Raw genomic sequence first — 120,099 nt, forward strand, 5'->3', positions numbered from 1 at the left:
TTGGCTTTCTGTTACCACGAAGATGGCTTCCTCAGCACAATACCGCAATCTCATTACGGATTCTTCCTTGCACATCTTGGAGATGTTGACTAAGGTTGCCTGAAGCCTGAGCAGGGTGAGGCTATATCAGCCTATGACAAAGAAAAAAACAGTTACGCCAAACTATTGAGATAGAAAAACTTTGTGGACCAAAAAATGCTGTGTATAGAATGATCTTACTTGGCATCAATGACAAACGTGACCTAGTTCTCTGTGTATATTTATATGTGTGTGTTGGGGGGTATAGAGTGCAAAGCCCTCCCGTTTGACAAAATCTGCATAATGAGTCAACCCAGCCTGCTTTTCTGTCCGAGCTGAATAAAACTACTGTTTATTTCCAACTGTTTCATCTACAAGAGGACAATACCCCTAGTCACTTCTTCCTATGCTTGTTCGCTGTGACATGCCATGGATTGCTTTTCTGTACTGATCTAAAACCAGTTTTGTTGGTATTAAAGATTAAAGTTTAATTACAAATTAAGAAAGATGGTTCTGCTTCAGTATGTAAAAGCAAAATGTTTTTAAAGACTTTTGAATGTTGTGACTAACACTATAGACCGGAGAAGCTTTGAATTCTTGAAACACTTGGATCATTCAGTGTAATTTTTCCATTTCCAATTTAATTCACTCGTGTTTGCCCCCTTCCAACACTGAAGACGCTACTCAACAACTTGAAAACAAATACTAAAGCAATAAGCCCCAAGAAGCAATGGGTTACAGTGCAAGGTTTCATAAAATGAAGTGATATTTAGGCAGCAGTTATAAATCAGGGTATTCTATAACGGCTAACACAATGTCTACAGTGGACGTGACGCGCCACATCCAGTATTGACGAAATTGTAAATTATAATGAGTTCTAATGCATTTCTAATGTCGCTTTGTGCCAGTGGTGTCCTGTGTAGACATAGTTTTAGAATTTGACTCAACCAATCAAAATCAAGGACCAGAACTGACGGTTTTATAAATCAATGCTATGAACCATGCTTGTACTCTATCAAACTCAATGCTCCCCCTGTGGTGAAACTCGGATATTGCACCCTTTTGCATCACTACAGATGACAGATGATGTCATTCTCACATTCACCTCTCTTTCCTTGTATGTTTACATTTGCTTACAGATTATTTTTATTTCGATGTATGTAAGGCAATCATTCGATCTATTTCTTTATAAACCATAAATTGTTTTGTTTATTGTTTTTTCCTAATGCACAAGTGCGTTTGCTTCCATAACGTGCACCTTAACGTTAAGTGTGCATTATCAATAATCACTTTTTAATTGAATCGCTTCAATTATATTCATATTTTCACAAAAATACATAGGCGGTATGATATATGAGCTGGATGTTTCACATTCCATGGCGGATGGAGTTAAGACCCCCTTGAGAGAGAACTGGCAACACAGCTGAGGACCAATGGGGCGGGACTACTTCTGGTTGTCTTAGCAACCAACCAAAGGCTGCCTTTTTATAGCCATTCATATTTCATATTCATCATAAATGTGCCATTCTGTGATTTTGTTGTTGTTGCACAAATGGGCTCCAAGAATTTAAGAGGTGGCCTTCCAATGAGAGGAAAGGCTCTATAGATGACATCACATCTCACATCATGTTTGTATATTTATATCATATATTGTAACTTATATAGTGTTGGCTTGAATATTGTATCACAATAGCCACACGGCTGTGAGGTGTGAAAGGCAGCAGACATGCAAAATCCATACACAGCTAATAGTTTGGAGAAGAATGATGCTTTTTGGGTCCTATTTTCGATCTAAGGTCATTTTTGGGTCCTATTTTTTAAATACACACGCTCTACATTTTTCATCAGGTCTTAACACAGCAATCCATTTTTATCTTCCTTCTCATTCCCAAGTTGGCTGTGTGTGTGTGAGAGAGAGCTTAATGGATAAGCCTGCAGTCTTTGCCTTGCTCTCTCCGTTTCTCTGGCTGAGACGAATAGACGTGGGCTGCATACTAACAGACTCCCGCCTGACAAATCAGAGTCAAGGTTGAGACCGCTTGATGTGCGCATACAGAAATATAAGGACCTCTTAGAGCCAGAGGGTGGTTTTGAAGATGGTGGCAGAATGTGGGCGGTTGTGCATGTATTCTGAAAGCCTGTCTGTGTAGTGCTTAGACCGGGGCTGTTACGTAACAAGGTTTTCATCAGCACAGCGGTAAACAGCTGAGGGGAAGAAGCAGAATGTGTGTGTTGCAGGAGTAGTGGGGGGTTGAGCTGAGATTGTAATGGATGGATAGATAGAGATGGTGCTTCTCTTGGTGAGGGTGGGGGGTGGTCAAACTGGGACACATAACCCATGTGATCGTTGCCATGGCGACGGGACAAGTTAAATGGGAGCGATGTTGCCCGCAGCATTTGGGTGCGTACAGTATATCATTTTTCTTGTATGTGTGCCAACACCTAAGTTGATAAAGTGACCAGTTAGACCCTCACTAATAAGTGTACTTGAATTGTTAGTGTGAGTTAAGTAGCTTCACAGGATTAAAGTCCTACTCAAACACGTAGGGATTAATTCAACACCAGGAATTTTTGCCTGCTTGTATTTTCATGTGGATAGGTTCTTTTTTGGACCTTAAACCTGTGTATATTTCACGGACATCTTAGTCAAACTCACAGAATAAAACAAACTAATGTGCACAGTGATGTGACATCTTACATGCCTCTCATCACTTTTGTGATGGGACAGATTGTGAATTAAATCTGTTAGGAGGGTCCAAATACAAAGTGTGACAAGCACATCCAGAGTTCTGTTGGATGTCGACACCCTCTGCTGGTGAGAATTGTGTTTAAAGCATCACCATCAGTAAAATAGAGAAGTTTTATCATATGTGTGCCATTTTCACTTTATTCTTCTGTACAAAACTGAAACTAACCCTTTATGCCACACATTGGGGTTCCAGCACATCAGTACACTCAAACCACACTATGTATCCAAAAAAAGTCTTGTACAAAAGTATAAACAAAGAGAAGATGGTATTTAGAGATTTTTCAATTTATGTATTGACAATAAAAAAATATGTTTCATGTTTTATAAATTTGCAAAAGAATACAGCACTCTTCAAAACAGCAGTGAGGTGGCAATAGTGTTCTTTTTTTCTGATATACGAACAGTAACAACAAAGCAAATGAAAATGGTTTATTCTGTGTATAAAGAGCATAATAAAAACTTTAAAAAATTGTGAATATAAAATGATTGATAATATTTTACAAAATCCTCTGCACTTAACGCAAGTTATAACAACTTATGTTTATAATGCTAAAAAAATCTAGCGATTCTTTACAAAGTCTTGTCGAACAAAACCATTAAATCTCCATTAACAAACATGTCCATTAGCAACAGTTGACGCCCATATTTCTGGTAAACGTTGTCTCATCATCAGCTCCATTTAGTTCCGCCAATGATTCATTACTAACAGCTCTGTTGTTGTAGTGTCAAGCCATCATCAGGAATCCCTCGGACTCCTTCTTCCCAAACCCCACACAGGCAGTCTGCTCGAGGGAGGTGTGGCGCAAACACTACCTCTAGTTTTCGAACAGCACTGCTTCGTTCCTCTGACTCAACGCAGCCCTCCAGTCTCCTGAGCATGAGTCTCACCATAACCTGGTTGGCCCATGCAATGCCCAATGCTGGTAGCACCTTACTCTCCACCAGCCTGTGTATGATAACAGACATTTAAAGACATATTTGTGTTCTTCATAACATAAAATATCAATGGCAATATCTGTTTGGTTGTGTGTTTATACAGTTCAGCTTATAGAATCATAGATGGCCTTGCATATACTGTAGCACAGGAAACTAAAATAGATTGTCTAATCTCCTTTATTTATTACATTTCAGCATTTTTATTTTGAATAAAAACAAATAAATTACTTTTATAAACAAAATCCAATAAAACAAATGTAATGTTAAATAGAAATAACTTCATATACTATATACTTACACTACTGTTCAAAAGATTAGGCTTGACACTGGGTTTTATTATCTTAAAACATTTTGATCGGAAGACATGTGTCTAATTAGAGTCGTGTTGGAAAAATCCATGGTGCCCACATATTAATTTTATTAGAATTTCTTTAGATTTTTTTATTTGTGTTTTTGAAATTGATGATATGGACCAAATAATGAGAAAGGGGCCAATAAAAGCCCAAAATTGATGGGAACTCCTTGCATATGGTTTAAACGCATTTGTCCGGTGTTGTTTTATGGTTGTATATATCTGTTAGTTGTGTCCAAAACTAAAAGAAGCACACTGACCCATAATCACACCTTCCAGGATTTGGGCCATCCACAACATCTGTGACCTGTCACAGAGAAACAGCGTTCAGAATACCTTAAGCTACACATTTCCTAGTTTGTTTTCTAAATACAAATGATAAAAATCTATTATGTTAGCTCAAGCCATATAATAAAGAGATACTGTCGGAGTTTAATATGTCGCATCCATCTGACCTGGTTGACACACAGTACAGGTGCGCCATAGCAATGACTCAAGCGGTGGAGGGCATTCGAAAAAGTCAGCAGGTGGCGAGACCGCTTTATAGCCTCATCTGCTTGAAACTCACTACGGAAGAGAGCAGCCACTGAGTCCACCACAACAAGCCTGACCAGACCTCTCTTCAGCAGCACAGGCACTCGCTGAGACACACATGCCTGCAGAGACTCCTGTAAATGTAGATATTAACCAACATTACATCCTTTATGGCGTTTTAAGTTTTAATAAGAGGAATGGTCACAGGTCTCACCAAGTCTGCTGTGTGCTCAATGTAGATGTTGTCACTAAAGCGTATGCTGTTGATCAGAGATGATGGCAGATCCGGTCTAAGCCGAGGCTGCTGGGTAATCAGTTGCCGTAGTCGTTTGATAGGAAAGGAATCCTCAGTGCAAATATAGACCGCTCCTGTCAACATGCCATATAAAATAGTTATATTACAGAATAATATGCTGACAACTGTAATTTAACTCATGAAGTTTTCCTAACAATATGAAACATTACAAATGTTCACATTACCTGAACTCAGCCCTCCGTTTTCTCGTGGATACTGGACAGACAAGCAAAGCTGCAAACCAAACTGAGTTTTCCCAGCAGCACTTTCGCCTGCCAGCTCTGTTATTCCTCGCAAGGGCAGACCACCACGCATCAGTCTGTCCAGAACGGGACAGGCTAAAGAAAGCCTGTATCCGGCCTCTAAAGCAGGACATTCCCCCTTGATCAACTGTAAAGCTGGGAAAGAAAATCATTATTATTATTGTGTTTAGTTTTTATATTTGTATTTTTTTAAGGAAGTTGTAAAAACGAAGCCCACCTGTAACAGGGGTGGAATTGCGGACAGCAGCTGCAACGGCACAGTGTAATCGCTGAACGTCAGACTTTGACAAATGCGTCAATCTCTGCAGATCTGGACCCGAAACACAGAGGATGTCCTTTGCGGATCTACAATTTGCTAAACAATAGGGCAAACTTAAACAAAAACATATCAAAGGGCGATTTTAACTCGAGCATGTATAAGGATTTCATGTCAACCTTTTTTAACACCAGCAATAATCCTTGGATTCAGGTCAAGATGTTCCCAATCCATCACCTCTCGCAGAGCTCCATTTAAAAAGCCCTAAACACTGTAACATTGTCTAATAAAGTTAAATATATTAACCCACAAAAACTATCTGCACACGTTTTGTACCATGCAGCATCTGCTTCCTGGTCAAATGTCATAAACGCTGTCAAAATCAAAGTCTTAATTCAGATCCATAGACAAATCTATTTGTGACTATTGATTAACGACAAAAAAATTATTAATTTACAGATAAAACGAATGATAAATATTTTTAACAAATGAATAGGAGAAAGAAAGCAATAGTGCAATAATCAACACATTCGCTTCCTTCATATCCTCGCGCTAAGACTGAGTTTCCGCGGCTGCCACAGTATATATCAATAGAGGGGGTGAATTTTTTAAACGTCTTACTAAATTGATTAAATATGATGATTATTATTATTATTATTATAAGAGACTGTTTATTATGACTATGTCTAATATAATCAAAAGCACAAATTGGCCTTACCTATTGTTAATAATGTCTAAAATTTGCAGTGTGGCATTTTGGACACCCCTATATTGAACGTTTTGAAACAACCCGTGATGTTGCGCCAATCGCGGCAAAGTCTTCTAGTTGTAGTCAAAACAATATAGTGTTGAATCGAATGATATATTTTACAATAACGTATCTTATACAATATGTTGCTCATCGAGGATTTTTGCTTGCAATTTTAAACATTAAAAAAACAATCAATTGGATTGGAGGATACTGCTGTAAAGTGTTTTATCTTAATTCAAGTCTTTAACGTTACTTCCTTTGACTGGTGAGTGGTTTGCCATTAAAGGTTATTCTAAATATCTTAAATTACATTTATAACGTTACGCGTCTGAGCATAAAATAATGAACAAGCTAAACAATACACACAGATGGGTTAAGAAGTGTAAGGTTTATTTGTAACTTATATCATGCAGGTTTATTCAAGCTAGCTTTTCATTTAGTAGCATCTGTGTAACGTTACATATCAAAACCATATGAACGCATTAGTCTAGCCAGGCTTTTTTGGATACTATAAGCATACATATAAATTCAACACGACTAGGAAATCGATTCAATTGTAATCTGGAGCTATAATAATATACAAAACGCCGATGAACAAGCTTGCAATATGGCTATAGCGAATTTAGCACTTCCGTGATACTGCGTAGCAGAGCGGTATTACATGCTGTGTGTGGGAAGCAAGCGACCCGTGTTCAAATCTCACATTAGACGTAGTTTGAGTTTACAACCAGGCAATTATTGTTAGAGTTTTGTGCAGTGTTTAAATAATAAATGCTCGTTTACAAATGTTGTCTGATTCTTGTCCAATAATGCAGTCTATGTTGTATGCTCATCAGGTCTGAATCCTCCTACCAGAATGAGTCGTCAGTGTAAAAACTGTGGTGGATCAGACATTGACACTGACCCAGCTCGAGGGAGTGCTGTCTGCACGGCCTGTGGCTCGGTTCTGGAGGATAACATCATTGTATCCGAAGTCCAGTTTGTGGAAAATAGCGGAGGGGTGTCTTCAGCTGTCGGACAGTTTGTGTCGGCAGATGGTAAGAGCTGTTCACTTAACTTGGTGGGACCTAGTTTTTTAGGTATACAGGTGATATTATAATCCTATACACAATTCAGAACAAACACATTGATAAGCTTTACAAATACATCTTTGAATAGACAGTATAGAAAAAGTGCAGATTACAAAACATTAAGCACACATATAACTGATTTTTCCCATAAAGATTACCATGGAACTCAGACAAGCTTTACATACTTTACTTTAGTTTTACTCATTTACACTCTCCTCTCAATATACAGATAATATGTAGTGCTATGTACTTGTAAACAATTGTGTTTACGAAGACCACATATCTGTACAGCGATTATATGCATTCATAGGGCTAAAATATATTGTGAGCATTCCAGAAAAATATATTTTATTAAGCCAGTCTAAAAAAGCAGTCAAAAAAAGAGAAGTAAAGTACACAATCTGTTAAACACAATTTTATTAACAGTAATATTTTTAAAGCTTCCATGGTCATCCTGTAGGGAAGGAACATATAGAACAGAATGAACTGTAAATACTTTCTTATTGTTCCGTTAGATAACTTGTTTAAATATGAAATAGGGGAATAAATACCTCTTAGGATTCCATCATGGACCATAACAGCTTGTGCCTCCACCTTCGAAGAAAGTCTGTCTCAGGTTTTAGATGATTTTAATACGACAGGTTATTTTTAAACCGAAGAAAGTCACGATCTTTGTTTTCTTCTTGCCTTTGTAAAATCTTAGATAATTTCTTTGCACTGTAGTCCGTGTCTTCATACATAAAGTTGTAGTTGTTATGCTTTCCTGCATGATGCACTTGAAGTCCATTTACAACTTCACTCTCTTTAAATGGCTCACTACTGATTTCATGGCTTTCAAATGGCTCATGATGGATGTTGAATGTGAACAAAATATCCAGGGAACGTTGAAAACTGCTGTTAGCAGTGTAACGGTCCATGTATTGTTTTAAGTCAAGTCGGTCACTCGCTTTATTGCTATTTAGATGGTAGTCTGCTTGATGACTGATAATTGAAGACTGTGGTATGGGCAACTAAGAAATCAGGAAAGACATCCGTGATGCTCTGTGCATTTATTGTAGTCTTGTATAAATCATTGCCCAGAATATCATCACTAAATTCTCCTGAGATCCACTCCATTTCTCAGGAGAAGATTATTGTTGGACATCAAAAAGAGATTAGTAGTTTTAAACAACCCTTCATAAAAGTATTTTTCGCAGTCTATGGACCAGATTTCTGGGGTTGTGAAACACGTGTGTGCCAATTTGAAATATGGTTCCCATGGTAACAGTGTTGCTCTCTTTCTGCCTTGATTTGCTGAGTAATAAGTAGCCTGGGGATCTCCTCTCTGCAAAAGTTGTGTGTTCTGCTTATCCGTTACATCACAGCTTCTGCTGGGCATGTCTGGCCACGGGTTAGGCTTAAACAGAGGCTTGATAAAGTTTTCTTGTGGTCCTTCCAATCAAAGAAAGATCCACTAATAAAAGAAATGAAAGATATCATTGGATATAGAAGACATCTGTATATCCTTAACTATACCTGTAGTGTGTGTAAATTTGGTGCCAAAGCCAGTTTCCTCAAAAAGCCTTGTTGTAAAAACGGATTTCAGTTTATAAAAGCATCTCACAGTGAGTCTGCAACATTTATAGAAAAAAGCAAAGATGTACATTTTTAACAGCTTTGTTTAATTTCAATGTCATGTATTTGAGAAACTGAAAGCCAGGCTAATTTGTCGCAATACCGAAAGGCATTGTTTACGGTTTACCAATGATAAAGACAAATAGCTGAATTTTGATTCTCGTGTAACGGCAGGTCCCTGGTCAGTTATGGCCACTCGTTCTGAAACAATCTCGTTTTCATATGTAATGTAGGCATCACCCACCTACACATCCATACGCAACTTAGCATTTTACATAGAAGAAACAATGAGACAGTTCACACAAAAAAAAATTCTGTCAGCATTTACTCACAATCTAGTGGTTTCAAAACTGTTTACAATCATTTGATCTGCTTCACACAAAGGAAGATATTTTAAAGAATGTGAAAAAAACGAAAGGTTCTGAGTCACCCTTGACTAGAAGTTGTTCTCACTATGGACGTCAATAGTGCCCCAGAACGTTTGTTGTTTCAAACATTATTCTAAATATACACAAGAGTCTAACAACTTATTGGAGAGTAAATTATGACAATTTTCATTTTTGTGTGAACTATTTCTTTAACAGAAGTCAGAGTGAACAACTGAAGCTTATTTTTTGTGTGATTTTTTTTTCTTACTAGTTAAAAAAAGGCTATCTTAAACTTGTCCAAGACATTGTTTTAATCAGAGACTATTTTTGAAGTAAGAAATCATGACATATATATTGCCTCATAAACGTATCCTGATGTGAAGAGCGGGGCCTCAAACCTCAAACAGTGGCTGTCGTTTTTCAGTATGTTGCCTCTCAGTCTGGGTAAGTCAGTCATGAGAGTTTGTTGTCCCACACAGACAGAAAAATTAAAACATTTAAAAAAAAAATAGAGAATATATAATACAGAACATTGGCTGCCAATTATACAGTTTCCATCTCATTCAATATTGTAGGCAGGATAAGCTTAAGAACATCTCATCACTCAGTCTACAGCTTGATCTTCAAAATGGACTTTGATGATGATGCCATGGGTCCTGTTAATGTAGGGTAGTTTTGTAATGCTGCTTAATGGCATCTTTCACTTCCAAATAGTTTTCATTGAGCTTGAATCCAATGAGCTTCACATCTGGAGCAAAATAACCCAGATAAACAGTGAACACTTCTTTGCGAGTCAATGTTTCTGTAAGCAAAAATGAACGTCAGAATAAATGATCAAAATGTTGGGATCTTAAATGTATCGAGTAACTGGATGTAAAAAAAAATTATACTTTCTATAGTGAAAGGCATCCGAGAAACGAGAAAAGTTGCGTCTCCAAAACCCGTTGCTGGCTATGACTGGTCTCTATTTCAGTACCATCCGCAAACATGTGGGAGAAAATATGTTGATTGAACAGGAAAACCATGTAACTTTCTTCATACGTGTTATTTTCCACAAAGCTCTGCAACAAGCGAAAAATTATCTAAATATGAGACATTAGTAGTTTAATACATACCCCTCTGTAGCCTCCTGGTGCCTCAAATGAACTGATGCATACAACACATTCCCATCTTCTACCAGTCTATAACCCATGGCACTCCAGGTGGCTTCATCCAAGAGCTGGGCCTCCACACCTAGCTCAATATTCTTGCTTATAAACCCAGAACGGTCCTGCACCAGCGGGTTTATGAGTTTAGGGGTTCTCCAGTGTAAGCTCTCTCCCCAGTAAGCAGTGCTAGGGCCTGGTAAATGGATGGTAAAGAAAAACAGCAGGTCAGCCAATGGAAATACTGTATGTCTGTGAAATGCACATGCGGGTATTTTTTAAGAAATTTCACTGTTAATAGATTTTCAAGATTACAAGAGTGAGATCACATTAAAGGAATTGTTTGCACAAAAATTTTATTCTTCCATCACTTACTCTGTATGACTTTCTTTCTACTTAAGAACACAGAAGATTTTATTTTGAAGAATGTTGATGATAACCAAACAACATTGAACCCCCATTGACTTCCATTGTATGGACACAAAACCACTGAGACCTAGTCAAAATATCTTTTGTGTTTGTGTCTTAAATTGTGTAAAAAAAAAAAATGTATGTATACAAATAATATAAAATCAGCCAAACCATACGCAAGCAATCCTGTAATATCAGCCATATTTAAATGTGTTACCTATTGTACAAGCAGCAGATGTGTCGAGCATCACTAGAGCCCATTTCTGCCGGAAAATCACTGCCATCCAAATGACCTTCACATCAATGCCTTCATTCAAACTAAATATCTAACTAAAATATAACTGGTTAATAGAATAGTTCAACCCAAAATGAACATTCGTCATCATTTACTCTCCCTCTTGATATTTTAAACCTGCATGGCGTTCTTGTTTCTGCAGAACACAAAAGAAGATAGAAAACATTTTACAAGAAAGAAAAGCCAGATCACAGATATTTCAGTTTATGAATTCATAAATGCAGTATTTATAGTATTTCTAAGCAACAACGAGAAATGTCTTACCTGGGTTTATTGAGGCAGGAGAAATAGGAAGCCCTCAGAGTAACACGACCATCAAAGTTGTTTAATACATAGATAATGATACGCACAGTGTTTTGAACTCAAGAAACATGAACTGATATGAGAATTTGAACAAATGTTATGGTTTATGGGACAGGATCACGTCAAGCCATACTGACATACCTATAGTCTCAAATCTTGGAACATGGCCAGCACAGCCGACATAAACAGACACCCAAAAATAACGGTCACGACACACTGTCTCAATGGTATCTAAACACATGACAGGCTTTTGTTTAACGGAGACAATTTACAAAATCAAGCTTTTTGCCTGAACGTTGGTGCGTTCAGTACTACCATCACACCTTTTTGATCAGTTGCAACATCATTTCCATCCCCCCCACACATTTGAAAGCAGATGAACATAAGCCTGTGGAATATAGTACGAGTTCTCAACTCTGCGATCACATGTTTTGTATTTTCCATGTATAACTTGATTTAAATTTACCTAGTTAACTTTTCTAAAATAAAAGCTATATGGTCAAAACTACCTGATAGAACGAAATATTATTGAGAAAAATTCTGCGGAGAAGCAAAGCCAAATACATTTGTGCTTTATTTGTATCTTTGTTAGTCCAGTTATTAGTGTCAGGTGTGTCAATCAGTGTCTTTTGGTTGCTACAGGAACAGATGTGTGGAGAATGCAATAGGCCTTTGTGTCCGGTAGGGGTCACTGTAGTAGCAATGCAATGTTTGAAGTTGCCATTTGCGCAGACTGCCACTGGGGGGCGCTTGATTCTGTTACTTGAAACTGCCATTGAAAACATTAAAGTATTTTATTTGTTTATTGCTTGTCAAGCTTAATTATAATGTGTTTGCAGAGCACTATGAGTAAAAGTGCCACAGAGGCTAATGAACTGTATACCAAATAGTAATTTTAACTATGTTTCTATTTACAACATGTTGTGTGTTTCAACATTCTATTTACAACAATTTGCCTCTTTTGTGTGATTTTTAGGTACTTCTAAAGCTCCTGTCCTGAGCACTGGGTTTCACACAAGTTTGGGGAAAGAATCACGGGCTCAAACACTCCAGAATGGTAGGGACATCTTGCATTATTCAGAATTGATGCTGTAGATCAATTTTGATACAGTTAATTACATAACATTTATTATTATAACATTTATGTATAACAAATTTGAAATGTGTTCATGACTTCTGAACCAGTTGTCCCAAGCTCCAATTACAATTAACTGTAATTATACTGTACTTCACAGAATAATTCACTAAATAAATAAATAGGCTTGTCAAACGATTAATCGTAATAAATCGCATCCAGCATAAAAGTTTGTTTACATAATTTATGTCTGTGTACTGTGCACAGTAATTTTGCATGTATAAATACATATTAAGAATAATGTAAAATGTAAAAATGTATTTATGTTTATTTATAATTTCAATTATGGTAAATATAAATAAACACATATCATTTTTTCCTATATATATATTATATATATATATGTATGTTTTTGGTTTTATAAATACAAAATTAATATGCACAGTACACACACATATATTATGTAAACACAAACTTTTATTCTGAATACGATTAAATAAAGGAAAATCTATCAACATTTGCTTTTTGTTAAGGAAATTACTCCTTATCCTGATGTCTTTGTTTGTGAAGTGAAGAACAGAATGAAATAATACAATGTACAAAGAGTCATGGCCATAGGCTGTATAAACAAGATTCAGCGCTGAAGAATGAAAATATCTTATATCTTATTATCAGAATCGTAAATCATTTACTCACCCTCTTGTTGTTTAAAAAATGTATGACTTTCTGTCTTCTGCTGAACACAAAATACAATATTTTGAAGAACATTGTTAACCAAACAACATTGGCCCCATCGACTAACATTGTATGGACACAAAACAACTGATGCATTTCTCAAAATATCTCCTTTTGTGTTTCTCTGAAAAAATATAAATTTTGAGCCATTAGGTTAAATACATGAAGAGTTTTCATTTTGAAGCAAATTATTCCTTTAAGAGTACAATTTTTTTTGCAATGGTCTACTGTAAATTTGCTTCACAAACAGTGTTGCTGCAGTGTTTGCAGCAGTTATGCAATGAATCTGTCATGCAGAAGGTCACTGAAGTCCATGCTGCTAATCCAACGCTATGTGTAGTGTGAAAATGCTTTGGGATTAAACAGGCCTGGAGAACGTAAAGGAGAGAGAGGCTAGGGTAAGCACACAGTGAGTCCAGAATAGAGGGATTACCCTCTTAAAAGCTTTCAGAGTTATTTTTGGTCTTGCCTGAACAACACAGCACTTGACATTGCTGCTTCATAAGCACCACATCTGAGGGGGCAGAAGGTCTGATATCCACTTTATTATCTGTGGTGCTGTGATTATCATGAAGGGATAGGGCACCCAAAAATTCAAAATCTGTCATTATTTACTCAACATTTTGTCTTTTGAAACTCAAATGTCCTATATTTGTATTATTCATTAAAATGACTTAGGTTTTAATCCCTCACACAAAACTTTCACATGACTCGATTATTAGTTTGCAAGTCAAACTTTCGTGATCTTGACGGTCCAGTCCAAATTGGCTTTCATTGTATAGAAGAGAGCTTTTTATACTCCATGAATGAAATAAATACAGTTTTGAATCAACAATAGTGCAAGAAAACAGAATTTTTTGATTACCTGTGGAATAAACTTTACACAGTAGATCACTTCTGGCAGATGATCTGTGCATCTGCTATTCTCTTTAACATAACTACACAAATCTGGAGAACAGATCGATGAAAGCACTTATTATATTTAAACACTTCTGCATGCGCAGTTTCATGCATGATTGATGATTGGAACATGTCAAACTCATTAACTCTATGACATACTGTATGTCTGTTGCCATTTGTTTATAATATGGGGAGACTCGTGCTGTCTGGGTGGACAAGGTCTATTGCTAAATGATGTGTTAAATAAACACTAAAATGTTCCAGATAGCCTACTGGACTGTGGTTTTAGATGTAGATTTTAATATGTTAAACACATCCAGGCCTGTCATGGGATTTCAGCGCAGACTGATTTATTCTGTGTCCAATGAATTACAACTTGGCCTGTTTTAAGAGCTAAAGGGACCAAGCCCACAAGCGACAGTTACAGAAAAGCAAAGGAAAGATTGCAGATGGCCTCGCACGGGGCATAAAACAGCTGTTTTTCCACCCAGTTTTATTTCCAGGCCCATGAAAACTCGCCTGGCTTTGCACAGTTCTCATGACATCACTGCTACTGGAAAACCAAACACCTGCTTGTGAAGTCATGACTCGCTGTGTGTGTGAGTGCATGTGTCGATCTGATACATGTGTGTGTCCCATCTCTAGGGAAACGACAGATACACAATCTTGGCTGCCAGCTGCAGCTAAACCAACACTGCTTGGACACGGCCTTTAATTTCTTCAAGATGGTGGTGAGCAAGCACCTGACACGAGGCCGCAAAATGACACACGTCATTGCCGCCTGTCTCTACCTGGTCTGCAGGACAGAGGGAACGCCACGTATCCTTTCCACTATGATCCCTGGGGTGTGAAACCTGGGCGAGACTCTTTGTAAAATGTAATCCACATACAAATTATAGAAAGGTGTGCATGTCCAGCCTACAGTAACAACAAGTTAACTACAGTTATGGGCGATACAGGTGCAGGAATTAGCGCAACAAAAGAGACAATGACTGAAAAATATTCATGTTATTATTTCCAAATATCAATTCAGAGGTTTGTAATATTTTCACTTCTCAGGAGTCAGGGCAAAAGACAGAAAGACATTTAAAATTTGCCCTATGAAGACCTAAAGAGTTTAGAAACAATAGTATCACTTATTTCCAACCTTGCAATCTAGACTTAATATTATACTTAACACATTTACATTGTTTTCTAACATAATTATTATTTTAATCAGTCGAATGTGATACGCATCTACATTTAAAATATTAAAATGTTGCTTATGATATGTTCTTCTCCTAAAAACATTATTTTTAATCTAAAGTAACTGCTCGATAGACCAATCTCCAGCAAATGTACCCTTTTGACTGTAAGATTATGCTGGTCAACCAGCTTCACCATCACCATTCTGACCTAGGTCAACATAGAAATTCACACTGGTTTTAGAGTATCTCATTATCCATGCTTGCACTCATTATCCATGTTTCCTTAGGAAAAGACAGATTGGATGTGAAGGATGTGAAAAACTGGTCAGGATGTGTAAACAAGTGTGTTACAATATTGTGTCACAGAGGAAGAGGAAAAGTTTTACTGCACCTTAAGGATTTTCCAAGGACGTTTCCCAAAGTCAATCATGTAAAGCACTTTAGGACAGTGGTACTCTAACTGGGGGCCCCAAGATGGAACCAGGGGGATCCGTGAATATAGAAATTTATCATAAATCCTATGCAATCAAACATCAGAAAAATAAGCCCACCAACCCAAACACTGATGTTTCAGCATTGTATTACAGAATATGTTATTGGTTTCAAATATGTTATTGGTTTCATCCAAATTTATGAGTTTAAGATAATAAGTCTTTATTTGGGGTGGGGGCGCAAAGTGATGCGCCCTACACAAAGGGGGCATACAACAAAAAAGTTTGAGAACCACTGCTTTAGGAAGTCACATTTTGAGTCATTGAATGAACTGGCAATCATTTAAATTCTTTGAATTAGAGGTATAGGTTGTTATTAATATGTCATAGGTCAAAGACAATTACAATAAAACATGGTTGACGCAGTCTGAAATGTACTGTAAACATACTATTCCCATTCATACTATATAAAACGTCCTGTTTTAACGGTTGGTTGGTTGATTGGTAGGTACTTATTCAAATTTAATACGTATTGTTAAAATATCAAATTCCAGACTCTACTATTTTATAATGTTAAATAGTGTGATTGCTGTGTTTATACTAAGAAATTCAAAGCAAGTTACTGTTCCCAGTGAATGCACATTTTCAACGCAACTATGGAGCTCTAAAAATAAAGTATAATTCTGATACAGTAGATAAATGGATAGTGCATCAGAAGATTATTTTTTTATTTAACTACCCTTGTGTCATTCTAAACCTGCATGACTTTCTTTCTTTGGCAGAACATAAAGGAAGATATTTTTAAGATTGTTGATACAACATTTGCCACAATTGATTGCCATAGTATGGGCACAAAAATACTTAACGTTTTTTTAAAGTTTGACTTGACAATAAAAGGGATTCTCAGAAACAATCTTAGAGAAATTTCTTAATATATCTTATATTATGTACTACATAAGGAGTTATGTACATAAGGAGATCAACATCAGGGTGATTTTTTGGCCAGGGGGTAAACTATCCCTTTAATAATAGAAATTATCGTTCAGAGTTGTTTTTTCCCAACCTGTCATAATTCTGTTCTCATATTATATGTGGATAGTTTGTTGACTCACCACACCTGTGTTACAACAAGGCAAGCCAAGATTGTGTTACATCACCGCTTTCTCTCTCTCCTCCTCCCAGACAGACAGACTCTTACTCACTCACGCACACCGGCAAACACCATCCTATCTGCCCTCAGCCACACCCAGATCTCTCCTCTGCTTTTGTGTAGTGTCAGGCTTGACTGAGTGCCTATTCTGCAATTTACAGGAGAGTTACCAAAGTACAATTGTTACCTGTCCATGGGCGGGGCTCATTCAGTTACTAAGATTACTTTATGCTGAAGAACAGCAGTACAAAGAAGTCAGCTTCACAAACAGCCAAACCCATTGCAGATACATCTCAAAGATCTTTTGTGATATGATTATACCGGAGGTCAAAAATGAAACTACTAATTTACCAAGCACCCTTTATCTAAAAGTTAAATGATACTCAAGACATGTACATATCCAAACAATTCTTTAAATTAAAGGAATAGTTCACCTTCAAAATGGAAGTTCTGACATTATTTACACACCCTCTTATCATTACAAACCTGTATGACTTTCTTTCTTCTGCAGAACACAACAGAAGATATTTTGAAAAATGTTAGTAATAGAAAACCATTGGTCCCCATTATGTATCCATACTGTAGAAGTCAACGGGGTCCAACAGTTATTGGTAACCAACATTTTTCAAAATATTTTATTTTGTGTTTTGCAGAAAAAAGAAAATCACACAGGTTTGAAAGGTCAACAGGGTGAATAAATGATGACAGAATTTTTATTTGGAAAGTGAACCAATCTTTAACTCACCAAAAAACACCAAAGATTTAAACACTCATTCCATCGCACTACTTTGAACAAATTTCTTTCTCTCTTGAACATGTAAGAATATTTCGAGCCAAAAAGCTCAAATTCTCATTCATCAGCCTCAATCTCAGCATTTTCTTATTGATTCCATCTGTTTTCTGTAATCTCCTGAATTTTTTTCTAGGTGATGAATGACTGTTGATCACTGAGCTGATGGGCCAGTTGTTGACCTGACAGATCATGATCTCATGAGACTCATTGTCCTGTGTATGGTGTCTGGTAAAAATTTAAATCAGATCAATGTGTGAAAACTGCTGCTGGACATCTGATGTGTCCTAAGAATAGGCATTTCTCAATTTTCTATTTATCAAGCTTTGTTTGGATTGTTTATTGTTTATTAAAAAAATGTCTTTATAAAACTTAAAACTAAATATCCTAAATCTAAATAACAAGGAATATTTAAATAACAAGTGAAGTTTTTATCAATGGTTTATAACTGTTTTGACACAGTTGTCAATATCACAATGTATTCATAGCAGTATAAGTTCTCGTGTTTTTTGAGTTAGTGTTGAGGCTGTATCTTGTAGTGATGCTAATCGACACACTAAAGGGTGCATTAGTCACCATGGAGACACATGCCTCAGGTGTGTGTCTGGGTGAGGCGTGCATGTCGCTCAGGTGAGGAGAAACAGATGGGCAGGTTGACTATCTCAGAGATAAGGAGATCATGCCCTAAGGCCCGTTGATGTGAAGAGATCAATATAAGTCTAAACTCAATTTCAGAACCATCTGATGCTTAATTTATCACTGTGACTAGCATTGACTTGAGTGTCGGTGCAGACTCATTACCATTAGGTGTGTATTTGAACACAGGTTGTTTTATCTCTTTTTTTCCCATCCTTAACCGAACTACAGACATGCTTCTGGACCTGAGTGATCTTTTACAGGTTGGCTTCCTTTGAATTTCTTTGAAAATGGTCTGAATAACATGATTACATAAGCTCCTAATGGTTGCATGATGTTCGACCGTAAAATAATAGATTTTCAACAAGATAAAACAATGCTACAAGTATGAACAGAGAAAGTGTTGTATGAGTCATCTCAGTTAAGCACACAATGGTGTTGTTCATAAATTGTTTATATACATTGTATGTATATTAAATAGCACATATATTTATAAATATAGACATTCTAACGATTTGCATCATAGTGTTTTTCCTCTAATTGAACAGTTAAAACACTATAACGCACAGCGTATCATGCCTTATTGCTTCACTTTTTATTAGCAGTTATTTTAGGGGTGGACACTGAAATGCTGGTGTGATGTTATTTTTACACCCCCAGCTGTCCAGGGAATATGAACAGATGCTGAAAGGTTAGGGCTGAACCAGGCTGAAATATGCCATGAATCTTTAGCAAGTGCCGCCACACCCAAATCCAGACCCCAGTTTACTCTGCCCGGGTGCCAGGCCAACTAGAAACCTGGTGCCAAGGTCATAAACCCATTCTCACTATTCTTCTCTGAGGTCCTTTTATAAATTAGCATTTGTTTTATTCGACAGTGCATGTTTTGGTGCAACCACCTTGTATTCTCACACAACAAGCTTTTTTAAGTCTATTACTCGTGTCAACACTGTCAGACACAAGTCAAACTTGAAATAAACTGTGAAGTCATATACAACTCAACAGAGCTTGTGTGGCATAGTGAAATTATATTAATTAGCGTCATACATAATAAATGAAATGCTACAGATGTGTTAAACTCATATTCAAAGTTCAAATGTTCTTTTTAATATATTAATTTAATATATTATATGAATATATATGAACTAATTTTAAGTGCAACCCATTATATAGAACAAAGGATTTTGCATAAGTCTTTGTATTTTTCTTTATTTTTTATATTATGTTGTACTTGCAGGTGAATGTGTACATTCTGGGAAAGACCTTCTTGCTGTTGGCTAGAGAGCTCTGTATCAACGCTCCAGCCGTTGGTAAGTCTCTGTGTAATGACCTCTCTTTGACTTTCCTAATGTAATTCAGCTGACCAGAACACTAGTTTCAGATGGACCTCATTAATAAAACAGGCAGTGTATCTCACAGCAATTCATTTTCTAAATTGGTTATCAATAAAACACTACAGTTGGATCAATGCAAGTATACCTGTTCATCCGTTTCGGCCTGTGGTTTATTTTCTTTTATTAACTGATGGAGCACCATGCACATATTTCTGTGCATTTAAATGTGTACATTTGATATGCAAAGATATTTAATACACAGTTGAAAATGTGTATTAATATATTCTCTGCGAGATGCAGTTTTGCTGGGTGTAACTAGGGGGCACTGCATCATGACTGAAAATTGATGGTTTGACGTTTTCTCTGCAACGTTTTTGGCTGTGCACACAAAGGGGGGAAAACAAGTATGTCATTTTTTAAACAGACTCATCTCATTAGAGAAGAAGAGACAAATGCCCAGCACACAGAGAGAGCCTCGCAATGTTAACGTACTGGGCTTTATCCCAGAATGCAGTCTGATTAGCAGCTCTCAATGTGTCATAAGTCCATATTCATCTGTTTTTTCAGTTAGAAATCTGCTGTTTTACCAGGCTGCATCTGCTGCGTGTTTACTAAACCCTCAATTAGAATGCAAACGGTGGAGGAGCAGATTCTATGGGCTCAATTCAAACAGACTCAACATTCAGTTCCTCTTGCAGCCTGCTGGGATAATAGGTTCTTTGTGGCCTTTCAAGATGAATATTTCATCCACACTTAACAATCACCGACTCATTTACACAAGCCCACTGCGGTTATCGTGTGGGAATTTGGGTTCATTTTCGAATTTTTGTTTGAAAATAATGTACATAATTCCCATGAAAAGGGGCACAGGATAACCTCACTAATAGTTGAATTAAGCTATCATAGTCAAAATGACTTAATGATCCCATATATAAGTGTAAAACCTTATTTATTTGATAAAATAAGCTCAACCTGTCTTGTTTTTGATGTTGATGAATGATGTCAGACAATAATCAAACGATAATGCTGTGCATCAGATGCATTGCACGAATGACTATCAAAGACAAGAGAAAAAACTGAACTTGAGTCACAAAAAACATTTATAATCTGCAGTTTGGGAAGCTGATCACTAATACAAGACATTTCATTCGTCTGTCAGCATCAAGCTGAAAACAAACTGAACTCAAGTTATGTACAAAACATGAAATACTAGTGGCTTCTGTCCACTCAGAGCGGTACAACTATCTCATTTATTTATATATATAGATCTGCTTGCAGCAGCACCAATAATTAAATCAAATATATATATTTTAAAATAAATAAAGCTGAAGAACATTCCTTTAAAATCCAAATCTGATTCTTCTGTGGTTTCAAAGAGCCATTACCATAGAGTTCTTCACTGCTACATTATGAAGGCATGAGACCCTGTATACTCCTTTTTTTCGATCTATCTTAATCCAGTAAGCGGAATGCACTGCAATATGGACATCCTGAGGACTTCAGGCATAAAAGACCAGTTCTGGAATCTGACCCCCCTGCACTCCAGTTCCATTGGTACTGTCCGAAGAACACTGAAACTGGAAGGTCACCTTTCCACATTGCACCTCTGTCATACCCTCCTGTCCAAAGTAACTAAGTTCATTTCCATCCAACACGGCACTGACTGTGTAAAAGGCGTCCTGCTCCACCTGGACCGGGTGTTCAAACCATACAGAGAAAGTGCTGCTGGATCCATCTGAAACAAATTTAGTTATGTTCTGGGCCAGGGTCGCTCCTTGGCGCTTGAGTTCAATCTTTACACTGTACTCCGCCTTTCCGCCACTGGAACCGTACAAACCGAGTCCGGCAATGAAGATCCTCTTGTCCACAGCGAACTGGATGCTATCGCAACGTCCCCGATACCGCCACTGGTTGCTGCGGTAAGCCGACGACTGAAACCGATGGCAGCGCTGTGGTGTCAGACCCTTTCTTTTCTGCAGTGGGAATTCGAGCTTGGGTTTATTGGCTGCAGTGTACCACAGAAAGATATCATGAGTCTCTTCCAGCGTTAAAACGTCTGACTGCGCAGCCCCGTTCGCAAACTCCTCCAGGGTCATAGAGGGGATGCGAACCAAGTACAGTGCCTTCCCCAGCACTGCCCTTTTATTACGAGCCGTCGGCCCTAGTCCCTGCCTTTTGCATTCGGCCAGGGCCCAGTCAAGAGTGGACTGGAAGACGATGGCCTCCCGGGTGTTGAGTGTCTCACGCTTCATTATGATCTCCAAGGTCTGAAGATCGATCTCGCAGAAGCCTTCAGAGCGAAGGGCCAGCTCCGCCTGAGCATCAATGACCTCCCAACACCTCTGGGTCAGTTCAGGCTCCTCGAACAGCCGACTCTGCGACAGCAACACGCAGGCATTTTTGGCCTCCAGGCTGGTCTCCAGAAATGTGACACAGGCCTTGGCCAGCGCAGGCACTATATACTTTTTGGCAGCGTACAGAGTGGCCAGCACCGTGTCCGCATCAAGTTCAATCTCATCACTGTACATGTACCTGGATGTGATAAAACGGAAAAACTACTTGAGGGAAGGTTCACTCAAAATTGTCAAACCTGAAAAACCCACTATTTTCTGCAGAACACAAAAGAAGATATTTTTTATCAGAATGTTGGTAACCATGTATGGATACAAAAACCACAGAGACATTTCTCGAAATATCTTCTTTTGTCTTCCTCAGAAGAGTCATATACATGTTTTAAATAACCAAAACAACACTTGACTTCACTTGTATTCATTGTATGGATACAAAACCACAGAGACATTTCTCAAAATATCTTATTTTGTCTTCCACAGTCATTTAAATGTTTTAAATAGGAGTGTGAGTACACGACTATTTTGATTTAGATACCTCCAATCTCTTTGCAATAGTTGTGTTTAAAACCATATTTTTTCATTATCATGATATAATTGGGATGTCTTACTTTAAAAGGATTAAAAAAGCAGCAGGCTCTACATCAGGAATCTCAATCTCTGATTCTCCTTCAGCTAGATCACCATAAAACATGGCTCCAAATACAGAACTCCCCACCGCCAACACATACTGCGAAAAGAAACGTAACACAAAGTTAATAAATAGACTGTTGATAAAAGTGCCAAATAAGATCCATTTTGGCAAAAGAGAATGCGCTCACTTTATGTGCTGGAACTTTTTGCGAGGCACCAGGAGGACCCACAAGAAAATGAACATCCGCCATGAGTTCGTTATTGAACATCAAAGCATTCCTGGAGAGAAAATGTATGAGAATATTAGAGGTTTGATAACGTTATAGTTTAAAAAGCAAACCCACCACCCAGGACGTGCATTTACCTCTCTCGCAGTGTCGGGTGAGTTGACTGCCAGCTGGCGGTCTCTACGTTGTTATTGTTGATGTTCTGCTGAGTGGCAGTCGTGGTCGGGGTGGTCACCGTCTGAGTGACTTCAACGATGGTCTTTTTGCTGGCAGCGGTTACCGCGGTGCTGTTACTGTTCGGGAGGTTGGTATTTATGCTGGCAGGGTATAGTTCTGCAGCCATCTTCTTCCTCAAGGACAAAGTCACGATTTCATAGCATACTGGCAGCTTGCCGAGTTGTTTTTCACCCTTTTTAGTCCTCTTTAAGGTTTCTGGAAGTAAAAGGATAAACGTCAAAAACTTCATGATCCTGCCATATAGGCAATCTGGCGTTGTTGGCATCAGCAAGTTTGTCCACCAGTCGGTCGTATGATTACAAGGCAGGTGTAGCGGGAAAAAAACACAGCGCCCTTTAATTTAATTTAATTATATCGGCTCGGTTACTCATTCCCCTGTTTTTTCCCCTTTGGATAACAGAGGAGATGTTGCTACCGACCCTGAGAACATTCACAAAAGATCAAAGTATCCGTCCAGCGGAAATATTCCAGCTCCAAGACTTTTTCCTCATTTTCCCCAAAAAAAACGATCTCTCCAAACAGCGTTTTTACGGGGATTGCAAAAAAAGTAAGCACCGAGTTTTTGTTGAATAAAAAAGCGAGTCAAGAGCCGGAGTCAAATACGACAAGTCCTACTTGCTGGTTGTCATCCTGCATATCTGCCGTGTTTTCGCTTCATCGTATCTCTGCATTTCTACTCTGTATTGTAAAGACCGTCTTGTGCGTAGTGAGATGACCCCGCCCAGCTTTCCGTTGTCAAATCAAAACCTGCGGAGAGTTGGACGTCAGTCGCCCTGAAACGCCGCCTATATGCAAACGCCCCGCCCCTCTCTCGCGCTCACAGTCGCGCAGCAGAAATTAACCCTTTGCTTATTGTTGACAGTGTACGTTCACGTCATCACTTCTACAAATACGGACGTTAAAAATCACAAATGTTCTTTATATACAAATGCGTAAACATCTTATTATTTTGTGCAGCGTTGTGAAGCTTTGACGGAAATCATAAAGTAACTTTTCATTGGCCAACATCAACATCGTTGTATTCTGCGAGCTTCAGGAGCAGTTTCAACTAAACTGAATGAGGCATTTTGCTGATGCAGTCTAAAATGTCTCAACAATCTGATGCTGGGTTACAATTTGGCTCAAGGGGGATAACGCAACGGAGCATCCAGCTCACCATGGACATCTTTCGTCTCGTCAGCGTATCTATCGTCACTATTCACCACTAATATGTACGATCAGTTACCATAACGCAGGAATTCACCATAAACCGGTTCGTTCAAAAGAGATAAAGTAGCTGCAGAACAGAGCTGCCGTCCAACGGAACGGACTCTTTAGTCGAAGTAATATCAATCATTGCCCGCGATTCAATAAACCAATAGGTACAGAGGAACTTAAACGGTACATCATTAGTCATTCTTTACCTTATTGAGCCGACCGAAGCGCTGCTGCTAGAGAAATACATTCAGGTTTGATGTTTGAAGGCTCGCTGGCAGCAGAAGCCATGTTAAATCCAGAGTGTGCTGTGAGAGAGGGGGTTGGGCTTACATCGTTTTCGCGGATCTCCAACAGAGGGCTCCGCCGCTGGAAACTCGATCCCTCGCCTACGATAAGCGCCTCACAAAAGTTAGGAAATGCCGTTTTAAGCTCAAGTCTGTGACAAATGTAAAGCAATCGAAACGTTTTGAATACTAATTAAAAAACGTCTAAAGCATCGAAGCACTTATGGGTGCTGCGTGCTGACATTGAAATTGTATGTTGAATTATGAAGCAATATTTTCTCAATTTATGGGACTACCCATATAAATGAAATACAGTTATTAGGGCTATTCTACAGAATTCGTGCAAACTATTGTGCCACATAAAATAGCACATTTAAAATGCTATTCTCTATAGAAACCCACAATAATATTTAAAATATCAGTAAGCTTTATTAATATAAAATCATAATTTATTGGATACTTTAAACTGGGAAATGGCTGTCCCAAACCCCTTAATTTCCACTTATGTAAATTCTATTAAAAATTCAATTGTTGTTTTAAAAAATATATTTTAAAAAAAGTTCAATTTTATTTTAGATTTAACTTCTTCTCTTGCGCCCCTATTTTTTTTAACTTTTCTGATAAAACAACATACCCAAATTTAAACGCCTGCCGCTCTTAAACCATATGGTCTATATTCATAATTCTGGTATATTTTTTAACTACATACTACATATTTTGTTGCACAAGAGTCATAATATCTTAAAGTTTCAAAGAAACAAGGTAAAACATGGTAAAACATGGTAAAACATACATGAAAAACGCAATTCCGTTTACTTTGAATGAAGTTTACTTAGAGGAAAATGGATGAAAACTTGATGGTAAGGGTTCGAAACACAGTAGAGATAAAATTGAATGTCTGATCATTGTTTGATTCAAATTTGAGGATGATAATCCCCAAAATGTAGCTTCTGTAACCTTTTTTCTAAAGAGATCTCTAGGCGTCCTTTCAAAAAGGCCACTTGGAGACTCCAAAGGGACACCAAGTAACCAAATGACATCAGGAGTCAACACTTCATACTACATTTTTTATATCAATTCACCACTACTTGGCCCATCAAGACACACAAGAAAAAACTATTTCAGAACAACATTTGTACATTTTAACAAAACTCTTTATTTTGAACAAATATTATATATATACATATATATATATATATATATATATATATATATATATATATATATATATATAATAACAAATATTTCAGAACATTTGTAATTGTAACAATAATTTTTTACTCAAATCTACAGTAAACTTCTAGTTATTATATAGAAAATATACAATAACTGAAAAACTAAAATATTTACAGTATTTACAAAGTGCAGGGAGACATGTTGATCAAGGCAGTCACTAAGGAGGTTTCTTCTCTAACAAACTGGAAACCCAAGCCACTAAAAGACAGAAAAAAGAGAAAGTGATTGTGGGTAAGTAGAACAAATTAAATTTGCAACACTGTGTGTGTGTGTGTGTGTGTGTGTGTGTGTGTGTGTGTTACGTACTTACAGAGTGTACTGCCTCACACCAGCATGTCACATTTGATTCAGTAAGGCCAAGGACTCATACTGCAAAAGAGGGAGACAGAGGGAAAAAGAGAGCGAGAGCAAACAACCAAAACCAACAACAAAGTCCTAACAGATTAAATCTATAAACATTTTATTTTGGAATAATGGAAACACAATAGCTCACAAACAGGATGAAAATTTACAAGTCATCTAAGTGTGCGTGTGAGTGCGTACTCGACCATTACCGTCTCAAGAAGCGATTGCTTCTATCCCTTCACATTCCTCCTCGGAACTGGAAATTATGCAAGGCTCTGACCTAAACTAGGAAACATTTCTGGAACAAGTATTAGTTTTGAATAAACTGAACAATGTAAAAATAAAAGAATCATTCAAACAATGATGGTTAGTATTTTCCAGTCTGCACATGCCAGTCATTGAAACAGTCCCGTTTAGGCAAAAAACACAGTGGCACCTCACATGTTGCACACATCACTGGTGTCTTCTGATGACACAGTCTGCACTTTCGTCGTCCAGAAGTGGTGTCGTCCGTGATGTGTTTTGGGTTGTGGCGACCAACATCAGATGTCTGAGGGGCAGCAGTGCGTGATTTCAAGCCTGCAAGTTCCAGAACGAGCGTTTCCCTAAATGCTTTCTGTGTCAAGGGTTTTTCGTTCCTTGCTCTGGCCAGATGCTGATGCAAAATGAAAGCGTTGACAACAGCAATATCGACAAAGTGATAGAAGAACGTACGGTACCACTTCCGTGTCTTGTGGAGCACTTTGTAGTATCCAATGAGGGCATCAGACAGGTCCACTCCCCCCATGAACCTGTTGTAATCCAGCACTGCACCGGGAATAGGCACATGCACTTGAGACCACTGCCCATCGTTAGCCTTCACCCTCCTTTTCACTGTGTCACCTTCATATGCTTTGTGGAAAGTGGAGCACATCAGCACTTCCCGGGTGTCTTTCCATTCCACAAACAGCAGCTCATCTTCTCTAAGCCATCTAATGGACCCTCGTGAAGCATTCCGTGGCAGTCGGTTTCTGATGGTCTTTGGGAAACCGATCCTGTTCGGACGTATGGTGCCACATGCCCAAATCTTCTTAGAGAGGAGGTCTCTGAAAAGAATGGGGCTGGTGTAAAAGTTGTCAACATACAACTTGTAACCAGCGCCCAACCTTTTTTCATCCACAAGTGCCATAACTGAATCATAGCTCAGCCCATTCCGAGACTGCATTGACTTGCCCTCATACACGAAGAACTCACAAGTATAGCCACACAGGGAGTCTGCCAAAACAAAAAGCTTGTAACCCCATTTGGTGGGTTTGTTCTTCATGTACTGCTTGAGTACAGACCTTGCCTTGGATGCCACCATCCTCTCATCTATGGAGATGTTTTGATGTGGATGAAAGAAAGTCTTGCAGGCATCCCTAATGTTGTTATAGAGAGGCTTGATCTTCCCCAAGCGGTCGTAGGCTGATGTACCCTTCCTCTCTTCATTTTCTTCATCATCCTGAGGATCGCTAAGATGAAGAGCAGATGTGATGGTCAGAAACTTCCTGCAGGACATGATCTGAGCAGGAAAGGGAAGACTGTATATCGTGGACCTCCTCCAATAATCAGTCAAGGTAAAGACCTTAACAAGACCCATGTATACAACAAGCGCCAAGTAAGACTTAAAATCTTCCCCGGAGATGTTATGCCATGGCTTGTCTCTTCCCTGATTCAGTTTAGCACCATAGGCATTCGTGTTGTGAATGAGGGTCTGCAGCACAGATGTAGAAAAGAACAGCTGAAACAACTGCAGTGCTGTGTATGATGCAGTAAATAGCAGCTGTGGCCCAGGAGTACGAGCAGGCCTAAACACAGGTTGGGGAGGCTCTTTATCATCCTCATCCACGTTGTGCCATTTCTCCTGTGAGGTGCTGGGGGACAAAGCATGCACTGACTGGCTCCATCTCCCTCTCCCCCCTCTCGCCCGCCCTCCTCTCGCCCGCCCTCCTCTCGCCCGCCCCCCTCTCGCCCGCCCCCCTCTCGCCCGCCCCCCTCTCGCCCGCCCCCCTCTCGCCCGCCCCCCTCTCGTCCTCCCTTTACCTGTACCATTTGCAGCTGCAGCAGATGGAGATGCAGATGATGTAGTTCCAGATGATGACGATGGCTGCCGTGATCTCTTCCGGAGCTCAGCACTAGACTCTGGACACCAGTCCTCATCTGTGTCATTTGAAGGCCTATTTTACAGCACAGTAACAACAACAAAAAAACTATTAGCAGCATTCAGTCAAAATAAAAAACAATATTAGCAACATAAATAGCATCAATATTACATTTACAAATGCCTGTTTGTCAAATACTTTACGCTTATAATGCTCAGCATTATAAATGATTTGTAAAACCAATACTTTTGCTACATATCTTCACATAATATAGATAAAGATAATAACACTTGATATAAGATAATAATACATGTCACAGATACAATAAACTCTTTGCATCTTACCCATTTATGAATAATAGAATATCTTTATGTATTATACATATACTGTTTAGAATAAATAAACGCTTACTAATCTCTGCGCTTCGTGGCTTGTTTATCATGCACATTTTCATTATCGAAACAGCTAACGTTATGACATGATGACACATACACTGCTAATCCACAATAAAAATGTATAAGCAATCGAGAAAAAATGTTGTAACTTACCGATCTAACACGGGATCAAGTCCATCACCAAACATGGCGTCTTCTAGGGAATCGACGCTCGACCCCGAACTATCTCTGTCGGAGACGCATGTCTCCGCTTCCTTCTGCTGCTCTTCGTCGCTGCTCCTCATGATCTCCTCCAAAGCACTTTCAACATCAAAATACATCGTCTGTGGTCGACGATCCATGGTTGAGAGGTTCAGGTGTAGACTTTGAAGAAATCCGTTCACTAAAATGTGCTCCGTGCAGCGAAGCGATGTTGTTCTCTGTACTAGCGGGCCTAAAATGGCGATAGCGCTGTGAGCGCACCGATGCACGGTGGTAGCGCACCGATGCACGGTATGTTTGCGCACGTGATATTCTCCAAATCTGTTTACGTAAACTTCACAAATGGCCAATCATTGTAATCCCCAAATAGTTGGATATTACACCCATTCGTCAAAACTTTTCTGGCCAGGCATTGGATGGGTTTACCCAGTCAAAAACCAAGGTGGCCTGACTGACACCTCTGTGGGCCGGTAAGGCACCCTGGGTGTTTTGAATGATCGCAAAGTCTGTGATTGAAGAAAAGAGACGTGAATGGGCGTTTTTGTTCAGAAGATAGTAGATTACGAGAAAAAAATGATTTTGAACGGATCAAAATCAATATTTATACGAAAATGGACGTTGACTCGAAACGCGTATGCAAACAAAGTGGAATCTTTTGAGTTTTTTTCAATTTGTTCATTGTTTTGGATGAAACAGTGGTATGCACATTCAAAGACGACCCTTATAAGGAGATGTATGGTGTTTTTTTTTGGATTCGTCCGAACTGATCCGAACCAAAGGAGTTGAAAGATAAGTAGTGCCGTTTATTTTGTTTATGTTTGAAAGGCCGGTCCTTCCACTTTTTATTTAACCCTTTCCTCTCTGGTGTTTTGATTACAAAAACAAGTTCAGAACACGAATCTTGAGTGTTTTAGCTTTAAAATGATGCATAGTTTATGATAGTTGATCGAAAATTAATGTAAAACAAAGTAAAATAAAAAACGTAGACACGCCCACAAACGCCATGACGGCCCGTCTGCGGGCCGATGCCAGAAAATAGGTTAATTTTACTAAAATCAAATTTTTTAATTTGTACAGCATTTTCGTGTCACTTTCGAAACATTGTATGTTTTAGTCCATTGGCTGAGAATTATTTTAGCCAGACCCCTACATTTCCCTCTCTCTAAAAGCCACATTGTGAGTTAACTTTAGGAAACGTCACTACCAATCATCTTTTTTCTGAAATTAAGCAAATTCCATTAATCTAATTAATCCTTAAGTATGATCAATTGTGTGCCTTTTGAAGAAAAGATTGCATTCAAAATACAACAAATCTCATAAATTTCATTTGAAATATTGTAAAAAGTGTAACTGTTAATGATTTACTTTTGAAAACCTTTTTTTCTTAAATATCAAAAAATATATTTGTGTTTAGTTTTAAACAAAATCTTAAAAGGTCAATATAAACATTCTTATCAAATTATATATTATTGTGTTTCGTTAGTGTCAAAATTTGGGGAGAGGAAGAACATTTTTTCAAGGTGTTTCCAACTTTGACTTTGCACCAATTCTGTAGAATGGCCCATTATGCATACACATTAAATTCAAGAAAGCTAACAGTATAGTTTACATATTTGCAATCGCAACTAAATTGGTACAGCTGTAGCATATTTACACATCAAGGGTGTTAACATCAAGCCATAGCATAGTTAATTACAGAATTCTAATAGGATATGTTAAAATTACTTAATTATGAATTCACAAACTCATTTTACCCTCTGGATGTTGTTTTCCTGTATTCTCTATGTATTATGAATTTAGTTTCATGTGGATTTTGTGCATATGTAACTGAGTGCTGATAATTTATTCATGATCAATGATCAAAAGAACAGTTACCACTTCTGCTATGTAGTAATTGTGAAAGTCTTGATTAGCACGATCAAATTGTAATCCCACTGTGTAAAAATCAAGCTTTCCTTCAACCAGCACATGATCATTTTAACAATCACAGATTTAGAAAGCTAAGACAAGGTCATTCACGTTTTTTGGAGGAGTCTGATCCTGTGTATTGATGGTTTCTCTTTGTTTTTGGTAGTTTCTTATTGCAAGATGTTAAATAAAGCAATGCAACTGATTAACGTTTAACCTATCAGAAAACAGCATGGAAGCAAAACGCTTTGTCTATAGTTCGGCATCTGTCACTTTTGTCATATTAAAATTTTGTTATCGTTTACCCACCCTCGTTGTTCCAAAACGTTCTACATTTTGTTGTTCTGCTGAACACAAAAAGAGATATTTAGAGGTATGTCTGTATCCAATCATTTCTGGAGCATCATTGAATTATATAGTATATGGTAGTCAATGGTGCCCCGGAACAGCTGATTTTTCCATAAAATATCTTCATTTGTGTTCAACAGAATAAAGAAATTTCCTTTTTGGGTGAACTATACGTTTAACATTGTGTATACAGTTGACAGAATTGTTTGTTTCTGGATTTTAGAAACCCTACCTGCAATTTTGTGCAAATTCTCCATTAATTGTTCAAATTGTTTGGCAATGACCAACTGTGGGCACTGCCTTTATTTACCTGAAAATGTGTTTTGATTTCTGTCCCCACCAAGTCTTCTCACATCTTTTCGATAAATTATCTCTGCATCCATTTTTCACTTCTCACTATTCAAACTCACAGTGTCACAAATCAGATAATTAAAAACTCAATTTATATTCTAGTGTAGTATAGATCGGTATAGAGATTTTTCACTAAAACAACATTTCAGTACTTGCTTTGTCAACCACTCTGCCTAAATGCATAAATATCATAAATTGATATACAAAAACAAATTTCTTTAAATAATATGTCTCTTAAGTGAAGGTGAAATCCCCGAAGTATAGCTATTTAGATAGGATCATGGCAGACCATCTTTCTGAGATGAGCTCATTTCCTTCTTATTGGGAGAGCAGTGATGTTTGGGCTATATTGGGGCAGCATAATGAGTTTACTGAAGGACTTACAAGTAGGTGGAAGTGAGGGATATTTGCTCCCACGGAGTGACTCCAAGCCAAGCCACTTTTAAAGGTTCCCACAGGGAGACTATGTTCTAGATTTAGCTTAGAAGCAGAACTTTTAAAAAGGATGCTTTTTTAATCTTCTGAAAGGTCATCATCTGAAAGAAGTACACAGGAGGAGATGCATTAACCTGGTTTTCTCATAAACTTCACTGTGACGTATCAGTTTGATGCAGATTTGTGAAGTTTGTGTATACCGTAGATGTTGATTGAAAAGCTGACTCTCAAACTGTTTATTCCTGTCTATAGATCCATGTCTGTATATTCCTCGATTCGCACACATGTTGGAGTTTGGTGACAAGACTCATGAGGTTTCAATGACGGCTCTCAGACTGCTGCAGAGGATGAAACGGGACTGGATGCACACCGGACGACGACCATCAGGATTGTGTGGAGCAGGTGAATTGTCTAAGGGGTTATAGTTGAAAATTGTCTCATCATTTGTTCGTCCTCATGTTGTACCAGACATGTACTGTATATAAAATCCGTATACTAATGTGCTAAACATTTAACTTGGGAGTAGCAAGCATGTTCCTTGACAAGGATAAAACATCACAACAAGTGCTTAACCACCACATGGATCATGGTGCCCTCTATTTAAAGGAGAACAGTTCCTGCGTTCTGTCTTCAGCAAGTCGCCCTGGTGCTCAGGAATAGAAAGCTGACTTCCTGTCTGCATCTCTAGCTCATCCTTTCCTCTTTCTCTAAATGTCTCAGTTTTCCCATCGAACATCCGTTGCTGCAATATCTGAATAATTAATCATTCATTATAAATCATTCACTGTGTTCGGGTGATGATGCTAAATGTAAATGTCAATTTCCAAATTATAGATGATTGTTTCAGAGTGGGTTAACAAAAGTACAATTTACCTTCTTACTCACATTTTAGAAGAAAGATTAAAAAAGACAAGCAGAAAAATGTGTACAATAGAAACTGTGTTCGTTCACTTCCTCATGTAGAATAATCCAATTTTATAAACATCAAAATGAGATTTATTTTATGTGTATTAAACATAACATATTTTAAATAATGTTTACTATACTAGATATAGTATAGTATATATAGAGATTCTTTTAGTATAGAAAATGCACTCTCAACAGTTTTGAAAAGCACATATAGTTTGAGCTTACACAGCAGTGAAATGTCATACAAATTGAGAACAACATTGTGTATGGGGAAACATTTATCCTTATTTTCTCACCCTTGTCCCCCTCAGCTCTGCTGGTGGCATCCCGTATGCATGAATTCCGGCGCACAGTGAAAGAGGTGATATCTGTCGTCAAGGTGTGCGAGGCCACGCTTAGAAAGAGGTGAATGTCAATCCAGATTTCTGGTCAAACTATCTGTTACTGCTTAAAAATACATCGCTCCAAATGCAAAAAATAGTCATTCTGCTTAATTTTTATGATTGTATCATGTTTTAGAATACATAAAATATGCAAGATACAAAGAATTTAAGGCAGTTTTCACGATATCACAATAAAGTAAATATGGTGTCAATAAAATTGCCTTAATTTAATTACTTAAGTGGTCGAATGCATTTTTTGATTCACTGTACGAGGATACCGAGTTCTGTCAAGAGATATTAGTTGTTTATAATATCCCTTTAAAAACGAAAGGCAGTTCCTTATGAAATCATCTTTCAGATATTGACTTAAAAAACACCCTTTTTGATATAGGTACCAATGGTGCAATTTAGCTATTTAAGACTCCTATTTTTTATTTGTCTACTGACAAATCTTGGAACTTTTAAGATAGCTTTGTCACCAGTCATGTTCTGCAGACATGATGTAATAAACAACGTTTCAAAGAAACTCCTATTTGTATAAGTGAGTGTAAATATGATGTGATGGTATCATTTAGCACATGATGCACATGCGCACATTGTATACTCTTTACAATTTTCAATTTAATTAACAATTTGCTTAAATTACAACACAAGTTAAAAAAAAGCTTTAAAGTTGTAAAGCTCAAATCAAGAATATCCCACACAATCCTACAAAACCTTATGCAGTCTAGACAGTTACATTACACCAAATTCTTCCTCTGCAATGATGCCCAGGCTGACAGAGTTTGAGGAGACCCCCACCAGTAACTTAACCATCGATGAGTTCATGCGAGTGGACCTTAAGGAGGAGTGTGATCCTCCATCTTTTGTGGCTGGACAGAAAAAAGTCAAGATACAGAAGGTATTTATTTATGAGACCTTTGTGTGTATAAGCAGATACGAAGGTATGAATAAATGAGACTCTGGATGAATTGTTCTCTAAAGTAAAATTTCATTTTCACTGGTGCAGCTGGAGCAGGAGTTGGCCAAGAAACTTGAGGAGTATCAAGGTTAGTCTACCCTCCTGGAATAAGATATTGATTTTCTCTTTTGACTCTCAACAAGACATTTGACCAAGACCACTCTGTTGTGCGTTATCGCAGCAATGTTAAGGGCTTCGAGATTTTTTCTGTGATTATGATTTGCAAATGACCTTGGGGTCTGCAGAAGTCAGCTTTTTGGCAATAGCTGATTTAATGAATAGACTTCATATGCAGTGTTGGCGAAGCTACTTTATACTAAAGCTTTAAACATATGTGTGACTAAAGAAAAATAATAAAATACAAATCTTTTGAAGTGGTAATAAATTACTTCATTGAACGCACATGCCTGGCCCGAAGTTAACATCCTGCCTGTGTTTGGTTATGATATAACAATTTCTTTTGTATTTATTTTATATCAATGATCATTTATTTATTAATCATTTTTTTTGAATGGTCTACCGAAGTTGAAGGTAGAATGGCTGATTTGGTTAAGTCCTAACTTTAGCCTGCTAGCACGGAAATCATGATCTCACTCTCCATGCGAATCGCCATCCAAAGCCACACCTCCTCTAAAACACATGAACGTGCACAAGCCAGAAGCTCTTGGATCAGTTCCAATAAAATCACGTTTCATTCACCAGTGAGAACTCATAAAAGTACAAAGTAAATAACGTTACTACAGCGAAAACAGCTAACGTAAACAACAGCTTTAAAACGCGATTAGATGCAACATAGTTCCCATTAGACACCGGGTAACGATGTCATTAAGCTAATACATAAAAATCCACGGACCACAGAAGCAATATAATCAAAATCCAATCATAACATGTACCTACCTGTCCAGAAGTTACCATGGCATCATCTCCTGTGAAACCTCTGGAACACAATCGCGAACAGACCGAGCAGGAAACCCCCGAAAAGGGAACGGGAAACAGACCGACAGGGACCAGAATGCTTTCGCGAATGGAATTCTGCATTCACCTCTTTGTTGATTAGACGTTTTTAGTCAGGGCAGTTTTTATTCTGCTCTTTCTTTCTTTTTGTTTGTCCTAAGGAAATGGCACTTGCAAACGAGCACACATTTAACGAGTACTGCTTTCCTGTAGCTCAGTGGTAAGAGCATTGCGTTAACAAGGCAATCACCTATTCTACCTTTAACAGCGCAAGGTCGTGGGTTCGATCCCAGGGGATTGCACATACTTAGAAACCAATGTATAGGATAATGCAATGTAAGTCGCTTTAGTTAACAGCGTCTGACAAATGCATATATGTAAATGTAACGAGGGTAAAGTTAGGTTCAAGCTGTTTACCTTCAATTCTCCCGCGTGTCTGCATAGCATATGTGACCGGGCTGATGACGTATGGTGTCGCGTGAACAGGGTGCGCAGTGGGAGACAAAATACGTTGGCTGAAAATGAACAAACGATCAATCTTTGTGTTTGGACCGAATGCAAGGTTTGGTCAAACTTTTTTTGGTCCTACGCCTCTCACAGAGGATATGTAATTATAAAACCATAATTTGACCACTTTACTTATTGATTGCTAGCATTATGAAAAGACATCATGGCCATCATGACAAAAAATAATTCAGGACAGGATCACCTATTCTGCCTTTAAATTTGGGCCACAAAACGTTTGTTTGTTTGTTGTTGCTGAAACTGTAAATACTCTGTCAAAACCATTGAAATAATGTTACGCTTCAAAAATATTTACCTAGCTTAGAAGCGTAGCTACCTGAAGTTAGACATCTTTAGATAGTTACTCCCCAACGCTGTCATATGTTAGGCCTGTATATCATAACTTCACATCCCATTCGCATTCTGTATAATCTGAATCTTGAACACACTCATCCATGATAAACATTTCATGATGCGTGCTGTTTTTCTTTAAAAAAAAAAAGAATTGTCAATCAGAGTCCTCTCGCTCATGTATGTGTGTGTACGTGTGTCTGCAGGAGAGATCAACTCATACCGGGATGAGATTGAGACACAGCTGGCAATGAACAGCAGAACCAAACCGAGAGGGATTTATGCCGCCTACGCAAGAGAAGGTAGATCAAATCAAGTGCTCCACATGTTTATTTAGTTCACCTAGGCATTCTGCTCTTCTAGGAGTATTACGCTCTTGTGATATTTGTTCTACTCTTAATGGGGATTGTTTTTGTGGCTATTATGCAGATACACGCTGGCACGTTTGCCCAGCGTTTACCGAAAAGCAACAGAAATGTCTTAAGTTGACAGGCTTTTTATTTCTGTGTTATCAACATTACAGATGATGATTGTTTATCTCTGGCCTCTGAATTGGCTGGAGATGAAGGCAGAGAAGATGAGGAAATAGAGGCTGCAGCCCAACATCTTAACCAGGAGTTCATCAGTCAGGTGTTGCCTGAGTTTGGACAGGTTGAACAGGGGGAGACGGAGGATCAGGAAAGGAGTAAGGAAACACCACAGATGTCCGGCCGGTCTCCTCACGTACCCCTAAAGGCCCTACTCGGCCCCTTGCCCAGCGCAGCAAGCCTGGGTCTAACAGACACTATTCGTGAATGCATCACAGAGAACACAACAACCGGTGAGTGAGATGAATGAACAGAACATTACTATGTGTAGCCACTTTTACATCAACACATTTACATCTGGTAATTTGATAAGTACTGTTTTATCACTTGCAAGGGATGTTCAGACAAATTTTTCTGTAGAGTAAATGTATTATTCATTATAATACAGAAATTTCGCAAGTATAGCAGATCATTATCCTAATGGTAGTCTGTGTTTGCCAAGCCACGCAGCAACATGGCACATTAATATGGAATGTGAAGTCACAGGTGTGCGTTTATAGTCCATTGCTTAACAAAGTCAAAATATATGTTTTATGAAGTACATTTTAATATAAAGACAATCCCCAGAGGCACACAGGGTTAGTTGGTAAGTGCAGAGTTGTGGTAGCTTATGAATTGGCCCTTATAGAATTCAAACCTACAACCTTTTGTTTATCACTACAGGACCATTTATTCGCAAGGCGATGCAACCTCATTTATTTTTCTGAAGTGACTTATAGCAAACAAATTGCATTGACAGTCCCTCTGGAGGACTCTTGGGTTAAGTGCTTGAGATACTCAGTAAGCTTGAACACAACACATCTGTTTAGTTCTAAATTCCAACTTTTTGTATACAAAGCAATTTCTTTACATATAAACGTCTCATTTAAGAGTTTGTCTTACAATATGTCTACACCATGGCGTGGCATGACATGACAAAGGATAATAGAACCCATTAGGACCCAATATCATTAAAAAATCTGTCCACACTGGATGCAGCGCCACACAACACGACAAAGCATTAAGAACAAGCCGGTTGCCGTGTCGCGTCACGCCGGTGTCATCCGGTGTAGACACAACGTTAGAATATAAACAGGGTAACTGTTATGGGTTGTCCTTATAAATAATTATTCTAGTAATTAATGATAATATTCAAAAATAATATTGCAAGGTTATTTTATAATATAAAGAATCTTATTACTACGACTTTTAAAATATTCAGTATAGTATTTATATGGTCACTATTTATATGAAGTATTTTTATCTTTTATGGTGAATATACAGTCTTTCCAAAATTATTATACAAATTGATATTCTGACTGTAATTTTGTTCCAAGGTAATTTTACTGCTTCCAAACCACGCCAACCCTAATATCTGCTGTTAATTCTGTATATATTTGAGCTATTTCTTATATTACAGTAGTATTTCATTTAACAAGTGCATTTAACAATTTTTGACAATTTGGTGTTAATTAAATAGCTTTTTTGACTAATTTACCTGTAAAAAGAAAACCTTCTTAAAAATTGCACACACCTAAATATGCTATATTTAGAGCATTTTTTTCACTTTCAGCCTTTGTTTACCATTATATATATATCCCTTTTAAATAAATATATTCAAAATAAATTGTAGTTCAAATTGAATGTGTTAAAATCTGCTCAGAAAAATATGATCAGATTATCATACTTGCATAATAATTATGCATGCACTGTACTTGCTAAAACAACGTTTTTGTGCTTTTTAGCGTGACAAAAAATCCTTGATCTAGCCATTTATGCCCATACAGTAAGATGGATGACCATATGAAGAGTGCAGAATGTTTAATCTTTTGGAAAGGTTTACCCATTTGTTATTTCCAAAGTCATGCTCTAGTGGAGGTCTGCAAGACATAAGCACTTAGCGGTCTGTGAAATCCTTTTAAGACGTTTAATAAGAGCTGTTCTTATCTGTCTGCTTCATGTTGAATTGTTGGAAAAAGCCACAAATGCAACAAGATGCTTTAATTTGTATTTATATCTTTATATCTTGAATCGCCTGATTGCCACAAAAAAGCATGAGACAGCTTTTCTTTTTCAAATCTAAAAGATGCTGTTTTGTGATTGTATGGATTGTTTTTTTTACTGATGTTTGGGTTAGGCTATTTGATGGAAGTGTAGACATAAGAATAAGGTTAAACATAGATAATACACACTGTGGACTTTTGTTATCGTATACTGATTCATAGTACACTAATACCCAACACACATGTGGTTAAGCCCTATTGATCCACATACTATTGATGACAATCAGCTGACACCCATTATAAGCAGCATCATCTGGTCAGCAACAGATCACTTTATTTACTAAAGGGTTTAAATCAAAGAGCTTTTGGAAGCTCAGAAAAGTAAATCAAATGTATTCATCAGAATATCGGACGATCAGGCCCAGCATCACTTTTCTGACCTCAGCACCTGCTCGCAAACTGAACCCATGCCATTCCCTTTTACCCTTTGACCCTGACCCACGATGACCCCGCGACCTAGGTGTTCCCCATAGCTCTGACCGACTTATCAGCGGTGGTTTATCTGGACACAGCATTTGTCCCCCCAGGTCAGTCTAGTCTATCAGGCTGGAGCCGTTTTATTTTAAAGCAGTCTGGGCCGTGATCTGCTGTCTTGGCGGCTTTCCATGGACTGCTCCTGCAGTGCCAGGTTGCTGATATGTTTCTCTCCCAGTCATTGTCCTGTGGTGATGATTCTGCAGGAGTCAAAGCCTCTTAAAGTCGCTGGTTTATGAGCTCCACTCGGCATGGATAAATCTCACTAAGCACAATACACAACAGACTATGAGGGCTGGAGAGACTCACTGTTTGCCACACTGTTGGGCTGTGTATGTATTTTTGTGTACGTGAAGAAGAGTGTTAATTGTATTTATTGTTTTTTTTTGTACATGTTTTCCACAATTATGAAAAAATGTTGAACAACAGACTGGTTGGGTTGTGCAAATGCTAATAACATAGAGATGTTGGGTCATTGGGACATTGGTTCAAGTCCTGCAAGAGTGATGTATACAACATTCTTAAAGGGACAGTTCCCCAAAATAAAAAAATATTTATTTTTTTCACCCTCATTTCGTTCAAAACCTGTACTTGACTCTGCAACACAAAAGAAGATATTTTGAGAAAAGTCTCAGTGGTTTGGTGTCCATACTATGGATGTCAATGGGGCCTAGTGTTTTTTGGTGACCAACATTCTTCAAAATATCTTCCTTTGTGTTCTGCTGACAAAAGATTTATCCATGCCGAGAAAAGCAGTTTATTGCAGCTTGAGAATCAACTGAAAGTCGTAAGTGTAATTGATTTATAGTGTGTGTCTTATTGAGTCTAACGCAGTTTCGCTCCATGTGTGCGTCCGCTGGCTGAGTCATGTGTTAATATTTGCGTTTGTTTCGCGTGTTATTGGGAGATATTGAAAGAATTTTCATTGGGTGTACCAGCCCATTTACAACACAAAGTTATGTATTTTGTACATTTCCATAAAACTAATTAGGAGGTTTCATATGTAATATCATAAAGGGGCATTTCCAGGGTAAGGACTAAAATAGAGCAGAAGTAGTTTTTTTAAACCGCTGCAGTGTATAGATCAGAATGAATTCCATGTACTCTGAATAGGGAGCACATGGGTGACAGACAGCGAGAGAGGTAGAAAAGGAGTGACCAAGAATGTGAAGCAGTAGTGTGTGTATGTGTGTGTGTGTGTGTGTAGTGTGAGGTCTGGCAGATGCCTCCCACTCTCTGACAGGCTGTCAGTACCGGAGTGTCTCACTCTTTTAGACTGTCTGTCTCTTCCGTTCTCTGGGGACACTTGTGATTCACTCTCTCACTTTCACTGCAGTGTAGAAAGCGGCTGGCCGACTCCACAGCCTCCTTTCCCTGAATAGCATCTGTTTCACACAGTTTTACATCCCACTGGCACTCCAGTTTTAGCCCAGAAATCTTCCTTGAAAAGCCTTCAAGGAGTCGCGCTTATTTAATCAATATATATTTTGCAGAGCACTGAGTGCAGTGAAATATGAATTTTATCTGATGATTGTAGAGGAGTCTGCGGGTCCATTACCAATTTCATTTTTGCGATTTAATATTACAAACCCAGACCCAAATCTTGAAATAATGCATTTCAGATTGACTGTGTGTGTGCGTGAGTGAGTGGATTTTCCCTTGAGCTTTCATGATTTATTAATTTTTTTGGCTGTGGTGTTATGAACCTTGGTTGAACTTTGCCATTTTTTAAATGGCAGGCATAAGTCATCATGGTCGTGGCTGAGAAGAAAGAAGAACTTTCATCCTTTTCCTGAAACCAGGACATTTTGATGCTCTTCTGAGCTTGCTTCTGAGCTTTCATGCTTCAAAATAATGTGCATGTTTTATACATTTTTGTCATATTTTAGAAAACTGTAAATTCAGTGATTGTTTTGAGTCTGGCAGATCTAGCACAAATATTCTGACAAATTGATATGTGATACTAAAAGGCAGCACGGCTGTGAATATGCCATGTGACAGTTCCCAATCCCCTTTGATATTTTTTCCTTGTGGCAAAAGACCTTTAATAAATACAAAAAATGGTGAGTTGTGGGATTGTAGGTTTTAATGCATTATGAAGCACTGAGATTGTAAGCTTCCACAGATCTGGAAGGGTTCAGTCACATGGGATGCAATCTTTCGACTGCTAGAATAAAATAAGAAGAATAAAAATATATTCAGAGTGCATTTTCGTGGTTTTCATTAATGCAGCATCTTCAAAACAGCGCATACAGAAGGCCACAATACACTAAAAAAACAGTGTAGAGTCACAAACAGATGCACATCTGACAAGTCCATTTGTTCATGGATTTGTTACTAAGCCAATGTTTGCGGGTCCAGCAGACCCACAGCATTTGTAGTTTTTTTTATGTCAATATAGTCATAAAAATGCATGTAAAACAATTGACTGATTTTTAATTGATCCCAATTACAAGCAACATAGCATATGTTGGTGAGATGCTTCATTGACCTCCATTAAAGCGAGGGAAAATTATGTCTTCATTTACTCAAGTTGTTCTAAATCTGCATTCATATTTTGTTCTGATGAACACAGAGAAAGATATTTGTTAGAATGCTTATAACCAAACAGTTCGTGGCCACCATTGACTACCATAGAAGGAGAGATTACAATGGTGGTCAAAAGTGCCCCAGAACTGTTTGCTTTCCTACATTTCTCAAAATATCTTCTTTTGTGATTTTTTTTGAAAACAATGAATTAAAATATAATTTGTGGGAAAACATGTTTATCTTGAATAAATATGAATTAATATAAATGAGTCTGAGATTTAAAAGAAAACTATTAATCGCACCAATTTTGTTAACATGAAAAACGGGTCCATGCCCAAATTGTTGTGTTGATGCAGTTTAAAACAGTAAAAAACATGACATTTTCCTGTCTGTTTACGTATAGTCACGTCGCATGTCCAGAGTTTCATGGACACTGTAGGACACATCCAGATTGATTATAATTCTGCCTATCCTCCCATGCTGGATTGCTGCGCTGCACTTACTCTTTATGCACTTGTGGCTTGTTTCGTACACCCAGCACGATCTGAACACTCTCTCCCTCCATGCGCTGCCAAAGGGATGTGTTGATGCAGTTTCTACTTGCATGTGTAAAGTATTGATCCAGTGGCCTCTGTGCATTCAGAGAGCTGTGCTTGATTCAGAGTGATAGACCAATAGCTCTGGGTAAGAGAGAGAGAGGAGAGAGAGGGATTGTAAATTGTGTGTAGCTGGAGACGACAGTTAAGCTCAGAGGACCTTGGCTGAATGACGCATGGCACGAGGAACGGAAAAGCACAGCATCTGCAGGCAAATGCAACATTTAACCTTTCAATGCGGAAATAGATGGAAGTGTTTGATGTGATCAAAACATGCTGAGGGATAGTGGGAGGCAAGAGGCTTCTTTGTAGTCTTGCCACAATTATAGTTAACAACATGTGTAGAATGTTAATGCCTCGAGACAGGTGTGCAGTCGTATGTGAAAGATACTACTCTACGTGACCCAAGACAAGAACACACAGCACACAAAGGTTTGTTTCTTTGTTTGAGTAAGGACATCTTTTCTTTATATGAGTGAGGAGATTCATTATTCACATACTAAATGGTATTTTCTGTTCTTGAAAGGGATAGGTCCCCAAAATAAAAGAATTGTCATTGTTTATTCATCCACACGTGGTTAAAGAATTGTATATGACTCTGGAACCCAAACAATATTTTGAGAAATGGTTTTGTGTCCATACAATTGAGGTCAATGGGTTCAATGTTGTTTGGCTACCAAGGTTCTTCAAAATATTTTCTTTTGTGTTCTGCAGAAGAAAAAAGAGTCATACAGGTTAGAATGACATTAAGGTGAGTAAATTATGAAAGTTTTTTTATTTTGGGGTAAGCTACACCTTTAAGCAATAAGTTAAACCTTATGGAAACCTATTGAAATTAATAGATTTGCAGTACAGCAAGATATGATTTGAGCCTAGGGATGACCTCCTTAAATCCCTATGTCCTCAATTTGTTAGGACATTTTCAAAAATATGGCTGTCACATATACAGTAAAATCTAATTTACACACACACACACACATTTTTTCTTCCTTGTCCTGTTTGCTCATAGCACAGACAGTAGGAGCAGGTGGTCAGGTTGGAAAAGGCCCTTAGAGGTTATCATGCCATTTTGCAGGATTTTTCTCAACCTTGTCCTCGTTTTTGTTAATATGAGCGTGAAATATTCTCAAACCACTATCAAACGTCTCTCTTGAATCTTCACACATCCAGCAATAGAAGCTAGTGTACGTCTGTTTTATGAAGGGTGAAGGAGGAACTCTCAGTAGATTCTCCAAACAGGTGCTTGTCTTGATGGCATTATGGGAAATCTGATGGTTTATTTAAGGAAAATAACAGGGGATTATTTTCAGCATTGAAATAAATTTGATTAAATACAAATAAGAACCACGGGTCATGTCTGCATTTGTTGCTTAGGTTAAGAAATTACATTTTGTACACATTTTACGCTATTTGACTTAATCTTAAAGTTATGGTTCAGCCAAAAATGAAAAATACTGTCATCATTTTCTCACCGTCTTGTCATTTCAATCCTTTATGATTTTCATTCTGGCGCAGAAAACAAAAAAAATATATTTTGAAGAAAGTTGGTAACCAAACCGTCCTGGCCCCCATTCACTTCTGTTGTATAGACACAAAACCAATAGTGAATGGGGGCCAGTTAACAACATTCTTCAAAATACCTTCATTCGTGTTCTGTAAACGGGTTTGAAATGACAATAGAGGACAGAATTTTATTTTTGGAGGAATTATTACCTCAGGAGATCCCAATAGTGATGCAAAAGATGCTCTAAATGTTCATTCATCTCTTTGGCATGTCACAGTTGAGCATCACACATGTTTATTTGCATAATGATTCATTATGTAATCTGGATTATGTTCAGTCAAGTGCGTAGTCAGTAAGAAGCTCATTTTTCATTCAAATATACTGGTACACATTTTACCTTTAAGCATTGTTTCAGCTTCTTTATAATATCATTGCACATCCAGTCATGTTTGGAATAGCTCCTCCTGACAGTGTGTTTGTGTGCTTGTCTTTCTCGTCACGAACAAGAATAGACCATTTAAAGTTAAATTAGATGTTTATGACTCAGCATTGATCACTTCTAATGGCTTGTTCGACAACAGCTGTCTTTTGCCACACCCTTACTCTAGTAAATGGGTTGACTAGAGGCTATATACCCTGCTCCCCCACCCATACACCTGTACCACAGCTTAGCCGGTGTGACCTCTAGGTCACGTTATTCCTGTTTTCAACCTCCAACGAAACTGGAGCTCCTTCTGAGAGACCACCAGCATCTACCCGACCCCAATCACTGGCACGCCAAGCTTCCAAAGAACAAAAACCTGATCACGCCATGTTGTTTCTCCTTTTCCCTTTTTTCCAAGCTGACCGTGCGACCGCTCTAGGGAAATGCTGTGATTTGCTCCACTGGGTTTGATATGTGACAGCCGTTGCAAGCTACCTGCAGACAAGCCGATTCCCTCATATACCAGCGTGCCCATGTCGGTCCATGCCTGAGCAAGTATCCTATCTCCGTGTTAAAAAAGAGAAACGTGGATTCAATTACAACCCTGCTGGAGATTTAGGATTCAATCCCCCCTCTTCTTGAGAAATCCCAGGTGTTTGAGAAGCAAGTAATAGAAGTGGTGGTAGATGTAACAGACGGTGTGGAATAGGCTGTCAGCCACAAAACATTTCATGTGAGACACCGGTCTATGACGGGCAGCATCTAAAAACAGACACACATTTGTGAGTTTGGCTCGAAACATATTCTCAGCAAGTACGTATGAACTTACACTCTTAAAAACAAAGGTGCTTAAAGGGTTCTCCACAGCAATGCCATTTGGATAACATTTTTGGTTCCACAAAACCAAGAACAAGAACTATCTCTTTCTCACCTTTTCATAATCTGAAGAAGGTTCTTCGATGCTGTAATAACGGAAGGAAGGAGGCGGGAACCGGCAGACATTTAAATAAAGTTTTAATCTAATGAAATCAAAAGTAAAAAGACAGCCGGCAGCCTCTCGTGGCCGACTGCTGGCGAACATAACATACAAACAAACGTAAAAGACATGAACATGTTCTGGCCCGGTCCTCTCTCATCAACAGTCCCGTCGCTCGTCCTCTTATGCTCTCAATCTCCTCCGTGAGATGCGGGACCGGTGTGCACACAGCTGATTCAAACTATCAATCGCGCCACCGACCCGCCTCACGGCTCTCGTCTTCCTTACCACAGATGCCCTAGAAGGTTCTTTGAGGAACCAAAAATTGTTCTTCTGTGACATCGCTGTGAAGGACCTTTCAAGCACCTTCAATGCAAATGAAGAACCTTTTGGTTCCATAAAGAACCTTTGACATCTGAAGAACCTTTCTGTTTCTGTTTAGATTATATTTGGATTTAGAAAGAGATGGTTCTTTTAAGAAAAAAATATCTTTGTTTGTGTTCTAAATAAAGAGAGTCATATAAAACCTATGAACGACATGAGGCTAAACAAATATTTGTTATGAATTCTAAATATCACAATTAATGATGTAACATTTATTGCTGAATGTACACCCTGCACCTTCTTTCATACAAGGTTTCACTCGATACATCTTTTGCTGTGCTTTTTGCGAAAAGGCACTTGAGGTATCTCAAATCTCGTTCAGAACTGGAGTATTTGAAGTCGCACTGTGTGTGTTACACCTCACACGTGCATGAATGAGAATCTGAGATGGGGGACAGATTGCGACCCATTTTATCTCGTCTCAGCTCAGATATTTAAATCTGTTCTCCCTTGCCAATCTCACTCAGAACTCAGAGTGTGTGAATGTGAGCTGGATAGCCACAGAAGAGACACCGTTCAGATCTGTCGCCGTTCAATTAATGAACATCTGGTCTGCATCCTCCGAGGCTTAGCCAGTCCAATCGCTGGTCGTCTCTCCCGCTTTTATTTTGGGAAATATTTTGCCATATGAAAACCAGATTTAGACTGGTTTGTAGAGGCATGTGGAACTAACTAAATACAGTTTTAGATGTGTATTTGGTTATTTTTTATTTAAATCGAAAGGTCTTCTTAAGATTTTTTATTATAGCAAAAAATAGAGATCAAAATCAAAGTGCTTCTTTTGTGTTAAGAAAATTGTCTAGATTTTGCACAGTATTCATGTATTTTACATTTTCACATCTGGGGTTGATTTGCATATAACATAGTCCAAAAATACTTTAACTCACATACAGAAACAAAATATTTTTTGGTCATTTTTTTATCACATCTGCTCCCTAATTTTTACTTCGCTTTTATAAATATTTACATATTTCAGCCAGCACATGCTAATTGTAATCAGGCGATGTAAATAACGTTTACTTTATTTATGTCAATCAAAGGTTACTGCAGGTCAATTGCATTATCATACAATAACAGCTGTTTTTCTTTTTCCTAAATGCGCGTTTTTAATTTAGGGCTTTATAATGTGTGACACTGTGCATTCAAAGACAATTAGGGAAAATATTCGAGGAACACAATCTTTTCACATCATCACTGAGCTTATTAATGTCAATTACACAACAAAGAGTGCACTTGGTCATTAAAACAGAATTTTGCAGACTCCTATCTCTGTTTTTAAAACTGTGACTTAATACAAACTGTTTTCGACGTACAATTAAGTGTTACTGTTACTACAGTTTATTGATTTGTGACTTTGTCTCTTCATAACAGATGAAAAATCAGACAGTGGGGAACTAGATCTGGATGGGATTGATGAAGATGAGATTGAAAAGGTATGTGGTCTATTATTAATAGGTTAATGGATGAAGTGAAATCAAAATTGGATCCATTATCTACATTGCTCAGAATCTTTTCTTAATTAGAAATTTTCCATTTCAGTTTTTCTGAAAAAACATAAACGTCAGCAACAAGATAAATGTACATCAGAAGCTGTGTAAGATAATAACATAAAGCCGCAGGTTAAATGAAGAGACCATTTCAAAGAATTTACTATTTATAGATACTTGTTTTAGGTAAATTTATTATTTTTGCGGCGCTCGTGTGCGAGCGTAACGGTCATGCACGTCCGTCAAACGCGTGTTCACAATGGGAAAGTAGCACATTGGAATGAAAAAATGCGCACTGTCTGAATGGCCTCTAACACGTTGTTATGTTATTTTCTTAACAATGCAGCTTCTAGCTCTAAACAGCTTTTAAATGATCGGGTCATGTCAAGTTCGAAGAACTACTGCCCAATGTCCACCATCCCAGAACACATTTTGACAAATGATCACCTCCCTGCTCTGTTTTTCTGTGCAGTACATTTTGAACGAGCTGGAGGTGAAGGCAAAGACAGAGCTGTGGATGAAGCAGAATGAGGAGTATTTGAGGGAACAAAAAGGTAAGCGAACCGAAGAAGAAGAGTTTAAATTATACACCCGATGTGATCTAATATGAGGAGCATGTGGGACTGATTCCATACTCAAAATTGATCCAATGCTCAAAAAATTGTTCAGTGAAAGAAAATATTTTTTTATAAAAACTGGCACTGTAGACTACGTCCTGTAGTTTCATTTTACTGAATCTTGTGGGATTAATCTTGACTAAAATATTCAAAAACCTGTGATAACTGAAAGATTGACCCACTAACGTTAATCTGCTGGAAGTTTTAAAACTTTGCTTTGTTGGAGTTTCATCTATCTGTCTGGTTTTTAATGGACTTGGGTTTTTAAAGCCTTTTATTTTTTAATGCTTTTAAGACTACTTTAAAACCCTCACTTTGATGAAGCCGCTGAACTTAATTTGCTCCCTTTTTAAAGAAAAAGAAGAGAAAATAGCTAAAGAAAAGGAGCAAGGGACCTATAAGGAGAAGGTGAGTGTGTGTTTATGTTTATTGGCTTCGCCCCTGAGGGTCGTGTGACCTGTCTGCTCTCACATCTGCACCGCAACTCCCAGTCGGGCTCGGATTAGCCGGCCCTGCTCCGTACAAAATGAGATGCTTTGAGCCTAATGACAATTTCAGGTAAAGTCGAGCGCTTGGTGACTGTGAAGAGACTTGTTACGTGCACAGCGAACACAGCCGGTGGTGACCGCTCATGATCAGATGGGCTTAATAGCATTTACAGGCTAATGTTATGGGATTCTGTCACCTTGTTGTTGACAGCTGTTAGTCTGACATCATTAAAGCGAGACACAACAGGGAACGTGTGCCCTTCAAACGACACACCAGATGACCCAAAACGACTAAAGAATATTAATCGTAATTTTATCTTCGTTCGCACGTTTAAAGTCGAACAGTAGATTTTTTTATTTAAAGTAAAATGTTTAATTTACACGTATACTGTACTGTATGCATTATGTGATGCGAAGCTAAAAAACATTGCAAGTAATACATTTTATCACCTCATATGTTCCCTCTGATTTAAAGGCAGAATTTCCTTGAGATTTCCCCTTTATAACAACGTACATCCCAGTTTATCTAATCTTCTGCGTTTTGTGATGTCTCAGCCGAAGAAGCCTTCCAAAAAGCGAGAACCTATCCTGGCCAGCACTGCAGGAGAGGCCATAGAGAAGATGTTGGAGCAGAAGAAGATCTCCAGTAAGATTAATTACGATGTTCTGCGAGACCTCAACAGCAAGGGTGGCGAAAACACTTCCGCTCAGCAAGCCGAAGATCTGCCTGCCAGCAGCTCCGGGCGCAAGAAGCTGACCCGCCGCAAGAAGCAGCTAAACAAGAGCAATCTCGACCTGGCTAAACCCGCCAGCCTTATGGGGAAAAGGTAAAAACATTTTTTTTTAAGATTGTGCTGTTTTTGTTGTGTTCAACTGCTGTTAAAGGGAGGGGCGTTTGTTCGTCATGAACATTCAAAGTTCAGTTATTCCCAGAATCCACTAAGTCCCCGGCTCCACTCGAAGTGGTAAAAGCCTCCTTTGTTCCTCAGACAAAGGACATGATCAAAAAGGTTGTTCCCTTGCCCTTGGAGGACTACATTTTTCTTCTTGTCTGCCTCCAACGTTTTCTTTCCTTTGCCCCTTTGGCTGACCTTCACAGTCATTTCCACCAGGAGAAATTTTGTCATCAATTCAGTGCCAGTGCTGTCTGTCTGCCATCACCTGGCACCCTGCAGTGCATGCTGGGAGCCTGCCCCTTCTCCAATTAATAGTCCTCCAGGACTCCGAACGACCCAGTGAGAGAAGTAATGAATTTACGACAGACGGCGCACGAGATCATGACTTCTACACTTTGGCGTTGAAAGATAATTTATCATTGTGGGATGTCTTTCCTCCAGTCCATTTCGTTAATGATAATTACTAATTTCATACCGAATGGTGAGATGGTGATGAATCAGACATATGAAAGCTGTCGGAGACCTCATATCCTGAAGCTTCGAAAAGGCAATTTTCTGACACTTTCTTTTAAATAATGTACTTTTGAATGCATTTGAAACAAACCATGTAATATTAGTTTACAATGTAATTAAGACTCAGGGGCGCTGTAACCGTGGAGGGAGGTTTTTGGATTATTCTACAGCCCACACACTTTTGAGGGTCCAACCAAGGTCTATGCGCTGTGGTCGTACCCGGAATACGAGTGCACGGACGGCCAGTGGGCGCCCCCCGAGCCCTTGAAACAGTCAGAAATCGTGATCTTAAAGAAGTAGTTAATTTCCAAAATACATTTTCATGATAACTTACTCACCCCCATGTCATCCAAGATGATTGTTTATTTGTTTCTTCAGTTGGAAAGAATTATTTTTTTTTGTTGAAAACATTCCAGGAATTTCCTCCATAAAGTGGACTTCAATGGACTCCAAACAGTAGAAAGTCAAAATGACAGTTTAAGTGCAGCTTCATAGGGTTTTAACCGATACCATACGATGAATAAGGGTCTCATCTGGCGAAACGATCGGTCATTAAGAAATAAACTGTATGCTTTATAAACACAAATCCTCGCCTTGCTCTGTTCTGTGATGGGCGTTTATTTATTGTTGTGTTCTCTTTATTATAAACTACTACAATAAACGTAACAAATAAGAAAATTAACTTTATCATTTTTTACAAAACAATCCATTAGGCCACACAGGTGTAATATAAGAGTTATGACGAATATCTGTGACTGGCTACATGTGTCAAACAACGTTTACTCGTTTTCATTTACTTATTCCCCATATAACTGACTATTTAGCATTCGGTATATAAGAAAAAGTGAATGAGTCAGCGAATTCAGACGGAGCTTGTATCTTCGCTCCACATTGCTGCTACATAATAAGGCAGAAAGTAAATAAACACTTGACAGGAATGACACCAGCTGAAGTGTCTTATGTTTTACTCATGCACAGGATAGGCAGCACTTGGAAAGCGCTTGAAAACAGGAGTGTAGACATGCAGACTCTGTCACACAACACACATTTTGATGTCATATACTGTACATAAACAGTATGTGTTATGGATGACCAGATTGAACAGATCCCTTCTGAAGTGTGTTTAGTGACCCCCTGCGTTCGCTCTGGTATACTCAGTGACTTTCCTCCACCTTTACCACCCTTACACAACAGAAACCAGATTAAACCTCTGCAAAACCACTAAACTAACAGCACTCCTTGAAAAGAGCAGACATCCTCTCTTATCACCTATGTCTCCCATTTTTACACTTGTCTAAAGGCGTACTTTTTTTAAAACTGGCGAGATTTGCTTTCTGAAGTGCAAATCTGATCTCAGCGCAGAGAGAAGATGACCTGCCTGTGGTTCTCTTCTCTGTAATCCTCCGAAAAAGTGACAGCCTGACAGAACGTTTTGCCTCCCAGCTCTAGCGTGCTGTCTGATCTCATTTCGGATCTTTGGTTTACAGTAACAGCTACTGCTTTGAAATCAGACTCACGATTTGGGACGTGACATCAACCCTGGGTACTTGCTAGTCAGAAGTATGCATATTTCAACTCTTGACGTATCTAGTGTGGTTTTCTTGTTCCACTCCAGCATGAGTGAAAATTGATTTGTAAATGTTAGCTGAAGGTCATCGGTCACAAGTTAGTTCTTCCTGGGTTGTGCTTCTTACCAGGCCAACGCTGAGAAAAGTTCACAGAGCACCTCTTATTTATTTTGCCAGACCCTTTCAGAATCAGCCAGTTAGCGGGGGCGTCCTAATGCGTTTCGCAGACCCCCGCTGCAGCCTTCCTCTCTGTTTGACCATGCCCTGTTTCCCACACTAAATGTCATTGTTTCCACCCCAACGTGAGCATGGCTTTTCACTTTATACTACTGTGGACACTTAAAGTTCATACTGTTAGAACCCATTGACATGTGTGTTAGATGCCCGGAAACCAAGGCAACCCACTGTGGAGTTTGTCACTCTGTTCGATTCAATGGAGCTCCTTGTCGCCAAAACCCCTTTATACCTCCTAGCAACGAGAACTGCGGTATGAGTCATTTGGTTTGTTGCTAGCTCCGTCATACTGACCCAGGACCAGCATGGCTGGCTGTGGTCAAGTCGGTTTCTGAAGAGTTGTCACAGAAGATCACTTGTGATCTAACTAAAGCCGAGTACAACTCACCAGGAAGGATCTGTTTGGCCTCAATGGCGAATCCTGTGCCTGATTCCCGACCTCAAAGCTCATTTAGATGTTTTTAGGTCGGGTCTCTCAGCATGGAAGGCTCCTTTGTTTAAGGAAGTCATTTATCAGTGGGTTGAGATCTTCGAGTCTAGAGGATGTCTGGTGGCAGGAATAAGGGAGCCACATCCTGCTGATGGGAATCACGTTCTGTGGAGAAGCATGTATAGGACTAGAGAGAAAAGAAAAGGTTTTAGGGTATGTTTAAACGACTACATTTTCAACTAAAAACTTTTGATGCGTATTTGCTGTCAGTGTGCACAGCAATGGTGTTTTTGGGGTCTAAAAAGTGTGTTTCGAAATGCAAAAAAGACAAAAAATATTTGAAAACAATACAGGAATCATTTACATTTAAAGTAAAAAACGCAAATTCGTGAAAATGGTGACGTTCTCTGCATGTGATAATGTGTTCAGTGTATAAGCATGCTTCAGTGTAACCAAAACAACAATGGCGGCCTACAGATCTGCGTGTTTGTGCTAAATAACATACTTATGAACAGTATGTAAAAATGTAGATTTCCTGCATAACCTCGACTGGCAGCAACACATTATTAAAGGGAAAGTTCACCCCTAAATTACTTTATTATTTACTCACCCTCTTGTTATTTCAAACCTTTATGACATTCTTCTTGTGCAGGACACAAAAGAAGATATTTTGAGAACGTTGGTAATCAAAAAATGGAGGACCCATTCATTTCTATTGTATGGACACAAAACAAAGGTTCTGTCATTGTTACCAACATTCTTCAACATAAATTCTTCTGCGGAACACAAAAGAAGATAAGTCATAAAAATTTGAAACGACAAGCGGTGAGTAAACAATGACAGAATATTCATTTTGGGTGAACCTTTCCTTTAACATAATTATGCCAAATGCTAAACATGCAAATATGGCAACAAATGGTATTTAAAAAGTAATTTTGGCATTTTTATGTTTTTTGCGTATCTGTGTAAACATTTTGATCGTTTTTTCGTAGTGTACATGAACAAAGTAAGAAAATCCCCTCCATTTATAGTCACCAACCACGGTGCAGTTGAAGCCATTTTCTTAAGCATTGCCTACGACCAAAACAAAACAGTGTGTGGGAGTGAGAACGCCCTGTACCGATCACACACCAAGAATTTGACATGCTGCTGAGCCTCCATCGAGCAAGTAGCAATTTTCTTCTCGTCTAAGGGAATGCTGCTTTGTAACAGCTTTCGCCAAAACGGTGGCGCTTCATGTACGACAGAGATCAAAACCTCAAGGTGCCGAAAAGATGCACCGGAGAATAAATCACCAGAAATCCTGCCAACATCTGGACATGCTTACCTGCTCCATGCTACTAGAAGAGATACATTTCTATTAACAGTTCTTGAGGCAGTCAGGCATGATGAGTGGGAGAAGATTCCTGCTGAGAAAGCTTGAGAGGAGCGATGTGACTGAGTCAACCTCCCTCTGTGACTCTGGAGCAGATGGTAAAGAGGGGGCTTTCGAGAAGGGCTTCTTGGTATCACCTGCGAAACTTTGCCCTTGTAGCATCTGCTGAGATGAGGGAAAGGTGTGGAGGTGGGGTTGCTTATTGCTTAAGGCTCTGGGCTGTAATGTCAGTCTAGCAAGTATTGAGGGGACATCTGTCAACTGTGGGTTCCTGAGAGAACGCTTATAATTGTGGCCTTGAGCAAAGCATAACCCGCAGGTCACTCCAAGGAGACCGTTCTTAAAATTACTACACACTACGTTTAAATTAAATGAAAGGAACCGACAAGCACCTGAGCAACAGTGAACCAAAGAAGACAATTTAACTTAAATTGCCCACTGTAGAGGTGGTAATGTGTGCTTCAAATTGTCCAACCTAATGCCGCGATCAGACTAGACTTTGAGCATTCGATACAATTTGTTCGGGCGGTGCTGTTAAAATGGACGGGATATCCTCCATCTTTTACATTTCTGTACCGAGAGGTCTAGCTGTGAAGTTTTGATCTTCTATTGGTCTCACGCACTCACGTGACGTCAATTCGCAGGTCAGAGTTCACAAACTTTAACTTTGCTACGCAGCGAAACATCTTCCGGGTCCGCCACATTCGTATGAATGGAAGTCAATAGAGTAAAGAGGCAAGTGTGACCGAGGCTTAACTCAAAATCAAACATTATTGTTACAAGTTAAAGTATTATCAACCCGCTATTGTTTTTGTAATTTTAATACAGCAACTACAAGGGTATGTTTACACTAAAAGTTTCAAATACACAGAACACTTTATGAATTTTGGGTGAAGTATCCCTCTAAAGGTCCAGTGCATGAAATATAATGGCATCTAGGGGGGAGGTTGCGAATTGCAGCCAACGGCTTACTCCACCCCTCTTTTCAAAGGACTAAAGTGGCTGAAGATGATGTCACTTTTTTGCTTCTTTGCCGAAGAAGATAACGTATTTACGAAATGCGCTCTATAGAGCAGATTGTCCCTTTAGGGCTACTGTAGAAAGTTTTCATTTGCTCTCCATTTAATATTTATCTTATAGGAAGACATAAAAACACAAGTGTTAGATTAGCAAATAATTATTATTGATTATACAATTTATTGGTAAAATAAGACTGATGGTGTTTCAATGGTTTTGTAAGCTAGTTTGAAGCTCTCTCACACTGGCCCCGTGCCTCCAGACCATTGTTGTTGAGTAAAGATGCGCTACGAGTATGCATGTTCTTTTTTTAAATCATACTGTCTTTTGTAAAAGATGTTTGTGCCGGGTTATGTCAGTCCCTGTGGTGGCACGTCTGGCACCCAGTCACCCTATATAAACGTAAAATCAAAGTGAAACCACCTGCATTGAGAAACGACCCCCAACACAGTCTCTGCTGTGAACTCGGTCATGGATTCATCTCCTCTGTTGTACTGTACTGCTGGAGGGACAGTTAAAAGGATAATCATGTCTTACTTGGACCTTTGTCTCTCCAAGCTGTGTCCCCCAGTCAGGTCCCCGGGGGCTTTTCACAGTAGCCTGCAGGATATGTGATAAGATGCCTTGTCACCAGAAGGTGTGGAAACCACTGGGCCTTAATGGTTCCCTCCTCTGGGGTCAGATTGAATGTCTTAACTCCGTATCTCCTTCATCATGCCAGTTCTGTTAGGAGCTGAATGCATAATGGATTTGTCCTTCAGGAAGCGGATGCTCGGTACTAAACTACTGCTTTTTGTTTGGGACGTTTTGTTTGTTGCTGCCGCTGTGTGCCTCAGTATAATGTTTCCCACAGTTTTACATAAGTTAAAAAACTAAATGTAAAGGTTATTATTGTTTTTTTTAGCCGTACAACTGTTTCTGAGGTGGGTGGGGCTTGTATTTAAATGGCAAATAGTGATTGACCTTTATAGGTTATTAAAGACTGCACTGGTTTGAATCCTTGTGACTTTTACTGCTGTTCACTTTTGTTTTCTTCCCTTCAATGCTTTCTTGAGTGGCTGACGTTCAACAAACGTCTGTTTATTTCCCTCTCCCATTTTTTTGAGTGATAGTGATAGATCACCAAAAAATTTCATACCTGTATCAATGACTGATAACACAGAGAAAGATATTTGGAAGAATGTTAGCAATTTTCGATTCTGTGACATCATTGACTTTTTGTGTGTAAATTCTTCAAAATATCTCACTTTGCTTTCAACAGAACAAAAAAATATTCTTTTTTTTCCTAGTATGGTAGTGGATGATGTCAAAGTACTGAAAATATCTAACATTCTTACAAATATCTTTCTTTGTGTTTAACAGAACAAAGACATTTATTTTGGGAGAACTATCCTTTTAATATTTAGTTTATATATACGGATAAATGCATAAAGCTTTTGTTGTCACCATAGCAGACTTTGACTACACTGTAGCATAAAGAATTTATCGCATTATCTAATGAAATAAAAAAATAGTTTATGCTACTCTATCGGATAAAATCATCTCTATTTTTGTTTATTTGCAGGGAGGCAGATAGAGAGATGGTTACCATTGTGGCTCTTAGGGCAACATATTAAATGGAAGCTTATCATATGTGTAGTATTAAAAACAATATTGATAATCATGGTTTTAATATCACAGTTATCACCAATACTTGAATATTGTGACACTCCTATTTTGATTAATTTCTTCTGAATTATGTATTTGATTTAATCCACCATCAAAATTTGATGAAAGCCTTTCAAATTCCAACCCGCCCTTCAATCTGTTCTCCGCTTACTCTTACAACTTAAATGCTGGTACACCCAGCTGGAGAACGGGGATTACAGCTGCGTAGTGGCTCCTGAAGCCCCTCTCCCCCCTTAGATTTATTTACACAAAGCCAGCTGCCGTGTGATATTGGCTCAATAGAAATATTACTCCCCCCCGTCAAGTTTCATCCACATACATTATTGACAGACTGGCATATGGGCCCGGCGTAGCAAAAGTGCTCCCTACGAAATGCTTGAGATCGGGCCAGAATTTCTTTCACACAGAGAGGTGCTTAAATTGGTTGCCTAGCTACAAAGCCTATGGGTAATAGTAGTAATAGTAATAGGGGACGTGTTTGATTTCCGTCTTGCAGCCTTCTGCGTGTTATATATATCCCGTATGTGAATAGTCTGTTTGCTTTGGTACTTAAATAGTCATTCATACTTTGCGGCTAGAGTTACACATGTGTTTAATGTGCAGTTGGCGGATGGGAAACAACTGTGTAAATTTAGACCTAAAGTTCCAAAGCTTTCATCATAAGTGGCCATGTGTTACAGTGATTTTCACTAGAATAAAGACTCTTTGGTTTGACTTTCTTTTACTTTTTTATAAAAACGTTGCTTACAAGAATATGATTGAAGACGACCATGTTAGGATTTAAAGCCCTTTTTTTAATTGTTACAATTAAATTGTACATACATAATTTTTAATATTGTGATTTGTATTATATTTTTAAGAAGCAAGCCTTATTGTGGTACCACAAGCAGTGGTGCATTTTGTCACATTAATATACAATTCATGGTCACAGCTTTATAACAATAATATAATATAAATAATCTATAATATAATATTGGATTAATAATATAATAGTTGAAATAATATAATATAAATAAAGCCAATCATTAGACTATTTAAACAAATGTTTCAGTCTTTGCACAAAATAATATCATTATTATATCACAATTAAAAATCGAAAGATATCCTACAATGTAGTTGGTATCGTAGTGAATTTCTTGAAAGCATGTTTTACACTCCATATTGAATAATCCTACATGCATTTGATTCTTTAAAACCTTGTTTAAAATCTTTATTTATCATTCAAAATCCTGAAATATGATGCCGGCATCAGTAATTCAGTCGTTTTTTGAAAGAGTCCTGAGAGATCCTGAGAAATTATTGATGACAGAGCAGCGTTGGGATTGATTGTTAAGTGGGCAAATTTGTCTTGCATGAATTCGCTCCATTAGCCAGCTCATCCACCATCTGGCCCCGGGCGTGAGCAGCGGCTTGGCATAGAGTCCAGGCGCCCTCACCAGCCTCACCCTCTCAGCCCTGAGGGCACCCCGTCTGACCTGTGGCCTTATTTTACCTCTCTTTGGGAGGTCACAAAAGGGACACCCAAAATGTAGCACTCTATTCAATAATGCAGGTTACCCATCTTGTTACGTTAATTTATTATACAGTAAAGATGTCACAGATCTGTTCCAGATCCACAGGAGATCCACTGGTTTTGACGTCACACTTCTCCTGATGCCAGACACCTGTGAATGTCCTCAGAGGAGAAAAAGTGCACAGCTGCTGACGTAAACCTCATGCTTCAAGTGTGAATGTGTCTAACCTTCCTATACATATAAAGATAGTTTTAGGTCTTAATAGCAAAGAAGATTGGCACATTATTACTAAGCAAAATTAAGTTTTATTCTGTTGCATATTCAACACTGATAGTAAATACTTACATGTACTTGGTAGTAATGAATGAACTAGTGATACACCGAAGTTAAAATTCTGAGCGGAAACCGAAAATTCAGTATCGACTCAGTAATTCAATTGGTTTTCAGGTCCGTAAAAGAAATCAGAGATTTCTTAGACGTTTGGGTCTCAATATACAAAATTTTGACCTTTGACCTCTGTACACATACATAGCCCTGACTGTTCAGTGGCCCGGGTCACATGTCAGAGGCCGTTCAGCTCAGTGTCACTCGCAGTCGTGTGTTTCATATGTGAGTGTGGTGCCCAGGGGTTCATGGGGGATTGTGTTGTGATGTGGTCAGCCTCTACCATGCATAAAGGGCAGTGCAGTGGAAACAGAGATGGGAAAACAAGAGTTCAACAGTCACATTTAGAGCTTGTCCCCGAGATACATGCATCTAAACTGTCCTCTTCTCTTTTTCTCTCTCTGTGATGTCACAGATCTGGCTCCTCTGGTCACAGATGCCTGCTATTAAAAACATGAAAGAGCTCTTGTAGAATACTTAGATGTGTTTACAGTGTTTTGCCCATCTGACACTGGAGATTTTACTGTTAATTTGGTCCAGTTAAAGGGCCTCCGTGCCGCCTGTGTGCCGAGCAGACTGTTTGTAATGAGTGTAGAGAGAGCAGACGGTCTGTCATAAATTGCATCAGTGATTTATACAGAATACCCACAGGGATGGTCAGTAGTTACTGTAGTAGGAGCCGGTGTAAGTGTGTCTGCGTCAAATTGAGAATGTCTGACCATTTTCTTCACTGTGAGATAAGGGCTCCGTTCCAAACCCTGTTCAGCTGCCTTACTGTCTGTATAGTAAGCTGCATCCTAACACTGTATCATAAACAGCCGTCCATGAAGGAGATATTCAAATATTATAATTTTATAAATATTATATATTATATAACAACTGAGAAGGAAATGCATGGACAGTAAATATTTCTATGTATTTTTCACATAATATTTTGACAGACATCAATGTCATTATATTCAGATGATGTGGATTTGAAAACAGATGCTTTGTAAAGAAATTATAATTTTTTAGCCAGCATGTATTCAGTGAAGTGACTGGTGTGACATGTTGATGTTTTAGTTCTTCATATTCCAAATTGACAGACATGTTTGATTTTTGGGTAATTATAAAACACAATGTAGAAAATTTAAATGCTTTTTGCATGATTCATTACACTTTTTTACTGAGAAAGTTTATTTTGTGGATTAAAAAATTACATGTTACTCAGAGACTGAAGTTAAAAAAAATTGTTGACGATGACGATGTGGTTTTTATTGTGTTTCATAACCCAAAAATGTATTTAAACCAGTGGAAATTCAAGTACAATCAAATTGCAACCATTTCAACTAACTACTTGCATTACATCCAGGTATTTAAATACGTTAAAAGATTAACTTTAATTATTTTGATAAGTTACAACAACTTTCCCCTGCACAAAATTTAAAAGAGTGAATTGAAAAAAATATGTTTTTCTGAGAAATTTACTAATTTAATAGGCTACTTTAAACGTCTAGCCTATCATAAATAATAAAAAGGTTAGCAGAAGAAAAGGTTTATTTAAACCAATACAAATCCAGATCCTAGCAAATTGTATTGAATTTTTTTTATATTATTTTATTTATTTGTTGTTTTATTATATTATTATATGTTATGATATTATTATATGTTAGATTTTTATATTACATTGACTTTAGGTGTCTTGAGAAATCACACACAGCTCTGTATACTGTATGACAGTCTATTGATTAACCAATCAGACAACGTTGAGGTGCTCATCATCTGTCAATCATTTTGAGAGGTCCAGTTTGCTGACATAAGGGTGGGATTTTCGAGAAGGGGTGGTCCAGTAGTTTAAATAACACTTACTTGAATGTGAATTACTATCAGACACTTTTATTCTATGTCAATTTTTTGAGGTCCTTATTACATCTTAGAGATTCCTGCCATCATTCGATTCGCTTCGCCCTTGACTGCTTTTGAAGAACAGAAAACAATCGCTAGAAACTTCCTACCACGGACTTCTGTTCTTTTCTTTTGTCAAGGCGTCTCCAGTTTCGTTCAGGCTCTCGTGCATTCGTTGTTGTAAGATTATCTACATTGTTCAATCCAATACACAGCCTGTGTTGTAGATTCAGCTGAAGGCCATTCCACTTCTACGGCTGAAGATTTGTAAGTGTATTAGTCACACTTGGGTTGTTGGATCTGCACCTCTTCCCGAGACTATTCACTTTACGAGACCGCTCGGGGGTGATTGTGTTTTTCAGTAATGTGTTAGATAATCCTAATGCAATAGTGGAGGGTGTGTATCAGGCCCAGGACACTGGTGCACAGAGCAGAGATCTGGCCAAAACAGACAAAACTCAACTCTGATTGGACAGCAGATGGCTAATGTAGGTCGCCACCCCCAAAGAATTATGACAGAGGAAGCCCCGATGTGTCTTCGCCTGAAAGTCTCTGTCTCTCTGTCTCTTACTTCCTTAAGCAGATTAATTAGTAGTGAAGCATTCACCCAGAGTCCTCGGGGAGATCTCAGCAGGGAGCAGCAGTTGCTGCCCATTTTTCCTGCACTTTATCTTGTGTTTGTATTCCTTTCCTGGTGTATGTGCATTTGTGTGCCACTTCCTGTAAGTTGTTGCGTATACTTACACAGTGCTTCGGTTGTGAAGCTGCATTTTGCGTAGTATAATACAACAATATATGCAAGTAGGCTATACAATAAATTAAGGGGTCTTGTTACACCAGAACTCACCCGTAGCACAGAATGAAGAATTCACTCTGTTTTTATGTTTTGACTGTGTTGGTTGAGCTTTCTAACAAGTTTCAAATACATTTATGACCTTTACTGTAAGATCAGTGTATTCCAGGTATTAAAGGAACATTTCACCGAAAAATAAATCATTTACTCGCAATCGAGCTTTTCCAAATCTGTATTAATTTCTTTGTTTTGATGAACACAGAGAAAGGTATCTGGAAGAATGCTTAAAACCAAACAGTTCTTGGCCACCATTGACTATCACAGTAGGAAATATGACAATAGTCAAAAGTCATTTTTCAAAAAGATTCTTCAAAAGTATTTTTTCCCCAATATGGTAGTCAATGGTATAAATGTATACACATTTGGAACAGCATGAGGGGGAGGAAATTAAGTAAAATGATACATTTCTGGGGGGGCACTGTTCCTTTAAGATCCCTTACAGGGGATATGTAAGTGGTCAGTGGGCGAGTCTTTGTTTACTCCTGTTTACACATTTTTTTTATTTTTAAAAAATTTAAGTTATTTAAAAACCATCACATACAACCAACTGAAAAACTATAACTGAATAAAAATGTTAAAAACAAATGTTTGGATGTCCAAATTCGCTGTTTTCCAGGAAACGGAAAAAAAACACAGTACTTTTTAAATAATGTAGTGTACTTTTTGATACGTTTTATTGGTTAGATATTTGCAAAACCCATTGAAGATCAATAGGGGCGACTAATAATGATGATTTATGGCAAAAGATACAAGCTTTTCAGAAGGACAGATTCAAAAATAATAATAAATCAATAAAAACTGAAATCAGAAGATACTTTAATCGTCTAACCCATCTTAATAATAATAACATTTCACTTCATTTAAGGTCCAGTGAGTGAAATATAGTGGTATCTAGTGGTGAGGTTGTGAATTGCAACCAACGGCTCACTCCATCCCTCCCTTTCAATGCACAACAGCCGTCTGTTAAGAACTATGATTTTTAAGATGAATATTTACTTAGATTCACTTCTTCGTAGATAACATATTTATGAAACGCGTTCTGTAGAGCAGTTTGTCCATTTAAGGCTACTGTAGAAACAACATTGTGAATTTCATACAAGGGGACCCGCGGTGTATCTAGATACAAAAAGCTCATTCTAATGTTATAAAACATAATGCTTCATTACGTAAGGTCTTTATACACCTCTGAATTTATATCAATAGATCCATCAAATATTACACACAGCACCTTTAAGCTAACACTAACGTGTAGCCTTACCATTTACATTTACATACAGTCATTTGGCAGACGCTTTTATCCAAAGCGACTTACAGTGCACTTATTACAGGGACAATCCCCCTGGAGCAACATGGAGTAAAGTGTCTTGCTCAAGGAAACACTGGTGGTGGCTGATGGGATTGAACCAGCAACCTTTTGATTTACTAGTTCAGTGGTTTAACCCACTAGACCACCATCTCCACTTACCAAAACCTCCTTATTTCAGAATGTTCTGTACTTCCTATTTTCCCTTTCCTCCATAAAACGAATTAATGTTTTATGCCAGTCTCTTTAATATTAGCCCTAAATAGTGCCGGTGTTTGATGTTTAAATCCATTCGCTGGGAAATGTAAGCTAAGCATTTCATCAATGCCACAGGGCTTCTTTAGCCCCAATAGTGCAGGTCTCAGTGTGAATCCAGAGCTTTAGATATGCCTCAGTAATCTGCACTCGAGTGGGATTGAGGAAAGGATCAGGATGTATGCTTCGTATTTTCATATTTTTAGAACGCAAATTAGGCCGGTCGTGAGCTCATTAAAGCATCCATATGAGGTGATGTGGAAAATGATGAGATCCTTAAAGATTCACAGATTTTTTTCTTTCTTCTTGCTTTCTTTAGGCTCCGCCCTTTGATATCATCTGTACCCAAGAAGAAGAGGACAGAAGCCAAACCAGTAAGTTAAAAGACGGCATTTAATTATCACTGTTAAAGGGAAAGTTCATGCAAATATTTTAATTCTGTCATCGTTTATTTACCCTCATGTCATTCAAAACCTGTTTATGACTTGTTCGTATGTGGAAAAAAATAAGATATTTTGAGAAATGTGTTTTGTGTCCATACAATGGAAGACAATAGGGTCCGATCTTGTTTAGTTACCAACTTTCTTAAAAATATCTTCTTTTGTGTTCTGCAGAATAATGAAAGTCATACAGATTTGGAAAGACATGAGAGTAGACTGTTGGTGTACATGCAAAGCAATACTTGTTGCTCTCCAATTCCCTTTTTAAAAGCGGTGCAGTGCCTAAAAATATAAGCAGGCTCTTATCTTCAAATACTTAATGCAATTACAAAGATTAAATCAACAGTATTCTTGTATGCACCTCATTTCATAACCCAAGAGCTAATGTGATTACTGCATCAGTAAGCGCTCGTGGTCTATTTTCTCATTGACCTAATGAGCAATATTTCATGACTATCTACTTAGAGACCAAAATAAATTTGCTCGGCCCGAGCATGCTAACCCTACTTAACCCTTCGCTCTAAATCTGTCATGATAATAAACTAAATGTCATAGTGGCTAATATTAGACCAGCTAATTTGTTCACAGGGTAAATATGGTATAAATAGTACATTTCGGTACTTTTAATCCGAAGTCAATATATGTGATGATAAGGTTAAAGCTGCATAATTTGATGTTTTGGTGATGTGCTTACTGCCCCACTTCAGCGGTCAGAGAGCAATGTGGATTGTATTTATCCACAAAGTGGGTTTTTCAAATAAGGAGAAAAGATTGCGGCGGTCAGTTTTCCCTGTCGCTATGCAACAGAGCCTGCCGTTCTCATACAGGTTGGTGCCCAATTGCTTTTGTCGTTGGCTGCTGGGACATTCTGAAATTAATAAGTGTTACATAATGTATTATACATTTCAGAGAGAGTCATTCTTAACAAGGAATCATTAGCATAGCTCTCCTATTTCCTGCAAAGAAAGAACAAAAGGGCACGATTTCATACTTTGCTCGAGACGTGCATAATGGGCTCTTAGTTTCTGTGTATTACCCTGAAGAGCTATGAAAAAAAACGATGTTGCTATAATTCAATATTTTTACTTTATAGCTGAACTAAACAGATTGCAAGTACATGTCATGTTCTTAAGAAGATCATTAACGCACCAGCCCGGGTGACCCGCTCAGGGTGTAACCCACAGGTGAGCTGCAGGCCTCTGCCGAGCTTGCAAAGTCCTGCTATTACTAAAACCCCACTGCTGCTGTTTCCCTTTCACTGGCAACGCCTGAAGAGTGGCCTCACGGTACAGCAGCACGTCTGTGCTATAATTACCACTGAGACTCTTATGCACTTCCTCAGATTTTCACAACACGATAATTGATTTAGGCCTCTGCTTCCCCCGAGCACTACTTCCTTCCTCAGATGCCTGATGGGAAAAGTTGCCCTGAATTATTCTGACTTTTTCTTTGTGATTTACTCGGTTTTTCTTTTACTACAATATGTTGAAATGGATCATGTTGCAGGCCAGATTCCAGCCCGCATCACCAAAAATGGGCATCACATTTCAACATACACATATCAGTGCAATCCTTACACAATGAAGCGTTATGTTATTGATTTGATCGCAGATCCCCTTACATGGAATTGGCCGTGTTTTTTCTACAGTAGCCCTGAAAGGACAAACTGCACTACAATGCGCACTTCGTAAATACATTATCTCGTTCAGCAAGGAAGCAAAAACGTGGTGAAATGTTTGTCCTCTGTCAGTTGACGTAGTGCTTCGAAAGGGAGGTGGAGGAGTTGAGTAAGACGCTAAAATGTCCACATTGCTCCTTTAGCTAATGTTAACATTTACATAATTGTGATGGTGAAATTAAAATGATCTAAGATTAATGTATGCTGCAGAAGTATTGTTCATTGTTTGTTCGTGTTTGCGGAAATTATTTTGTTAAGAACACTCGCATCAACACATTTCCTTGTAATTCATTTTAAACAAGGTACTGCATGACATGTTTAAAAGCACTACTTCAAAACTTTTACGGACAGTTTAACACAATGTCGAACATTTTTGGAATAAAAAGGCCTTAAAATCTCATTACATAGCTAGTTAAAAAATGTAAATGCTATGGCATCTGTTGCTAAAATAAGCGAAGCCATGATGGCTAAGTTTTCATTAATCATTCATTCAAGACATTAACAAATTATATTTTAATAGAAAACGATATTTTCTTATAATAATAATATATAATAATAATAATTCTTATAAAAATCATGCAGAAAACAACCTGTATTGGTAATGAGAATGAAAAGTCGTTTACACAGCGTGACAAGAGAATATTACGCTTTTAACCATGAAAAAAAGTAATTGGTTAACCTGTATGCCATTTGAAAGGTACTGGTAGATGTGTTCCTTCACATAAAATCAAACTTTTATTTAAATATCTTTGTGTATGTTTAAACAGCCCTTTAAATATGTTGCCGAGGGTGAGAACATCAGTTGTGGACACTTTTTTAATGTACATTAATATTCTCCAGACAAATTGGGATGTGTTTTAATGACAACACACTCTAGAGCTAGCAGAAAAAGCAATAAAATACATAAAAAATCATTCCTGTTCTAAAATTATGCTTTTTGCAAGGTAGAGAACACAATTATGATTATTATGATCATGTTTTGTGTTGAAGAATTAAATGTTTTATAATTCCAATCTTTCCTGCCATGCCGTATCAGTGGTTTCGTGAGAATGACCCACATAATCGTTGCAACCTTATTATTAAAATATTACCATTATTTCTTTTAGGTCACCCCCAACGTCCACATGATGTTGCCTCCCGCCACCCCCGAGCCCCCAGTTGCCCCAACCCCTCCCCCTGTGGTTGAAAGTGGCCCCGTGGCGTACGAGGAACCAGCTGAGGAAGAGGAGGAGAACGAAGAAGAGCCAGAGGAGGCTTGCGTTAGTGCCATGGAGCTGATAGGTGGACACGGTCAGTATGTCACAGCGCATCATAGCTGTGGATAATGAAGTCAAGGTTCAAGGGTTTGGATGATCAAGGGTTTTCTAGATTAGCTCTAAGGTCTGGCTCTTCATTTTGACAAATTGTTTAATGTTAAGTGGGCCGCAACTCTCCAGCACTTTGTGGCAGACTGCATTTGGAGTGTTTATCATCTTGATAAACGGCATCTATCTCTTCTCCTCTAAAAGTCATACATCTACAAATACTCGCTTATCACAGAAGTGTCCTGGTTGCACTCTACCATCTAATCTAATCTGCCGCATTCACCATTTATCTAGAAACCCCAGAATTCATTCACGTCTTTGTCTTTTTACAGACTACGGCTGTGAAGTTGAAGAAGAAGAGGTCTTCTAGTCTGTCCAGGGATGCCTTTTAGTGCTTTGTCTGAATTGCAAAGAGAGCAAGAGGAAAGCGTTTGAGGCACATGTGACAAAGCTAGAACTCTACTCCCGTTTACAGAAGGTCACCCTTTTTCAATATTTATTATGTGCCTGCTTGAACTGCAGTATCTGTGTGATGAGTGAGTCATTGTGTGAGAAGAAAAACTGGCAGCTTTAGACTGAAAAACAAGTAGTAACCAATGAAAAACAGCAGTCACAAGCAGTCAACTAGTGCATCAAAATTCATGACATATTCTTCTGACAACTCTGTTTCGTCAATTCAGTTTTTATTTAACTTTTACCACACAGTTTTTCTATTGCTTAACTTGTACATTTTATTGTTTTTTAATGTTTACTATTTTAGTAAAATAGTATGATTTTAGTTAACGTTTTATGCTGTATTTATCTGCTGGGACCAAATGATGTGTACGTCTGTATATTTGTAAATAAAACAGTATTTTGTCAAGTGTTAAACTTTGTAAATCTGTTTAGAAGTAAATGATCCTCTGTGTTGTACTGTAATGTAATTATATTTTTCTCAGTGTAGATTTATTGTCATGTGAATAATTAGTTATTAGATTTCAGAGTAAACACCAGCTTCTGTGATGGGAGAAACGTGATTCGAGCTTTTTAATGTATGTAAATAAATTCACATCGTCTTCAAGATGTCAGCTTCCTTAAGCTCCTCAAAAGCTTTTGTGTGTGTGAGCGGTCTGGATTTATCGATTGACCCATAATAGTTGCATACATAACAGCTCTGTGAATGTGTTTGACTATAAAAAAGTTAGTCTCTCTCAACCATTTCCCTTTTGATGTTTTGGTTTGTCTTTCAAGGCTTACGTTAATACTTCACTTCCCAGCAGCTGTTACAACTTAATTTATAACTTTATTTTCACGACTGCTTTTTTGTATTCCCTACATGTTCTTTTTTTCTCTTTTCCAATCTGCTACTGTACAGTCTCATACAAACTCTCAGATGTATGTGGTATGATGCCAGCTTTTGCTCTCTTAACCGCACGTCATGCGACTGTTTCTGATTCCGTCGCTAATGTCTCAAATCAGATTTGTTCCGGAGACATGGTCAAGGTGCTTCAAGACTGACATTCATCAGCCGGAATTTCATTATCAGAATTGAGCTTGATGCCTTTGTGCACAAAGCATGAACCGCAAAGCAACCATTGCAACCTGGAGTAACTTTTTCCAATTTGTGACTAACTTAATGGCTCATAATATTGATTTTTTTAAGCCCGAGGTCCGATGAATGCGATGGGTCTCGTATGCCATGACACAGGTCATCAACAGATTGTTCATTATGATAAGACTCCAAAGAGATTTAACTGATCCGCTTGCCTCTAAATAACCAAATAACTATTAGTCTCTCTATGTGAAAGACTGAATTCATGCGCAGCAGAGCAGTCTCCGTTAAAGTGGGAGATTCCTGAAAGCAGGTCGAGTGTTTGCTTTTCAAAGCATTTGTTTAGGGCCATTTAAGCGCTCCAGTGATCATACTGAAGAGTAAGATGATACTATAATGATTCGGTTCTGCAGCGCTGCAGCCTGTCACTCTCATTAGATTTGATTCGTCCACCGATGCAGGTTCAAAGTGCTTATTTTTCAACTGTATCAGGTTCAGTTCAAAGCATTGAGGTCTAATTTCTTCCCACTCTGTCTGACTATAGACCTGCAGTAGTCTGGTTTCAACCGGGCTGTTATATTAATTACATGGACCTCTCGGAACAAAGCCAACAACCAACATCCATCCATGTGAAATACTTGGTGAACATAGTTTCAGTTGTGTATTTCAGCTTACTTAGATCAAGTGGTTAGGTTTAATCCGCCAGTCGTGTGATGTTAAAGGCACAGTTCACATACAAAAAATAAAAACATTTAATCACCATCATGTTATTCAAAACCTAAGAAATGTCTCAGTGGTTTTGTGTCCATACAATGGAAGGCAACGGAGCCAGTATTATTTAGTTCCCGAGATTCTTCAAAATATCTGGTCATACAGATTTGAAATGACATGAAGGTAAGTAAAAATTAACGAATTTTCATTTTGGGGTAAACTAGTATACTTTTGATGTATAGTTTTAATATAGAAAAATCACATCTTTTAGCCACTTATTAAATGGTCAATCAGTCTCAGGACACAAATGCGTAAATTTGTGTACAGTACACATTTTCCACCAAAAATACATCCTTCGTTCCTCTTCATTTGTATCTGTAAGGGGTTGAGTCCACTGCCTGTGATAATGGCCATCATGCTGCAGATGCTGTCCATAGACAATAAGTGGAAAATAATGGATGATAATGTCTTATGGCACTCATTAGACACACTGATGATAATAATGAAGTTTGTAATGAGGAGGCGATTATTACAACCCCTAAACGTTTATGCTAAAACGCAGCTCTGTTTGGATCCTTTCAAGTCTTCTGTTATGATCAGGACTGCTCTGAGCTACAGTAAAGCCAGCAATGCATAATCATCTGCATGTGCGCCGCAGGCAAGATGTGTCCTGGAGGTTAAGGCTAGATGGCTGGGTGATTTATACAGGTTGACTGTTCTCACGTATGCTGTGTGCTGGCAGATAGCTCATCTGTCCCCTCTGAATAAACACACTCCACTGGGTTCAGGTGAGCACACACAAACGTCCTGGCCAAAGCTAACATGACCTCCCTAAACCTCACTGTGGTCAGGGACAATCTAAATGCATATATAGGTCTATATAGGTTATATATATATTATATAGCTATAGGTTGTGTTTGTTTAAAATGGAGGACAGAGAGCTCTGCTTAAAAGGATAGTTTGCACTAAAATGAAAATTCTTCATTTGCTCACCCTCATGTCATTCCAAACCTGTATGATTTTCTTTCTTCTGCAGATCACAAAAGAAGATATTTTGAAGAATGTTGGTAAGTATACAACACTACTTCCATTGTATGGACACAAAACCACTGAGAGTCACAGTATTCTTATTTTTACATTTACATTTACATTTAGTCATTTAGCAGACGCTTTTATCCAAATCGACTTACAAGTGGGGTAGGTAATGGAAGCAATTGGTACAGCACAAGTACAACAAAAGCATAAGTGCAATCAAAAAGAAGACTGGTCTCATATAGCCTAACACAGTATACAGAATCATTCATACTTTTTTTTTTTTTATGGGCAGAGAAGAAAAGAGTAGAGAAGAAAATAAAGTCAGAACAGATCAGTAAGATGTTGACCTGATTTTTGCGTGAACTATCCCAAACACATATACAGTGTTGGGTGTAACTAGTTACTAAGTAATTAGTTACTGTAACTTCATTACTTTTCTCTTTAAAAATGTAAAGTAAGGGAGTACTCTTATTTTTTCTAATTTAACAAGAGTTACTTCAGATGTAATTGAACTAAATACTGTGTAACAAATACAATAGTGGAATGGACATTCAAAGTCTAACTTTAAAATGCATGAATTAATGTATCTTTCTCACATATGCAAACACTTTAGATAATAGGAGTACATTAGTTTCATATTATTTATTTGAATGAATAAGGAGTCCTTTCGTATTTATCCTTGAATCACTTAACTAAGCAAGGTAATTATAAATAAGTAATTAAATACTTTTGGGAGAGAGAAATTTGTAAGGTAATCTAATCACACTATTGAATATGTAATTAGTAACTAGTAATTCATTACTTTTTCCAGAGTAACTTACCCAACACCGCACATGTGAATCATATCTAAAAACATACAAAGAACCCCATAATGTCATCAAGCAACCTCTGAGCAATACAGATTGTATATCGTATGAAGCAACGTTGTATTGATTTATTTCATCACACCTATGAGTTCGTGTAGAGGCAGGTCTCACGGTTTTGCATTTCTCTTGTAAAGTTCCCCCTCATGTTCCCTCTCTCTCATTTCCCCCTCACTGACTCTGTCTTCAACTTCACGTCTCTCTGCATCTCTTTATTTCTGCAAACCAAACCAGTGTTACGCACGACCCTTCTTTCGCTCTCTTTTCCTGCAGTGCACCACTTATGTAATCGTTCAGATATTGTCCCACGCAGGCACATACCGAGCCTGTCGTGTCCCCCGACGATCACAGCACACTAACCGAACTCAGGATGTATAGAACATCCTCCGCACGTTTCCTTCCCTGCAGTGTTGTCTTGTGCTGTTGTCTGCCAAATTTGTCACCCCAGCATGATGGGGCACCTCGCCATGTATTCTAAAGCGCATCCATTTCGGTTCTCCTGGGAAAGGGTTTAGCTGAAAAACACCCCCATTCTCTGTACCTACAAATTCCATCGTGAACCCCCATGTCCCGCATGCTTCTTAATTACGCAGTAAACCCCAACCGTGCAGACAATAGAGTGCAACATCCACATTATGAGGTAAACACACCGTAACCGTGAGGAGACAAACTCGCAGGGGCCTCATTCAAGTGATCTATTTAAACCTGACGTGCCAGAGCCCAGCCCCCTCTACGCCATCTGCTGCTCAGCCACTTGTGCATTCCACTGGCTTAAGCCCAGTCATTTATTCCACTTTTTTTATTTAACCTTTTATTTAATATGGGTGGCTAATTACTTTCTCATTTGCAATGCAAGAGGTGAGGGGTAGTTCAATAACAAATGTCAATGCGCAATGATACATGGTTATTGCATTTTAAACATCAATTCTTTCTGGTTCTCGAATCTGATTGGCTGAAAGTCATGTGATATTTCACCAGCATCAGTACCAGTTTCACCACTAAGGTAAATTGGATTTATGAAAGTGAAACTGAAAGTAACAAGCAAACAGAAAAATTACAGCATGGGTCGCGAGGGTCTAGAACAATTCAGCACTCGGCCTCTTTCCTATAGCTCATTGGTAAGAATATTGCGTTAACAATGCATGCGTTCGATCCCGGGGGATTGCACATACCTATGTAAAAATGTATAGGATAATGAAATGTAAGTCGCTTTGGATAAAAGCGTCTGCAAAATGCGTAAATGTAAATGTACTCGTGGGATATTGCATTATTGAGCATATTATTAGAAACGTTATAAATATGAACAGTTTCATTGATGTGACTTTTTTACAGCTGTTTCTTCTCAAATTATTTAGAAGAAATCTAATAAATGCAGATGAGAAAATTGGTGACTTTATTGAGAGTAAGAGCGTAAAGGTGCAATACAGTATAGCCTGGTAATAATAAAAGTCCAGATCACAAATGTAATGTGAGATGTTTAAACAATGTCTGGTTTTTTATTTTTAATAGCACACTTTTGTAGTTTGAGTCCTTTTTTAGACATTGTTAAGACATCTTCTGAAACTAAACCAGACATGTGAGATGATACTGGAGAAATACATTTTGTACTTGTCTTGTTTTCTAATACAAATATCAAAAACATCTTAAATCAATATACCCTACATCTACCTAAAAAGGAAGCGACCTAGAATATTTACTTTTGGTTTGTACTCCTGTTTTGATATTTTTACTTGAAAACAAGATAAAAATGCTTAAGGAATTTATTTTTTGCAGTGTACTTGAGTCTTTTTAAAGTCGCATGAAACGAAAGTTCTGCGTTTCTTTCGGAAACTTTGTCCTTCGGGAATTCATTGGATCGTCAGGAGTAGGAAGCATGCCTGGCCATTGCACAACAATTGTAGTCCCGCCCAGAGGACGTTTCTAGGGAGAGGGGATATCTGTAATTTAACCCAGAGGCATTCATTTATGAGTTAGAATACACATTTCTTGTCTAAAAAACGTTTGAAAACACAAGGGGTGCTACATTCTCGTTTTTTTAAACTGCTGGTAAGCTTGCGCTGTCGGGTGTTTGCCCCTGCTTGCTATGAAGATGTGAAGGTTCCACCAATGGATAAATGTTTTTTTCAGCACCGACACGCCTGGAAAAAAGAGGATCGAACATGCGCACTACATCCGTGTTGCATTCTATGAACCACTTTGTGCACGCGAAAGATCTAAAATGTTAACGGTCCGTAAGTGATTCCTACAAGGCATGCTAATAAAAACATTCAGGGCTTTACTGAAAACATTCAAGGCTTCAGCCCCTTAGCCCAACCCTAGTACCGCCGTTGGTCTTGTCCACAGCCCGAGACATATTCCAGAGATGAGAGGTTAATGTTTATGATGAAACAAATGAAATGAAATAATGTCCATATTATTTATACAAAAAATGCAATACTAAAAAAATAAGAATTCTCTGTTTTGATTTTATGGTGACTTCAACATTAGCAAATTCTAATGGAGTGGAATAGAAAGAGACTTAATCACCATTTAATCATAGTGCTGAGAAACAAATAAAAAAACTTGAAGGAGTAGTTCACTTTGGCTCCCATTGACTTTCCAAAGAAAAAAATACTACGGAAAGTGAATGGGCGCACATTTCGAAGTGAACTACTCCTTAAGATCTCATTGTGATTTTCCATAGACGAAGAAAAGTTTCCTTCTCGTCATTATAGCTGCCAGTAAATGATATCAGCAAAAATTTCCTCAACGTTTTTCACCTATTGCGTGAGTTGGTTGGTATTTCATGCATTTCATTCTTATTAAATATGCACTTGTTTGTTCTTGTACCCTCACAGTCTGTTGGGTTCTGTTGAACTACGGTTAACCTCTCATCAAAGTCTTATGAGTAACTGCAACTCGGTTACCTTAGTGCTCTGCATTATCGTCTTTAGCAGCACCATCTGTGTAGAAAACATTTTGCCGTATTTATATTCCATTAACGCATCAGGCAGACGCTTTTATCAAAAAAGCGACTTACATTGGATTATACAATACATTTGTTTCTAAGTACGTGCAATCCCTGGGATCGTACCCATGACATTAGCGTTTCAAATGCCATGCTGTAACCATTGCTTTTGAACATCAGAGCGTACAGCGTTCACCATCAAACATTTCAAGTCCGTAAAGGATACAGTGGTGTGATAAAGAATTGGTAACCAGGACAGGACATGGAATTAAATGCTGACACACTAGACTGAGAATACGTTTAAAACTGATTTACTAACAGGAATAGTTCACCCAAAAAATCTGTCATCAATTATTCACCATGTGTTGTTGAAAACCTTCAGTTCTTTTTTTCTGTGGAAGACAAAATATTACTTTTTAAGTAAGTCTGTGATTTTGTAAAATCTCAACTCAAATTCATTATGGCCATCAGCCAGTGGACCCCAAAAGTATAACCCCTTAATAGATGTCTTAATAAAAATACAAACATGCCAAATTTCGATAGAATTTATCGCAACATAAAGGCTCAATGTGCCAGAAAAAGAAATCTGTGTGCTCATGTATTCAAAGCAGTCAGGAAAGCTGCCATATTGCCAAACCCAAATGCTAATAAATAGATGTAAATGATAGCCATAGGTGTAACAGTAGATGCGGTTAAAGGTGATTGATGCTGTTTCTCATGACGTTTATTTATTATCCTCCCCACTGTCCCAAAAGAGTCTAATCAGGAAGAAATCACTCATGGCCTTTTTCAATTTGCCTGTTGAAAGGAACATCTCTTATGTTCAATAAAAGCGCTGCCGCCTGTCTGTTGTTCCTACAGTAAATGGTGATGATCGCAAATAACCGGCTTGTTATGGTTTATTCTGTCCGAGGCAATTGCTTGAGCTGTTTTCACGGTTCACTGAAGATGTGGGAAAATAACTGAAGACAGCAGCAGCGGTATGAAAGAGCTGTTGTCATCTGGTTTGTTCTTGTTCGAGCCGACCAATTTTGAACTACTCGGCAACCAAGATACTCAAGCTCTGTGATCTGTCATGTAATTGTCCAAATTGATTTGCATCAGTGAGTGTGAATTAATTCTTTATTCAATAGAAAGAGGAAAACACATCAAAACGGTTGCTGGTAGGCGTCTGGTATGAAGGGAATATGCAGTATGTATACCGTGCTGGAAATGGCCGAGACTCACTGGGAGGACTCTAATTTGAGAAATATTTTGTACAGATACAGATAATTTCACTATATTTATGTATAACATTTGCATTGCATTTGGAAGTTCGACTATAAATTAAATAAAAGATGGAAATTCTCTACATTTTAAGGTGAGACTCTGTTCCCGCTTGAAATTCACTCCTGTGACTTCTTCTCCGCATGTTCCCCCCATTTCCAGCCCGGTATGTATATATGGTAAAAAAATCTGTTAAAGCTGCAATTCATATTTTTGGGGGTAGAAAAACCTGGTTACTTTACTTAAATAGCACTCAAAGCAATCTCCTTCCCTCAATATGCATGCAATGTAAGCATGAAATGATTTATTAACTTTTGTTTTGGACGTCTTTTGACATTAAACCATGTAAATAAAGCTACTGAGTAATCTGCAATTAAAACAGAGATAGTGTCAAAAGTGGTGCAGAAGTTACGGATTGCAGAATCTTCAGTGTCTGAAGCATGCAATGAAGAGTTGACAGCATTTTAAAAGCATGAAAAAACAGCCAAAATCATTTAATAACAGTTGCCCTATATTCCGAATGTCCTGAAGCCGCATGCTTTGTTTGATTAACAGACGTGTAAATGTGGTTCTTCACAAACATGCAGTGGATTTCTGTGTTTTAGTTGTGTATTAATGCGCCTAACATTACATAACACTCATGTTGTCAAAAATATACACTTCTTCTCTGCCTCAAAACCAACAGGGAGAAAATCACGTCAATGTTTTTCTGTTTAAAAAATGAACTTAGTTTTCTGCTTCCTACACAGAGCCGAAAAAAAGACACTTAGTAATCCTGTGCATGTCATATTGTTATTTTTTTGTACTGGGTATTTGTAATAGCGTTGGTGCATGTTGAAAATGTGTTCCAGCTTGAGTCTGTGTGGGTGTTTAGAAGCAGAGATGAAATAATGTGGGAGGAGAACCAGGTGAAAGAGACATCGCCTTCAGATCAACACAGTCTCCTCCAAACCTTCCGTTCCTTCCCTCAGGGCTGTCCTTCTCTCTTCCCATCATGTCTTTCTCAGCACTGTTACAGCAGGGCCAGCCGCAGGGTGAGAGCTCAAGGCCTGAGGGAGGTTGGGGTGTCAGTAGGGAGGTTTGGCCGAGCTCAGCATCGATTCCAGCCAATACCCCCTCCTCCCATGGTACCATAAATCAGGACCTCTCCAGGGCCATGAGGGCATCTCCATGGATCAGCACTCATCCATTTTGCACTGTCACTCTTAAAATGACCCTTTCTCAATGTCACCAATGACATATTTCCAACTGAATCTGTGTCGGCAGATCTGTTGTTCTTGCAGGGCTGCTGTTATATTTTTAAGATAGAAACATGGTCTTTGTTGAAACGAATGATGAGAAGAGTTTAAATCGAAGGTGAATTCACTTAGAGTTGCGTGTGTTATTTTTGTTCAAAAACTCGCAAATTCTCTAAGCACCAATCCGGCCTAACCAAGTGTTAAATATGCTCAAATTGTATTTCATCAGTTTAAATGAAGCGATTTTGTACAGCTTCTCTTCCAAGTAAATTAAGCTCATAACAGAGGTTTTGGTCTATTGGGTTGGCGAAACTAATGTCGAGCTGTTACCAAACAGAATTTTGGAGATGTTTATGTACATTTCACATTGATCGTAACAGCAGTTTTCATTAATTTCCGTTAATTTTATTAACATGCGCTGAAATGTGAATTTACAAACCTTAGTTTCGGAAATTGCGCCGTGCAGTTTGCATTCTGAGTTTTTAATGTAAGTCTCAAAAACACAACTGTTGTGTTTTCAGTCACTAACCAAAAATATCTGACCCTTGTTGGTTGTTAGGGTATGAGAATGCTGACTGTCCTCAGCCTCGCCGGTGAAGTTCTTGACCAGTTTAGAAATGCCTCAGTCCTCTGCGCCACATGCTGGGGTTGCTGTAATTGAATTCATTAATAGATTAAGGGGCCAACAGCAGAAACGGCCCGAGGCAACTGACTTCACAGTATCTCTTTGGTCGCCAGATCCCGGTGAGCAGAAACGGTTGGGGTGAGGCAGTCAGATCCAGACCTGAGGCTCCAAACATATTCCCTACTGAAAACTGAAGTGTGTTTTGATCAGTCTAGCTCCATGGCAACTCCATGTGGGGCCTCTCTGACTCGGCCTCAGTGTCTCCTGAGATGAAGGGTCAGTGACCCGAGGTGAACTTTGACCCTCGGCCCTGTGTTGACATGAAATTAACAATAGGGGTCAGATGGAGTGTTTTTATGAAGTGCAGGTGGACAGGAAAGCACTGGCAGGATCAGAGAGGAAGAGGAGAGGGCGGAACGCAACAGATGGACACACCCCAGGGGTCCGTCAGGTCATCATATATGTCCAAACATTTAATTATTTACAGACATCCAAAATAGGAAAAATATAGGGAATAAGAGGGAAGTAAAATTCTGAAAGGTATGCATGGAATTATTCCATAAACATATAGTAGAGTATATGTAGATTTATGGCCCTTTCATGTGAGGTTCAAGTCGGTTCAATGACGGCACGATGACAGGCGAAGATCCAGGAGACGGTGTAGGCGTGGGTGTAGCGAACAGCGTTCCTCACGGCTACCGTGCCAAGGGTTAGATGTCCACCGGTGGGTTGCGACTGCCGCTTCCTTGGCTGGGAGTAAGTGAGAGATGGCGTGGTGGACTGTGGTAGAGGCAAAGGCCTCGTGGACTCCTCGAAGATACTGAGGGTGTGAAACTAGAGCAGAAAGCAATCCGTAGAGTAAAGGCAATCCACACCCAAGGTATAACCACCACCACACACCAAGATACAGCTGGATTAAACTAGGCACGGCAAGGCACGGCAAGGCAAGGCAAGGCAAAAACAGGGAATACTTGTAAGCCTAACGGAACTGGGTAACCGGAGTTGACGATCGCTCCATGGGAGGGAGGAGTGATGGGGATCTAAATAGGGACAAAATTATCAAACACCAGGTGAAAACACTTGTGGAAAACGAATGCTAATGAGTGGCAGCTGAGTGGACACAAACACGCAGACTGTGAGCACGTGGGGTTGTAACCACCAATCCCCATGTGCTCAGATACTAATACACAAACATAGACAAGTGCTCGCTTCAGATCCCGACACCCACATCATATTATGTAACCTGCATTTATAGCACAGATACAGATGTTATGTTAATGCAAACACCCTGAACTCTGCTCATGACGTTTACTCGCCTCTGTGCCGCTGTGAACTGAAGAAAATATAACTCAGCCTGCCGCTGTTTTCATAATAAGAGTTTTAAAGAGGACTAAAGTGATGTCGAATTCCTGTACAGATTGCATAATTACTCACAATTTTAGGGGGGCTAAACTATAACTTTATGGTGGCTAAAGACCACCTAAAAAGGGCCTAGCAAGGCCACTGCTTTGGATGCTGTTGGTGATATTAATTTATCAACTCTTCTTTGTTAGAACATTACACTACACACTAAGACATCACACTATGCATAAAACAAGATTAGGAGGCGGTCAAGGTGCGTAAAGTTTGACAGATTTTAAAGCTGTTGATTCTCCAATTTTCCCTTTCACTTTATCTTTCCTTTGCCACCTCATAAAATTTGTGCATTTTAAAATTTTCGCCTTTGATAAAAAGATTTGGGGTGGGGTCAGGGGTGGCTTAGTCACCTTGTTAAATATGAACGACTTTCCCTGATACCAGGTTATAAATATATAAAAGCAAAATTCATGTCCAAGAATCAGTAGCTTACGAATTGCTGTGAGACTGATGTGAGAATGTGTAAAATCTTTGGAATAAATTGTGAAAATCACAAACTAAGATATGAGATATGCAGGTTTATCACATGGTAAAATAACATTTGACCTCTGCCTAATACATAAAGATAATCCATAACGAACAATATAAGATACATTAGTGTAAATTGACTTTTGCTTACGTTTCCTGCGTTCTCAACAAAGAGGTGCAAGGATAGAGGACCCAAACGCAGACAGCGGGTAAGACTTTTAATTATAAAACAAAACAAAAACCCTCGAGAGAGTAAAATATAAAAAAGTTTATAACATGACAGGTAAAAGGAACACGGACCAACTAAACCTAACAAGACTAAAGATGACATAACTGCACTGCACTCACCACAAGCAACGAGTGACAATGAACCAGCACAGGACATTATTCCATTCCATTCCATTCCATTTTCTACCGCTTATCCGAACTACCTCGGGTCACGGGGAGCCTGTGCCTATCTCAGGAGTCCAAGGGCATTATAAGCAATCAAAATCAAGAGGGGACAGGTGCGGGGCATGAACTAATAATGAGCACTAACGAAGAAACAAGAGGGCAGAAACATTGACAAGACCGGAGAAAGAGTATGGCGAGGCATAAGTGCCAAAATAGTCTCTCTCCACATTAAACATGGGGTTCTGTCATGATCCCACCACTAGGCCAAGAGAAACATGACATGATACAGCAGAATCATGACATCAACAATCTCAATGAGAGATTACAATGTCACATGTTCTGCTTGCCATTATTTGAACGTTAATATCATAATATAATAAAAATTCCTTCATTTGTTTGTACCTATTTCTATTTCTCCTTAGCAGCTGTGAAACACTGTATACACTGTTATACAACTGAAACAGTCACCTCTGAACAATTAGTACATCAAAAGCATTAAAGTGTTGTAAGAATCCAGGTACAATACATTCGAAGTATATGAAAGAATGACCCTTAATAGTGGCAGTCATAACACTGTGACTTTATGAGGTAGATAAGGCTTTTAAATCATATCTATTTAATGCTGTGCTCACTGTCTCTATGTTGTGATAGCCGTTTATAATTATAAACAATCTGTCTTTAACATATGCCTATGTTCTGTTATTATGTATCAGTCAACACACAGCATCACAGATATGGGATGTTTCATTGGTACCAATAATTAGTAGGACATAACAGTCCTTGGCATCAGATTTATTTCCAGACCCTACATCATCACTTCAACATGCCATTTTCAGATGAGAACAAGTCTGTTGCGAGGAAATTGGCTCTTTAATTGTTGAGAGAAAACCCTTAAGTAATCATCCAAATGATTATCTTCACAGAAAAATGCGTAGATCACCTTTGAACACACATTTATAATAAGTGAACATATTTGCAGCATGGCACGGACGGCAGATGTTGTTTAGATACAAAGACGGGTGCTTTGTACACAATATTTTCTTTTTAATCACAGAGGGAGTTCCTAGTGATATGGAATATTCTTCTTCTTCAAAGAATCACTAGCATTGTTTATACTGTAAATTATTATTGTTTATACATATAAAATATGTAAAGTTAGGCGTTGATGGGTAAATCTCTAATCCCTTTATATATTATAATAAAACTCAGTATTGTAGTATTTTTTATTGACTTATTTTCAATGTATTTATGATTTTATTTAACATCTGAGAGTATGTGATGTACCAGCTGTCCCCTTAGTTCTACCACCATCTGCTGTGATCTTAGTTTACAGTATATGCAGAGATTGAAAGACTGCACAAGATTGCTCACGTACTGTACAGCTTTAGGGGGCAACCGCAGAATCCCAATAACAGCACCGGTGTACTTCAGCAATGGGAATAATTGGTGTCGAATATGAACATCCAGGGTCACAAAGGTCATTTCTGTATTCAGCAGAAAAGTCTCTCTCCTGCCAAATGATATAGTTCATTATTGGTCGATGTGGCTCACGGGGAACACATGGAATCAGACTAATTGACATTAATTGCACGGAATGGCATCCTGACTAAGGTCAGATTTCATTGGGTTTCTGTAAATGAGTCTGTTTTGGCTTGTGTTTAATTGAGGATGGAGACGAGGTGCCGAGAGGCAGATGGTCTCTCCCCATATAATGCAGTCTGTCGATCTCTTAACACGGTTCCACATTGCATGGTGGACACCAATTGCTCTCTACAGCAGAATTAATGTCTGTATACTGTACAGAAACTATTGGGGGTGGAGGCAAACCACCCATTATTCCTAAATGGGAGGAATTGCAACACTCAGTATAACAGATTCAAGTTTAGACGTCCAGACATTATAGAATAGTTCACATTTCAACAAAAACAAAAAATGATATCTTGGGCTATCTTGGGATTCAACCTGAAAAGCACATACATAAAGAAAAAACGTCCATCATTCAATTGGCTTTAGTGGGTTAATAAATGTCTTTCCAAGAGGAATTATATATTTGTTAGAAAAAAAAACGATTAATATTTTAAGCTTTTGAAGTCCATATGTTGTGTTCCATAGCAATACGAGGCTCCCGTTTAAGAAGGTAGCATGATGACATTTTGTTCAACAAAAAAAAGAACAGTTTCTTTAGGTAAAGAGAAAATCAACATTTTTGATTGAAATTGTATGTGTCTTAAGCACTGTTTTAGTCTGATTTTAGCTAAAATAAAACCAAAAATCTAATTTAGTATACTCCTCGGCATTGTTGACAATTTGAAATATGACATTAACCTTAGACAGCTCATTTGAAAATAATGATAAGAGTTTTGTGTACTTATAAAGCCTGCAGATGTTATTGACTAGTACAAATTTGTATTCAGAGTACATTTGAAATATGTTTTTGTGTTTCTTACAAATGTTCAGAAACAGAGGTCACGAACTATAAAGAGGACTGGCTTTTTTTCCACACGCCACACATTTCATTTCAATTTAGTAAGTTTGTGCATTCTCTGATGTTTTATTTTCTTTGAAAGAATCTCATCAAAGTTGATTCCTTCCGCATTGTAGGTGAAGGATGGAAACAATAAATTGTTGTGGTTGTTTTGATGAGTCTTGGCATAGTCTCTACTTAAGGGTTTTCTTTTTGATTTGGGAACTTGGTTATCTGCACTGCCTCTCTGTCGCTTACATGGGAAGCAATACTGAGAATCTTTTGAATATCAATTCCTCTCTGCTTTATTGTTTCAGGTATATGCGCAGTCTCAACTCAGCTGTTGTCATGGGGGCCATTTGGATTTGATTAACAGCCCTATCCACTTCATTTTAAATTTGGTATTATGTCTGAGCTGAGGGGTTGTTGACATCCCTTCTCAACTCAAGCAGACACAGGTGAGATTACTATAGAGCATTTTATTGCAATTCCAGATGCATTTATTCTTGTAACAGTCAATGTGAATGAGAGTTTATTTGTAGACTTATCTCTCTGTTGCAGCCAGTGAGCCATGAAATTCTGAAGATCCTTTTAGATAGATCATAACCACATTATTGAATCATGGTGTGTGTGCTTGTACGAGCAAATGTGTCGCAGTTTCAAACCATCTGTATTTTCTAAGTTATTTGCCAGATCACAAACCAAATCCTTCATCATTCTTCCTTACGATAATGAAGACATCTGTCTGCTTTGTGAGGAGCAGAGTGGCGTCAAACGCTTTTACGTTTGCACGTGGCCTTCTGCTGCCGCTCGGCTGCCAGGCGACAATATGGGGTAGCATTTGGGCACTGAGCCCTGCAGACTTGAATCAGCCTCCCTGTATGATGCCAGCAGTGCCCTCCAGTGCTCCCTCCTCATACCACCTCCTGACAGCCTCCTTGAGCTCATCTCCTGGAACAGCCCAACCACACAGCACTGATGAAAAGTAGGTTTACACCGACAAACTCTTCCTTTGAGGTGATAAACAGCAGTTTTCCTCTGACAATGCATTGTTTATTCAGCTTGTGGCATGGCCAATGTGTTTGTTTCTTTTCTTTTCATGGGAGATTTAGATGGAAGGGTGCGCAGGTCTATAGGAAGGAAATCTGTTTCATGTGACTTCCTGTGGACAAGAGACTTCACTTATTTCATTATTTTTTGTTAGTATTGGTCGGGCAACAGTCAAGTAAAACTCAGATTCAATTCACATTTGTTTATATAGCTTTTTTATACAATGCAGTATAAGTATTATTATTTGCAGCTTTGCAGTAAAAGAAGGTCTATACCAGACAAAATCGTCTTTCAGAGAAGGTTTTTAATTTTAGAAGAGGTGCTGTTGGAAAGAAAAGTCGTAAGATATGAATACATTAAACTAAAATGTTCTTCACAGCGATGCAATAGAAGAACCACTGTTGGTTCTACAACGAACCAGTCAGTCAAAGGTTCTTTGAAGAATCATTTCTCTTTCTTTTAACTTACGTTTTTTCGAAGAACCTTTTGTGAAATGGAAAGGTTCTTCAGATGCTAAAGTTTCGTTATGGAACCAAAAGGTTCTTATCGAAGCACCTTTTGAAGCACCTTTTTTGATATTGTAATGGTCTATTGCAAGGGTTCTCAACCTTTTTGACTCTAAGGGCAAGGCCCCCCATTGTATTCAACAATATTCAAAGGCCCCCTCCTACTCACAAAAACTCATATTTTTTACCAATAAAATATTTAAGAGTTTGTCATTTGCTAGAATTTTTTTTCATGATAGAAGAGGCCAAATAAGAAATAGTTTGTTTTTTAGTTTAAATTGTATTATTTCGCTGCTCGTTTAGTCATCTTGAGGCCCCCTTAGAAGTGAGGGGGCACCGGCCCCCCTTTTGAAAACCACTGGTCTACTGTAATCAGATGTTTCATAAAGCAAAGCATGCAAGAATCTCTCTGAATTCTGGTCCTGATCTTACTGAATTCTGATCTAATCTTATCCACCATGTTTTTAATATTATGCTAATATTTTATTTGCCAGTTCATTTGTTTCCTTAAAATGAGTTTACAGCAGTCTCCATAGTAACACTTAAGCATACAAGGTGCATTTAAATAGGAAAACACCAAAATCTCTAAGAACATCATGATTATATTTCGATAACACAGTATTTCAGAAGTAATACAATTGGACAACAACTTAACTAACACACATTACATTCAAAAAGTGAATAGAAATGTCATGGCCTCTTTTAACTGAAAGGCAGGACTTTCATTTATAATGTTGTTGGTTGTCACTGCAATTTCTCCCATCAATGTTTAAAAATTGGTCCATTTACTTCCTTATACTGTCTCTGCTACTAGTCTTAGTTTAAATTTAGCCTATAAATGAATTTCTCTAGAAAGCTTTTCACTGATTTGGTGTGATTTTTTGGTCCAGTATAGACGACAGAGACAGGCAAGAAAAATATATGCAGTTGACTATAAAGGGTCCCTTTAAAAGCCTATTTGATGGCACCATTGATTGGTTACATCTGTCTTAGTTCAGATATTAATCTAGATCAACCTAATTTATATTGCCTGAAACACATGATCTAAAAATTCCATCATTGCCCACAAGTCTTAAAAACATAATGCCATTTTCTTAGCTTTTTACGTGAAGAACAGTTTTGGTTACTCTAAAGGCAACACATCAAACCAGTATTACAGCTTGAGTAGATAACAGTAGATCTTAATACTGTCAAATTTAGCCTAAAATACTCCTTTTATTCTCAATATATACTTAATCATTATATTGAAACATCATTTTATTCAAGCAGGGTGTGTGAACACTTTTGTAATAAAACCCTCAGACCAAAACAAGCCTGTGTCTCCTAACACAAACTAGCACATGTGACTCACGACTCATGACGTGCATTTATCATTGATGTGTTTCACCATTCCACTATGTGTTCCAGTCTCATCCCCGTTACAGTAGAATAGCGGTGAGTTGAATTCTTGAGAGTATGAACGAAGCTGAACCCTTCAGAGAACAAGTCTGAGTGAAGCAGCTAAGGTTACGCTGAACGCCGGCAAGCTGTCAGGTACAGGGACATGTGCCCATGCTGGGGATGCCAGACCTCCCCAGAATCCACTAAGCCGGCACTTATCTCTCTCTTTTTCCTCTCATCCTCTCGAACTCTCTCTCCCCGTTCTCTGTCAAAATCTGCAAGGGCTGCCGCAGCAGTGCATATGTGACATTAACCACGATACGCCTGAGCTGAAATGTCCGCTGTCCCTCCCTCTGGCTTTGAGGATGGAGTGAGAAGCATGCCAGGATGCTGCATACGACAGATGACGGAGTGTGAGACGGATCCTGCCCACGGCAGTGAGACCGGCAGAGATTTGTGTGCGCAGACGTTTTGATGAAGTAAATGTGAGTGGCATGTATAGAAGCCAAACAATGCTGATAAATAATGCAGAGCTGAAAATCACATTTCAGCTGGACCAAATGAAATTCTAGACCTTGTGTTTATGTTGTGGTACCAAATGTTGTGTAGATTTGTGCAACGCAGTCTAGTGAGATTACAGTTTTCTTTCTGTTGATAAGTATCAACTTTTGTTTTGATTAATATGTGAATATGTTCAGTGTTAGAGGTTCCCAAAACATATCAATGCCATGACTCCAAAAGGCATTAGGGAATATTTTGTTGGCCTCCAAAATGTTTTTTTTACTCATTACTGTATGCAGTACTGTATTCTATGAGCAATCCCGATTTTCAAATACAAGAAAAAACATTATAATTGTGGTAATATTTTCACGTTGTGTATGTTGGAATTGAGTTTCCCATTAAAATTATCAGAGCTGTCTGCAGTGCAACTTTGAAATGAGACTCAACACAAACACGTTTCTTGCTAATGCTGAACCCCAAAAGACTGTCGGATGCCTGATCAACCTTTGAAAATCTTGGTTTGAATGTTTGCTCTTCTTATATAGAAGATATAATAAATGTGTAATGTTTTTTAAAATAATCGTTTTTTTCTTATGGAACTTGTCACCCTGTTGCAATACATGGTAAACGAGGAAACTATTTATTAATGTTATATACAAAAATAGAGTTGTGATTACCAAACGCGGTGAATTGTTTCATTCACTCTATACTACACAGCCACACAGATTTTTTTGCTGCACAGTATTGGAGACCGCTGAAAAACATCTCTACAACTGCTACCTCATACAGAACATGCACAATGAATCTTTATGCAGCACCCTGCTGTGATCAATTTTGCTCTCTGTATCCTAATAAAGCTATGATTCATCTCCTTGTGCATGTTAAAGCATTTCAGAATAATTTTAAAGACTATACTGAAAACGATCATAATATAAAATTAGTAAAAAACAACATGAAAAAATAAACAATAACACACTGTTAATCACAATATTTATGGTCTTAAAAGTGAATAGCTGAATTATGATGACAACACTTCTTCACAGCACTAATGTTACTAATGTATATGATTTGTTTTATATCATACCATAGGCCAACAGTACAGCCTCACATTGAAGCCATGTTAAAAAGACTGCCCATATTTTTCAAACAATATATAACTAAAACGCAAATTAAATTTAAATTAAACAAACTCAAATCGCTACAAGTGATAGATGTGTTTATTTGGAGTGTTTACGCATAACATTAATTCAGACATCTAACAATACAGTGAAAACTTGCATGCCCTGTGAAACAAACAAAACCCTTTCGATCGCTGTGCACATGAGCGGAAACATTGCTTGTAAACAATTCATTTTTTCTTTTCCGCATTGCAACCATTATAACATTATAAATATTCCCAAAATTCTATCCCACGATTTTGTGTTGCGCTTGCCTTGCCAAGAAAAAAAATAGCGGTCGCTGTGTGTTTCGTGTTTCGTGCATTATGACTTCTTTACAACGAGTTGGGCGTATTACGTAGTATTTCTGTGCTCGATACACCCCCCAGCGATCATACAGGTTTCGGAAAGTTTCGCAATAACTTTTCTTAGTCCCTTATCGGACAATTTTCCCGGAAAAGCATGCGGCACAGCTACAGGAAAGCAGGAGAAGGAGCATGCGCAGACGTCACTTTCACTTGTAAGCAGGAGAGAGAGAGAGCATACGTTCGCGAAGTTAAGGTCTTTGTTTGTTCAATGCATTTGTGTGATAAATGTTGTATAAACAATGGATATACAGTAACGCTGGATTTGGAGATCTTTTGAAACTGATGTATGGAGCCGTCCCACCGTTAAAAGATGCTGGACACGCGGTGAGGGAAACTGATGTCTGTGTTTTGTTGACAATGGCTGTGCACGTGCTTTGGTTGAGTCTACGGACTGAATCGGTCGATGGACGCCATAGACTTTACCCGTCAAACTCAACTTGATTTTCAATGTCAGTTTAGCAGCCAGATAACTAAACTCAAGATGCGTTTGTTGATGTAAGTTAACCGAACAACAGTTACCAAACAGTGAAAGGGTTAAATGATGAAGATTGTGATGACTTGAAATTATAGTTTATTGCAAACAAATATGGAACTTATTCAAATGATGGTGGTAAATAGCGCTATCCTCATATAAAAATAAACAGAAGATTATGTATTCCACCTTGTAGTAATTCTTAATTAATGCTGTCTAGCATAAAAGTGAACAAAAAACCTGCTTCAAGCTCACTTTATTGCTTTATCTATTTTCATGGGTCAAACTGTACATCATTTTGAAATAAACAAATTAAGGTTATTATAAACAGATAACTCTTGAGGCATGACAAATGTGCTTTCTATAGACCATAGTCAATTTGGGTTTTATATGTCATGAGGCCATGATGAACTCTTCAGATATTTTCGAGAATATAGCTTTAATATAGCTTATTATGTTTGTCATTCATAAGCACTGACATCACTTCCTGTTTCCCAAGATGTGCTGACTGTCACACTGCCAAAAATGATGAATCTGCAGCTCGATGGTGTTGAAAAACTGACGCTCCAGCAGGTGAGAAGCCCCTAGGGCTTTCAGCATCTTACGATGTACCTTTTCTTCATCATTTATCTCTATGACTTTGTTAACGTAGCTGTTTTTCCAACCTGATCTGTAGGAGTAGCTGTTCATACTGACAAAATAGGGATAGTACACCCAAAAATTAAAATTCTGTCATCATTTACTCACCCTCGTGTCATTTCAAAACTGTACGACTTTCTTTCGTCTGCAGAATTCAAAAGAAGATATTTTGAAGAATACTGATAATCGAACAGCGTTGGCAGCCATTGACTTCTATTGAATGGACACAAAACAAATGCAAATGCCATAGCTGTTCAGTTAACAACAGTTTTCAAAATATCTTCTTTTGTGTTCTGTAGAAGAAAGAAAATCATAAAGGTTTGACGTGACAAGAGGGTGAGTAAATTATTTTTCTTTTTTTGGTGAACTATCACTTTAACAAACGTTTATCCCATCAATATTTATTAATGACACTGAACTTGTGTCCCAAATCACATATACACTATACACTTAAACTATGTATATGAATTTGAGAAGGGTAGTATCGTCTCAAATTGAATAAAAGATTCCGCCCAGATTACACTCATAACAATCATTAAAAAATGCTAAAACATATAAGTTCTGGGATTCTGTACTTTTTCCCAAAGGTGTGTAATAGCGCCACCTGCTGTACAACAGTTCAAACACTGATTGCCGTAATAACTCGTCTTTGGCTGGGAACCGTTTTTGTTAAATGATGAGCTAACTCGTCAATGGCGGGAAAAGAGTTAAAATATGAATACACTGTATTACACCTGACGTGCAATTCCATGTGTAAATGTTCCTCAGCACTTTATTGGTTTGGATGTGCATGGTTGGGATTGCGATGGTCTTACATGTGAGGTGGTGTTGGGTAAAGATGTGGGTTCAGGTGGTTAAGAAGTTGACTGATGTCTGCAATAATTGAGAGGAAAAATACCCAGAGGCAAGATAAGCTTTATGTGGATAAGTGCACCAAAGTTGAAAAACATGCTACCCTGGGGCCGCAGCCTGGTTTGACAGAAGCAGGGAATTGGCATGTGTCAGTGTGTCTAACATGTACTATACACTTATAATGAGGAAAGCAGTCACACTTAGTCTATCTTTAAATCAATCAATCTGGCTTCAATGGAGAAAGACTCTCACAAGGATAAGGGTTGTGTGATGTGTCTGAGCTTGTTAGAGGAAATAAACTTAGTTGTGATCTTATATTTGACATGTTTATAAGCTTTCCGATAGTGAAATCAGCCTATTCAAACATGTTCTCCCTTCTAGGCATATGTAGATTTGACATGTTTATTGTTAAATATACAGTATTTAGATAAATGTACAGTTCCCTGATGTAAATAAAGTATATAGCAACCTGATAAATCTAATATGAAGCACATCTGTCATACCTTATGTTATTGATTTTGCATTTTTGATAAAATAATCTTTTTCGGCACAGGAAGTTAGCGCAACACAACAAATGCTGTGTTTAGTTCGAGACATTATGCAAGAGAGGCCGTGTCAATAATTAATGTGTTGCTTCACGTGGTTTATAAAATATTCATCGATTGACGAAAAAAACGAATAGATGACCTGTTTGTGACGATGAAAGGAAATACGTCTTTTAACACAAAGGAGGTTAAAGGGATAGTGCTCGCTCTCTGTTCCAAACCCGTATAAATTTCTTTATTTGTTTGAAAACAGAGAAAGGTATTTTGACGAATGCTTGCGACCAAACATTTCTTGGACCCATTGACTACCATAGTAGGAGAAATTACAAAGTGCCCCGAATGGTTAACTGTTCTACATTCTTCAAAATATCTTATTTTTTGTTCAACAGGACAACAAAAATTAAGTAATTTTCCTGCTGCGGTACTCAATGAGGTCCAAGATCTGTTTGCTTACAAGCATTCTTCCAAATATCTTTCTCTGTGTTCATCGGAGGCAATTTTACAGATTTGGAACAACTCAAAGGTGAGTAAATTTTGACTGAATTTTCTTTTTTGGGTGAACTGTCCCATTAAAGTATGTTTTAAAGAGGTTAGCCTTTTCTCTGACTAGTGTTTTGAGGATTAGCATTGTCCATTTTTTAAATAAAGTTAGCTGCTTAGCTTATACCCTATACAGCCACTGAAACAATTTAGAGCCCCTTTCAAAATTTCATTTAAACAGCATTTCTAAGTGACTTTTTCGTGTGACTAGACCCGCCCCATCTGGTCACCAACGTTTGCTACTGCTCGTTTTGCCGGATGTCGCCTCTCCATAGAAAATGAATGGCATCATGTTGTTTTATGGGGAAATAAGTTTTAATTATATTATTTGACTGGTCATGTGATCTTATGTTAGCAATCCCAACTTAGTTTTCTTTTGGAAAAGAAAACAATTCTGCTCTGGTGGAATAATTGTTCTTCATTGTGCCCCACAGTCCGCATGTTGGAGAGATTCTGTCAGTGTTTTGAATCTTGCAGCAACATTGAATTTGTTAGATTGCTCCCACAGCAATCAGATTATGAGGCATTGGACATCCTGAAAGCCTGTGGGCAGGACTTTTGCTGATGCAATTCCTTATTTGATTGTTTGGCCAGTAACTGTATTCCCTTGCCAACTTATTGGTTCACTTCCATTATTAAATGGATTTAGCTGAGGAAAGCTGTGTTTTTTGATTGGACCCGGAAGGGAATCTGTTAAGACTAAAAGGCATATCAAATGAATATGTCATTGAGAAACAACACATAAAAATAATATACATTTTTACTTTCAGTTTTATTTACACAAATACTTAAATATGCATAGACCGTTTTATTAAGTAGGATTGTCAGCCTCTATTAAAAAGGACACAAGACAGACAACTATCTGATATAAAATATGAATATGGGTGTGTCATCATGTCACTGCCAATATTTTGTTTTGCCTGATGTCAGCTTACAGTGATTCAGATGCAGCTGTCATGTGTTATCTGTCATGCATTGATAATAAGAATAGATGATGTAATCATGTCCTGTGATAAGGGCAATGTGCTGGACATTCAGCATTGTCAGAAATTGATAAGTAAGGCTAGCAATATTCCAACACAAATGAGACGCAGCTTGAATGAATTTGATACTTTTATATGTTTTTTTGTCTAAGCTTGACAACAGACATAGACTCCATTCACTTTCATACGAAAAGGAGTGGCCAGTATATTTATTAAAACAATTTGACCTATATATAGTTCATTCAGAATTTATCTTGAATTTTTTTCATTAGGGATTTTTTGCAAACATCATAATGGATGCTACATTTTATCGCCTATAAACTTAACAGCCTTGTTAAAATAAACTTGTCCTCCACGGTGTAGGAGGGCTTCTGTTTACGTACCAGTCAGATAGATTACTACTGTTGTCCATTCTGTCCCACAAAACACTGTGATTAAAAGTAAATGGATTGGTTCGCAGGCATTGAGTGATAGAGAAAGCTTTCATTAGCATCCACTAAGGCATATAGTTAGGATATAGGATAGTAGTCATAGTGACGTCGCTTGTCTTTCATGGGAGCTCGTAAATAATCTATATAGTGAATATACAGAGCATACAGATTTTGCTCTTAACCCAGACCGCACACGAAAAGTGAAACTTGAGTCTTATGTCTAAGTTTTTTGCAATGGGTGGGCATGTGCTATAGTTCCACTCCCCCATCCCGCACGCATCGTATGTTTTTAGAAAAAGTAATACATCTGTATCTGTCTTTTATAAATGTGATCAAACTAAAGACTCTACAGATATTTGAAGGGTGAGATACTATTCTGTAAAGACTCAAGATTAACATGAGATATGCAGAAACTGTCTGAATTAAGGCCAGTTTAAGCGAGTAGTATCTGACTGCAATTGTCGAGGCAGCACTCTCAGGAGTGAAAACAGAAGTGACGAGTGCATTTCCAGAATGGACGAAAATAAGAGTGTGAGTGTCAAATTTGAATTAATTTTATTAGTTCAACATTAAAAACATTTTATTGGAAAGTTAATGTAGCCGAAGTGATCTGCTAAATAGTCTTGACTACTGCAACGCTCTCCTTGCTGGTCTTCCTGCATAGGCTATCAAATCACTCTGGTTCAGAACGCAGCAGCACGCCTCGTCTTCCAACAGCCTAAAAGGGCTCATGTGACACCCCTTTTCATATCTCTTCACTGGCTACCGGTCGAAGCCCGTATCAGATTCCACATCTCTCACAACATTCAATAAACGAATTAAAACCCAACTCTTCTGTGAATACTTGCATGCCTCTTCATTTTGACACTGTCTCTATAATATTGATTGTTACATTTGACATCATAATAAATGACTGTAAAAATGCCATGTGCTAGACAACGGTGTAGTCTATTCTAGGACACAGAGCAGTCCGGCAGTAGTATGACAGAAGATTAATCAATAAGGTTTACTTGCATGAAATATAGTATTTGGGAGTAATAAACCTTCTTCTGAGTTTTAAGTTTGACTATAACTTGACTACTGTTATGCATATATGCCTAATAATTCTAGAACTACAATATTTAGATGATTGGTTAAAATGACAAGGAAAATCATATATGTTGTATTGTTTTAAAATATATGTTCTCCTTTATTTTGTGGTTTTATTGGGTGTTATTAATAGAATTCAATAAAAACTATTTCACATGTTTTAAAACTAATTTTCGGAATCGTTTTTTGTCCTATTGCATCCTGAATTTCGGTATCAGTTTTGGCCCAGACTCTTCATTTGGGTGCATTATTAATAATAATGAATTAAAATTTGAGATGTTGGGTACGATTATGCAGAAAATGAGTTCGTCATCATTTGACATAGTGCAGCAACCTGAAGTTTTATGTTTTAGACCGAGATGGCGATATAAAGTTTAGAAAAGGCCCTTTTAACAGATTCTCATCATGCACTGTACAAAAGTAGGTAATATGTTTCATTCTGAAATGGACTGAGGGTCACCCTTTATTTCCTTATTATCCCTTTAGCTATCCATTAAAATCACATCTTACAATTTCCATTTAAATGTGAAACTGTTGTTACAGTAATAGCCTAAAAAGACTGTGTGTGTGTGTGTATCACTGCCCCTGGCCTCATAGGCCAGTCTGTCTGTGGATGATAAGAATCTCTCCATGATCCCAAGAGTAATTGCTCATGATGAGGAAGGGTGGAGATGATTATGGCTGTTTCACATGCCAGCTGCCGTGTGGCGAGGACGCAAAGCTTGTTTTGCACTCTCTAATCGTACGAAACAACCGCAGCCTATTGATTTGCAATTAGCCCCTGCTCTCGGCACACACACGCCTGTGATACTCACGAAGGAGAGTGGGCGATGAGCACTCATCTCAAAACAAACCAGCTCTGTTTAGCATGTATCTTCCTGTTGTTAAGATGAAATTGAGGGATGTATTGGTGAAGAATGTGATGCTACAGATACTTTCAGTTTGTTTGGGAAATCTGGGTCCGCATCCCTAATGTCTGAATTGTTTGAGGAAGCTAGGACAAGCCATCAATACCAAACAAAGTGTCTGTGACAGCTTTTCAACTCAACGCTCTTATGAACACTGTAATTTCTCCAGGAAATGCATTTAGAAGGGCTGTGCATCTTAGATGACGTCTTTATTTCAAATGTTCTGGAAAACACACTTATTTCCTTATTGCTCCTGGGTGTCTTTTCTCCGAAAGCCTCCGTTTGCAACAATTTGCTGGGAAAGATTAGTGTTATCTTTTTGTAATGCGTAACCGCCCCATCTATGGCTCAGAGTGTTTGTGCATTGATTTTCACCAAAGTGGATGTTTTTCCTGGCTTCTTCTCTCTCTTATCCCATCCAGTCAGTCAGAAAGACTAGACACACACTTCCTCTTTTGCTTGATGTTAATCTTCTTAATTGAGAGTGCGAGGCAGCATCTGAGAGCGAAAAGGAGTGAGAGAGAGTGAGGGAATCAGATACGCTGCGTCTGAAATCACCTACTTCCATACTATATAGTAGGCTGAAAATAAGTCATGAATAATATGTTCGAAACCTCAGTATGCAAAAAAAGGTAGAAGAGAAATACCCGGATGGTGTACTACTACCATCGAGATTCGTGATTGTGGATCAGATGAACAATTATCTATCCCATGATGCCACGGGAGCTGAGCAATGGTCAAATTTCAAAAGTAAATCAAATAAATACGGCGGCCATAAAACACAGGGTTTCTGGCAATCTCATATTATTCTTGAGTATAAAAGATAGATACAGCTGTACAATTACTTCCGAAATCATACGGCGCGTGCGGGGGGGGAGGTGTAGACTGAACTAAAGCAGCAAACGATCTCCAAATCCAGCATTATATCCAGCGTTTATATAAGATTCATCACCCAAATGCAGTGAACAAACTAACACCTCATCTTCGCGAACATATGCTCTCTCTCTCCTGCACATAAGTGAAAGTGACGTCTTCACATGCTCCTTCTCTTGCTTTCCTTCTCCTGCTCTGGCGTGCCGTCTGCTTTTCCGGGAAAATTGTCCAATAAGGGACTAAGAAAAATTGTTACAAAACAGTTTTATATGTTCGAAAAAAACCTTTCCAAATCCCGTACGATCGTTGGGGGAGTGTATCGAGCACAGAAATACAACGTAATACACCCAACTCGCTTTTTGACAAGTTGACCATGTTAAGCATGAGAAGACACACGCTTAACATTGTTGAGAAGTCAGAATGCATGACACATCATTGCAGCACTCCTTTAAGGCAGACAACCGTTTTAATGTAAGTGCCAATAAATGAATTTCTCGTGACTAAATTATGTTTTTATCAAAGCTCACGTGTAGGTTGTTGTTGTAAATAGGTCATAGGACAATGAGCATACAGGTCACATGACCATAAAACATGGCGGACGCAGCATGTACGAAATGTATTCATGTTACTCCCACTCATACTATATACAGTAGAACGGCTGATAGTATGTCACAGAATGCGATATCGGACACAGCGATAGAGTGGGATGCCGAGATTGATTAGATGCAATTTTGTCCTCTCACAGTTGGATATCTACCTATTAGAAGCCTTTCTCTCAATTCTCTTGTGTTTTGATCTTATTTGAGCATAACTCATGGAAACAAAGTTTTTCTTATTTTTCTTGGGAATTTTAAGCTGGCATTTTATGAAGCAATTAAGCCACTTTATTATTTCCATTTTCCACATTTGAACTGTATTTATCTCCAAAGCATTTGAAAATAATAGACTCATCATAATCATCACATGATATGTTGAACAATTATAATGATATGGACATTTAATTTTGAAATTCATTCATTTTTTTCGTAGGTCGCTTTAAAGGACTCATTAGATGAGCACTTTCTACAAGTAGATATGATTCATTTGGGTCTTCGTGAAATGTCTGGAACATAATTTGCTTACAAACAATCAATGGCAAAACCCTTTTGCCTCGTCAAAAACAGCTATGCTTACAGCAACCCGTTTTGGTGCATGTCTCTTTAAATGATAAAGAGTTACAGCGCACACCACACCATTCTGTCCGACGTGTCAACACAACAAACATGTAGTACTTCCATGGCAATGGTTTAAATAAAATTATGTTTCCTGAACTCCTCTGCGGTTAGTTTCGTTTTAAACATCTCAAATCATTTGTCCGGAGACAAAAAAATCTGTGCATGTATGTTTGCCTAAAATCCACGGAATGCACACTGGCAGATCTCAGCGGAATTACCTGGATTTTGTGTTTGTCGTTGACAAGTTATAACCTTACACACACAAGGTGAGAGCATAACTAGTATGCTATGACAGATATATACGGTACATGTACGTCAATTCAGACTGTTGGTAAATATTACTTACATCGGCAGCTTTGTCTCGTTCAGTTGGTCTCGATCCCTCTTGAGCAACAACTTTGAAGCAAATTCTTCTTGTACTGTCCCAGGTTCATAAAGAACTCTGGCTAGAAGTGATTTGCTCAAACAAGAAGGTTTTTTCTTATTCTCTCTGAGGGATTTCCACTAAAAATAAAATAAATCCTCTACTGTCTCTTCGAGGATAGCACATTGCATGTTGCAAGTTGTCCATGAACTTTAGCCATGGAGTCACGTAAAAGGCAGTCACTTGTGAAAACAACGTCACGAAATCTGAACGGCTCGATTTCTCACATGCTTGCAGAGAAAGACTAACCAAAACGAAGTTACTGGGATCTTGTTTTAACGTTTTCTGGGTTGCTAGATGCACCGCGGACTCGATTATAGAACTTTCATGCTATGGGCCCTTGAAGGGATAGTTCACTCCAAAATGAAAAAGATGTCATCATTTACTCACCATCATGTTATTTCATACCCGTGTAGATTACTTTGTTTTGTTGAACACAGAGAAATATGGAAAAATGTTTGCCATTTTCAGTTCTGGAACATCCATTAGAAAAAAATAAATGGGAGTCAAAAGTGCCCCTGTTTGTTTTCTAAATTCTTTTTCCCTTTTCTACATTTGTTTCGACTATGGAAGTGGATGATGTCCCAGAATTGAAAATTGCTAACATTCTTCCAAATATCTTTCTTTGTGTTAAACGGAACAAGGGAATGTGTACAGGTTTGAAACAACTTAAGGGTGAGTAAATTTTGACAGAATTTACATTTTGGGGTGAACTATCCTTTAAGACCTAATGCTGATCCCCATTCACTTGAAACACATTCAAATGTCGTTAGCTTAAAACAACCAACTGGGTTGATGTGGATTTGTGTTTTTGAGACAACCTTATAAGATGTAAAAAAAGATATTGGTTCTGTACTCTCAAAAAAAGATTTGTTTTTGATCCAGTGCATGCTTGAGGGTTGTTGTTGTAACCAACGTACATTTGTGTTTACATTTTAATGGATTTAAATGGTATACTTTTATATTATATCTATCGTTATTGATAAAGGTGTACCATTGACTAATACTGATACCGTTTCATCTTCCAGCCCTAATAGTAGCAACCTCTAGACAATCAAATATTCCTCTGTGCTTGTAAATAGTATGAAAGACCAAAATAACCTCTGAATGCTGTAATCATTCTGCATTGTTATTACAACAACAGCTCTGTTGCTCAACTGAATCACATTTCCTTTATAAATAAAAGCAACCTTTTGCTTTTCATTCCCACCCCAGCCTCTGGAGAGGCATCTGTGGGCCCGTCCTCTCTCGTGTGATGAATCTAATAAAAGCCTCATTAACCGATCCAGAAGAAGAATGTCTTTCGGGGGGATGGCTGACCTGCTGTCACTCAAAAGGTCTCTTCCTCCAGTCTCTTCACTTTCATTGCGCTGACGGACCCCTGTGGGAGGGCCACACACAGTTCAGATGAAGAGTGAGCTGACTGTCTAATTACAAGCCGTCTCTGCTTGAATGCAATCTGAGGAAGTAACAAAGCACGGAAAGCCAATCTACACTAATGGGGAAAAATCTGAAAAACTTTTTTAGATGCTTGAGTGACTTTGACCCCCTGCTGAATATGAGTGTTTTTTTTCTTTAGAGAGAAGATATTATTTCTTTACTTGTGGGAAATACAATGAATACTTTCATATTTCTTTTTTGATTTTTCAGAGTGGTTCTCAAATGGTTAAGGATTCTAAATGGCCGAAACATTAAAGGTGTGCTGCAACGATGTGTCATGCATTCTGACTCCTTTACAATGTTGAGCAATTGGAGAAATGTCCAATAAGGCACTAAGAAAAGTTGTTACAAAACAGTTTAATATGTTCGAAAAAAACTTTCTGAAACCTGTACGACCGCTGGGGGAGTGTATAGAGCACAGAAATACTATGTAATACTCCCAACTCGTTTTTTGACAAGTTGACCATGTAAAGCATGAGAAGATAGCACGTTTAACATTGTAAAGAAGTCAGAATGCAGGACACACCGTTGCAGGGCCGCTTTAAGTTACATTTATCATAATGAAAATAACAAATAGAGAAATGTAGCTTCAGCGCTAGTTCTGCCAGGAAGACTCAATCTTGTATCACTCATTGCCAATCAACACCCAACCAATCACCTTCAGACATGAAACATAAAAGATCGCCACTTACCCCTTCCTATGTCCGCAGTCGGAGCTACGTGATTCGCCCCCCATCCTCCCCACCACCACCAGGAGGTCCCTGTCACTATAACCCAAAGGGGGTTGGCTACGCCCCCGCCTTACCATCTCAAGGCGGGAAGTGGAGGACTTCTTGGCCCTCTGGATGCGAGCCACGGACAGGGCCTACTCCAAAGAACTGTTACCATCTTATTATATCCATATATATTCTGTCTATCAGCTGTCAAATAAATGTTGTATACTCAACTTTGGCCTTCGAGTCTTTCTGGTAGAACTAAGAACAACCGATGAAACGGTGTACGTGTCTGTAGCACAAGTGCGCTACGGTTTTTGTGTTCTATTGAAATATTATATTAATTCTTGTTTTCACACGATTCCTATCACATTCCATAAACTCTCATCAGTTCTGATAAATCCCTTGCGCTGCTCAGCGTTTAAAAGTAAAAGTACTAAACGGCTCCATAAATAATACCAAAAGTTTCTATGTCTTTGTATAATGCTATCCCTGTCACCCGCAACATCCACACATGGGCTAGCAGACGGGTCTTCTTCGTTCTGTTCGTAAATGTGATGAAATTACGCAGACACCAAATAAGGATTTCCAGAAAAAGTCGACCCAACAGGGAAAATTATAAACCATTATTAAAAGCTTTCTGTGGTGCATACAGCAAGGGTACTTTTTTTATACAAGGACACAGTTTTATACGCCGTTCTTTCACGTACTTGCTCAATAATTGGTTTTAGTAAATTTTTACTCAAAATAACTTACGGCCACTTAGAAATAGAAATACAGTAGCAATACAGTTGGTCGATAATTACTGCTAGTATAACAATACACTTGGCATAAAATTCAATAAAATGCATGATACAGGGTTTACAATAACATCACAATAATATTTTTAACAAAATTAACAGAAATTCAAATAACGGATGTATTTAGAAAAAGGCAACGATTTACAATAAAAAAAATTGTTCTACATAATGTAAAACTGAAATTGACAACATTTGTTTTAACCTTCTGTTATTAGAAAAAAATAAAAACTGAAAGATGAAACGGAATATGAACATAAAATTAAGGCAAGAATTAAGAAAGCGAGAACATTTTATATTGGTTAAAGCTCCCCCAAAAAAATCATATTGTCATTGTCCTTCTGAAACCTCGGATGTCTAAATTTGCTGTTTTTCAGAAAATAGAAAGACACTGCACTTTTTGAATGATTAAACAATGTTTTTTTTATGTTGACAAGCACTTTTAAAATAACTTTTCATTTATTTGATATTTGCAAAACCCAGTGTCAAACAAAGGTTGACTATTATGATTTAATGATTTTTAATAAAAAATAGTGATATGTTCTGTGAAACACAAAATAAGATATTTTGAGAAATGTCTCAGTGGTTTTGTGTCCATATGGAAGTCAATGGGTGCAAATGTTATTTGGTTACCAACGTTCTTCAAAATATCTTCTTTTGTGTTCTGCAGAAGAAAGTCATACAGGTTTAAAACGATAAGAGCGTGAGTAAATAATGGAAGAACTACTGTATACCTATAACCAGTAGGGTTAAACAAGTGTGGTAAAAACTTTATTGTTTGTTATGTGGTATATCATTTACAGAGATTGTTAACCCTTAGCTACTGTTGGTAGCTCACAGGGACCGAAGCTCATGTGACCGTTCTCTGTTTAGACCGTCAAATGGTTCGCTGTGTTGTGACAGTTCAGCGTTTAAATAAAAGGTCCCAGAAGTTCCACACACTGTCTGTTCCGGTAAATGTTGCCTCGCATTAGCGCAGTGTCATATGGAGCGCGTGACCACTGACACTGAAAAATCGAGTCGGTCCACGGGAAATGAAATCTTCTCTCATGCTCATCTGCAGAGCGCTGGAGGTTTGAAATATGATATAAAGGTCATCAGAACATCGGCCATTTCGGGTGTGTGTGACTCTAGCTGCAAGGTCGAACTCTTAACTGCCATACTTCACTGTCAACACTGCGCATTATACCCCAAGACTGCCACCCATCCCCATGAGAGAAAGAGACGGAGATGGTGGGAAAATAGAGATGTCTAATCGAGGAAGGTCAGAGCTGTCAGCAAATGGGAGTTCTGCAGGCTGTCATGTCTGCTGCATTTTGTTTGGGAGATGTATGGGAAGGATGGGGACTGTCTGTATTATATATATATATATTTTACAATATAATAAAGCACACCCTCTGGGGAATATAAGCAATAAGGCACGAATGTATAAACGGTGATAAATGTATACGTATACAGAATGTATACAGAAATAAATTGAATCAAATAATATTGTTATATGGTTGGTCAGCTATAACTCAAGGCCAGTCAGCGCTGGTAAGTCAGTGTCTATGAACTTCCTGACCTATGTGAGGTAAATTGTGTCTTCAAAATGTGTCTTCTTTCTTGGAATAGATTAAAACGGCGAAGTAGGAATTGTGACATGATAAAAATCTCAATTTCCAGATCCAAGTATATGACTTGGTGGGTGAAATATTGAGGTGACATCATCATTAGGAACAAACACAGTCATGGATATAATAGACCCCGGGGGCCATGCATCCTCCTTTCGACATATTGTGAGAAGCTGTGCCTCGGCAGAGCAGATGTTTGTCTTTTGGTCTTTTTGTCTTTAAATCTCTTTTATGATCGTTTTAGCACATCAGGATATGTGGGAGAGCTCTATGAATCATCCCACCACGGCACAATGATAGTCACCCAAATACTCCCAGAAGAAGAGTTTGTGTGTATTTTGTGTTTGTGTGTAAGTGAAAGGGAACAAGCGAGAAAGACAGAGAGACCGGGTGAAAACCTCATTCATCTTAGGCCATGAGAGCTGACAGCTGTGAGGAACAGCATGAGAACACCTGCAGATGGACAAGAAGAAAGTGAGAAAGAGGCAGGGATTCTGAGGATGGGGTTGCTGATGAATTATACATTTATGATGGCTGTCATAGACTTATATTCAGTTTCATTTGTCACCTATAGTCTGAAGTTTTCACTCTTTAGGGGCACAATCTCATAGAGTCTTTTTTTATTTTGAGTTGGTTGAAAGTGCAGCTACATTGGACCTTAAAGTAACGCCATTTGATATTTTGCAGCATCAGGCATGAAGAACAACAAAACATAATTTCTTTATTTATAAGCTGGACCATTGCAGATATGCTTTATTTCAGTCAGACTGTATTTATTTGGTAATTCAATGTTGAAGGGTTATTGAAAATGAAATCTCTGCCCGTGTGATCTCAACGTGGCAACCCAAACGTGCAGCCTTATTTAATGTTAAATAAATCCACTTGTATTACGCCTCAAATCTTTTTTAATGAGGGAATAGTATAGAGTGCCCTTCTAAAATTTGAAAATATTTCATTATATATGTATAAGAAAGGCCGTCAGATGGGATTAGCAGCACCCAACATCAGAAAACCAGATTCTGTCAGTACGATTACTGTAAACAGATCATATCAGTCAGTCATTTTAGGACTTTCAGAAGACTTTCAACACACAGAGACTAATTATTTCACCCCTGCAGTTCTGACCGTCGAGACTGTGTGCCTCTCCATACATTTACTGTAATAGAAAACTCAGGCTATGTTGTGTTTGTGGTTAACTTATTTGGCGTTTGCAGTATTGCACACCAGTCTCTGTGGATCTGGAAACATTGCCCCATTTGTCAGGGCTGTCACCATTGGCCCACCTCAGCAAACAGGAGAAAAATGCAGTCTTTCCACGTTCATAAACATTAGTAGGTATGACTCCGCTCATAGAGGTTAGTGGAAGGTTAATCACCAGAAAAAATATTGAACATGCTGTGAACGTTCTAATTAGTTTTAGCTTACCCCGTACTAGGTATGCAATTAATAGAACAAGAGAGAAGTAATAAGGTCACACTTACTGTTTATAGTCATACTTAGTAGTTCCTGGATTAAGATGGTTAAATTTATTTGTTGTTAGGCCAATAAAGTATTGATAGCCAAATGATTAAAAAAGTGTTCTTTGGCCATGTTCATTCTTGACTTAATTCTTGAAGCTGCTTTCGTCTGTTATAATTTTTAATCCAATGGAGTAAATCGTGTTTTCAAAAAAACTCCTAATCGCATTTTTATACGATGGCTGCAGCGTCTTTTTCTGCAGCTCAAAGCGTCTTTTGAGGTTAAAAATGTTAAACTTTTCTGAAAAAAAACGACCTACGTCAAGCACTTTTTTCACAATTTACCAATGACAGAGACCTGCCGTTTCCATAACAACCTGCAAGGAACGTGATTGGTCGTGGAGGCTCAAGCTCGAAAAAATAAAATGGCGACCCGAACGCCCGTTGGAGCATTCAGTAGTTTTGTATAAAGTTTGCTTTTATTTTCACTTTCAATCACTTTTGATTGCATTTATAGTGAGAAATTAGTATTGTAGTTTTTAATATGTGATTAGTTATTGCAAAGACGCTCTCTGTTTATAATTCATATATACTTCCGTTACGTATCTTACGCTGCCTATGAAACCTGTCTCTCTAAACTGCCATCGTGCACAAATGAACATTGCCGGCTGCTATTTGTAACCACAGCGCTGCAAGGGATTTTTCTTTTACTAAAAATGTCCCATTGTCAACTTTTCTTGTCAAAGAAGAAGTCAAGTGTGAACACAGCCTTAAGCTGACTGTAATGTTAGATGTCGTTCAGAATGGATTTTCAAATGTGCCAAATTCCACATGTTAATCTCCAGACCACATCTATTATGATCCCTTTAAAGCGCTTTCTTGTGAGCTTTAAAGAAACTTTTGTCATCATTTATCCCCTTATGTCATTCAGAACCTCATGACTCTTTCATATGTGAATCACAAAAGGAAATATTTTGGAAATGTTTCTGTGATATTGTGTCTATGGAAGTAAATGTATCCCCACAGAATGTTGGTTGTAAGAAATTAAACCTCACAACTCTGCATATTTTTAGGGACACTTAAGGGACTGAAAATCTTACTCTACTTATTACTAAATCATTTCATTAATGATCATTTTAGTACTTTTTAAGCACCGTTTGTCTGTTGTTATTCTCTCTAATTACAATAGTTACATGTTATACATTTTTTAATTACATACATTGTATTCAAGGTGTACAATTTATAATCAGAATCAAACCCAGCTCATCTGCAGGAATGCAAGTTCGCAGCATGAAGTTTCATTTTTTTCTGTAAATTCATGTGAAGATGAATTTCCTGTAGCTCAGTGGTAAGAGCAAGGTTGTGGGTTCGATCCCAGGGGATTGCAAATACCTATGTAAAATGTATAGGATAAAAAAACAATGTAAGTCGCTTTGGATAAAAGCGTCTGCCAAATGCCTAAATGTAATGTAATGTAATGTAATGTAAGATAAAATCAGATTACTTAAAACAGTGTTCCATCTTTTTTCCGCATCTGCAGAAGAATGGATATTAGAATCATTTTTATCTGAGTTCGTCACAATACAGACAGACCACAAGATTTAAACTGATTTGAGCAAGAACAGTTTATTGATTCCCGTAACCCTGAGATATAAAATTCTCTTCATGATCCTTAACATCCTGTTTAATGTTTTCCTCAGAGTGGTCACCTTTTTGTATTGTCCATTTATTGCAGAGCAAAAGCTCAAGCATTACTCTGCAAATACTTCTGTTTCAAGTCAGGCTAAAATGTTCAAAAGCACAGTTTTTCTCTAAAAAATCTGTCTGCAGTGCTTTGTTCTGGACTCTTGTGGCTGTGTTCACAGTCCCTGTGAAAGATGGAGGGCACATGTTTGAGTCAGGCTTTTGATCAAAGTCAGACAGCAGATCTATGGTTGAGAACGGCTTCTGCCCTGGGCATGGCCTTCATTCTTTTTACCCTCTACGTGCTCTACGGGACAAGTTCTCTCCATTACACACTGATTTATCCGTGTGAAAACAGACACCTGGCTCAGAGGGCCAGCATCACACAGCTGGTGATGTGTGCGTGTTAGAGGTGAGCAAACCCCTGACAATTCTACTCGCCCTATCGGGTTTCTTTTTAATTGGCTGAAACCCTGATGACCGAGTGAACGTGTGCATCTGTGTGTGATGGGGATTTCATTTCAATTCATTTAATGATTTATAAAGCACACATAAACACAACTGAAGTTGACCACAGTGCTTTACAGAGCCAGCATAAACAAGAAATACATAAACAACGGATGACTAAAACAATAAAGGACAAGTGTAACTAAAATGCCTGTGAGAGAAAATAGAGCTTTAATTTAAACTCATGTACAGGGCCCGGGGATCTTAGAGATAACGGGAGAATATTCCCAGCACAACGACTGCAAACGCAAAAATCACCTCTTAATTTTAAGTGTTCGAGGCAGTGACAAATTATAGTTGCTAGCAGACCGTAGGCACCTGCCTGAGTTGCTTCGTGTCATAAGATCAGATAAGAACGAGAGGGCCAACCCATTATGACATTTATTAACAGAGCATCATTTTGAGGTCCACTCTTTAATGTACGGGTAGCCAGTTAAGATGCATTGAAATGGGAGGGATGTGTTTACGTTTGCGAGGAATCTAGCTGCAGCATTCTGAACAACTTGTAACCTTGTGAAAGAGGATTGAGATATTCCAGCGTACAGAGAGTTGCAGTAGTCCAAACGAGATAAAACAAAAGCATATATAGGTCTTTCAAGGTCTTGGAAGGATAGAAAACATTTTACGCTGGATAGTAGTTTCAGATGCAAGAAACTGGTCTTAACCACTGTATTTATGTGCTGGTGAACAAAGATGACTCCTAGATTTTTCCCTGTCGGTTTAATTTGCAGGTGCATTTTGTCAGTACTCAGAATGTTTTTACGTTCAACCACATATGACCCAAACACAATTGCTTCGGTTTTACTTGCATTTAGGTGCAGAAATTTGTGGACATCCAGGACCTAATGTCACTGAGACATGCAAACAAGACATCAAGGTTGTTCTTATCAAAGTGTTTCAAGGGCAGATAGATTTGCGTGTCATCTGCATAAAAATGAAAAGACACTACGCGCTTCTTGAGAATTGAACCTAGGGATAACATGTATAATGAAACAGAGTTGGACCCAAAATGGAGCCTTGGGGGACACCACAGGTTAAAGGAGCAACTGAAGAAACACAACTTCCAATGGCAACTGACAAAGTTCTGTGACTCCAAAAGGATTTAAACCAGTTTAATGCACATCCTCTGATGAGGCATTACAGAAATACTTGACGACTTTGCTCAGGCATTCAAGAATGACCGTAACAACATTTCTGATGCTGTGTAACAAGATCAGTATTTTGGTTTAGTAGGATTAGTTAGACAGGATACGCCGTCTCATAGTGCAATTACATGACATTTTGGAGGAATTTATTCAGCAAATGCGTTTCCGTTCCCATTATTTACATTAACCCTTTTTCGCAAATATGAACAGCCACCTCAAGTGAGAGTAAAAACTTTTGTGCCAATTAAGGGCTTCTAATTCGTAATTTGCCGTTTCCTTCACTCGTTTCTGATGCGAAACTTCAAAATGCTGATAAAACCAGAGTGATGGAAAAAAACGGTTTATAATAGATCATTCAACATCATTCAACGTAGTGCAGATTCAGTACTATGATTTGTTCTGTTATCAGACTGAAATTTATCAAGAACACTGTTGGTCTCAAGGAAACTCTGTAGCTGCATTAATACATTTTTTTCTAGAATATTTGATATGAAAGGCTGATTAGAGGGTCTAAAATTAGATAGATCTGTACTATGTAGATTAGGACTTTTTAAATAATGATCTCACCATGCCATGCTTACGAAAGACGGGAACATAGCCTGAGAGAAGACAAGGGAAAGAATCCATGGACAAATACTATCATACACCTGTTTAAAAAATGAGTTGGAACAGTATCAAGAGGAGAGGTCGGGGACTTCAGCTTAATAACCACGTCTGTCAAGAGAGGTATGCTCACTGGCTCAAACGAATACAGACACCTAGCAGGCACAGTCGAATTTTCAATATACGCATACGAAACAGTTATGGACTGCCTGATAGATACCATTTTATCAAAAAAATATCTCAGGAAATTTCACACACAGCAGCCGATTCAGTCAAGACAGTGTTGTCTACTGGGTTAAAGACCGAGAAAAGAAAAGTAGTTGGACTTAACAGCTTTAACAGTGTGTTGGTATGATATTAAAGACTCACAAAATATTTGGTATGACACTTGTAGCTGTCCTTTTTCCATCTGCGTTCTGCTCGTCTACAAGTTTGTCTAAGATGGCTGTTGTGACCGTTCGACCATGGTTCAGATTTACTTTTCTGATGCTTAATTCTGACTGGGGCAATTGTGTCAAGAGTAACAGTGCACAAAGAATCAAACAGAGAAAGTGATGTATCAAGGTCTACGGTTTTAGATAGAACCTCAATATAGGATGTCTGACAGTGGATGATATGTGCCTTTCGTGGATAGTGGGCGTGTTTGGTTTGCTGATCTTTCAGAAATCACACAGAATTCCAGCATCCATCAACACTCTGGCCATCTCAAGCCCCCCTTAGAAGAGATGAGGTCACTTTACAATCTTTTGTTGTGTGTAGCTGACCTCAATGCAGAGAGGAGGATGACAATGTTGAATAATGTGATGGAACCGATGATGTCATCAGGTTATGTCATTGTGAGGCTATGTTGACACTGGGTCAACGAAAACAGCCACAAAACCTGTGGCACATGACACATAGGCATGTCAGCGGGAAATGTTTAGAAAGTGAATGACATATAACATTGCTTTTCCTGCCACAGCAACAGATTTATATGACAGTCTGAGCGTTATGTTGATAACTTATGTCCTTAATGTGTCTTAGGCTACAATGTGGTTATGTCACAACATGCCTGATATATAAAAGCTTTCATCATGTACTAGATATTTTTGGAGTTATGTAAAATAGTATGTTTTATTAGCCACAGATATAATGCTTAATGTAAGTAAAGGTGTACACTGCTGTTCAAATGTATTGAAACTCTTTCTCGTTTCCCATTTTATTTACAAGTCACTTTGGATAAAAGTGTCTGCGAAATGAATAAATGCAAGTATACTTCAAATAAATGACCTCAACATCCTATTTATGTTTAATGTTATAGGTTAATGTTATGTTTCATTTTACGTTGTACAAAAAAATATAATTGTGCCAAATTTCTATCATTTATTGGTGAAAAGTCTATCTAGCAAATTTTACCCTTCTTGACAACTGTGAGGAGGGGGAATTTTTATAACTCACCCGTTTAACTTATATTAAGCCTTAAAATTCTGCAGATAAGGTGCGTGGCCACTTGAGTGACAAGTGGTTTTAGCAACCAGGCTACTTGGCTCCAACCACGTACCGCTTCTTTGCCCATTTTCTATTATCCGGGAGTGGCGTGTTGCTAAGATGGCGACGGCCGGCTCGTCCCACTTTAAACTTCAAAACAGCTCTTCAGAAACCTACTGGTGACGTAACGTCACTACGTCAATATTTCATACAGTCTATCTGTTATACATATTTGAAGATGATTATGAATATAGTAAATGACAGAGTTTTTATTTGTATGTATCTTTAATGAAAAATATAGAAATGTCTCCTTACTATCATTCATAATGTATGTAGCGTTACTAATTTAATTACAATGTAAACCTGTGTAAACAAACACAAACAAAGTGTTTGCTTTTCTGCAGTCCGATCCATCCTGTTTAAATTATAAGCCAATATCTAAACCAGCAATCCAAAAAAGCTCAGCTGCAAACCAGATCTGACCATTTTCTTGGCCTCGTTCACACATAGCTTTGGTGAATGCGTGTTTCTGAACCAGACATCATATCGTGTGTATCTGCGCATTGTACATTTTACTTCCAAATTGCAGATGTGGTTCTTTGATAATCAGCTATCAGTCCTTAGCACCGGTCATGGACTGGTAAGTATTAAATAAAAGATATTAGTCGAAGGTCACGCTAAATACGATTTGGCGTTGAAAAACTGTGACTCTGATTGCACCAGTAATCCCCATCTGTGAACATGTCGACCCCGACTCCCTCTGATCTCCTTTTAGCTGTCTGTCACTTTTGCTTTTGTGTGCCTTTTTCTTTCGGTCTCTCTCTTATAGTGTCTCTGATTGGTTTTAAATGCAATTGCATTGCTGCCACATGACCTAGTGTGGTACTTTCAACTTTTGTAATTATTAAATGATGTGTGTGTCAGTTCTATGCGATTTAAAAAGTAAAATGCCTACATTTAGTGTTTTTTCCCTACACTGGATATGAAACACGGTATGAACATTTGAACCTTTAATCATAATCTATGTAAATTTACATAATCCCAACATGGAAGATCCTCACAAGGTTTGGAGATGTCTCTGTGTTCTCCTGCTGTCTTTGTTCACTGGTGAGATACAGCTGCCTCGCTTTACCTCTTGGGAGATAATTTTGCCGGGCTTTAGAAGGCTTATCCTGGCGGAGGTTTTGAATGAGCACAGATTTCTCTCACAGGGACAACAGAGGCACCGAAACACTCGCTGCCAGCTTCTGCTGTCAAAGTCTTGAGCACTAAATGATACATTAGATGTGCAATTAAACAATGCTCTCATTATAGATGATATTAGCAGAATACGCCTTTCCAAATGGCTCTCATTAGGAGAAAGGGAGACGATTGGGCACATTATCATTTAATGGCGATGCATGCGGTTGCAAGCTCTATTTATTGTCTCTTTATTGTAAAGATTTGTTTTTTGGGGGGGTATTTTAGGTTATGTCGTTAATTTATTCAGTTCCCCATGATTTTTGTATTGCTCTGATCTTGCTCTTTTCTCCGCGCTTTGCTCAATCTTCTGTCACTCAAACTCTTATTCTGACAGGAAATGGTGTTCTGGGTGCATGTTTGATTAAATACTTCTGCTCACTTCCTCCTAATCAGCTTTATAAGCTTTCCTTACTTCTCCATATCTGAGTGGTGGCTAGACGTGCAGAAATTCTCGCAACGACGCTAATATCCTGTCAACCCTCCCCCCCACAGCTTTACCGAGGGCTTTGGGAACCAATCAAGCTGGTCGTGCATGCCACCTCAATTAGGGCTCTTGCTTTTTAATGTAGTGACAACGGAAGTCCCTTGAGAGCTTTGAGGATTATGCATCAACATTCATTTGCATCTCTCGAAATCCTCAGTGCGCAGACCATTTAAATATCAGCTCTGTCATCTCGGAAAACGTTACGTGTGTTCTGGTGCACTAATGCGTAAAACTGCATGTGAATAATTGCACTCTTTATCTATGTTAAAAGTCACATGCTTTTTGTATGATAAGCAGTATAGTGTGCCAGGGGCATCCGCAACCTTGTTTTGTTTCTTTTTGTTTGTTTTTTACAGGCAGGTAGATGAGATAATAAATAAATAGAAAAATAAAAATCACAAAATAAAATAAATATAACAAATAAATATAAAAAATAAATAAAACTACAATAAGCAAAAAAACGTATAAAACTTGTGTTTATGCAAACTAACAATTATATTGGTAAACTACCATTTTATCAATCATAAATATGAATAAATTCTGACAATGACAAACTATATGGCTCATTACTAACGGTAAAAAAGGAAAATCTTTCAATTTCTGTCAAATCTGTCAGATTATTATTATATACAGCCAAAGAGAAAATTAAGAGACCATTTCAAAATTATATTTTCAGAATTTACTATTGATGCTGTAGGTATGTGTTTGATTAAAATTATAATTTTTGGTTCATTCTGTGAACTACTAAGACAATATTTCTCAAAAAAGCGTGAGAAACAGGTCACAATAACAGAAAAGTATTTTTCTGTATTTTTTCAGATCTCAAATACTGCAATAAGAAAAGGGATGCACAACTATGTTTTTTTTTGCCGATAACGATAACCGATAATTCTTGAACATTGGAATCGGATAACTGATATATTGACAGATATACTATAACTAAAAAAGTATGATAAACTAGTGGCAAGGTTGCGAATTGCAAACAACCGCTCACTCCAACCCTCCCTCTCCTGTTCAAAACACTACGACGGCTGACAGAGCATGGACTATACATGCAAGGGGGTATGTATATAGATAGAAACAGCTCATTCTAAGGTAATAAAAACATAGCACTTCACTGTGTAAGCTCTTTATACACCTCTGAAGGCATAACTATGTATATTATATTGCATTTCTATCAATAGATCATCCTAAAAATTACACACTGGACCTTTAATAAACAAATTAAAATGTTCTTCCAGAGAAACCCAGAAAGGTGCTGTCAAGAGCAACAAGTCTAACAGGTCTCAAGACAGAAATCATTCAGACAAGCAGTCGGTTTCAAACAATATGCTTTTGTTCCTATAATTAACATATTCATAAATATCTACGTACATAATCAACAATCTTTTTCTAATAGCAGTAAGTGAATGATCATGACAGAACGTAAAACGCACCAATAATGGTTTATCTTTGTAAGTAAGTCTTTGAAAAAAAGTGTAAAGTTTATACACTGTTATTCAAAACAACAGGAGTAAGACAAAGTAATTTGATCATCAAATTGTTATGTTTTATTAGGCCATCGTGTCTCAATTCATTCTGGTTGCTGAGGTGCACAGTTGTTTATGTAGCGTAGCTTTATTTGAGACGAGGGATTTTGACTGTGGTCAGTCTAAAATGTAACATATTGTACGTATTTGCTGTTATTCTGCAAAACAGTGACATTTTATTAGATAAATGGTAAATTTACTAAGGTCAGTTGAATACGATATGTTTACTGTACCAGTTTAATATTAAGATTTATTATTCGCTTATTCACTGGTGAATCTCTGATTACTATATGCCATTGTAGTCACTGGTTTTCTTTGCAGAGAGCGCTCTCATGACGTGTCGCTTTTTAAACTGGTGTTGTGTGAGTGCTTACAATACAGGCAACATATTTAGTTACTGTTGTTGTTTTGTACCTTAGCCATGGAAAACATATTTATTTTACTTTCAAGAGTGAGTGCTTCACTCGTCTGCTCTGTCCTTCCTCTTTATCAATATAGCATTGAATGCCCCTCTAACCCGCAAGGGCATTACGCCTTTGTCAGGCGGGGCAGTGTTGGGTAAGTTACTCTGAAAAAGTAATTAATTACTAGTTACTCATTACATATTCAATAGTGTAATTAGATTACTGTCCAAATTACTCTGTCCAAAAAGTATTGTTACTCATTACTAATTACTTTCTATATCCTAAAGCGACCTTGATTAGTTAAGTGATTCAAGGATAGACATGAAAAGGCTTATTGAATTCATTCAAATAAATAATATTATTAACTGACCAAAGTATTACAAATCTGAGAATTATACATTAAAGTACAGATTTTAAAGTAAGGTTTTGAATTTTGATGTCAATTACACTATTGCACACGCATATATTTCACAAAGTATTTTGTTTAAATACATCAAAAGTAACTGTATTTAAATTACAGAAAACATATGAGTAATCCCTTACTTTACTTTTTCAAGGGAAAAGTAATTAAAATACAGTAACTCATTACTTAGTAACTAGTTACACCCAACACTGGGGCGGGGGAACTGAGAGATAAGGGAATGGCTGAAGGAGGGGAGGCGAAATAGAGTGACTGGATATGCCGATAACGTTTCTGCACATTAAATTTAAAATGCATAAAAATGATACATCGATCAGTTAAGCAGTCGCACCAGTGCAAGCATTAAGAAGAACTGGTCGCACCAGCAGAAACAATAGTCGCAAAATGCGACCATTTGATCACAGTCTATAGTGCCCTGACTGAATAAACATACATTTGGAATGGTTTCTTAATTTCTTAAATATATATTATTGACTGCAATGTGTTTTTTGTTTAATGTGGAAAGGGACCCAAGTTTAAATCCTGGTCTGATATATACTTTTTTAGAATGCTAAATCATCCAAAATGATAACTTGCACAAGGGCAACAACAGCCAGTGATCATCATGCATTTTCGTTATACGGAAATGAGCGGCTTTGACATTTCGATAATAGCTCCTTTTGTGTTCCACAGGAAATAGAACAGCTTTGAGGTGGAACAATGGAAAGCTTAATGACACTGTAAATTGAAGCAGAACAGTGGCCATAACTAAGATCAATGAGGGACACATGCGAGTGGGCTCGAAGCTGTTATTCAGCTGTAATGGCTGATTGATTGAGGTCTAACACAGGCTCATGCGATGTGTCATTTGTTTTGTCAACAATGTTTGCCTCAACACATGTGAGAATAATAGAACTGGTTCTCTATCTTACAGCACCACCAGATCAATCAGCCCCGTTGACGCGGTATCAGTGTGTTCAATATAACCCCTTCACCAAAGTCATTCACAATATCCGCCCGTATTATTCAGATAAGTGGATAAATATGAACCTTATTACTGGTTTCACAAATGTCCCTATAGAGCACTTGACACGCATGTCAATCAAACCCTGAACCAAAAATTCTAATAAACCTATAACCAATGAGATGCAAAGTCAATGGGGGCGGGGTTTATCACTAACCCTGCATTGCAGATTTGTTATGCTATAAGGCTGGGTTGGGTAAGAATATTTTGCTGAGGACAGCTTTACTGCAACCTCGCTCTCTTTGACCTGGTGTGCACGCTGTTTGATTTGGCGTCATCACCGCTGTCCACAGATGTGCCCACAAAGAGAACGGCAAAGTCACTTTTCTACAAAGTCACATTTGCACACACTAGTTTAGAAAGTGTATTAACAGCGGGTGCCTTAATGACATTTTCTTCCTAAAATGTCAGTTCCAAAAAAGCCATTGGTATTGCATGATGAGAAATTTAATACAATACGATACAATTTGAAATCAGTCTATGGAGGCTGTATTTTCTATTTATGACATAGCAAATTGAGCATAGAATTAAGATAAAACAGGAAAGAAAATGTAAATGTCAGTCTGACTCGTTTGAAATTTGATTATTGTAGACGAGGAGCAGAAAATTTGAATGTGCATGTTAACTAACTGCTTGAGTGAAATTAGATCTTTGGGAAACAAAACAGGTGTTTAAAGGAAAAAGAAAAGTTTACCCAAAAATTTAACTTTTTTATCACCATGTACGCATCCTGAATTTGTTCCAAACCTGTATACATGTCTTTGTTCTGTTGAACACAAAGAAAGATATGTGAGCAATTTTCAGTTCTGGAACATCATTTACAAAGGTAGATTTTTTTTTTTTTTTTGATCTGTTGAATATGAAATATTTTGAAGAATTTTGGAACGCACCTTTGACTAACATTTTAATTTTTCCTACTATGGTAGTCAATGATGTCCTATAACTAAAATTTTCAGTCATTTTTCCAAATATCTTCCTTTTTGTTCAGCAGAACAGTGTAGTTTAAACAGTTTTAACCAACTTAAAGGTGCAGTTTGTAAAATTCAAAACAGAAATGTTCAACAACATCGGCATAGCTTGATGACACTGTGAAGGGGTGTGGAATAATAAGAACTACTAATAAATGAAAATGTTAAATATCACGTTTATGGATGATGTAAAGTAATAAAGTTTTATAAATGCTGCATTTCATGATGTGATTTTATTTCATTATAATGAATTAGATAAATAAATGTATTTCTATTAAGTCACATGATATAAAAGCATTTACTGCTTTTTCAGTAAATACAGTATTTACATGACATTCGTGCAAAATTAAGTAAAAGACATTTAAACAATAAGACCTTGCTGATCGATATAATAGTTGTTTTCTGCCAGTAAAGGATTCTAACAGTTGCTCACCTGTAAAAACATGCAAGATCAACATCTCTGTCTCATGAAATTGTCTTTGTATTCAGAACCAGCTGCAAACAGTAAAGAATAATTGTACTCCATAAACTTTCTCATTAACCTTTATCGAAATAATAATAGAAAATCAATTCTAATATTCAAATACAGTATTATTGAGAGAACAATCAGTTTTAACAATTAGTTCAAAACAAACACTATTTTCAAGCAATGAGAAGGTAATTAGAAACATTTTTATCAAAAAGATTTTTCAAACGTTTTTTTTATTTACTTTGTTTATTTACATTCCCATTTATGTTCTTTTCATGTTATATTAAAATGAAATTTGAATTTTGCTGTAAAAAATATTTTCAGAAATGGTAATTATTCATTTTGTATTGGAGGGGGTCAATCAGAAATCTTGCCTTTGGAATCGACAGAGGCTGGACAGGCCCTAGGAGAAAACTATGACAAAAAAATGTCCTGTTCCTTTAATTCTGCAGATGTCCTGCAATTGTTCTCATTCTTATTGTTACAAGAGCGGTCACACTTCAAGTGTTTGACCAGGTCCAGTGATCCCTTCAACTCCAAGCCGTTTGGGGAATTATCAGATAATCAAAAGTGCTGGCTTATATGGATACTGCTACCCCAATGGGATGTGATGCATTCAAGCGTGGATTAGCCTTTCCCCCTTTTCTATCGACAGCGCTGTGCCTTGTCTGAATTTCAAATGGCTTTTGGGGGTGAAAAAAACATGTGCGTTCAGTCAGGCGCTCACAAATCTGTTTGACTGAGGTTATGTAACAGCAGAGCCCAGACATGCCCGAAAGAGAGTTAAATCGGGCACGATGCGCTTACGCTCACATTGCCTCTCAATGCAAATGCTTGAAGAAAGGTGCATCAGTGATACACATGGATGCTTTGACAGCAAAACGCAGAGGTTTGCGTATGCGTGTGCGTGTTGGGGTGGTGCATTTCAGACATGTGTACTGCTTGTGTCAGAGCTTTCACTATGAGGCTGTACAGTAGAAGACTGGTTAAATCTTTTATGTAAATGATCTTTGACACCAAGGTTGTGAATCAGCAGGGTCCAAGCCAGGTAATATTATACAAATAAGATAAAATATAGTGATTGTTTTTGTATAGTGTGTAGTTTATGTGCAGTGTATCTTTTCTTGCTTGTTTTTCATTCATATGCATCAAACCTCAATGCTCAGTGCAATTTAGGATGATGTGAAATTGGATTATGGCCGAATAGTAATACAGAGTGCATTGACCTCATGCTTCAGTATGTTTTGCCTTTCCACAAACTTGCTGAAAATATTGATCGATCCTTTCACCCAAAAATGTAAAATGTCAAAATATTGATTGTTGTCAACAGAATACCATATTTTAATATTAAAATGCTGAAAAACGGCAATCTGTAACTTGCATATATGGCGCCATCTCAGTTTGAAAGCAAAATTGACCTGCTTAAATTATAAATCATTAAAAGGAGACACAGTGCAGCACTGAGACGCACATATATACACATACACAGTGTAATTGTGAATAGTTCATGTGTGTATATATTATTTGCTACATGGAAATACCCACAGCCACATGTTCTTTTCATCAATCATCATAGATTGGAAATACAACAACATAGATTTTTTACACTTACCAGTATTGTTAGGCAGAGCCAAATCTGTTTAATGTTCAACTTGGACTTTTATACAAACACTGGGAGCCATCTTCGGTGTGACATCAGCAGGGTCACAACCATTATACCTGCCAATATTAATTATTGTTTTAAAGTTTATATGTTGAATGGTAAGAGGTTGTTGAGGAATGTATGCTATTTATTTTAGTAATATGCATGTTTATTTCATTTTGGTTAACAACTGTTTGTATTATTACTTATTGGTTTTACCTCCAACATGGTATGATCCTCAGGTGGAGCCTAAGATATAAAATAGCTCCCAAATCACCATGAGGGAAGGTTGGAACCTGCTCAGAACAAAGAGTAAGGTTTGTTGGTCTAGATTGTTGTAATAAGACTGGATATTCAGATATTTGTGGTTTAATTGAACTCGTCTGTATATTGTACATTTTATTTATTTTATTATTCTGATACTTTGCTGTTGATACACTCTTGGCTGGCTTTTTCATATTTGGAAGAGGAGAAAACAATATAACTCACTTCATCATACCTACAATCTTTTGTGTGTCACTTACTAACCCATTGCTCGGGTCATCCTGTCAATAGAGACAGTTTTGTACATTGCTCAATAACTGGTTAATCAATAATCCATAATATTGTACAATTTTTTACAAATATCTTTTTTGCCACCATTAGAAAAAACATATACTTATCTACAATAAAAAAAGAAAGAAGATTGAGGATAGAAATTGTTTACAGATTCTATGCTGCACAAAATGCATACACCAGAATAACTAAGCATGTTACACTCTGGGAAAACCAAGTCCAAAGCTGTAATGTGGTCTTATCACCGTGTCTACACCGGACGCGACTGGCGGGACGCGACACAACAAAATACATTAGCAACGCAATAGAACCCATTATTATTTGACATTTTGTCCACACTAGATGCGGTATGACGCAACAAACCCATTAAGAAGCAGGTTGTCAGGTTGTCGCGTACGGTGTAGACACAGTGTTTTCAAAGGTCAACTCTGCAGTAAACATTTCGAAAGGTACTGTACAGTACCTGTGTCATACGGTACATTTCCAGTGTAGCCTCAGAGAACACGTTTGTTAACTTCACACGCCAATGCATTTGAAGGACAGATTGAACGCTTGGGGATTTAAGAGCTACCGGGCAGCCCACCAGGACCCACACCTAATTACAGCGCTTCTCTTTGGCAAATACTCATGTATGACATGTTGAATCTCAAGCTACTCATTCTTTTAAGCAAAAAGACGATATGTGTTTGTCCACCCCTGTTCTTGTTGAGCCAAAGGGAGAGCTCAGCAGAGCGGGTTGATCAATTCTAGACGCCCTGCTTTGACATGATGCAGAAATAGGGGTTTCCGTGGCAGCAGGCTGCGGTCTGTGCGTCATAGGCTGTGTATATTATATAGTGGTACAATGCACTGATAAATAACTGCAGCCTGACCGGCAATGTGATGTATGCATTTAATATTTCAATTTTGACATTGTGTTCCTAAGTCTGGGTTATTTACGAGAGCATGTCGTGCAGCGAGAAACGCATTGCCAGCGAGCCAGGTGTGCCAACATTGTACTTGATGTGTTTGTTTGTGTATTTATGTTTGTGTACGATTCACTCAATTCTGTTTTGACCCTACATCTAGACAGACGGACAGACAGTCAGTGAGACAGACAGATAGCCCTGTGCAGGCCAGTCATCTTTGACAGACTCATAAATATGGGCTCGGGGAGATGGCAGCAAACTCAATTTGTTTTCAGAGCAGAAACCTTCAAACCACCTCTCATGTCAGCACACAGGGAAGGATTATGAGTTTTCTTCCTCATTCCCTCCCCCTAAAGCTGGCTCTGTCTTTCTGCTGCCTGCATCACTCATATGTGATCAGGGTAGTTTAGCAGGCATTGCTGCATAAAGCCCTGTTTTCCTGTATCAGTTTATTTGGATTTACTATACAAAACAAGTTCAGCAGATGGTGCTTTATACGTTTAATAACTATAAATGGAGTGGTTGGTCACATGTTGTGAAATGTGCACATTTGTGCATGCATTTAAAGGTGAAATATGTAACATTTTAGCATTTAAAAATCCAAAAACCATTAGGACTGTCTTATATTTTGATCACTTGTTAACAAACAATATCATACATATTTTTAACAATGTTTGAGAGCAATTGGCAGTTTTTACCATTCCTACCATTCCCATAATTCCACGCTCCTTCACAGCATCTATTGTTTTGTGACCTCTAGCTCCATCTTTTTAAAGGAATATTTCACCCAAATGTGAAAATTCTCCCATAATTTACTCATCCATATGCCATCCCAGCTGTATATCACTTCCATTCTTCACATGAACACACGTGATTGATACGTTGTATTGCCATTAGAAGTGATACTTCACCCAAACATAAAAATTCTGTCATCATTTACTTGCCGCTTTGTCATTTAAACCTATAAGACATTCTTTCTTCTGCCGAACACAAAATAAGATATTTTGAAGAATGTTGCTAACTGGACCCCATTCACTTGCATTGGTTTTGTGTCCATACAATAGAAGTGAATGGGGTCCAGCGCTGTTCGGTAATCAACTTTCATCAAAATATCATCTTTTCTGTTCTGCGGAAGAAAGAATGTCATAAAGGTTTGAAATGACAAGAAGGGGAATAAAGGATGACAAAGGGTGAACTATCACTTTACGAATAAACCGGATCAATCCCGTGGCATGATAACATAAAATCTTTCATTGGTTCTTGTCTTTAACTAGTAACAAGACATGAAAGAGCTAATGAGATTTAAAATGATTTTAATTTAAATCATGTTTGTGTTTAACTGGCAGTCATGTACACCCGGGATGGCAAAGGGGTGAGTAAATTAAAAGAATAACAATAATGCATTTATTTAATATATTTTAATATAACTTTTAATTCTATTCTGTGAGATTGTTCAAAATGTACAGTACAGGAATTTTGTGAGACAATTGAAACCGTATAGACCATACACAAAAAAGCATGTTTTTCACACAGTAACCTTTTATATACTTTAGTGTGTATAGAGATCTTAAGGTGTGCGTAATCTGGATCATGTAACAAGGGGCAAGTGAGATCACAAGACTAACGTCATCTGTGGCTCTCAAGAACGATTTTCAGCCTTTTATCCTAAAGTTACGCAATCCTTCTGCGAGGAGACAAAAGAGGGAGTTTTTCCCTGGCAGTTAAGTTAAATGTGTTATAAAGTCACAGTGCTGGTTGTTCTTGAAGATCAGGATAGATGGACAGTATATTCACATTCCTTTTTATTCACTTTCTAATGCCTTACATCATTTTTTAAGAACAAAACAAAAAAAAGATATTTTTTTTATATATTTGCATCATTTGATCTCCTGTAGGCCCAGTAGAGTATTGCATTACAACACACTTTACTGTATCTCATTCTCAACAGAGGGTCCGTCGGACGAAAGTTTTTCGCTGATTGAATAAACGCTTCAGGCAATTCACCTGTACCGCGATAGCCAGAGTGAATTCATAGTATCAGAGTCTCATTATCAAACCACTCACCATCCAAAGCACATCACCTGCAGTCACCGTGCCTTTAGAATAAATGCAACACAATAAAGAGAGAAATAAAAGGAGGGAACAGGTGCTGGCTTCAAAGCGTCCCCCGTGGGCTTCTCTTGGGAAATTAGAGTGTAGGTCCCTCAGCGGCCGATGAACAGACTTCACGATGTCTCTGCTAAAGATGGGTACAGTGTTTCTTGGTGCCGTATGTTTTTAATGAGGTGCCACAGGGCCGACTTCACCCGTGCCCACAGTAAGGAGGGGTCCTCATCACTAAGGTTAAGCGCTACCTAGTTAGAAATCTCCTCTGACAGGCGGCTCTTTGATTTGACACCCAGAGGCAAAGAATCAAGCGGAGCGGAGCTCAATGGCACGCATGGCATTGCTTTGCGGGCACACTCGGCTCCCGGGGAGTATAAGGTTTGCTTGCAGAGGTGTCGCTTCAGAAGGATGCTAATATAGATGCTAATGCAGGACAGATACTCCTTACGGGTGTTGAAATAAACTCTTCCTTTGTTGTCTGTAATGGTTGTAATGAAGAGGATATGGCACACTTAAATAAAATTATAAACTATGCAGTGACTGCAAAAGATGTTAATTTGAATAAGTCTCAGTTTTAATGAAGCTCCAATATAATATAAATGTGATTTTTTTTTTTTTAAGCAGTTGAGAATACAGGATTGTATTGGTCTGTCTTGGACCTCCTGGAAGTTCTGTTGGACCTTAATACGTACAGTATCTTCACCTCAGTGCTAGACAGACATCTCCTTATCGCTCTTCTTCAACAGTTATTGCCTCTAAAATGTGTTGAAGCTGTATAACTTTGTATAGTACTTCTCATAATATTCCCTCCCGCTTTTATGTTTCCTCAATGTTTTTGCAGTGTTAACACCTAAATGTGAATCTAAGCTCATTCACACACAGTAGGACATTTTTACCACTTAATAGGTTGGGACACATACCGTATGTCCCATACTCATTTTGATCAAACATCATGGTAGGTCTGTGTAATTTGACTGGGGAATTTGTTGAAGTGGTCTAAAGCATAGCCGTCTGATCACCTCTACAGACTCTGTGATGGTTCCTGCACACTAGCATGGTTGTCTGATCTAGGCCACATTAAAAGGGATAGTTTCTAATGTTTTATGCCCCAGTCTCTCTCATGGTCATAATTTGAATACCATGACACCTAGTGGGTAGCTTACAGCCAAGATGTGCGGACTCAGATGTGTTGTTTTGTTGGACGGGAATACGCTAGCAGGCAGGAATTAAAGGGTTCCATACTGAAATGGTGATACTGGTTAGAGTTTTAAGATGCAAGTACACTGTGATGAAATTCCACATGAGCCCAAATGAGCATCATTAGATAAAAGCATGAGACAAGGCATGTGAGGATGTGGAATTTGGCTTCTATTAATAGTTTGTTGAGAAGAACAAAATGATAGTCCTGTATTGCTCCATTGTTGTTTTGGTTATACTCGTGCATACCTGCAGACTAGACATGTAATACGCATGTGCATGATGTCACCGTTTTCGCCAATGTGTGTCAATATAACGGTATAATTTCCAAAAACGTTTACTTTTTATGTACACTTTATTTACAGTTGTATATATGCTTGTATCGTTTTCAAAAGTTAGTTCTGAAAAAAAACTATAGAAACCCAACGGTTTCCATTAAAGTACCAAACCATTAGTATGAACCATTAGCGTTTTCCATTAAAGTCAATACAACATTTCTTTTGTAGTGTGTTTTGGGAATTTTCCAATAGGTTTAATCTCCTGGATAACATCCCACCAATAAAATCCACCACATTCTTGAGACCATTGTAGTTTCCATTAAAACCAACACAATTCCCATTATAACTATTATCCATACAATTTTTAATTGGTTCCCCTTGGTTTTCTAATGGTAGCAGGGTTGTCTTTTTCAGACTCTCAAAACTGGCGGCTGGTAAACGAATGATGTAAATACATCCCAAATCACTATAAATATATCTGTGATTACAACTGGTCTGTTTAAAAAGCACATATGTGACCCAGTCTGTAAAAAACAGGCTTAAGTCTCAAAATCTAAAAACAAGCAATAAGGTTTGATTTAACCATTAATTTCACTATGATTTTGATCTTTGACAATTTTAAGTACATCAAGATGATATTTTCACAGAATGTCCTTTGCAAAATGAAGAACGTTTTTATGTAAAACAGTAAATCAGCAAAAAAAGGACTTCAGCTGGGTTTCTACAGACTGGGTTACATATTCGTAAATCCAGCACAGATTTTCATTTTCTTTGATTTTCTCAACCATATTTTTACCATTCATCCACATGTCTCCATTTGTTTTTCTCCTCTCCCACTGACTGATGATTACTTTTAATGTTCCCCCTTTTCCCTCCAGTTTGTTTTTCCTCTCATGCCCTCTTTGTTTTGTCCGTGCTTCTGTGTTAAATATCCCCCATGGATTACACTGCCCAGCATGTGCGTGTATTTGTCTGCCTGGATGTGCATGGGTGTGTGGCGTAGGCCTTTATAGATGGCTCTCTTGGGACTGTTTATTCCCTGCCAGCGTGTTGTAGTGGGAGGTTTGTGGCCGATCACTGTGCTGTGTGGTCTGGTGAAATAGGGGTTTCAGTAACGGCTGAGTCATTTTCACAGCTTTACTCCAGTGTCTACACGATCCATCACTATTCAAGGCACCCTTGCAGGGCAGGAGCCACAGTCACGAAACCCGAGTCACAGCAATTAAAAAA

General features: G+C 38.1%; 4 protein-coding genes across 7 annotated transcripts; 1 reads left to right on the forward strand and 3 right to left on the reverse strand.

Moving 5' to 3' along the window:
* Positions 1-3,181: 3,181 nt before the first annotated feature.
* On the reverse strand, positions 3,182-5,932 carry xrcc3 (X-ray repair complementing defective repair in Chinese hamster cells 3). The gene is made up of 7 exons (XM_056764638.1): positions 5,583-5,932; positions 5,365-5,502; positions 5,070-5,282; positions 4,804-4,958; positions 4,511-4,723; positions 4,316-4,362; positions 3,182-3,713 (listed from the first exon to the last, which is right to left on the reverse strand). The coding sequence occupies exons 1-7, from the start codon at positions 5,635-5,637 to the stop codon at positions 3,470-3,472; spliced, it is 1,065 nt and encodes a 354-aa protein (XP_056620616.1). The 5' UTR covers positions 5,638-5,932; the 3' UTR covers positions 3,182-3,469.
* A 292-nt stretch (positions 5,933-6,224) lies between these two features.
* brf1b (BRF1 RNA polymerase III transcription initiation factor subunit b) lies at positions 6,225-66,421 on the forward strand. Of its 2 annotated transcripts, XM_056763971.1 has the most exons (19): positions 6,225-6,419; positions 6,991-7,191; positions 12,337-12,417; positions 14,716-14,889; positions 18,496-18,527; positions 19,502-19,574; positions 32,116-32,265; positions 33,084-33,177; positions 33,930-34,056; positions 34,165-34,204; positions 36,132-36,227; positions 36,449-36,745; positions 46,813-46,874; positions 47,401-47,482; positions 47,901-47,953; positions 48,589-48,860; positions 62,247-62,301; positions 65,152-65,335; positions 65,682-66,421. In XM_056763971.1, exons 2-19 carry the CDS (start codon positions 7,011-7,013, stop codon positions 65,717-65,719), a joined length of 2,091 nt encoding a protein of 696 aa, XP_056619949.1. In that variant the 5' UTR covers positions 6,225-6,419; positions 6,991-7,010; the 3' UTR covers positions 65,720-66,421. The 2 variants fall into 2 exon arrangements, with proteins under 2 accessions (XP_056619949.1, XP_056619950.1); XM_056763972.1 differs by lacking the exons at positions 6,225-6,419; positions 6,991-7,191; positions 14,716-14,889; positions 18,496-18,527 and having other exon boundaries at positions 12,344-12,417.
* On the reverse strand, positions 20,551-24,559 carry btbd6b (BTB (POZ) domain containing 6b). Of its 2 annotated transcripts, XM_056763975.1 has the most exons (5): positions 24,447-24,559; positions 22,944-23,238; positions 22,768-22,858; positions 22,558-22,676; positions 20,552-22,130 (listed from the first exon to the last, which is right to left on the reverse strand). In XM_056763975.1, the coding sequence occupies exons 2-5, from the start codon at positions 23,147-23,149 to the stop codon at positions 21,098-21,100; spliced, it is 1,449 nt and encodes a 482-aa protein (XP_056619953.1). In that variant the 5' UTR covers positions 23,150-23,238; positions 24,447-24,559; the 3' UTR covers positions 20,552-21,097. The 2 variants fall into 2 exon arrangements, with proteins under 2 accessions (XP_056619951.1, XP_056619953.1); XM_056763973.1 differs by lacking the exon at positions 24,447-24,559 and having other exon boundaries at positions 20,551-22,130; positions 22,944-24,228.
* LOC130434081 (piggyBac transposable element-derived protein 4-like) lies at positions 25,771-28,057 on the reverse strand. Of its 2 annotated transcripts, none has more exons than XM_056763977.1 (2): positions 26,067-28,057; positions 25,771-25,958 (listed from the first exon to the last, which is right to left on the reverse strand). In XM_056763977.1, exon 1 carries the CDS (start codon positions 27,721-27,723, stop codon positions 26,473-26,475), a length of 1,251 nt encoding a protein of 416 aa, XP_056619955.1. In that variant the 5' UTR covers positions 27,724-28,057; the 3' UTR covers positions 25,771-25,958; positions 26,067-26,472. The 2 variants fall into 2 exon arrangements, with proteins under 2 accessions (XP_056619955.1, XP_056619954.1); XM_056763976.1 differs by having other exon boundaries at positions 25,773-25,958; positions 26,071-28,057.
* Positions 66,422-120,099: the final 53,678 nt, after the last annotated feature.

Source organism: Triplophysa dalaica, chromosome 13 (genome assembly GCF_015846415.1).
Source record: "Triplophysa dalaica isolate WHDGS20190420 chromosome 13, ASM1584641v1, whole genome shotgun sequence".
Classification (NCBI taxonomy): Eukaryota; Metazoa; Chordata; class Actinopteri; order Cypriniformes; family Nemacheilidae; genus Triplophysa; species Triplophysa dalaica.

Coding starts and splice junctions, on each gene's coding strand:
- xrcc3 (XM_056764638.1), bottom strand. CDS start 5,637: ATGGATTGGGAACATCTTGACCTGAATCCAAGGATTATTGCTGGTGTT. Junction 5,283..5,364: donor CAATTCCACCCCTGTTACAG/GTGGGCTTCGTT, acceptor TTTCTTTCCCAG/CTTTACAGTTGATCAAGGGG. Junction 3,714..4,315: donor CCTGGAAGGTGTGATTATGG/GTCAGTGTGCTT, acceptor TATCATACACAG/GCTGGTGGAGAGTAAGGTGC.
- brf1b (XM_056763971.1), top strand. CDS start 7,011: ATGAGTCGTCAGTGTAAAAACTGTGGTGGATCAGACATTGACACTGAC. Junction 18,528..19,501: donor ACCTGAGTGATCTTTTACAG/GTTGGCTTCCTT, acceptor TTGTACTTGCAG/GTGAATGTGTACATTCTGGG. Junction 34,057..34,164: donor AAAAAGTCAAGATACAGAAG/GTATTTATTTAT, acceptor TCACTGGTGCAG/CTGGAGCAGGAGTTGGCCAA.
- btbd6b (XM_056763973.1), bottom strand. CDS start 23,308: ATGCCAACAACGCCAGATTGCCTATATGGCAGGATCATGAAGTTTTTG. Junction 22,859..22,943: donor CACCCGACACTGCGAGAGAG/GTAAATGCACGT, acceptor TTTTCTCTCCAG/GAATGCTTTGATGTTCAATA. Junction 22,131..22,557: donor GCTTTTTTAATCCTTTTAAA/GTAAGACATCCC, acceptor TATCACATCCAG/GTACATGTACAGTGATGAGA.
- LOC130434081 (XM_056763977.1), bottom strand. CDS start 27,723: ATGGGTCTTGTTAAGGTCTTTACCTTGACTGATTATTGGAGGAGGTCC.